The sequence below is a fragment of the Phoenix dactylifera genome, chromosome 2, assembly GCF_051530095.1.
Source record: "Phoenix dactylifera cultivar Ajwa chromosome 2, Ajwa_hap1_PhDact_Kaust_v1.1, whole genome shotgun sequence".
Classification (NCBI taxonomy): domain Eukaryota; kingdom Viridiplantae; phylum Streptophyta; class Magnoliopsida; order Arecales; family Arecaceae; genus Phoenix; species Phoenix dactylifera.
This window is the reverse complement of record NC_143191.1, coordinates 30,886,042-31,030,220: the sequence shown is the minus strand read 5'-3', so window position 1 is coordinate 31,030,220 and position 144,179 is coordinate 30,886,042. Positions and strand designations below refer to the sequence as shown.

General features: G+C 39.9%; 7 protein-coding genes, 2 long non-coding RNA genes and 1 pseudogene across 25 annotated transcripts; 4 read left to right on the top strand and 6 right to left on the bottom strand.

Moving 5' to 3' along the window:
• The first annotated feature begins 9,661 nt into the window (after window positions 1-9,661).
• Window positions 9,662-17,045, top strand: LOC103716239 (Pentatricopeptide repeat (PPR) superfamily protein). Of its 3 annotated transcripts, XR_015975279.2 has the most exons (4): window positions 9,680-11,890; window positions 13,727-13,833; window positions 16,222-16,324; window positions 16,453-17,043. XR_015975279.2 is itself a non-coding variant. In XM_017844983.4 (1 exon), the coding sequence occupies exon 1, from the start codon at window positions 9,854-9,856 to the stop codon at window positions 12,209-12,211; it is 2,358 nt and encodes a 785-aa protein (XP_017700472.2). In that variant the 5' UTR covers window positions 9,662-9,853; the 3' UTR covers window positions 12,212-12,466. The 3 variants fall into 3 exon arrangements, 1 of the variants encoding a protein (XP_017700472.2); XR_015975278.2 differs by having other exon boundaries at window positions 16,222-17,045; XM_017844983.4 differs by lacking the exons at window positions 13,727-13,833; window positions 16,222-16,324; window positions 16,453-17,043 and having other exon boundaries at window positions 9,662-12,466.
• Window positions 17,046-27,075: 10,030 nt separating this feature from the next.
• On the top strand, window positions 27,076-29,902 carry LOC103716219 (putative LRR receptor-like serine/threonine-protein kinase At4g37250). Its single transcript, XM_008804130.6, has 2 exons — window positions 27,076-28,941; window positions 29,025-29,902. Exons 1-2 carry the CDS (start codon window positions 27,129-27,131, stop codon window positions 29,699-29,701), a joined length of 2,490 nt encoding a protein of 829 aa, XP_008802352.2. The 5' UTR covers window positions 27,076-27,128; the 3' UTR covers window positions 29,702-29,902.
• Window positions 29,903-36,110: 6,208 nt separating this feature from the next.
• LOC120111870 (uncharacterized) lies at window positions 36,111-37,308 on the bottom strand. The gene is made up of 2 exons (XR_015975277.2): window positions 37,201-37,308; window positions 36,111-36,768 (listed from the first exon to the last, which is right to left on the bottom strand). It is a non-coding gene; the product is annotated as an uncharacterized LOC120111870 (long non-coding RNA).
• Window positions 37,309-39,689: 2,381 nt separating this feature from the next.
• Window positions 39,690-44,317, top strand: LOC103722429 (D-3-phosphoglycerate dehydrogenase 1, chloroplastic-like). The gene is made up of 5 exons (XM_008812983.5): window positions 39,690-40,477; window positions 41,864-42,240; window positions 42,342-42,452; window positions 42,551-42,646; window positions 43,285-44,317. Exons 1-5 carry the CDS (start codon window positions 39,940-39,942, stop codon window positions 43,954-43,956), a joined length of 1,794 nt encoding a protein of 597 aa, XP_008811205.1. The 5' UTR covers window positions 39,690-39,939; the 3' UTR covers window positions 43,957-44,317.
• A 1,894-nt stretch (window positions 44,318-46,211) lies between these two features.
• Window positions 46,212-68,303, bottom strand: NHD1 (sodium:hydrogen antiporter 1). Of its 2 annotated transcripts, none has more exons than XM_088715871.1 (10): window positions 67,832-68,302; window positions 65,887-66,063; window positions 65,565-65,693; window positions 59,111-59,287; window positions 58,676-58,782; window positions 54,624-54,744; window positions 50,274-50,335; window positions 49,878-50,180; window positions 48,767-49,061; window positions 46,212-46,361 (listed from the first exon to the last, which is right to left on the bottom strand). In XM_088715871.1, exons 1-10 carry the CDS (start codon window positions 68,102-68,104, stop codon window positions 46,344-46,346), a joined length of 1,662 nt encoding a protein of 553 aa, XP_088571997.1. In that variant the 5' UTR covers window positions 68,105-68,302; the 3' UTR covers window positions 46,212-46,343. The 2 variants fall into 2 exon arrangements, with proteins under 2 accessions (XP_088571997.1, XP_038985879.1); XM_039129951.2 differs by lacking the exon at window positions 46,212-46,361 and adding an exon at window positions 47,539-48,089 and having other exon boundaries at window positions 67,832-68,303.
• A 5,027-nt stretch (window positions 68,304-73,330) lies between these two features.
• LOC103722432 (glycerophosphodiester phosphodiesterase GDPDL7-like) lies at window positions 73,331-84,103 on the bottom strand. Of its 2 annotated transcripts, XM_089928878.1 has the most exons (12): window positions 83,786-84,103; window positions 83,536-83,630; window positions 83,253-83,431; window positions 82,161-82,457; window positions 81,290-81,399; window positions 80,325-80,826; window positions 79,853-79,894; window positions 79,473-79,754; window positions 78,245-78,384; window positions 75,188-75,414; window positions 74,931-75,020; window positions 73,638-73,778 (listed from the first exon to the last, which is right to left on the bottom strand). In XM_089928878.1, the coding sequence occupies exons 3-11, from the start codon at window positions 83,407-83,409 to the stop codon at window positions 74,975-74,977; spliced, it is 1,803 nt and encodes a 600-aa protein (XP_089785004.1). In that variant the 5' UTR covers window positions 83,410-83,431; window positions 83,536-83,630; window positions 83,786-84,103; the 3' UTR covers window positions 73,638-73,778; window positions 74,931-74,974. The 2 variants fall into 2 exon arrangements, with proteins under 2 accessions (XP_038985886.1, XP_089785004.1); XM_039129958.2 differs by having other exon boundaries at window positions 73,331-73,778; window positions 74,931-75,414.
• A 3,316-nt stretch (window positions 84,104-87,419) lies between these two features.
• Window positions 87,420-99,273, bottom strand: LOC103722433 (reticulon-like protein B11). Of its 11 annotated transcripts, XR_015975276.2 has the most exons (8): window positions 99,034-99,245; window positions 98,769-98,949; window positions 98,437-98,578; window positions 98,271-98,340; window positions 97,961-98,150; window positions 92,499-92,529; window positions 89,693-92,409; window positions 87,420-87,932 (listed from the first exon to the last, which is right to left on the bottom strand). XR_015975276.2 is itself a non-coding variant. In XM_008812989.5 (6 exons), the coding sequence occupies exons 1-5, from the start codon at window positions 99,155-99,157 to the stop codon at window positions 97,993-97,995; spliced, it is 675 nt and encodes a 224-aa protein (XP_008811211.2). In that variant the 5' UTR covers window positions 99,158-99,273; the 3' UTR covers window positions 87,420-87,932; window positions 97,961-97,992. The 11 variants fall into 11 exon arrangements, 4 of the variants coding, with proteins under 4 accessions (XP_008811211.2, XP_026666327.2, XP_088571996.1 ...); XR_003388599.4 differs by lacking the exon at window positions 92,499-92,529 and having other exon boundaries at window positions 89,693-89,810; window positions 99,034-99,273; XR_005513283.2 differs by lacking the exon at window positions 87,420-87,932 and having other exon boundaries at window positions 91,917-92,199; window positions 92,279-92,409; window positions 98,271-98,578; window positions 99,034-99,252.
• A 4,340-nt stretch (window positions 99,274-103,613) lies between these two features.
• Window positions 103,614-118,103, bottom strand: LOC103722434 (uncharacterized). 3 transcript variants are annotated; one of them, XM_008812993.6, is made up of 10 exons: window positions 114,069-118,103; window positions 110,630-110,798; window positions 110,326-110,473; window positions 108,666-108,765; window positions 108,041-108,115; window positions 107,382-107,472; window positions 106,982-107,252; window positions 106,846-106,888; window positions 106,651-106,754; window positions 103,614-104,380 (listed from the first exon to the last, which is right to left on the bottom strand). In XM_008812993.6, the coding sequence occupies exons 1-10, from the start codon at window positions 117,592-117,594 to the stop codon at window positions 103,961-103,963; spliced, it is 4,947 nt and encodes a 1,648-aa protein (XP_008811215.4). In that variant the 5' UTR covers window positions 117,595-118,103; the 3' UTR covers window positions 103,614-103,960. The 3 variants fall into 3 exon arrangements, with proteins under 3 accessions (XP_008811215.4, XP_026666329.2, XP_088571994.1); XM_026810528.4 differs by having other exon boundaries at window positions 110,326-110,476; window positions 114,069-118,101; XM_088715868.1 differs by having other exon boundaries at window positions 104,265-104,380; window positions 106,846-106,901; window positions 110,326-110,476.
• Window positions 118,104-119,697: 1,594 nt separating this feature from the next.
• LOC148714671 (uncharacterized) lies at window positions 119,698-130,439 on the top strand. Its single transcript, XR_016399218.1, has 2 exons — window positions 119,698-120,665; window positions 121,381-130,439. It is a non-coding gene; the product is annotated as an uncharacterized LOC148714671 (long non-coding RNA).
• A 3,459-nt stretch (window positions 130,440-133,898) lies between these two features.
• Window positions 133,899-135,524, bottom strand: LOC103722437 (transcription factor MYB44 pseudogene; annotated as a pseudogene).
• Between the last annotated feature and the right edge of the window lie 8,655 nt (window positions 135,525-144,179).

The following is a 144,179-nucleotide window of genomic DNA, read 5'->3' as shown; positions in this document are numbered from 1 at the left end:
AAGAGTCATTAGGATACAATTTTTACGTCTCAGAGGATCACAATGTGTTTGTGAGCCGTCATGCCATCTTCCTGGAAAATCAGTTTATCCTTGATAGAGGCAGTGGGAGGAAAATTGAGCTTGAAGAGAAAGTCTCTGAAAAGCAACGAGTCATGGATCCTATAGAACCCATTCATACAGAGCCAGTACACGATGTCTCTCAACCACCTCGTAGATCTAGTAGGGTCTCCCATCCTCCTGATAGATACTTAGGTATACTAGAAGAGGATACCGAGGAAATGTTCCTAGTGGGAGATAGGGATCGCATACAGGATCCCAAAACCTACAACGAGGCGATATCTGATATCGATTCCGAGAAACTGCTTTCCTGAATGGATATCTTGATGAAGATATCTATATGGAACAGCATTTGGGTTTCACTTCCAGTGATGGAGATCACAAGGTCTGCAAGCTGCAAAGGTCCATCTATGGACTAAAGCAAGCCTCTCGGAGTTGGAACACTCGTTTCGATGATGCAATCAAAACGTTTGATTTCATCAAAAACGAAGAGGAACCATGTGTTTATAAAAAGGTTAGTGGGAGTGCTGTCGTTTTTCTCGTATTGTACGTAGATGACATTCTCCTGATTGGGAATGACATTCCCATGCTAACCTCGGTCAAGGTCTGGTTGTCAAAAGAATTCTCCATGAAAGACCTTGGGGAAGCATCCTATATTTTGGGAATAAAGGTCTATAGAGATAGATCTAAAAGGATGCTTGGCCTTTCACAGAAGATGTACATAGAGGAGGTGCTGAAGAGGTTCAGCATGGAAAACTCCAAGAGGGGTCTCTTACCCCTAAGGCATGGAATTCATCTCTCCAAGAAGATGTGTCCCAACACATCTGAAGAGATACAACGCATGAGCAAGATTCCTTATGCATCGGCAATAGGAAGCCTCATGTATGCCATGCTATGTACACGACCTGATATAGCTCTTGCTGTGAGTGTCACAAGCAGATATCAGTCGAATCCAGGTGAAGAACACTGGACAGCTGTGAAGAATATTCTTAAGTACTTGAGAAGAACTAAAGATTTATTCTTGGTTTTTGGAGGATCATCAGAGTTAAAGGTAGAAGGGTACACAGATTCAGACTTCATGACTGATGTCGATGACAGGAAGTCAACATCTGGATACGTGTTCTTGTGCAATGGTGGTACGGTAAATTGGAAGAGTTCTAAACAACCGATCATTGCTGATTCTACTATGGAAGCTGAATACATCGCCGCCTCTGAAGCTGCTAAAGAAGGCTTCTGGTTCAAGAAATTCATTGCAGAGTTGGATGTGATGACATCAGATGCCATAACACTCTACTGCGATAATAATGGCGCCATAGCCCTTGCTAAGAAGCCAAGGTCTCATCAGAAGTCTAAGCATATAGAGCGGCGCTTTCACCTCATACGCGACTATGTGGAGAAGAAATATGTAGAGGTGCAGAGAGTAGACTCCGCGGATAACGTGGCAGACCCGTTCACTAAGCAGCTGAGTCAGCAAAAGACTGAAGCCCACCTTGAGAAGATGGGCCTAAGATATATGACCAATTGGCTTTAGTGCAAGTGGAAGATTGTTAGATGTATGCCCTAGAAGCCAATTTGGCTGACACATTGTTGATTCTAGGGACATAATTTTGTACTTGACTGTTTATTATTGAATAAATAAAAGGCATCTTTTCATTCATATTATTTATGTGTCTATGAATCGTCCAAGGAATTAATAAGATGATGATACATATTCTCAAGAGTTGAGAATTTGAGCCATGTATCATTGGTGATTAATTTCTAAATGCTCCTGATCAATGGATCATCACGAGGACGGTGATCGATCCGATCAGTGCACAGATCACTTTCCTTCTGGATGGACGAGACTTGAGTCCACAGTGTAGGGACACTGAAGTGATAGTGCAGGTGCTTGTTAGAGAACAAGGGTACTGAGCGTGACCAAGACAAGAAGTCACTTGGATGTCTATCCACTCGTCAGTGACTTGCTTGATGTTGCAGTAGTGTGACTGGTCCTTTGACCTGCGGTGCTTCGGCTACTCACAGTGAGGTTATTGTAGTTTGACTGCACACATACATGGTCTCTAGCCATATGGGTCCATGCAGTGTAGATTGGCTGCAGTAAGTTCACTGTAGGAGTAGGGTATGCACCTATAAGGAATCTATCGACCTTGATAGAAGAGGAGTGATCCTATGTGATTTGTTAGACTGAGTTCTAAGACCTTGGCCAGGGCAGTAATATAAAGTGGAGAAAGAGTTTTCCACTATCGAACTCGAGTCGAATAAATCTTGACATATGACAGACGATGGGGTTTGACGAGTTGTCCATGACCTCCGTCCTGTAGGGATCCACGATAGTAGGATTGTATCACACGTTAACTGCACCTAGAGGTTCATCATTCCATTCTGCTGGGTAGCCACTACATGCTGCTAGGTGTCACTGGTGGATGGTGGGACTCATAGGGATTATCTCGATGATCGATAAACCCTAATGAGTTGAGTTGGAACCGTTCCAACCCATTGAAAGGAGTTTTCAATGATATAGTGATAGAGATCACAATATATCTCACTACCAGTCAGAATAGAACCTATGGAGTCACACACACTAGAAGTATTGACCGATCCGATGGTTGAAATCGTGATTAGGAATCACGAGTAATCAATTTGATTGATAAGAAGTTGAAGAAGGAACAAAGGAAATTAATTAATTGGACTTAAAACAAGAGTCCTACTTCGGATAGGATTCCTAGAGTCCCAATTGGATTAGGACTGGAAATCCTAGTTGGAGTAGGACTGGGATTCCTATTTGGAATAGGATTCCTCAATCCTAATGAGATTAGGAGATTTGAATCAAAATTGGATTCCTACTTGGAGTAGGATTCCTAGAAATCCTAATTGGATTAGGACTTTGGATTCAAATAGAGTCCTAATTGGATTAGGACTGAAATTAAATACATCCAAATTAGATTAGGATTCCTTAAGTCTAAATTAATTAATAATCTAATGAATCAACATGACTCCTAATTGGATTAGGATTGAAGAGTTCAATTGAGTCATGGTTCATTCAAGTCCTAATTGGATTAGGACTAGCATAGATTGAACCCAATTGGCTAATCCTAATTGGATTAGGATTAAACCATGAGAGAGGCACCTAATCCTCTTTGGAAGAGGATTAGGCTAACCAAGTAAGAGGGGCATCAGCCCCTCTCCAATTGGTTAGGGCGACAAGAAGAGAGAAGGGGCCGGCGCTCCAAAGAAAGAAGGTTGTCAAGGGCTCCTAACTTGTAGGAGCCCTTGATGCTTATAAAAAGGGACCTAGGGCCGGCGCCCTAGGCATGAGCTCTCCCTCTCCTCTTCCATCACGTGGCCACCCCTCTCCCTTCCTTGGTTCAGCCGCCATCAGCAAAGGGAAAAGAAGAGGAGGCGTCTCCCTCCTCTTGGTCTTCTTCCTTGTCTCCAACGCATGAAAAGAGAAGAAGGCTGCAGGGGCTTTTGATCTTCTTCCCATCTTCATCCTTCTTCTTCCTCCTCTCAAGCACAATCAAGGGTTGATTGAAAGAGAGGAGATCAGCCATCAAAAGAAGTCTTTGCAAGAGAGCTAGCACCCCGGGAAGACAAGAAAGCTTTGATCGGTCCTCTGCTTCGTGTGGATACCCGTAGAGGCCGGACGTTTGAACGGCTTCAAACGAACCATCATCCTAAAACCACGAATTCAGATTTGCGGTGATCATCTACCCGCGCAAGGTGAAGATCTGATCTTCCTAATAGTTTTAAAAAGTTTTAATTCTTGCCTAATTACGAAAGGTCTCGAAACAACGTTCATGCGATGAACGTCGAACCCGTGCATGCCGATTCCGCTGCCATCTGAAAATTTTTTGAAATATCAGCGGCATGGGCGGGTTTGCAACAGTTAGAGTATTAGAGGACTTTCATCACTTTGATATCGAAGCGGCAGGATGCTACTGAGCCGGATCATTTTCGACCGATTAGCCTGTGCACCACCTTGTACATGGCTACGACGAAGATACTTGCCATTAGGTTGAGGGATATCCTTTCGAGGTTGATCAACCTAGAGTAGAGAGCTTTTATTGGAGGGCGCAGCATCTCCGATAATGTCCTGATACCCCAAGAGTTTATGTTTGATTTGGGCAGAGCTCCGATGAGGAGGAGCTTGATGGGAGTCAAGCTTGATATGGAGAGGGCCTACGACAGGATGCGCTGGAACTTTGTACAGCAGTCTTTGCAGGGGTTTGGTTTTCATGAGGCATGGATCTGGTGGATTATGGGGTGTGTTAGGGCTCCATCGTTCGCCATTCTAGTGAATGGTACGCCATCTTGTTTCTTCGAGTCATCGTAGGGCTACACCGGGGATGCCCCCTATCCCTCCTGCTGTTCATTATTTATGCGGATGCACTAAATAGAGCCTTACGTCATGCTGTGTCTGGAGCCTTACATACCAGTGGTGGGTGCTACCCCGATATCCCATTTATTTTTTGCTGATGACTGCTTGTTGCTAGCCCGGTCATCGCGGCAGGGTCATTGGTAGGATTCTTCAGGAATATTGTGCAGCGTCAGGGCAGTAGGTCAACTTCTCAAAGTCAGCTATTTGTTTCAGTCCGAAGACCAGACAAGAGGTGAGGCATTCTACTCTGGAGATCTTGGGGGTGGGCAAGCAGGATGGCACTATGAGATATCTGGGAGTCCCGATTTCAGGCCGACGGTTGCGCAACAGGGATTGCTCTTCCATCGAGCTCAGCATCAGGCGGAGGCTGGAGGGCTGGCAGATGCACTCATTGTCTATGATGGGTAGGATCACCATGGTCCGGTCAATTCTCTCCTCGATCCCCATTTACTTACTCTCCAATTCCTTCATCCCAGTGTCGGTTTTGAGGTCTCTTGAGCAGCTATTTAGAAACTTCATCTGGGGAAAGCATGGAGGCAGGGGTGGCATCCATATGTTAGCATGGGAGGTGGTGTGTCATCCTACCAGATTTGGGGGTTTGGGGGTGCAGTCCTTGTTGGAGAGGCGGAAGGTGTTAGTAGCCCAACATGTCATGAGATTTGTTCTGGAGCCCGACAATATGTGGTCCTCCTTGATGAAGGCGAAATATGGTGTGGTGCTGCTTGGAGCGAGAACTGCTCGCCACCACTCACCAATGTGGAGGGAGATGTGTGTCAAAGCTAGGATGGTCCTCCCGAAGATTAGATAGGTCATTGGTGACGGTCGGTCCATTGATGTTTTAGAGGATTGTTGGGTAACTGCGCAGCTGCTCAGTCATTTTCCGACTATGGTGGACTCGGAACGATTGGTGGGCCACATGGTTAGTGATCTGATGGTTTCAGAGAAGGGCCGATGGAGAGAGGGATTTATTCGGGAGGTTTTTGGAGAGCACCTGGTAGAGTTGGTCTTGGCTCTCTCAGTGCCCATTCGGGGGGAGCCTGACAGGTTAGTCTGGGCACCGACAGGGCGGTCGCAGGTGTGGGCGAGGGATCTTCAAGTTTTGTTCAGGGGGGAGCCAGTTTGGCAGATCGAGGAAGGTTGGATTTGGAGGATGCGGATTCATCTGTGGGTGGCGCTCTTCTTTTGGAAGGTGGCCTGGGGCTGCCTTCCCACCAGGAGTGTGCTCATTAAGCGGGGTATGCGGATCCCTCTATGTTGCGAGGTGTGCACGGACTCTAAGGAGACTATTGGGCATGCTCTTCTGCAGTGTCCTAGGGCCAGCATGAAGAAGGTCACTTGCTCCTCTCCCACAGTCGGTGGTGTCAGTACAGGATCTGTTACAACTGCTGAGAGACTCCTTTCAGAGCCCTAGATTTATTGAGGTAGGGATACTTAGAGCATATCTAGCCTACCATATCTGGTTGGACAGGACTGCGGGCTTGTTTGAGGGCAGGAGGTCTTCTCCAAGGTTGGTGGTGGTTAAAGCAATGCTTTAGGCTGGGGAGGTGACTTCATGCACTGCTTTGTATTCTCTTGGGATAGCCAGGGACATCTGGGGTACTCACTTCACTGGTTCAGCGTCCAGATTTGCTTTCGTTTCTTGGGTAACCCCCACCCCCTGATTTTCTCAAGGTGAACTTTGATAGCAGCGTAGCGGTAGATGGGAGGTCCGGAGGTGTTAGATTTGTGATCAGAGACCATCGTGGTAGTCTGGTCGCAGCAGGGGGCCGTCGCATGCCAGGCCTCACCGTAGTTGGGGCAGAGCTTCGAGCTGCCTGGGAGGGGATATCATATGCGAGGCGGGTGCTCGATGCCGAGCGGCTATACATCGAGGAGGATTCTTCTAGGGTGATCGAGTAGATCCGGGGTGCGGACAAGTATGGAGATGGTTATCCACTCATTAGCGAGACACGCAGACTGGTTTTGGAGCTGGGTGAGCTCCGGGTAGCATATGTTTATCAGAAGGCGAACAGAGCAGTAGACTGGGTCGTCTCTCATGTTGCAAGACATTTCGGAGAGTTTTTATGGACGCCTTCCGTAGAGCTCCCGATCCCATTGTACTTTTTACTTTTTTCTGACTTGGCAGGATGTACTCATGTTAGAGCTATATGAATTGCCGTTTTTACTATAAAAAAAGAAAAAAAAAAAAGAGAGGAAGGGGATTCTAATGGAAACGGGCAAGTTTGTTACAATATTTATTGGTTGATATGATAATTTCCAGGGCAAAACGGATGACATAAATGCCTGAAGCGTCTTTCGTCTTCCCAGTGTCCTAACCAAACGAGATTCACAAATTAATTGATTGATTAAGAAAAGGAGAAAACTAAAGAGGAATTAGGCTGCTATTTTTACACTCTTTGTTTCAGTCTTTTGCATGAATAGTCGTGTTTTAGCCGGCTGGATTCCTATGAAAGATTGACAACCAAGAGCCTGGATCGCCTTCATGCACCAATCCATCGTGCCGATCTCATTGCTGCCCCATTCTTGTTTGTAACTTAGAAATTAGTTCATGCAATAAGTCACTAACTTTTATTATTACTTGTTTAATGATAGAAGCATTTCTGAAACGTAGGGTTTTTAAGAACAGAAAGACATAAAAAAAAAAATGAAAACTTTCAGGATCATTCGAATTTCACATTGTAACAAAGCAAAGAAAGGAAGATACAACATGCTTGATAACAAGTAGTTTCACTTATCATAGAAATTTTTTTAGCATTAGATGGAAATGACACCATGTGGGATTGACCTAGACCTATAAGAGCAATGCCAATGAACTGAGCTTAGAGATGCTTGTCACTCGGAATTTTTTCTTCTTAAGAAGTAAGGCAATTTCAAATAAGATACAATAGATAGTAGTTTTTCAGATGTCAAATTGGTTCCCAGAGCACTAACGTAAATGGGCTAGTCCAACTGCATGTAAAAAATTGGAGAGGTGCCCATGTCCACTAAGATTAATTAACAATCCAACGGTCGTTGAACTCTCAAGGGCCAACAAGTGCTGCTGCGATGAGTCCTCCCTTCCTATTATTAGGGCATCGGAATGTGGATTATCGTCTTCTTCATCGACGTAGATTTTTCTATAGCCCTGTCAGTGGATTCGACTGAGGATTCAAGGGTGTCTTTTTGATCTAGGTTGCTTCTTTTCGTTATGCAGAGAAAGACATCATGTAATTTTTCCAGTGCATCTGTTAATTTTATTGGCTTATATATACTATATAGCACATTATTACGTTATAAATTAATGAGGCATCATATTTCTGCTAATTTTCTTTTTTATTTTTTTAGAGAATAATTTTTGATTTTTTGTTCAACCCTGAGCCGATGTGCACAACACTAGCTGATACTTGATGCAACACAAATGAAACAAACGATTTTACAAGATTATCGTTGCCACAAGAGGCTTCGTTATGATCCGAACATCCGAGCGATTACCTTCGTAACTAGTTGAGCCAATGGACCGGTAGGTGTTACTATGGGATGCAGTCTTACAAGTGTATTAGCTGGATCTTTCTCTTTATAGCTAAACTAAATCCTGCCTGACCTAAGTTTGCCAGACTGATCCTAGGATTGAACCTGCTTAACTCGACCTTGCTTGGCCCAACCCAGTAAGACCTGGCTTACCCAACAACTTAAAGTGGGCCCAGCTGGAGAAACACTTTAACTCTTCTCGCACAACCTTAATAATATTGTTTACATGGAATCATTTTTATGAAATTGTCACATTTTAGTTAGCCGTTTGCCATCTTCTATTTAGCTAAACCATCCCAGCGCTTTGGCTATTTAAGTTCTGGATTGAGTGACGACCTTATACTCGATTTCATCACAAAATTACCGAGCAATTATTTTCTTAGAAGAAAAGCCGAGCAACTTGTTTTCAGAAATGATCTTTAATTTGAAACCCTTTTATGTGGTCATGCTGCCGTTAAGGGGCTAGGCACAACAGAGTTGCAGTTCGAGAGAAATTTAGCAGATGGTCCTACATGTTCAAGATGTAACTCTGAAGCTGAATCTATTCTTCACGCCATTAGAGACTGCTCAAAATCTTCTGTGGTATGGTGCTACTTCCTCCCTGCAGCAGACCATGATGTCTTCTTCACATTGTCGCATACCGATTGGCTGAAACTAAATCTGCCACAACAACCAAAATCACACTAATTGGTTCATGACATTTCTAGCGGCTCTTTGGTGTATCCAGTGGATTAGAAGAGGGTTTGGGCTGTATCTTTTGCGTGGAAGAATGGTTGATCTTCTTTCATGACATCAACGGTCGGATCATATCATCTCAAAACGCTCCGAACCATTTTTTTTATCTTTCTGCACAGATCTTATAGTGCCATTACACAATTCAATGGTACACATTGCAGAAAATGTTGAATTACTCTATCGCACAAAAAATACAATCCGAACCCATTGGGAAGAAAGGTACTTGCTCCCCTAAAGGTGGTCAAAAATATATCTAGACGCAAAAAAAAGATCTAGATGCTGCTTTTCTACATGTCGTCGGGTAACGTGACCTTAGAACGATGCTTGTGATGGATGATGGGTGGTGCTTGGTTTTAGTTATAATTTGGCTTTTGCCACCAATCTTTTAGACAAAGGGGTGTAATTGGTTTTCTCTAATGATTCATCGACGAGCCATGATAGAAACGATTACTCTCATGGTTCTAAAGATTGTATGGATGGTTCTCATGTGGACTTTCACTCATGTGGTGCGGTGGTTGAAGATTGCAGACAACTTATGAAGCTAATTGGTAGTTGTAGAATGACACATGCATTAAGAAAGGCTAATGTTGTAGCCGACGGCTCGGCAAATTTGGGCTTAACACATACTGAGGTTCTCAAACAATATTCTTCACCTTTGACTGGCTGCAGTATCAAACCTACTTCTAGGAGATGCTATAGGAGTTAGTTACGATGTAATTTCTTGCTTCCATTTTTTTCCCTAGCACCAAAAAAAAATTAATTAGTTTTTATTAATAACATAATTGTAGTTTTTATCTTGTCATTCTATATTTGTCTATGTGAGCAAACTCATGAAGATATGTCATATGTGTGAAGTTAATTCAGATTCACTGAAAAAATTCTAATGAAGCCAGTAATTTGGGAAGCCCAAAAACACATAAGTGAGTCCATTTTTGGTTGGATTCAGCTAAGCTGTTCATTGGGCTGCAAATTAGGTCGAACCTTGTCCCGGTCCACAAACTTGGGAGCTTTACACTTTGCAGACTTCAGTGCACGTAGCCGCCGCTGGTGACAAGGTAACGGAGACGGTGAGGGGAGCGGCAAAGAGCAGCCAAAGGCCCCTCTTCCCCTCTTCTCCCCGCCTCCTTGATACCCACTTCTCTCTCTCTTTTTCTCTTCCTCTCTTTCCATGACCGTATGAGATGGGCAAGAGCAGCCAAAGCCCCATCTCTTCTCCGGAGATCGGAGGCTCGTCTCCTCTCCACCATTCCCTCCCTCTCCAACGAGCTCTCCATCTCCGAGCAGGTCCACGCCATCCTCCACACCGTCCCCGCCATCGAGCCTCCCCTCGAGTGCATCGCCCCCCTCCTCACCCCCCACGTCGTCGCCGACGTCCTCGACGAGACCCCTGCCATCCGCTCCGCCTTCCGCTTCTTCGTCTGGGCCTCGAGGCGCCGCCACCTCCGCAGCTGGCTCGGCCACAACCGGATGATCTCCCTGCTCCGGGACGGCGACGGGGGGTTCGAGTCGGCCTGGCAATCACTCGCCGAGATCAGGGATTGCGGCGAGCTCATCCCGCCCGCGGCATTCACGGTGCTCCTCTCGGCCTATTCGGCCTCCGGCATGGCCGAGAAGGCCGTGGAGTCCTTCGGCCGGATGGCGGAGTTCAATTGCCGGCCCAACACCTTCACATACAACACCGCTCTCCAGATTTTCGTCGATAAAGATGTCATCTTGCTCGCCATGGCAGTCTATAATCAGATGCTGAAGTCAGATTGCCGCCCCAATCGGTCGACCTATAATATCTTGATGAACGGCCTGTGCAAGGCGGGGAAGACCGAGGATGCCTTGGCGTTGTTCGACGAAATGCTCCAGAGAGGCATCTCACCGAATACCATGATCTACACTGTGTTCCTCTCCTCACTTTGCAAGGCCAATAGGTTAAATGATGCGAGCAGGCTATTGGATTCCATGAAACAGAAGAACTGCAGGCCGGACTCGGTTACCTACAATGCATTGTTGAGTGGGTTTTGCAAGTTGGGGAGAATTGATGAAGCTTTCGAGCATTTGAAATCATTCAGGGAGGATGGATTCGTTCTTGGGTTGGGTGGTTACAGCTGCTTGATTGACGGGCTGTTCAGGGCTGGGAGATTTGAAGAGGCATGCCGGTATTACTGGGAAATGTTGAAAAAGAATGTGGTTCCGGATTGTATCCTGTACACTATAATGATCAGGGGTTATGTGGAAGCTGGTAGGGTCAACGACGCTTTCTCTTTCTTGACTGAGATGACCGAAAGAGGTTTAGTTCCCGACACCTACTGTTATAACACTCTGATCATGGGTCTTTGTGATGCTGGCCTTTTGGACAGAGCTCGTTCCCTGAGGTTGGAGATTTCGCAGCATGACCTTTTTCCTGACTCTGCCACCTACACTATCATGATCTGCGGATTATGCAAGGAAGGGCTTGTTCATGAGGCACAGCAGATCTTTGATGAGATGGGGAAGCTTGGGTGCGTGCCAACTGTTATGACGTTTAATGCTCTCATCGACGGGCTTTGCAAGGCAGGGAGGCTGGAAGAAGCTCACATTCTTTTCTATAAGATGGAAATGGGAAGGAATCCTTCTCTGTTCCTTAGACTCACGCAAGGTGCTCATCGGGTTCGCGATAGTAACAGTCTTCATAAATTGGTTGAGGAGTTGTGCCAGTCTGGGCTTGTACTTAAAGCATATAAACTTCTCCGAGATATCATTGACAGTGGAGTTGTACCTGATGTCGTTACATATAACATACTGATCAATGGCTTGTGTAAGGTGGGGAACCCTGATGGGGCACTGAAGCTCTTTAAAGAGATTTACTTCAAGGGTCTCTCCCCTGATGCAGTCACATATGGGACACTTATTGATGGGCTACTAAAGGTCCATAGAGAAGAGGATGCCTTGATGGTTTTCCAACATATGTTGCGGAGTGGATGCACCCCTAGCTTGTCAATTTACAATTCTCTTATGAGAACATTGTGCAGGAAGAAGAGAACCTCACAAGCAGTGAGCCTATGGCTGAACCACCTCTTGCAAAAGCACCGGATTCCTGATGAAGCCAAGACCATTGCAGTGGTGCGCAAAAATTTTGAGCAAGGTTACCTGGAAGAAGCAGTTAGAGGATTAATTGACATGGATCGGAAGCATGGTTCTGTTAGTTCACTCCCGTACACCATCTGGCTCATTGGGTTTTGCCAGGTGAGAAAAGTTGATGACGCTCTTAAGATATTTAACATCCTCATAGAGTTCGACATGGATGCCACTCCCCCCAGTTGTGTACTTCTCATAAATTGCCTGTGCCGTGAAGGGAAGCTAGCTGCTGCGTTGGATGTTATGCTTTATGCGCTGAGGAAAGGTTTCTTTTTTATGCAACCTGTGGGTAATCGTTTAATTAAGAAACTTTGCATGCATAACAAAATGGAGGCTGCACAAGAGCTTGCATGGAGAATGCGTCTCGCTGGATATGATATGGATGCATATCTTCGAGCAACTACGAAAGGCCTTTTGTATAATAATTAGATTGGTGGCAGCTGAACTCTGTTGTAGCATCAACATTTCTCGGATGGGTGATTGGAGAGGTTTTTGTTATTACTCTAAGAAGTCTGTGGCTTGGGTTGATTACCCACATTAAGAAGAAAAAATCAGCTGCATAGGTTCTGAATGATTAGTTATTCTTTTGGGTTTTGTGTAACTCACACACTGATCTTGTAACATCAATAAACAAAAGGCAATTAGAAACAAGGTCATGGGTTGCGCTTTTTTATTTTATGATTACATCCTTTCTCTCTTTTTTAAGTTACATGATGCTTTGCTGAATATAATGTGTGAGCATTTTAGAGTATTTCACTGGCAATCGAGATAACCATAAAAGGAGTAATTAAAATGGCACCTAAGTGGAACATAAAGTGATGCTTGTTAAAACAGCAGTACTGAAGTTAGTCTTTGTAACATGTTATACTGCTTTGGTGAATGGTAAGTTTGGCAACATAGGTTGATTCTGATTGATGAGCAAGGGCAATTTTCATTTATGCAAGCCTTTAAAATTGGATAACTTCTTCAGCACCAGAAACATACAAAGAAAGCATCTATTTTATGCCGCATTCATGCTTTTCATTATCTCCAGAGCAAATTCAGGTGGTAAAGGAACTGGACTCCTTTCTAGTCCAAGGACTGAAAATCTTTGCTAGTCTTCAGATATGTATGGTCGTCTCTTTTTCTCTCTTCATTCTGATTTATTAATTTCATTTTTCTTGCATTGAGCGCAACCTTTATTTGCAGTTTCAGCACTCCTGGGAGTCTCTTAACAGAAGGTGAATGCATATTCTGTGAGCAACCTGTAAAATAAAGGCTTCAAAGTGGCTTAACCTTGATACAGTCAACAAGTTGACAGGCTTTTGCCATTGCTAGATTTTAAGATGATAATGCTTTCCCTCTTTTATTCTAAAGATATCTCCTCCTTGTTGCTCTTCTCATCTTTTATTCTTTCCATTAATTTGGCTTTTTGGGAGACTTTTTCTCTAGATATTGCCTGACTTGAGAATGATTTGTCAGACCTTTTCTTTGCAAGCATTTCCAATCCCTATATCACTTTGAACTATGAAAAATAGAAATTTAATTGTTCTTCAATTGCCTTTTGCTCCTGCATTCACCCATATTCATGTGCAACCCAGCAGACGAAAGTTATTAAGTTAAAACCTTCCCATTGTTGGGATAGTTTTGCTTGCACTGAACATCAAGAGACTTAAAGTATGTTTTTTTTTTTTGAAATTATGATAATTAGCTGCCTAAGTAATTTTATGTGTGATACCTATTAAATGAATTTGTGTTAATGGGCTAATTGTGATATTAGGAAAACTTCCATTGTACGATTTCTTTATTCATGAATTTATTCAGGTTTGGAATTATTTTAGCTCAGCTAGCTGTACATTAACAGTCATCGGTTGTGCCATTTTTGTATTAGTTGTCATTGCACTAGCTTTTTGCATCTTGTCGCTTCTTGCTTCTTGATTTGTAACTTGATCTTTGCATTTACAGGAGTGAATCCTCTAGGGTGTCAATGAATTCCATTATAAAGCCATTTGATCAAACAGTGTCCATGCACCAGTTAGCATTGCTATAGAGGCTGGTCCTTGGTTGTCCAGGTAAACTTCTCAGTTCTCACACACAACAGATTTAACAGTTTTTTTATCAATATAGATTTCTGAGTAATGATCCTTCATTGTCTAGTTCTCTACAATTCTATATTGTTGAGAATTATTGTGTTGGCACTCACCAATCGCATTACATTTTATTTTTGTCTTGCCAACAAGTGAATAACCAATAGTGGGCTAATGTTTTTTGGGAATTTGGTATGATCCTAGCAGAATCTGTCTATTTAAAATTTAAAGTTAATTAGTTAAGGCATATCTTCTATTTTATGTTGTTCAGTGGTTATCCAGTAATATTTTTTAATTCTGCTAAGTAGAATAGGAAAATAATATGAAGGCATAAGGTAATCATGCTTAAATTTTAATTCTGTATGCCCATACCATCTTCACTAATTCTCCATCCTTTGTCATTAAATAGATGTAACTCCTATAGCTTCTCTAAAGTATTCATTCATCACTACGTTCTCCCTACTTTTATCGCACATCCGACTCAACATTCTCATTTCTTGGACAATTTAATGAAATTAATGGTCAAGGAGTATTCACAAACTGTCTCTAGGAGTAGTATAGTCTGTTGGTTAACATTATGGCTTAATACACAAACCAAACTAAATTAACACATTCATGATCCTCTCCTGCGAAAATTTTCATATGTTGGATGCTTTTATATGCTTACTGAAGTGAAGATAGATGTTTATCAGAGGCTGATTGGTGGGCAAATAAATACACCTATGTGAACACGCACATGGTTTGGACTACCTACCATGTTCTCATCTGAGTTCCTGCACTCAATTGTCAGGGACGCAGCTGGGTGTCAATACGAGAGACTATGGCTGACAAAGTGCATCCTAGCTGTTTTCCTACCCAAAAAAAGTCTTATACTTTCCTATACAGTTAATATAATGCAGAAATCTACCAAGTCCTAGCTAGAGCTCCTATGACAAATTTTTCTGGTCAGTATCGGACGATGACAGTAAGCTCTGCATTCCATTATATGTAATAGTCCACTCAGTTTTGTGCCTCAACCACATTTCCTGAGAGTTACTTTACCCTATTATCTTTTTGATTGGCATGCACCATTAAGTTGTCATGGAGATTCGATCATCTCAGGAGGTTGTTTATACATGGTAGTTATTACAAGCACTAGAGGTGGCATTCGAGTTGGGCTATGTCAGATATGGGTTGGATGCGGATCAGGTCAAATATATGTCAAGCTGAACCCAACCCCCTTATTAAACAGGTGAAAAATCCAAACCCAAACTCGACCTTTTTATTAAATAAGTAACTCAACTAGACCTGCGTAACTCATGTAATAATTGGGTCAAATCAAGTAAAACTGGTTTAATGAGTTTTCAACAGGTCGCACATGTTTCGACCCGGCTACTAAACGGGTCAAAACAGGTTAAATGGGCCGGAATTCTAAACCCAAAACTGACCTCTTTGATAAATCGGTTAGGTCAGGTTAGCTTGTTTATGCCAAACTTGAGCTTGCTTAAACAATGTTGGTTGCGGGTTAGGTTATCAAGTTGGGTCATAAATTCCCACGTAGCAGGCACTTCTAATCACACCTATTTATTACTACTTAAAATCAGTTGGAAGTTTAGATGGGATTAAATTTGTGCATACTTTTTTCAGGATGTGTTGTGTGTGTTATGTGATAACCAAGATTTCTAAAGAGTCATAATTGATAGATAGATGGAAGGGATCTTTCATAAGGACACTATGTAATGTTTGACGAAAGCATGAGGAGTACCATGTTTCAGTGTGATGGAGAACGACGGCTTCAGATTATGCACCTAGAATGCATTATTTGGATTTTATTTGCATGCTGCTGGAAACAATGCATTTAGCTTGGATTTCAGAACTGCAGCTAGATCTGTTGATTTAGGCAGATCTCTATATTTAACACTTTCAAGACGTAGTCTGTGGTCAACATATTGCATAAATTAAGTTGCTCGGATCCTGCTGCAGCTTTTATCTCTCTCTTGTATTCAAGGTTGGCAATGTTCAATTTTTTGTGATCATAGTGTTCAAGCATGAAATCATGCTTTAGGTACTCTAGTTGATGATATTTATATGATCATAAGGATTACCCACAAGATTTCGTGCCATATAATTAGATGTGCATGTTCGTCGAGGCTATCCTGGCCCGATAGAACGATTGGAGGCAGGATATCCTTATTTTCAAAAAAAGAAGAAAAGAAGAAGAAGAAGAAAATGGAGGCAGGATATCCCAGGCGTATCTATCAATGTGTCAATATCTCTCTCTGTGTTTTTTTTACCTAGTCCTCTTCTCATTTTTTTTAGAATTTTGCTGAAATGGTTGGAATTGCACAAGTATTTATCGATGTTTTTGTTAATATGTTGAACCTTTCATTACAGATATTTTAGTACTTGCTATTTAGCACGTGCAATGGATGTGCCTTTCAAGAAAAGGGGCGGGATTGGGATCAAATGGAGGAAAAGAGAGGAGCTGAAGTCAGCGGTAGAGTCCCTGACTCATTTTATGTTATATTAGTCGAGTATATGATTTCAATGTAATCAACATATTTTTGTTGGCAATCTATCATGTTATCAAGGTATCATTTTGAGGAGTATAACTGAAATCTTCAGGATGATGCTGGCTCTCTACTTGCCATTGGGCATTCTACATAAGTTCGTTCGTAGTGCTCCGAGAATTAGTCTTTGTGAGAAGAAAGAGCTCACCATAGGGAAAGAAAAAAAAGAAAAAAAAAACAAAAAGGAGCACCATTTGGTACTCCTTTCCATGGATTTGAAGGGATTGATTGTAGCTCCTTTCAGATTATTTATCTATCGGGAGATAAATAACGCTGTTGACTGGGTCACTTCCTTTGCTATACAATACTCGGAAGGGATTCTTTGGAAGAATTATGAGTCTGTTTTATTTTTTCTTCGTCAACAGTTTTTCTTCTGATTTTATTGGCATATTTTATTTCTTCTTCGTCAATTTTTTTTTCTGATTTTATTAGTTGTACTCATGCACAATTAGTGAGTCGCCGTTGCATAAAAATAAATAAAAAAAAAAAGATTAGCCATAGACGGGGAACTTTGATCATGACTGAGTTAGACAGCATTATGTATGTCAGTCTGTCACACAGTGTTGTGGTTCCCTTGATGCATGTAAGACACTGTACTAGCACTGAGTGCATGTGATGCTCGTGAGAAATAGTACTACTTTTTGAATTAATGGGAAGATTATAAGCATGTTGCTGAGTCGAGACGATCGTCCCGACCCTCCCCACCCTGAGAGCCAACATTTTCTGGATCAAGCATCAATCATGGCGAGATTTTTGGTCCGCCTAATTATCATGGTGATCACTGACCCAACCTTGTGCTCTTGTGCTGTGGATAAGGAGGATGTTGACCATTTTCTCCAGAGGACCGTCCGGAGAGCAGCATATGATTCCCGTTCCAAAATGTTTTGGACTTCCCATGTGGCAAATTATTAAGTGGAAATAATCGTATGGGGTGGGAGAGAAATCATATATGGCGGGCTTTCTATTTTGCTACATTTCTTCTAACATATATCTTAAAACAAAAACTAAAAAGTTAAAAGACTCCTCTTACTAATGGAATCGTCGGTCTGGTGATTAAAAACAATATGGCATCCTCTTTCTTCTCTGTTTTCACAACGTATTTTTTACCGATATATACTACATGGTCATGTGATACATACTAAGTAAATTAATCATCTAGCAAGTTAATACATTTCTAAAAAAAATCAAAACATAGTTTTCAGAACATGGTGTTCACCAATACACAGTACATGTCCAAGTGATATATACTTAACAAATTAGACATTGCTAGAAAACTGTATATTGTGTACTGATGAATACTATATTCTGAAAACTGTGTATCGATTTACTTTGAGGTGTGTATTGGCACGCTAGATGACTAATTTGCTAGATGTGCATCACTTGGCTATATAGTGCGTATTGATAAAAAAATATATTTTGAAAACTGTGTATCGATTTACCTGAAGGTGTGTATTGGATCACTGATGGATGCATATCAAAGAGGCTTACAATATGCATTAGGAAGTTGATGAGTGTGTTACTTGGTCATATAGCATACTGGTGAATATGATGTTTCGGAAACTATGTAACAATTTGTTTGGAGATGCGTATTAGGCTACTATATAACTAATTTGCTAGGTGTGTATCATTTGATCGTGTACTGCATACCAGAAAGTACCATATTCTGAAAATTGTATATCGATTTATCTAGAGATGTGTATTAACTTGGTAGATGGTTGATTTATTTGGTGTATCACTTAACCATGTAGTGTGTATTGGTAAAAAGTACGTTCTGAAAATAATAATAATTAAAAAAAATATTATATATATATCTATATATTTTTATAATCATGAGATTGATAATTCTATTAATAAGAAGAATCTTTAACTTTTAAATTTCTTCCTTAAAAATAGGTATTAAAGATAATATGGCAAAATAGAAAGTCTGCTCCCCCATTTGATTTTTTTTCGCTGAAGGGGACTGATGCCATGCGACAAACTTGCCCCCACGTACTGCAGCAATCTCCAACTGCTGCATGGTATGGAGAATAGACCGGAATGGTGATCCAGAGCAAAACTCTTGAATGTTATACCTGTGGTCCAAGTCAAGTCGGACACCAGGTGTGCGTCTATTGTAAACATTTTGGAGGTCTATTTATAGTGGCATTAGCCTAATTTTAGTTGGTGACCGAGAGAGCTTATCCATCCAATATCTCCCCACATGGATAACAATGGGAGAAAATCCCAAGGTGGAAGCATGAAGAAATCGAGGAACGGTGGGACCCCACATATCCTACAATCAATGGATCGCCACTGTAGATGGCCTTGGAACAAAAAGTAATCAAGTTGACGAATGGTGCTCGATTCCTATTTAAGCAAACGCTTAACTTGTTTAAGGGCCTAAAGACTCTCACCAAATGTGTTACGCTACTTTCCTTCTCACCTCCTCTAGATTTGCACCAAGAAAAGAACTCCATGCAGTTCTCAATTCACCGCATCCCCAGACTCTAGTAACCATGTCGGCGCGGAGAAAAGATAAAAAGCTCACGGTTTATAGTGGAGGGGAGCACTGGCACAGCATTTGCTCAATTCCGAAGCCAACAAGAGGGAAAAGCCGTCGAGGACGGGTTTTTTTATCGTTAGCTCCGGCAGGACTCCGGGCTTCAGCTGTCTCCGTGGGAGCCACCACGTTTCCCTGCTACTGCATCTCGACGAGGCACCGGACACAAGCATCTCATTCGCCGGTAAAGTGAGGTCTTGTGAACGAAGTACGGGGGAGGTCCACCTTTGAGCTGGCCACTGACATGATTTCTTCTTCTTTATGACCATATCTGGAACCCAAGCTTTCAGCCCTCAAAAGTGCAGGATGCTGCTTCGCTTTAGCTTGATCTGTTAAGATAAAAGTGATCAATTATATGTGTTAAATAGATCTTGTAGATGGATTTCTTTTTTTTTCTTTTTTTTTGAGTGCTGAACTCTTTTGTAGATTGCTCTTTACAGGGAGAACAGCTTTATATGCATGAACTCGCAGCTGTAAACAAATCACCCTCTGAAAGAAAGCGATGAGCAACGTTCACACTAGCGTGCATGAATCTAATAAGTCTCACAGTAGATCGACGTAGCTGGCCCCAAGTACGGAACAACACTTTGGGAGCTGTTCATGGTGCATAGAGGGGATTCCTGATTACATGCATGTATATAAAACGTCGTCTTATTTGGCTTCGATAAATCTGAAAAACTCCATTATTTGGCCTTGTTCAGTCAAACAAGAACGAAGGACGATAATGAACTTCCCGGTACTCTAGATTAAAATACAATCATGATTAATAACCAACTCCGAAGCTCTGATGATTAAATAGACTGATGAAATATCGGTCCTTCGTAAAATATTTAGACTTTTTTTTTGTGCTGGATATTAAGTCCGCTCCCTGCAACTAGTTTGTTAACCAAGCCATCACTACAACCTACGGTTTTCTGTGTGATGCTGATAATTTCCATCTATTTGGCCAAGCCTTGCAACTTTGAATCCTAGGTACTTATTTGTTACGCCTTAGCAGCTGAGTGTTGGGACACCGAATTATGTACTCTCTAATAATGGTATGAGCTCAACTTGTTAGTTAACCAAACAAGCTCTATTTCACGTTCCAGGCCCCAGTTTCTGCAATTCCGGGTCAGCCCTATGATCTTGTTTGGTGACCAAACGTCTGCTATTTCAATGCCAACCCTTGGCTGCTGCAGTGTTAAGAGACCCCATTTCCACTCTCGGTACAATTCTGAGAGTTTAGCTTGTTTGTTAATAAAAAAAATACTACTTCACCTACATCTTCCATGCAACGTTAATAATTTTTAAACTAATTGGTCAGGTGATATGTTTTAGCCCAGGTTTTTCAGTCATGCCCTGGTCGCTGCAGACCTGCAGTGTTAAACTGCTAATAATAAGAACCCATTTCCACACTATGATCCCAGTCAGTAAATTCCCGACAAAGATCGTGCTTAGCCCGTTATGACTACTTTCAAGTTAGTTTACCTAACTACTTGATTTGGCAATCTAATTGTAATAGTTTATTTCGATATATGTGTATATATATATATATATATATATATATATATATATATATATATATATATATATATTTCTACTTGGTATCCAAGCATCAATGGCAGAGCAAGTCCAACTTACTTTTGTTGTCTTGCCAAACTAAAATATTCCTTATTCCTGGTCAGCTATTATGTGATTTCGTAGAGTGTTCAAATATACATTTTTGATTAAAAGTATAATCATCCTATAGATGGACCCCAGTTAGCATAATGATTTTCTCAAAACTATTAATAAAATTCTCATTGCCATTTCACATGTTCTGTTTTCCCATTACTCTTCCCATCTCTGTTCTAATTCAGTTCGAGTGTGAAAGGACTAGAAGAGGCATATTGTCTTCAAAAGCGAACAGTACAATCCAACTACTCTGAGTTAATGGGGCATATTATTATGCGGGGGCCTGATTCCGTCTTTGAATTAGGTGATTGAAACAAAACTAAATATTTCGATGGCATATATATACTTGAAAAGCTCCTTCCGAAGCTCCCATCAAGAATAAATGCCCGGAGTTGTAACGAAAGTAACCCGCCAACAGAAGATAAGAGCATCCAGTTTTGGCCATAAAACATCAAGCAGATGGCCCATGCACAGGTCATTGCAGGAAAAATGGAAGGCCAACCAGCATTATTAATCATTTCCTGGGACCTTTCTTTCATCTGTTTCACTGTTTTACTATTTGATGAGAGACACAGAGAGAGCAAAAATTTTCTATGGTGAGCACAGTTGGCATGTGGGCTTGCATACACTTTTTGATGCCTTTGGTGCACCGTAGAACTATTGAGATTAGACTAACTGACAGTGGGATCTTTCTAGATGGAGATAAGGCTCACAGGATCAATTCTTTTTTCCACTAGATTAGATATGCTTTAATGCTTTGAAATATAATATTTTAAAAAAGGGACAACAATATTGACGGGGCATAAGATATGGTCTAATTCAACTCCAATTTGTCTAAAAGCCAACCTCTAAGATCTACAAGTCGACCCGATCCCTCTTATCTTGGACAACGGCTCCACCACCTCGTGTGGAGATGTGCTGCTTCTACTACACCGGGAGTTAAAGCCTATAATAATGACTATGAGTAGTTATCCTACATCGAATCCTAAGATGGTTATAGAGAGATTATTGATGGTTATTAAGTAGTTATTGCATGACCCCCGTCCGTTGCAGCATGATCTAGGGGAGATTCCGAATCCGTGGATAAATGGACCCAAAACTTCTCTATGAAAAGTACGATAGAAAAAAAATGACCTACAAGCCTCTCATTCCTCCTATCTTTCTCTTTATCCTTCTCCGACATAATTATAAAACCTCATTTAACTAAAGCATCAGATGGTCCAATCTGCTGTTGTTTTTCAGGTTGATAGAGGCGACCCACATCATCGGTCACGAGATTGGCCGTTACAAATATAGCTGTCCAGAAAGAAAGAGGTAACGAAATTAACCCATGCAGCTCGCGAAATGGTTGCTGTTTACTGATTTCTCAGGGCGCAGATCCGAGAGTAAAGCCAGAAAAACAATGGTACACGCGGTTGTGGAATGCCTACGCACTCAAACCATTAATACGAGCCTAAGTTTATATTATTATAACAATAAATTGACTTGATTAAAAAGTTCAGATTTGTTTTTCAAAAATATAATATCATTTTAATTATCTTATTGCTAACTGCTGTATTTATAATTATTGTTGTTAGTCCTTATAATGGCAGCTCGCAACAACTTTGTGAATATTTTTTTGTGTAGTCTGTATATTTTTTTCTCGTCTTTCTACGTGGCAGAGTTGAAATCAAAAAATATTTGTTATTTTCTTGATAACCATTAAACAACCCTACTGTAGATACCGGAGTTTGCCGTACTTTCATGGATAGTGCCATAAGTGGAGGTGCACAGAATTGTTATAACAGTGCTACTTCAACCTGTTGGAAGAACAGAAGTCATGGTGGATTGCGTCCAAGCGAACCACTACACACAATTGAGTCGTCCCAAACGACTCAGACGCATCACGTTCAATAACTCGCCCAGCATGAAAGGTCAAGAGGAAGCAGACAATATGCGGTACTCTTGAAAGAACCAGCCAATGAGACCTACCAATCCACTATTTATTATACCAAGTTGTGTTAGGTACTCAAAAAGTAGAACAATTTCAGACCGTGATGTTGCCTCATAACACTAAACATTGGCATATATATATATATATATATACACACACGTAGCTGCGAAGCTTGGCAGGATAGAGCCAGTGGACCAAGCAAAAAGAACGGAAGTCGCCATGATTAGGAGTCCGCTTGTGTCACATCGAAGGGGGCTTTCGTTTGCTCGCTTTACCTTCTTTAATTTTCTCTTTTCTAGCTTTACATCATGCATGGAAAGAATAAAAAATGTAGTTATAATCCATGCATCAGATAGGCCTTCAGGCTGCGGAAAAAAAAAATCACTAATGTAAAAGATGGATTTATACTACAGGAAACAAGTATTTCTGATATTTAATTAAAAGCAAGCAAGAGAGGATAAAAGAAGAGAATAAAGTGCATTTAATAGGCTCTAAATTTTACGATAATTTAAGAGGTGATATAAAGTAAAAAAATGAAGATTTTTTTTACTTTTTTATGTATTTAAGAGTTGATATAAAAAAGTAAAAAGATCTTATAGTAATTGGCATTGGCTTGCGATATCAAAATTATCCCGGCTTATTCCTCGTCCAAATGCGACCATAGGCCTGAGAAGGTAATAAATCAGTCGACCTTGGACATACTATGCTGAGTTCAAGTTTGGCACATAGCAAAATTAAAATAAATTTAAATTATTTTGTTTCAAGCCAAACTAGAGTGGTTGTATGCATATGGTTTATCAAATCTTATGAGAGCATGAGATTCCTTGAGATTTTTATACATAAACTCCAAACTAATTGTCTAGACTATATTTTTAATCTTACATTTAAACTATTTTTTATTAAATATATATCAGATTAAAAAAAAAATATTTTATTTATCAAACAATAAATAAAATAATATATTTCAAACTTAATCTGAGTCAAGTTCAAATCAGCCAAGCCTATATTTAGCTTTGTTATTTATCAATCGAGCAAGTCAAATTCAAGGAAAATTTTTATCTGAAGATGTGCCACTTGTGAACACCCATGCTTGGTCGCTGATGCTTAAAATAATCCTCACACAGAAAGTGATTTTGACTGCTTTTTTGAAATTATTTCTTAATCTACCTACTTCCTCAACAACTTTTGACCAGCACCAAATCGGAAGTGCCAAAAGTAACCAAAGGAAGGCTATCAGCGCCCTTAAACAAAGAAAAATACCATTAAAAAGAAGAAAACACCTATTTACATTACGAATCCATAAACAGCCAATAAAAATTCTATACAACCTCTCTAGATGCACCGACATCTACCTTGGATGGGCAACACGGGGAATAGTAAATGAGAGTAAGGATCGGTTCGAGTCAGATACCATGTTAAAATTCTATCTAAAAATTCAGATATTAGATGGATAAGTCCAAAAACATATAAGCACCATAAGAATTTTTAACGTATCCAATATGAAACTATTATTCCTCAATATTGTTAAATAGTAAAATAATATAAGGATATATTCAGTCAGCATAAACTTTGAGTTCCATGGGGTGGTTTATCTACCTTTCACCTGAAAAATATAAGAATCCCAATGATCAGGCGTGAATTATGGCTAGATGTATTGTCTGTCGGTGCCTGAACTACTACTCTATTCTCGTTTCGATCCAGTCACATTCTCAGCTATAAGTGTTGTGAATTACTTTGTCTTTTTTTTTTTTGTCAAATGGAGAGCAATTAAGCAATTTCATGTCCGAGGTGCATGGAATGGTGTCACAGGGGCAATCGGTATTATGGATAAGGCTCACGGCTCAACTGTTTTGTAGGGCACATTTGTCAGAGCTTCAGTGGGAGGCCATACCATAAATTTTGTCATGGCAAGTCCGCTCAAGTCAGTCTACAATATTAAAACAACCATCAGGTACTATTCTCAATTATTCCTATCCAAATTATACCAAATTTCATACTAATTTTATAATAAAAAATATCGATATGGTACGATACAGAATTTTTTAACATACCGAATATCGAAATACTATTTATAACGAATACTGGTATCGAATCAGTACGATACTATTTGAATTGAGCCGATACAAGCGTATCTTGATTTTTATTTTCATCAGATACTTTTAACCGTTTGAGCTTTAATTTTTAAGAAATCTCAGGAAAATTTCAGCTGGTCATCTAATTCACATCGCAGTACAATGCTGCCTTGTTTAAGATGAACCTGTGAAATTCTTATTGAATATTGAGCGACTTTAGTACGCCAATATCATAAGAGCTAATTATATTGTAGTCTCCTTTCTAAGGAGTGCAATATACAGTAGTCGTCAACCTTACGCTGCTCGACAGTCAAATCAGTACGAGCAAGCAAGAATGGCACGCGTTTACACAATGGAAGCCATTTAATTTACAGATACCCATGCAACGATACGGAGGTAACTCTCCTTTCTGATGTACACTAGCCTAAGGAAAACATGACATCATTCCCTGTTATCTTGCAGCATATATACTGCTGTCCTGTTACTGATCCCACAATATATGGCCAACCCATTCACTTACAGGTTCTCTACCCAAGAGCCAAATAAGTTATCCATCAAATCCGTTCCTACAAGGAGGAATTTGGAACATGCTTGTGCAAAGAATGTTTTTTTAAATTGGAGAAGAAAGAGAAGCTTTTCTGATGCTGTGCTAAATGTTCTTTAGATTAGAAAAGAAAGAAGCCAATATTTTTCTCCATAAAATGGTTGCACGACTGCCTATGTTTGTGAGTTGGATAATTGAAGGGTAGAGCAGAGTACTCAATACAGGAGCATCACCAAACTCTCTATTCTCTGGAAGAAACGGGCCTCTCGGCAAGAGCAGTGGACAGGACTTTCTCGGAGGACAGGAGCTGATTCAGCCCTTCTGCACACAACTGGAAACACATCCCATGCAAAGAAAAGCCATCTCTGTGGAATCAGCAGGGGACACTTGTCTCATTACTATGGCCGGGTGCAGCAGTCTTATTTTTGCCCAGGGACACTAGATCAAGGACCAAGAACCATCCAAAAGAACTTCAACCATGAATGTAGACAAGTGTTGATGTGGAGGCCAGATCATCAAATTGACATACTGGGACATCAGAGCCATCTAATGTAAATTGTGATCCAGAATGTAGCAGGCTCCTTGCATAACATGTGCTCATTTTCTTGCCTTCTATGCAAAAAGTTATGGTGCAGCAAGCAAGCAGCAAAGTGTCGGTGAATTGTATCGCCTAATCGTATCTTGTTAGGCATAGGTCTTACCTCATCATGAAGCTTTTTGAGAGGGGGCGGAAGCCCATACAAATACTTTGTAAACTAGTATTTGTGTAGCTTAGAAGGTGAGATGCCTCTAGGGAATTCCTCAAAGGCTGTAGACCCTAGAACCATGAAAAGGTTGTTGATCCCAATTTCTTAACATGGGATTTAGTAATGCACTTTGATGATTGCATGAATTAATATACCAATCCAAATCGTGTCCATGTGAGTCGCATATCTTAGCAACAGGCTGAGGAGGATATCCCTTCAACCTTGATTAGTACCTCCTTGCCAAACCAATTCAACACTATATGCTGATTTCTATACAAACTATCAAAGCTAGATTAATAGCTAGGCATTTTTCTCTCAGATTCCATGGCTGCTGCGGACCACCGGCGCCCATTCCTTAGTACCAAACTTCTTTCAAGCAATCTTCAGCTCTTTGTTACCAAAATCCAAAGCCTAGCATTCTCTCATAGGATTCCTATATTGTTACCACACCCCGGTTCTTTAAATCTCTTCAACCCCACACGTTATAATGCTATAAATTCCCCGTGGTCCCAGCAATCCCCCTATACAAAATCACAACAAAGCAAAGGGGTCTTCAAAAACCCTCAGGTCTTACTTGACCATGAAAGAAAGAAATCTTCTACCGATTTCACTGGAGTCAGCAAAGTACCCCATGTGAAGCACTCTCTCCCACACCTTCTGGTTTCTCGGGTCCACTCTAAATTAGAATCAGTAGGCTTCCAATTTCCAAAATTCCCCCCGGGTCAATCCCACCGCGACCCGGTCCTCACCTCCATGTCCTCTTTTCCGCACCCAGATTCCTTCGTCCCCTCCTCGGGCCCTCTCCCTCGCCCGGGAAGCGGGGATAGAAAAAGAAGTAAACCTGGGTGGGTATTTAATCATATCTCCGCTTGTAAGTTGTAACCTTGTTCAGGTTAAATATTTATGGCGGGCTCAGTACCTTTTGATGAGCTGTGCTCCTATTTTTAATTCCCAGCAGCCTGACTTTCAACCCTCCCTTTTTTAGTTCTCTCTCCCATTTCAGCCTCACATGCATTGCTCCCTCCTGGAATCGCCGTATAATTTTTTCCCATCCACTCTTCCTCTCTCTCTTGGCTTGGCCTTGTTTTTCCTTTTTATTTATGCCACAGCTCATCATCGATTTGGTGAACAACTCCCCTCCTCCAAACATAACAGCACCATCTTCCCCCATCTTCCCCTCCTGTTCCTCTTTCTCTCCTTTCCCTCCGCCTACTCTGAGAAATGCTTTGCTCCAAGGCTCCAACATGAGCTCCCAAAGCAGTAGCCTCCGTTCCGGATGGAGATATGCTGTCTCTCCTATCACTCTTTTGCTTTGCTTTCTTCTACTCCAACCTTGTCGACCATTCGGTCTTAACTCGGATGGAGTGTTGCTGCTCTCCTTCAAGTACTCCATCCTCAGCGACCCCCTCTCGGTGCTTGGCGACTGGAACTACGACGACGACACGCCCTGCTCCTGGAATGGGGTCGTGTGCATGGGCTTCCCATCCGCTGGCGCCGCTCGTTTCAACTGGAACACGAGCAGTGGTGGAGACTTTCCGGTGCCCGCCTCTTCTGCTTCTAGGGTGATTGGCTTGGTCCTCCCTGATTCTCAGCTGCTGGGCTCCATCCCCGCCGACCTCGGCCTCGTCGAGCACCTCCGCCACCTCGACCTCTCCGGCAACTTCCTCAACGGCACCCTTCCCGCCACCATCTTCCACGCCTCCGACCTCCGCATTCTCTCGCTTTCCAACAACCTGATCTCCGGCGAGCTGCCCGAGCTCGTAGGCGAGATGAAAAGCCTCCAGTCGCTCAACCTTTCCGACAATGCCTTGGTCGGCAGAGTTCCAAGCAATCTGACGCTGCTTCCCAACCTCACCACCGTCGCTCTTGCCAGCAATTACCTCTCCGGCGAGCTCCCGGGCGGAGGTTTCGAGCGGCTTGAGGTCTTGGATCTGAGCTCCAATCTTGTAAATGGGTCCCTGCCGCCGGATCTCGGCGTAAAAGGCCTCCGGTACCTGAATTTGTCCTCCAACCGGCTCGCCGGCGTGATCCCGCCGGAACTAGCACCAAGAATTCCGGCCAATGCCTTGATCGATCTCTCCTTTAATAATCTCAGTGGAGCGATTCCGCAGTCTGGAGCTTTCCTCGCACAGAAGCCGATGGCCTTCTCGGGGAACCCGGATCTCTGTGGGAAGCCACTGAAGAACATGTGCACGATCCCTTCCAGCCTCTCCAATCCTCCCCCTAATGTCTCCACCGAGACTCCGCCGGGGCCGAATTCTCCTCCGGCCTTCGCCGCGATGCCCAAGAATCCTGATGGGACTTCGCCGCCAGGATCGGCAGCGAGCAGCGGAGGGCAAAGGGGGCTTAGGCCAGCAGCAGTTGTGGCGATCATCGTCGGAGATCTCACCGGGATCGCGCTTCTGTTTATAGTGTTCTTATATATTTACCAAGTAAAGAGGAAGAAGAGAGAGCTCCAGCAGCAGCAGCGGCGGCAGAAAGGAGATAGAGGGATCGGGCTGAAGAGCGTCGAGAGGGAAAAGAGGGATGAAAGGCCGCCATCAGCATCCCCTGAATCCAGAGGACTAGGTGGCTTGTCATGGTGTTTGAGAAAGAAAGGTGGGGACAGCGACGACGCCGAAGAGGGCTCGGAGACCTCGGCATCCTCCGAAACAGAAGCAGAAGAGGAAGAGCTGCACAAGAGAGGAAAGGAGGAAGGAGATGGCAAAATCCAGGCACGGCAGAAGCAGCAGGGAGCTACTCTGGTCACAGTTGGTGGAGAGCCTGAGCTGGAGCTGGAGACTTTGCTGAAAGCCTCGGCTTATATACTGGGAGCCACGGGATCCAGCATCGTCTACAAGGCGGTGCTCGCCGACGGGACCGCTTTGGCCGTCCGCCGGATCGGGGAGAGCAGCACCATTGACAAGTTCAAGGATTTCGATGCCCAGGTCCGTAGCATCGCCAAATTCCACCACCCCAATATCCTCCGCGTCCGGGGATTCTACTGGGGGGCCGACGAGAAGCTCCTCATCCACGACTACGCCCCCAATGGCAGCCTCGCCAACATCTCTTTCAGCAGTAAGAAACTCTTATCTCTCTCTCTTTTGCGCAGTCGGATTCGTACGTCGAACGGGTACTGAACATAGACTGATCGCTTGCAGAGAAGCTGGGCTCGTCGCCGTTTCACCTCAACTGGGAGGCCCGGCTGAGGATAGCGAGAGGCGCGGCCAGGGGGCTTGCATACCTCCACGAGAAGAAGTGTGTTCATGGCAATGTCAAACCGAGCAACATCCTTCTGGGCGCCGATATGGAGCCGTGGATCGGAGATTTCGGGCTGGAGCGGCTCGTGTCGGGCGACAGCAGCTCCAAACCAGGCACATCGGCGAGGCTATTCGGAAGCAAGCGGTCGGCGCTGTCCACGAGCAGCCTACCGGACCTGTCGCCCGTCGCAGGGGCCAGCCCCTGCGGCTCCTCCTCCGCTTCGGCGTTGGCTCCTCCTACGTATCAGGCGCCGGAGTCGCTAAAGAATCTGAAGCCCAGCGCCAAATGGGACGTTTACTCATTTGGTATGGTATTGCTTGAGCTGATTGCGGGGAGAGTGTTCTCGGAGGTGGAGCTCTGCCAATGGAACGCCGGGTTTGTGGTGGAGGAAAGGAATAGAATTCTGAGGATGGCCGACCTGGCGCTGAGAGGCGAGGTGGAGGGCAAGGAGGAAGCTCTGCTAAGCTGCTTCAAATTGGGTTTTGCTTGTTGTTCCGTTGCCCCTCAGAGGAGGCCTTCCATGAAGGATGCAGTCCAAGTGTTGGAAAAGATAACAGCCACCTCCTCCTCTTCTTAGTCTTGCTGATAACACTAGTAATAATGGCATCCACATATCCATAGCTCTTGGTATTCTAATGTAGAATTAACTACTAATGGAGTGCTGCCATTAACCTGTCGTCGTAACCCTCAACTGATTTGGTCTGTGTTTCTTTTGTGATGTGCTTTCAAGTGTTTGAGGGATCTTTTTAACCTAGTTTTGCTCTTGCGTAGTTTGCAATCACTTGCCTTCCAATTTTGCTCCTGATGGTTGGTGCCGTAAGCAAGTGATATCTCGTCTTAATGTTTGTCGAATGAGTTCGAGGTGGTGCGGTGCCATTTTTTTGGTTCAAATAGATAGCGCTAGATCCAACCCGAAAAAAAAAAATCCCTATTTCACTTCGGACTATCATAGAAGGCTATGATTTGCTACTTGGGGAAAGTAAAAAGGAAGATGAATTGGCTTCACTCTGGGCACAAAGAAAGAAACCCACTTGTGCTTCTTTTTCTTGTATTTCACAATGGCATGATAGCCTATAATCATGATGAGGAGATTCTAATTGATGGGCTGCAACTTCCTCAGAAGAACCTGCAGTCTCCTCGAGCACTTGGTCTCTTTTCATTCATGAAAGGGTTGAACGGTGGAGAACGCTAAACAGATAAACCTCTCTGATGTTGAAATGCTTGTGTAGTAGATTAGGTATTTAGCCTGCTCGACTCTCTTAAAGCTAGCTTTCTTTAGAAATGGCTTGGGTTGGGCGGCTCAGCTGCTTGAAGAATTTTGGAGCAGGAGAACGACTTTTGGTTGGGATACAGGTTAGTTTAGCTGGCGGGCCCTTATTAAGGACATCGTGACCACATCAGTGGACATATGAGAGCGGCCGGTTCAATGATCAGAGTTATTCCGGTTGAGGTCAAGGTGAGGTCGGGCTCCGGCCCGCGCGTCCAGCGTTACGGAGAAATTTCCGCTCTCCGACCTCATCAATAAGGTCAAGCTCCAGCTCACGCGTCTAACGCTAAGAGGGGATCTCCCATCCTCCAACCTTATCATTGATAAGGTCGAGTGAGGTCGGCCTCCAGCCCGTGCATCCAGTGCTACAGAAAGATCTACTGTTCTCCGACCTCGTCCCCACCGGTCTCAGACAGCGGAGGCGACTGTTTCTCCTCAGAGATATTGTCCGCTTTATTGATCAGTGGCTCCGGACCCAATGGGCTCGCCGGAGGGCACCACCCCTGACGGTTTTGTCCCTCAAAAGGCGCCTCTGAAGAGAAAGGGGTTGTCCCCCTCCATTTAAGGAACAGATCTCTCTGCTATCTAGTCGATGTGGGACTAAGTCTGAGATCCTTTATTTTCACAATAATTTATGTACAGTTTTAAGTAAAAACTAGGAAGAATCCGAACTCAGGCAAATATCTATCATATCTTTAACCGTGGATAGGGACGAATTATTCCTATAGGAGGTTAATTCGACAGTTCGCACAACATTCGTTTCTTTGGATCATCTCTTGAAGGCATTTCTGTCCCCAAACGATGTCCCGAAATGCGACTTTAATTTAAGGATATTATGTCTTGTATGAGGTGTCCAGATGGCACTGCACGTCAGCCATCAACCGGGTCGTCTGTAGAAAATTAGAGACCATGCCGATCAACTTCGGTCGGTCTGTTGGAAGTTCTGGTCGTTAGTTTTTCCATTTTTATTTCTTTCTTTCTTTTCTTTTCCCATCCGGCACGGCGGTATCGCTGCTAGAGCTGGTTCATTTTTATATGGAACATGCTAAATTGTGTTAGCTTCACGAACTATTACTATAATCTGAGATAAGGATTATAAGCGTCCTAGCCAACATCTAGCTGATATCTGGCTAGAATCATCACAGCAGGAGGTCTCGTCCAAAGCATATTTAAAATATCAAGCCTCGCCAAAAGTAGGGACAAGAATTATGTCGGTCAGACCGAGGTTGGAAGTGATGTTGCATGTCCTTCTGTTACATCCATCCGTCCCTATACCGCCCTATGCCTTATATTGTGTACTGTATACCCTATACATCGTATATCCTATAGTATATACCATACACCCTATAGTGCCAATATCCTGTCTGGTATAGAAGATACGGTCAAGGTGTACAGTATAAAATACACAGTATGAGATTTACAGTACACGATATAAAATATATGGTGCATGGTATATGCTATATGGTCCACAATATAAGGTATACAATATATGGTACACGGTACACGGTATACAGTAATTGATGGTATAGAATATATGGTATAGAGTTGATGGTATAGGATATATGGTATAGGGTAGGCGGCATAAGATATACGGTATAGGATATATGGTATAAGGTATATGGTATAAAGTATATAGTACACGATGCGAAAGAAGCACAGCAGGTTTCGCCTTACGCAAACTTTCCGAATATGATTATATTTTAATTTCACGTCCTTTTTTTTGGTTACATCCATCCGGCCTCTAGTTATATATATAGTCCATATACTTTCCTATTAAACAAATAACCTGTATACAATCTCGAGGGCCACCAGCGCTCGTAACCAGAAGGCACGCCAAGATGAAAACGAAGACAAAGCATCTCAAGAAGAAGCCTCAGAGAGGCCCCTCCAACGACCTTCCGCTCGAGGCAGAGCTATTCAGGACTGCGAGCAACCTCTCCGCCGTCACCGGTTCCCGAGTCGCCGTCGTCGCCGTCAGGTCCGGCAGCGAGATGTGCATGCCTACAGGTGCCCCTCAGCCGACTCAGCCATCGACCGCTATCTCGAATGCGAAGCCTCGGCATGTGCCAGATCTCGCCCGCCGGTTGCTCAGTGGATGCCCGTATCGGACGAGCTCCATCGCCGGTATATCGAACAAAAGCGTCGGGAGGAGGAGGGGGAGGAGAAGAAGAGGGAGACCAAGGCAAGCACGGTAGAAGAAACGGAGCTAAAACAGCTCAAGTGATCGGTGGAATTCTTGGAGAAGATGAAGGCGAAGGTGATGAGTAGGATTGACCAACTCGGCAACGATGGATGGTATGGTCATCGGACGGAGCATATCATATCGGTTCAGTACCGATATCTAGTATGGATAGCATACCGATATTCGGTATATTCAAAAAAATTTGTACCATACCGTATGAATACTATGCTAGCATGGTATTGGTACGAATCCGATATCAAGACGGTGGAACTTGATGGAGAAGCTTTGAGTTATAGCCCGGCCCAATTGAACATCAACCCGCTTAGCCGAGTGCGGGAGTTAAGAGTTTCTATTGTTTGAGGGAATCGGTCAAGATTTCGTTGTAATTAGGAGTAGTGTGTCAATAGTTTGCTAGTCTTGTGGGTGTTTTAGAACGTTTTGAAGAAAGAGTGATTTCGAGATGGTTGTGATCGGGGTGTGTTCCCTGTTAGCTCGAGTTGTTAGTATTATAGGTGAGTGCACTCATAGTACTGGAGTTATAATATTATTGAATACATATTAAGATTATTGAAGTGAGAGGCCAACACACCCCAAAATCTCATAGGAACTCCCTTTATTATCACATAGACTAAATAGAAAAACGCATGTGATATCTATATGACGTTAGTATATTTTTTATATAATTGTTGGAGAGAGAAATCAGATTATAGCATATATCATATTAATGTTAGGTCCCATTTGGCATAGCTTTTGGTAGGCCAAAAAGTACTATCGGACTTTTCAAAAATACTTTTGGATGGAATAGAGAGATTTGGTAAAAAATTTAAAAAACTGTTTTAGCTTTCTGGCAAAGCTAAAACAGCTTTTTGAGAGAAGCTTCAAAATGGAGCTTATTTGGAAAAGCACTTTTAGCATGCATCGGAAAGCTATTTTGATTTGTATTTTTTTTTGGAATCAAAATATCCATGATAAAATATTATAATTACAGAAAAGTTCCCTTTATATTACAGAAATCTACAATAGTCCCAACAAAGAAAACAAGAAACCCAAAAATTAGTTCCTAAAAATACTATAGTAATAAAATATTAATATATAATGATAATAATGATAATATTTTATACTTTATTATTGTATTATACTATAAATATAATATTATATTAGATTATATCATAATACATTGATATATTATATTATATAATATCAAATTATGTTATATTATTATGCTATAATATATAATATTATATTACTATATTATATTATATTACAATAATATTATACTATATTATATATTTATGTATTAATATATATTATATTTTATTATGTTCTATTGTATAATACTGTGTAATGTCCTTTATAGTCATTTTGTCATACAAAAATAATTTTTCCGTTTGTTTACTAAACATATATTAAAATTTTACAGCATTTTATAAATATAGTTACTAAATAATAAATAGTTTTTTATAAAAGTTATACTTTAAAAAATTTTATTTCCGAAAATTTTACTGCCAACAGCCCTACCAAACGGAGCTTTAGATTGGCAAGTTGAGCGGTAGCTCAGTGGTCACATCCTCTTCCTTGGAAGCAAGAGGTCGGGGGTTTGAGTCTTAAGAGGTGTTATCTCTCAAGTATTCCGGCCAAACCCTGTGGCAATCCCGTGGCTGGGTGGTGTTTAGGTCCCTCCCGATTAAAAAAAAAAAAAAAGAAAAAAGAAAGAAAAGCTGGACTGCCAACACCATAAGAAGTCTCCATGGGCTGTAAGGAAGCTCAACCATAAGTCTAAAAGAAATATCCTAAGCACTGAAGGGTTGAAACTTAGAAATGTCTTTTCCTTTTATGATTAGTCGATTAATGGTGAATATACGTTGTGATAAGCTCTAACTAGAATGGTAGCTGTCCTGATGCTATATATTGGCCACCTGGCTTCTTTGGATGAAAGGGCTTTGGTGCTTTTTGGTTGGGGTTGGAGGACTCCAAGAATTCTAGCAATTGGGGTTGCAATGGCTTAAACTATTGACTATGGTGAATATGAACAGTATAACTTCTTCACTTCATGCTTTTAATAATATTCAAAAGATGTCCTTTTGAAATTCTTAACAGTAGCTTTTGACATATATCATGAAGAAGAAATCTTTTGGTGCGTTGGTTATTAATTATATCAACCGATTTGTTATTAAAGTTATTGAAAGTTGTTACTGTAAGGACCTGTATCGGCGTGTATTTAGTCCCACATCAGTTATTCGCTGGATAGATCTTGGGTACATATACAGGATCAAGAAACCCAAATAATAACTTCTAGCTAGCCATTTGGTTGAGGTCCTAGGTTGTTACAAATGGTATCAGAGCGGATCCAGCCCATAACCTATGTGGATTAGGGGACACTGCAGCATGGATCCATTGGGGCTGAACACGGGCCAATCGTGGTGTTTGTGATTAGATTTGAATAAATTTGAACCCTTAGCCTGACGAGGACGTCAGGGCTTGAACAGAGGAAGTATGCGAGAACCCGTGCCGGCGTGTGTTTAGTCCCACATCGGTTATTCGCTGGGTAGATCTTTGGTACATATACATGATCAAGGAACTCAAATAATAACTTCTGGCTAACCATTTGGGTAAGGTTCTGGGTTGTTACAGTTACCAAGGATCTAGGTTCAAAGCCCCTTTACACCCTTTATATTTTATTATCTTCATAAATTGGATAGGACTAGAACCGCCTCCTATTATATTTTTATAATAAAAAGGGACTAAGAGTGTTGTCTGTGGTCTTTAAATGTATAGGGTTAGAATGTATATTTTGTCTCCATATTAAGATTAACTTTGGAGCAGAGAAAACTTATATTTTGTCTGCCATACGAATAAGAGAAAACTTACCATTGGATTTTTTTCTATTGTTTATTATATTTATTTTATTTTAGTACAATGTTTACCTTCTGTTAAAAGAGATTGGGAGGTGAGTGCATTCATAATAGAGTTATGATATTGTTTGCTAAAGCCATCTAGCCCTATAATATATATATATATATATATATATATATATATATATATATATATATATATATATATATAATATTTTTTTAATGCATAAATTTTTAAGTTTTTTTTGCATGAATACTTTTCTAAAAATTCAAATTTGCATGAATACTCTTTTAAATTTATATTTATTTATGTACCCTCATAAAACACTGTTTTTGCACTAATACCTCTAATATAATAGTTTTTCTAACACCGTTAATAAAAACCATATTTATTTTAATTAAAAATAAAATAAAATTTTGAAATTACTTTTTTGTCCTCCATTGCAATCGGCTTATAAATATTTCTTTTTACATATCTACCCATTAAGAGTATTTTAATCATTTTAATTTGAAATCATTAATTTTTTAACGGCGTTAGATGATGCGGATACACATGCAAAAACGAGAATTAAAAAAGAGGTAGAATAGCAAAACAAGTGTTTTATCAGGGTATACGTGCAAATATCAATTTTGGAAGGGTATTCATACAAAATTCGATATTTAGGAGGGTATTCATGCAAAAAAAATTCTAAATTCTTTTATATGATAACTAAATTCTTTGACCTGTTGACCATCTATACAACTACATTAAAGGAGAGTTCAAGACACTTCGACACTTGCTATATATCATCCGAGAATCAGACTTGGACTTGGATCCATTAAGCTAGCTAAATCCATTTTCCATCTAAACCTGTGCATGCTACATGACTCTCCTAGTGCATGCCGCATCTCCATCTGAGAACTGGATCTGTTGAGCAAGCCGAACTTGCTAGGTTCTTCTGTCATGCCTATTTGCGCTCCATTGCGTACAGTAAGTAATCATACATAATCTTACTGAATCAAATATAATGCTAAACATGTTTATACAGAGTTTGAAAAGCTAACATGTACATCAAATAACTATTTTTCATATACAATATATACTCAAATCAAGCTGTAAGTCAATGTATGTACAATCATGACCTTTCATAAATATGAAAATGCAACATAAAACTGTGCCATTATTCCATGATTTAAAATCCATACTCTTACATAGTAGTGTAGCTACGGCCACTCTTAACTCCCATGGCAAGGATCAGTATGCCTAGTTTTATACCCACTGGCGAAGGCCCATATGTTCAATTTTTTACCCACTGGCGGGGGCCCTATGCACATGCCAAGTTATTATACCCACTGGCGGGGGCCTATGCATAGCATCCGAGAGTTCATAAATTATAACTTTCATAAATCATACTTTCTAAGTAGACTGAAAACTGATTAATGGCACCTCAAATCATTAATTTCATAATCATGCTATAAATATCATTTTAATGCATTTGTATTACCATATCTCATGAACCTTGCTATCTTTAGTAAATCATGCACATTTACTAGCATATGCTTGATCCTTATTTGAAGGTAGGGGGGGGGGGGGCATTCATAGCATCTAAGAGCCCGTATATAATACTTTTCACAAATAGTACTCATAGGTAGAGTGAAAACTTATTAACAGTATCTCAAATAACTAATCTTATGCATAATTCAAATGCATAAATAATACTTTATAAATTATGTAAATTATGTAAGCAAGCGTATATATGATTCATAAAATAATAAAATTAAGGCATGTTACTTACCTTTTTCAATTGGCTTAAAGCTTTCTCCTTTTCAACTAAGCTTTCTCCTTTATAGGAAGGAAGGCAAACTCGGGAGGGGCCGAACCACGGCTGGCGGCACCTGCGACTGACACCCACAGCCGAGCCCGCGGTCAGAGCCGGCGGCTCCTTCATTCCCTACTGCGGTGGGGGAAGAACCCACCACCGCGGCCATGGCTATGGCCGAATTTGCCGCGACCAAGAAAGGTGGCGGCCAAGCTCATCGCACCCGAGGGAGGGGAGGAAGGGCCTCCGGCCATCGACGACTGCGACCACGACTGCGGCCAAGCTCACCGCGCCGGATTTGCGGTAGAGAACACTAGGTAGGCTCTTCTCCCTTCCTCTCCTCTTCTTCTTCCTTCCTTCCTTTCTTTCTATTAATTTACCTATCCTCTCGAGTGGATCGGAAGGAGGAAGGGAAGGGAAAATGGAAACAAGGTGGTCGAGAGGCTTACCTCTTTTGGAGATGCACTGCAACGGCCTTGCTCCGATGCCTCTGCTCCGAGCCTCTGTTGCTGGTTCAAGGAATCACCCACTGAGGAATAAGGAAGATCATGGTGAGGTCTTATAAATAGGGCTCCTAAGCGGTAAGCGGTGGTAACTGCTTCGGCGGCCGGGCATCTGTCCTCCCCTCCGCCCAGCAGCTGGACCGCCGACCCTCCTCTCCGAAGCAGAAGGTGGGGGCACCGCTTCTGCGGTCGGGAACCCGTCACCCGTCTGCCTGGCAGCTGGACCGCCCACCCTCTTTCCAAAGTAGGATGTGGGGACATTCAGATGGGCTGCCGACATGGGTGGGAAGGCCCATCTAGCGGCTCAGGCCCAATTTTCACAGCTTTGCCCTCAGCTTCCCCTGCACCATCGAGATTGGATACATTGAGGCCTATGAGAGGTTCTCCACAAAAGATTTGTTATATCCCTACTTCTTTTTTTTTCTTATTATTCACCATGATCCTACCTTGTAGCACGGGTTATCTTCTAGCTGTGCAAGTTGATGGTGATTGACTTGAAAGTTTTTTTCTTTTTTCTTTTGATTACAGCAGGAAGGACTCTAGAAACAAAATGGAAGGAATCAGAACTTTACAACTTTGAAAGCTGGATAGGGGACAAAAAAAATTAAAATCTCAAAATCTAGATGTCTAGAGAATCGGTTTGGATGAAATTGGAAAACATAGTTACATAGGTGGGAAACCAGAATTCCAGCTTGCAGAGGTTCTTATATTGGCTACCATATTGGATAGATCATCAGCTACTTGATTTGCTTCATGGTAACAATAGTTACTGGATAAATCAAGTAGAGCAAGGGAAGCAACTATAAACTTGATATTTGTTTAGAAGAGGATGCCGAGTACTCTCTCCCCATTGACTGATGCCACTACTGTTCGAGGGCCCCTTTCCAAGGCCATCCTGTTTGAATGCAAATCCATTAGTGCAGCCTTAAATCCCATCCATGCTGCATAAAACTTCGCAATTGGGACGGACGAGGTATTTAGGGGCACCGCTCCTGCCATTAATGGTCGCCCTGTGGGGTCTCGAATAACGGAGCCCGCCCTTGCTGCTGATTGTTGAGCAGAGCCTTCGAATTTGACTTTAATCCTACCAAGGGGATTGCCAAGAAACGACAGGTGTTGAAGGACCCATAGAGGCATGGGTCTAAAATTTCCAGCGGCCAAGTTCAAAACTTTAACTCCTTTGCTCGGAGTCTCCAAATACTCAATTGCAATAGTAATTGCACGAACGTAAGTTGTTGCAGAACCACATTGTCATGTTGGAGTACTTCAAGATTTCTCCCTTTCCATATCTTCCATAGAATATAAATCAAGTGAACTCGAACATCAATGATCTAAGTTCACCGTGTTATATATGCTATTTTCATGTGATTAAAAATTTCTAAATATCCATAAATTACCTATTTGGTATTCTATAGAAATTCAAGATCATTGGCTTATAATACCAAAACTATCCCTAATATATTCAATAAAAATATATCTATTAATCATATAAAATATTAGTATATCTATAATATATTTTATAAAATATATTTATTAGTTATATAAATTATTAAGCTTATAAAGATATGTTAATATTATTATACAATTAATATTTTTGTTTATACTTATAATATATTAGTAATAATACTAATATTTATTTTGATTAAAAGATAAGATAAATATAAATAATATATTAAATAATATATTTTTACTATAATTTAAAATTATCACTGAATAATAATATGATAATAACATAAGTAATATTATATTATAATATATAATATTAATAATATATTAATAGTATATTTTTAGATCTTAGGCTAAAATTTGTAGCCTAAGGCCATTATTTCTATTGCTGAGTTGGACAATAATTTTATTATTAATGATTTGGAGTCACTGCCATGTAAAGTATAAAATTTGGTTGTGCAACCAAATAAGATTATTTCATCGGTCTTCATCCGACGCATCAATCCATGCCATCAGGTGCGGGTTCGGAGTTGGGAGTGTTCATTTATTTCTTAGAGAGCACAGCAATAAGCGGCAGAAATTAATGGATTATGGATAACCCCGATCCCCGAGAATCCGGTTCATCTCGCCCGGACGCCGCATACCGGGTCCATCTAATAGGACCTGTACCTGGCCCCTTACCAAATCTGTCACTCGTCCTCATCCGGTACTCATACTGGCACTATATGAAGGCCGAGCGCAAGAAACAAGGAGAGCAAGAACCAAGATGGCGACCAGCTTTTCTCCTTCCAGCCGCCTCTCCTCCACCCCTTCCCCTCAACTCCTCCGCCCTCCCACCCTCTCCCGCCGCCTCCTTGCCCCTACCCGCCCCCCTGCCGCCCTCCGCCACCGCCACCGCCACGGGCGGCTGGTGGTGGCGGCGGAGGCGAAGCCCACGGTGCTGGTAGCGGAGAAGCTCGGCAAGGCGGGGCTGGAGCTCCTCAAGGACTTCGCAGACGTCGACTGCTCGTATAACCTCTCCCCGGAGGAGCTCCGCGCCAAGGTCGCCCGCTGCGATGCCCTCATCGTGCGCAGCGGCACCAAGGTCGGCCGCGACGTCTTCGAGTCCGCCGGCGGTCGGCTCAAGGTGGTTGGCCGCGCCGGAGTCGGCATCGACAACGTCGATCTTGGCGCCGCCACCGAGAACGGGTGTCTTGTGGTCAATGCCCCCACCGCCAACACCGTCGCGGCTGCCGAGCATTCGATCGCGCTGCTCGCGGCCATGGCTCGCAACGTTGCCCAGGCTGATGCCTCCCTCAAAGCAGGTAGCGTTCTCTCTCCCAATGCAAATTACTCATCTCTCTTATAATACTCTTGATATGGTTTTTGAAAGGCTCGAATCTCTAATTCTTTAATGGATTCTTGATTGATAAAATTGGTCTAAGCTTTAAGGAGGGATTTTACTACAAATATTCCATTCTTGTTTATCTTATCTTTTGTAGCCATCGGTATTGTTCTTGATGAATGCTTGTAGAAACCTAATGATGATTCAGTTTTAACAAACAAATGGTTTCTGAGGTGAAGGTTGAGACCTTGAAGGGAAGTGCGGATGTTGTAGCTTCAAACAAGGAAGCAATGGGTTTCCTCTGATGAAAGGTTTTAAATTCTTTACGAGAAAATTCATCTTGGTGTTCTTTTTAGACAGATGAAAACGTGTCATGTGTTTGCAATGTTTCTGTTGGTCATGTTAGGTCATCAGCCCAGATCATAGTCAGATATTTTCTTGATATCTAGCTTGGTGAAAGCTGGAATTGAAGAAGCAATTTCCATATATTTCTCCACGATGTAGTGGAAGTTCAGTTCTTATCTTCATTGTTGGAATTTTTGCTTTATCTGCTGAAATTTACTGCCCTTCTGATCTCAAGGAATCAAGAAGGGACTTTAGGATTTCTTCATAAGCTTTATTAAGCTGGGTATAAAGATGGTGGTTATAAAGAATGTGCACCCAGACTGCCGCAGCTATCCAACACACCATTGGCAATCCCATAAATTGGTACATTCATACCTGGATAATTAAGCCAACTAGGTCTTCTTAACTGGCCCATTGTGGCCATTATTTTAGGTCCTTGACTTCGTGGCTTGCCGAAGTTGTGCCATTTGCTGGTCAAGTCAATACCAAACTACTGTCCTTGTCAGCATTAGCAAGTATGATCATTTAGACAGTTTGTTTTACTTTTCCAACATGGAGTTACCACAATTTATGAATGAGACAGTTATATTGTAAACAGGTTTTTGATTTTATGGATAATTTTTTGGCCTTTGATTTGCAAATCTGTTATGTTACAAGTTCATCACAGTTCTACATATTGTCATATGTGCAGTATAATATGTCAGTATTTTTTGTCCTTCTCTCCCTCTATGTGTGCGCGCACGCGAACACATGCATTTGTATGCTTGAGAACCAGGACAGGAGGAAGCATAGCAAATAATCTGTTAGCATATCGCTATATGTAAACTTTACCTTCTTTACTTCTACAGAATAACATGAGTTGTTTGTGATATATAGCTGAAAGTACAAAGAAATGCATTTTTTTTTTATCACATAAGCTTCTTTCAGCAGCAGCTTGATATATTTTTCAGGAAAGAATCTATATTTCTAGCTGTTGTACAAGCTTCTCTTATCACATAATTTACTGTTCACTTAAATCCAGGTAAATGGGGGCGCAACATGTATGTTGGTGTATCACTTGTTGGTAAAACACTTGCTGTGATGGGATTTGGAAAAGTTGGATCAGAAGTTGCGCGGCGTGCCAAAGGGCTGGGAATGCATGTCATTGCACATGACCCATATGCTGCTGCAGATCGTGCTCGTGTAGTAGGAGTGGAGTTGGTAACCTTTGATGAAGCTATAACAAGGGCAGATTTCATCTCATTGCACATGCCTCTTACTCCTTCCACATCTAAGATTCTCAACGATGAAGCTTTCTCCAAGATGAAGAAAGGAGTGCGGATTGTAAATGTTGCCCGTGGTGGTGTGATCGATGAGGAAGCTCTAGTAAGGGCACTGGATTCTGGAATTGTTGCACAGGTTGCCTTCTTGTTGCTTCTCGCTTCGACATGTAGGATTCTGTGATATGTTTGATAAAGTAGAAAATTCGTTAGAAATCTAATGTGTTCTGTATCGACCAGGCTGCCCTTGATGTCTTCACAGAAGAACCTCCCTCTGCAGACAACAAGTTGGTGCTCCATGAGAAGGTAACAGCAACACCACATCTTGGTGCTAGCACCATTGAAGCTCAGGTAAGGAGAATGACAAACACAGTTCTGATGAAATCATTGATTCATTTTTAATTGAAGCATGTCTATGGACTTTCCTTCCTATTGGATGTAATACTCAGGAAGGAGTGGCCATTGAAATAGCTGAAGCCGTTGTTGGGGCGTTGAAAGGGGAGCTTGCTGCTACTGCAGTAAATGCACCAATGGTTCCTCCTGAGGTATGGCAGCCTCTCATGCCTCTTAAAATGCAGCTTCTGAGGAAATAAAAGAAAATCTATTGCGTAACTAAAGATCATGCTATAAGGGAGACGCTTAACACTAGTACTCTTTCAGCTTTCATTTCAAGGGATGCTGCGTTGGTTTTGAAGTTATTGATAAGAGAATAGTAGACTATGACAAAAGGATGATATATATTTCTAATGCTGAAGCATGATCCATACAGGAAAACACTATACTAACATGAAAATAGACAATCGGCCCTGAAAAATCATGTCTGCTGCCTGTTTAGGGTGGTGTCCGGGTGGCAAATATCTGCTATGAGAAAAAGTTTTGCGCTGCTAGCCCGATTTTTCAGTGTTGCCTTTCTGACCATGTAAAATAGCATTGCTCATCCATATATAGGTGGGATGTTAGGCTTGTCGGTCATGTTCTTATTTTCTGCATTATCCGCCAAGCCAACATTCACTTTAATCTGGTTTCTTGCACAAAAGACAAGTCACCTTTGGTAACGAACTTTTATGAGTATTGCAAAGTGAGAAGGTTTTATAAGCTTACTCTGTAACTTGATCTAGTTCTCTTGGCATAGGCACCTCTGGTAACAAAGCTGATGGAAGTGCTCTTTCTTATCTTTTGTTAGGTCCTGTCAGAGCTTGCACCCTTTGTTGTTCTGGCAGAAAAGCTCGGCAGGTTAGCTGTACAGCTTGTGGCTGGTGGCAGTGGTGTGAAGTTGGTGAAGATAACTTATGCTTCTGCAAGGACTCCCGATGATCTAGACACGAGGCTGCTTCGTGCCATGATCACCAAAGGTCTGATTGAGCCCGTATCTAGTGAGTTCGTGAATCTCGTGAATGCTGATCTCGCAGCAAAAAAGAGAGGCATTCGTATCACCGAGGAGAGAATTTTATTGGATGGTTCAGCCGAACACCCGCTAGAGTCCATACAGGTACACATCTCCAATGTGGGGTCTACATTTCCGAGTGCAGTCTCAGGCACTGGCGAGATCAGTGTTGAAGGAAGAGTGAAGGATGGAGTACCCCATCTGACCAAGGTCGGATCATTTCAAGTGGATGCCAGCTTGGAAGGAAACCTGATCCTCTGCAGGCAGGTTGATCAGCCAGGAATAATCGGGACGGTTGGGAGCGTCTTAGGTGAGCAGAACGTGAACGTGAACTTTATGAGCGTTGGGAGAATTGCCCCACGGAAGCACGCAGTCATGGCAATTGGCATCGATGAGGAACCATGCAAAGAGGCTCTGAAGAATATTGGAGGTGTACCAGCCATTGAAGAGTTTGCTTTTGTCAAGCTTTAGGAATCATCATCAAAGTTGCATCCAAAGAAGGCACTTAGATTTATAGAAACTACAGTATCAGAGGAAGCAAGTTTAGTCGTGCATCCGCAAACAAATCCCTCCCCTTCAACGAGCCTACTACCAAGAATAAAACTTTTACTCCTCTGGCATTGCTAGAATTATCTTCTTGTTGACATCATTTTGCCAGATGAATTCAAAATTCAGATGCAGCTTATAGGTTATAAGGATTGTTTACTGATGTGTTAGTACATAGCAACTCTATTGGCAAAAGGGATAAGAGTCATGCGCTTTGCTGGCAATCCCCTGAAACGAGTCCATACTCTCTTTTTGTTAAAAGTAAATAAATAACTTGTTCTCTGCATGTGAAAGTGATCAAGATAATTGGCTGGCTGAATTTCAGAGTGTGGAGGATCTTGAGAATGAAAAAGTAAGGAAAATGCTCTAAGGCATGTTACAACGTCATTTTCCTTAAGACAATATTTGCCCTCACCATTTGCATGCAAAAGAAATCAGCAAATCTGTCTCTAGGATGCAATGGAGCTCAAAAAAATCTGTTTATTTGATAGTGTTTTGCACTACCGATATCAAACCCGAAAACTCTAAGAGTTTGGCTATAATAGCAAGACTAAAAAGAGAGAAAATTACAGAAGGAAAGAATGAATATGTTGTTGTAAGTTTTCTGCAGTAGAGAGGCCCTTTTTATAGTGTTCTTGGTATCTTTTTAAACAGTCACAATACTTATTTAAATAGTCACCACTTTTCAGACGGCCATAATTTGTGTCTGTTCAAAGAGTCATCTCTTTTCACCCTCAACTACCTTTTTAGGATAATCGGTAGGCTGAATTTCAGAAGAGCTCAGATTAAGGTCAGAATCATGATACCATTCTTTAGAATCCTATAATTCATCTACCAGTGATTACATAATGTTCTATTTTGTAATCCAACTCTAAAAATGGATTTGCTTCTACTGAGTTCGGCAACACCTACTTCGTCATAAAAAAAGGCAGTTTCTTTAGCATTGACACAGTAAATAGGGGCCATCTTCAAACATCAATAGTTTATTTTTTGCTTTTCTAATTTGCTTTTTAAAATTGTAATAGAATTTGGATTAGCGATTCATGACTTGATACTCCAACAAAGTAATACTTTAAGCGAGAAATTTTTAAATACACTATAGCCCCATTTGGGGTAGTTGTTGACAGTAGAGCTTTTGAAAGTAAAGCTTTTATAAAAAGATGTTTGGTAATTACATTTCTAAAGTGCTATGGTACCTTAACATGTGTTTGATAAAAAAACTGAGAAAGTACTTTTGTATAACAAAATTTCCATAAAGAACATTGCATAGTATTATACAATAGAGCTTAATAAAATATAACATATATTAATATATAAATATATGATATAGTATAATATTACTGTAATGTAATATAATATTATTATAATATAGGAATATAACATTGTATATTATAGCATCATAATTTAATATAATATTAAATTATTTAATATAATATATGAATGTATTATGATACAATGCAATATAATATTATATTTATAGTATAATACAATAATAAAAGTACAAAATATTATAATTACTAGCGTACATTAATTTTTCATAATATAACATAGAATTAAATTATTTAACATAACATACTAATGTATTATGATATTATATTATATTATATTATATTTATAGTATAATACAATAATAAAGGTATAAAATATTATAATTATTAGCATAACTTAATTTTTCATAATATAACATAATATTAAATTATTTAATATAACATATTAATGTATTATGATATAATGTAATATAATATTATATTTATAGTATAATACAATAATAATGGTATAAAATAATATAAAAAATATGAATATTTTTTATTACATGAAAAAAAAGTTTGATCCACGGCTAGAGTTCTTTGTTAGGGCTCCAACAGATTTTTAAGTTTATAAAGGGGCAAAGTATGTAATTATTATATTTTATTATAGATATTTTGGTCAAAAAAAATAACTTTCCGACAAAGCTCAAAACAGCTTTTTCGGAGCTCCAAAATGGAGCTTCTCCAAAAAGCTGTTTTTAGCTTTCTGAAAAAGCTAAAACAGTTTTCCAAAATTTTTACGAAATATTCTTTTTCATCCAAAAATATTTTTGGAGGGGTAGAAAGTACTTTTTGGCCCTCCAAAAGCTCTTCCAAACGGAGCCTATATGGACTAGGATTTTCATACGATGTCTTATTTCATGAGCAAATCAATAAAACAAAAGAAAAGATCATAAGGAATGATATCCAGCATAATCGAGAACTCAGTTCGTGAACAAGTGATACAGAATAGTCACCACGAGCTAAACATCAACCATGACGATGAATAAGGAAGTCTAATGATGATCACCTAGCCGGAATATTCTGCATCATGGTATTACATCATATTAGCTTTTATGCATGTTAAGCTGAACATAATTAAGTTAAAAATAGGATCTCTAAAAATTCTCACGCCTTCGCCTATGTGGGGCACGTGAGGCACCCAATGCCCACATGGGGGCTACATAAGGGGAGAACACGGGGCACCCTTGTCGGATATTGTTCGATTCCAGGGCCCGCACGCGCGCCGCACCGCTCAGACCCCTCTCCGATTTTGTTTTCCACCCAAAATGCATCTGCAAGATTTGGAAACACCCACCTCATATGCCTAGGCTCTGGAACTAATCTTTCCGATGTAGGACAATTGGGCCTCACACCCTTCCCACCATCGGACAAAAGCCGTCCTCGTCTCTAATACCAAATGTCACGCCCTCGCCTGTGCGGGGCATGTGAGGCACCTAGTGCCCACGTGGGGGCCACATGAGGGGGAAACACGAAGCTCCCCTGCCAGATATTGTCCAGTTCCGGAGCCCGCACGCGTGCCACACGCACCGCTCAGACCCCTCTCCGATTTTGTTGTCCACCTTAAATGCGTCTGCAGAATTTGGAGACACCCGCCTCATATGCCCAAGTTCTGGAATGAATCTTTCCGATATGGGACTATTAGGCCTCACACCGAAAAGATTCATTCCAGAGCCTAAGCATATGAGGCGGGTGTCTTCAAATCCTGCAAACACGTTTTGGATAGAAAACAAAACCGGAGAAGGGTCTGAGCGGTGCGTGCGGCGCGCGTGCGAATCCCGAAATCGGACAATATCGGGCAAGGAAGCCCCGTGTTCCTCCCTCATATGGCCCCCATGTGGGCACTGGGTGCCTTACGTGCCCTGCGTAGGCAGCGGTGTGACATTTGGTATCAGAGCTGAGAAGGGCTCTTATTCGATGGTGGGAAAGGTATGAAGCCCAATAGTCCCATATCGGAAAGATTCGTTTCGAAGCTTGAACATATGAGACGGATGTCTCCAAATCTTACAAACACGTTTTGGGTGGAAAACAAAACCGGAGAGGGATCTAAACGGTGCGTGCGGCACGCGTGCGGGCCTCGAAACTGAACAATATCTGGCAAGAAAACCTCATGTTCCTCCTTCATGTGACCCCCATGTGGACACTGGATGTCTCACGTGCCCTACGCAGGTGGGGTCATGACAAAAATCAAGTTCAAAAGTGAACTCAGCACAAAGTTGCATCAATTGTTTATCTTGTGCTTATTACATGCTAGCTTGATCCAAGAACAGATTAAATGGATGATTTCTCCATAAGTTACAAACATTAAAAACCTCAATCACAATAAGGGATAAAATCCAAGTAGGAATTCTTGACCATTATCTTATTTTATGTCTTGATCACACCTTTGCTTGGATGCAGCATTAACTGTGCTTTGGACCAAAATTGATGTGTGGTAGATGCAGACCTGAATGACCTGGTATCCTCACATAATCATCTGATAGCTTTTATGTATTTAATTTTTAATCATCATAAGGATTATAATACTGTCCAGACAGGTTTTTGGCAGGTGTATTGGGACTAAATGTGGAACTCCTACCACTGCACGGCAAAAAATCACTATGCATACTGACCAAAGCAGAATGCCAATATCTATGAGCCCGGAAGAAATGGGAGCTCAGCTAAAGAAGTGGGAAGTGTGATGTGGAAATTTTGAGCTGCCAAGTATGCAATAATTCCAGCAGTATAACCAGCAAATGCGAAACCGCTTACCTGCAAAAAGAAATTGTAATCATGAGCAGCCAGGTCGTGACTCCTAGAAAATTTGGGAAAATAAATTAAACAATTAACAAGAAGAGGTTTCGGATTTTTTGTCCTTGTAATTAGTTCTTAAAATTGAGCTTCTTATACTGTAAAGCAAATTCTGGCTAAGCAACTTTAAAAATGTAAACTATAAACTGATTCTTTCCACTAATCCCTAACTTCCAAATATATTCACGGAAAGTTTGATTCATTGATGCCAGGGCACATCTTATTTCTGTGCTCATTTGCTTTCAGTTTGTTGCTTTATTAACAGAAAAATATATGGAAAAAACTGGCCCATGGGTCTAATACATGATTGACTTTTTTTCTCTCTTTGATTTTTCGATTTTTTGAACCTAGGCTACAATATGAGAAATAAACAATTTAAATTATTACTTTTTTTACTTATGGAGAACTTCTCTCGAGCTACAACAATGACTTGTCAATTTAATCTTTCAAAGAGAAAAAGAAAAGGACCTTCGATTAATAAATTACAGACAATACAAGGACACAATGCCCTACAATTGGAGACAGTTCTGCAATCTTCAACTCACATTATCAGGAGGGTGCAACATGTGATGTCTGCTCATAAATGTCCGATATATTTGTGATGATGCATATGCAGTACGACTGAAATGGAATTTTACCTTTCGAAGATACCAAAAGAAATCCACCTTCTCCATTCCCATAAATGCAACTCCAGCTGCAGAGCCGATAATGAGCATAGAACCTCCAGTACCAGCACAAAACGCAATAAGCTGCCAAAACTCAGAATCTTGAGGAAAAGAAGTCAGGTCATACATTCCCATTGTTGCTGCAACAAGGGGAACATTGTCTATAATAGCTGACACTACACCAACTGCACTTGCAATCAGTTCAGCATTTGGTATATGGGCATCAAGGTAGTTTGCCAATTCCCTCAGAATCCCAGCAGCCTCCAAGCTACAATGCACAAAACCCAGACCATTCAGCATAAGTTGTCAGAAAGACAATTGTTCCTCAGCTGAACATTTAAAATTGTGTGATTATTGTTTCCAATATGCATAGGCCTACAACAACATAATTGGTCAATAGATCAATTGATAGATACATAGGTTGACTGATAGGCAGATTAGCATACACATATGCACACAATCCATATACATTCACACACTTGATTGATCACATATTAGGAAGAGTCTGCAAAAAGACTTCCTATAAAATTCAAATCAATGCTGCAAGGGCGTCACTGGTATGCACAAAACTTGATAAAAAAGCCTTAATTCATCTAGGTATCTGCCATCAGACAGAATTTTAACATGACAAAGAAGGTTCATCTTTTCACAGAAAATTACTTAGTGCAGGTAATAAACAAGTACAGCATGCATTAGATAAATGAATATAATGTGGGAATGAACACCTACATTTTATGTTGGAAAATATCTTAGAATAGAAAACTCATAAAACCAGAACCGATTAAAGCAGATCTGTCATTAATCATCACATATGATTCAGTTATGAACTAATGCCTCAATTAGGTCAGTCTGGAATTAACAAACATGCACAGGCAGTGTTCATGCATGAAAATTCTTCATTGACTATCCCAGTAAAATCAAGAAATCTCTCAATAAAAAAAAAAACTATGCCCATTTTTTAGGAGAAGCATATGCTTTGAGAAGTACTAATATTTATATATTTAACAAAACTTATATCAGAAAGTATATGCTGGTTGTGCAATGAATTTTGCTATTCATGGATAAGGAAGAGGTCCATGGATACCTGCTCACTGATAAAAGAATTCCTAGGAAGAACAGAACTCCTTGCGTATCAATCCGTGACAAAGCTTGTGGTACTTTCAACTTTTGCCTTCTGGAATCTCCATAATGAATTGCATCAGTTAAAACCCAAAGAACACCAAGCCCAAGCAGCATGCCCATGTAAGGTGGCAGGCCGGTTACAGCTTTAAACACAGGAACAAACACTAGAGCCCCTATGCCTACAGCAAAAACAAGTTGTCCTCGAGGAGCAATCTGTTCTGATGCCAAAACATTGGATGCTTTCTGAGCTTTTCCATTAACTTCACTGAATCATGTGAAGATCAAAAGACTAGTTATTTTAGTTGCAACATTAACTGAATTATGTTGCTTTTTAAAAATACTGGTTATATATTTGTACCTGGTGAGGGACATGAGAGCGAGTGGTACGGCCAGAGAAAGAGCTGAGGGGATAAACAAACCCTGTAATTAGTGACAAAGTCAATCAATTATGCTCCAGAATCAACGACAAGCCAACCTAACTATAGCTGCATCTACAATCCTTATAGATATATTCATGCCTGCATATAGAGTCTGGATCCTCTGTGCTCACAGGGATGCTACCAACCCTATTCCATGGGCATGGTTGCTGCATCATCAGGGGCCCATACAGGTGCTGATGCAGTGTGTGCGCTCTGGCATGCACGTGCATAAAAGGGGTAGTAACACCCCCATGGGCCCGTTCCACATATAATTGTGTGAGGATCATAGTAAGCATTGCATATGATGTCAGAAGTCAAAGAAGAATCCCGCTTTCATAGAACAGATAATGTTGAGAATAGAAAAGGAAACTGCAATGATTCATCAAGGCAACAGTTACAGCATTGACAACATTTTTCAGAAAGTATCGCCCTCAACAAAGCGGCAAAGGATAAGAATTCATGTAGCCAACCCTAACTAGTTTGGGATGAAGGCTTAGGTGAGTTGAGCAACAGTTACCGCCAGGATATGCCGTACCAGTCCGGGCTGGGACCGGTACCGGATCAGCATGGGATCCGGTACCGGGAGCTTTTCATTGAAAAACCAGCCGGTACAACTGTCGTACCGGTACAAAATCGATACAGAACCGGTACGGACCGGTCCGGTATGCCGAGCGGTATCGGTACAGCGGACCTTGGTTACAGCATTACAGGTGTTTCTTAAAAAAGAAAGTTCCCTGTCAATTTATCACTAATGTCTATCTAATAATCTTTAATTTGTTTGATTTTTTTTTCAGACGCATTAGAACATAATGTTAAACAATTACCAAATTTTAATGCTGAAAATAACAATGTGAAAATTTCTTGTTTCGTGATTCTGCTTAAGCTATTGCTAACAACCGTAGGCTACTCATATGACGCATTGTGCAAGCAACGTAGAAAGACTTCATTCTGGCCAGAAATTGTTTGGAACCATAACCAAACTATGCATTTTATTTTTGCAATATATATGTGAAAATTTAAAAAAAAGATTTTTTTTTTCAAAAAACTGCACAACATTTTTAGCAAGTCAACAAAAGTAGGATGAACAGTGCCTTCTAATATTCCTTAAAAAAACAATCATTTTGATTTGATCCAGTGACGTTCACCAGCATAATTAGACTGCCAAGGACAAGACCAAGTAACTTTGCAGAGGCTTGACTAAATAATTATAGCCCATTAAAAGGAGGTGAACAGTTTTATGTCATGTGCCACCACTGTAAGATATAAATATTCTACAGATAACATCAACAAAGCAGTACTCTAAGATTACAGGAAGCAAAGTTTCAATATTGCAGGCTAGCTTTTAGTCCAAGTTGGTAATGTCAATGTGAATTCCGAACTTTCCTACAAGATACAATTTGCTTAGTTGGAACTTAATATTTGACGAGTTGTCAGAACAAACTATAAAAGTTGACCCCACATTTTGACAGGCAATCTAGTTGCACTAGTTAAGATGCTTCAGCTTTCTCTCATTGCTGAAAGCTAAGTATAACCCCAGAAGCTACCGCTTCCTGCTTTAGCATAATGCCATGTAACTAGCAGCTGCCTGCAATGGTAAAAAGCTTGCTATCTGGTCTGGAAGAAAAGTTTAAGGCCTTTTCTGCAAAAAGTTGACTGCTACATGACAAATTTTTGTCAATATTTCAGTGATCAAGCTTCTCTGTTGGTAGTAAAAGCCATATCTCTTGGAGCTCAAGTTGTTTTCCAAAAAACTAATTTAGATATAAATCCAGCACTTTTGTTGCCTTTTAAGAACTATAACATGAACATAGCATAATCAATCATCCTTAATCCATCTATCCAAATTGGATTTATGAATGGTGCTCTTCTTTGTAAATGAAGAACTACCATAAAGTTGCTAATACCATGTCAGAAAGTGAAACAACTGGTTCGGGACTTGGTGGTAGCAGCTTTATGTTAAAGCATCTTGCTTGACGTAGGGAAAACTAATATAAGGATGTGGAGTTGTGGATCATGTGGTTCTTCGCCTCAGCTTGAGTCTCCATGCATAAAACAAAAGCAAAGGAGAAATAATCAATGAGTTCAGTTCGGAGGAAATATCTTTGTTATGCATCAGCCTTCCCCTTCCTATTTAGTATCTCTTTTCTTTATTATCTATACCCTGCTGTTCCCTGGATGCCTGCCCCCTTCTTCCAGGGTAGGATGCCTGTTTGTACAACACATAGACAAAAAAAGAAAGAATTACTTTAACAAGTTATTCTTGCATAGTAATATTATCTGTAAGCCTCTTTGAATTATTTCTGCAATTTCTAGTTTTCTACAACCCAAAATTACACCCGTCTCCACCTCCTTTTAGTCCCTACTATCAAGTCATGACCACATTTTGACAAATATCTAGCCCTCCCTGGGTGAATTTCATGTCTGAAGTGGGAAAACGATTTATACTATAGTATTATATGACTTAAAAGATTCAAAAAAAAAAAATGAATGATTGTCAAAAACAGAGTTCATACATATCATCTTGAAGATTCCACATTAGGGATATTTCTCTTTTGTTCACATATTTCTCATATAATTCATCATACTCCTGTTATCAAATTTCTACTCTTCTCGAACTTTGCTGAATCTGGGAATTGTCTTCCAACATGGCTCCATCTAGTACAATGTCCCCGAGAAATAAATGCAGCTTCCTGCATCAAACCTAGCTTTAGTTCCTCTTTCACCAGACTCTTTCCAAGTCTAGTGGAATTTTCAGGGGTTAGCTGTTTGAGTTGACCCAGCATAATCGGGGAGAAGGGCCAAGTGCTTTCCAACAGCCAACTGGTGTCATATTTTCCTCATTAGATCCCATCTTACCTTGGCTTGAAATATCATGCCTATATGAAATCTTGATCACAAGAACACATTAGTCTTTAAATGCTCTCATATCTTGATGATAGCCTTATAATCAAAGCCAATCCCATATTGCCAGGATAAGGAAAAGAGTTGGAATAAGAAGGCCACAATTTCGCCGGTACAGATTAGTACCAAGGGCCTTATAGTTTGGCTATAGAATTGAGGTCATAAACTCAGTCTGGATCATTTGTAAAGCAGATTGGAGTAATCCTTGAAGACATCTCCGAAAATACAAAACTTGGTATATGAAGTAGAGATGCACCTCGTAAACTATTTTTTTGGAAATTAATTGCTGACATGAAAGGAAAAGTTTATGAGATAATAAAACACGGCTTGCATTGTAGCAAGATTTTTGAATATTGGCCCCGAACCCTCTACTGTTTTCACATCGGAACAATGTGGTATTGGTACGATACCGGCGCCGACTGTACATACTGAAACTGACAGTTTTCAAAAATTTGAAAAAATATCAGCACCGAACAGCATGATTGGTATATAACTGCTGATATGTACCACTACAAACTGGTATTGTTGATACATACTGCTATGCATCCGACACCTGTACAGGTGCTGGTTTCATGCTGGAATGGTACAGTACCAATCGTATTGTCCTGTCTTGGCGGTTTGTGAAATCATGCATCATAGTTTTTCACATTCAGCAAGTGCTTGCTCCTATAAAAAGCATTGCCGCAATGGGAATATTATGACAGATGAGTTGTAACACTTGCATCGAAATATTGAATGTTAATATTTTGTAGGAAGCTTCAAAGCTGAAGCAGTTGAAAGAAAAATGATCAAAATCTGTTCAGATGTCATGTTCATCAATAGCAAAGGCTAGAGATAAACCCATTCATTAAAGAGGCTTAGATTTGTCTCCAATGAGCAGATAAGAGAAAGAATAGATATAGCAAAATAGACATGATAAAGATTATAAAAAGCTCAACTTAATAAAAGAAGCCTCTTGATCAGAAGAATGATAGCAAAATAGTCATAACAATGATGGCTAAGATCTGGGGAATAAGGCTTGTTGTTTCTGCCATTGTGATTAAAATTTTCTTATTTGTTGTAGACTTTATTTCAGTTAAGGTCATGGAAGAAATATGCATGTCAAAAACACAACAATAAAAAGAGACTTCACTTAAAAGAAACGTAGAGTGAGGATATGCTATTTCATGTAAGTTGAAATGTATCCTATGCTTTTGTAACAAACTCTGCCCAAAGGGTCATACAGCAAATAAATATAATGCAGACATTTGTTTTATTTAGACGTGCACTTTGCAGAAAAAAAGATAAAAATTTACAGCATAAATTTTGGTTATGGAACACCATAAGAAGGATGCATACGAATAAGCGAACTCTATCTAAAGATATCAAGTATACCACAAAAAACATACCTTCATTGTTGGCAAAGTAGAGATCTGACCATGAATCCACAACATCGTTGTTGTGACATCACCAATAGGTGTCCATGCCCCACCAGCATTTGCTGCTATTACAACAACAGCTCCTAAAATTCTGCCACAGTATATACAAAATCACAAAACATGAACATTTCCTTAAACTTTGGAGCATGATTCAGCCTAGAAATTCCAATAGACTATGACCAAAATTATAGCGCCTAGCAAGGAACACTATACCACCCCGAACCACCCAGTTTGGGGCGTACTGAACCGTACCAAGGACAGACCAGCATGTTTCTACCCCTTGGTTCAAGCAATTCGCCAAGAGAGGGGGAAAGGGAGAAGGGGAGAGAAGAAAAGAGAGAGAAAGGGAGGGAGAGGGAGGGGGATAGAGAGAGAGGCCAACGAGGAAAGACAAAAGTTGTTTGCCGACTTCACTTAAGAAATATCCAAAAAAAAATTAGGGGTAGAGCCCTCTATTTTGTTTCGAAATAGGGATGACCCCTACGGCCCGCCATCTACGAAGGAAATGAGGGATTTCGATTCCCTCTCTCTCTCTCCCCCTCTCCCTCTAGGTCTAGGGGCCTCTCTCCCTCCCTTCATCCCTCTCCCTCTCTCTCCCTCACTCTCCCTCTATTCTTTTTTCCTCTCTTTTCTTCTCCCTCCCCTGCCTTGCCAGCTCTAACTATGTCGGTACGGCCCAAGATGGAACAACATGGTACTGTACCATACCGTTGGGCAATCGGTACGGATTGGCATAGCCTGCCTTGGTGCCTAGAAAACTCATAACAATAGTTATATGTGGAGTATTTGCAAGAACATAAGTCATATACTGCTTAAAAAAATAAAAATGCGCTGAAGCTCAGGCACATTTCACAAGCTATTGATATTAGAATGCAAACCATCAAGACTGATACATCCGGTGATCTCATAAATTATGTTTCATAGATGAATCTTCATAAATCATAATGCTACTATGCTAGTATTGCATACATTATTAGGGATTGGAACGATAATAGTATATTACATGAAATTAGTTGAAGTTTAAAGGCTTTGAAAGACAAATTGTTAAAGCTATCAGAGGGGCATCACCAACTATAGATGGCATCAGACTTGCAATCACAGCAGACTGCATCAGCCTTAGGTTAGACAGGGAAGTTGGATACCAAACTACAGTTGCACTACTGATATGCATCATTTTGGTAACTGCAGAAAATGAAGTTAATCTTGATGCTGGGAATCCTGGCAGATTCATAGTTAAACAAGACAGACAGCTTCCATGTATGACAAAATTGGATGTTAGATCTGTTCGATTCTTCTCTACAACAACCTAATGACTTATAATTTGTTATCATCAACTCTAATAGCACTACAAATACGACTTGCCAGTCCCATTCCTCATATATGGGAATATGTATCTCTCTCTCTCACACACACACACACACTCTATATGTCTGTATGTAACATTCATACCGTGTGATACCATGAAGTTCAGAGCTAACAATACCAACTTGAAAGAGTCCTAATACTGGTATGGGCCTCAGTAGGCCCCATGTAGCAACACATGGTACTATTTGTTATTTGCTCCAACAGTGTACCATGGGTCAGTACAGAGGACGCACCAAACCATATCAATGAGGTACCAATAAGGGGCTTAGTACTGGGACTTAAAAAATCATGTTATATACGTACATAAATTGTGTTATATATACATACAAGTGTACACATAGGCACACAAAAACACAAACATATGTATATATACATATTCAGTCATGGGAGTTGAAAAATGGAAATATAAACCACCAGGCATGATCTACAAGGTCTAAATTTCTGACAAACAACAAATCAAGTATTTTGGAGACCCCTTGTTTGCATCAAGTCACCCAAGAATCAACAAACTATACTGTGCCTCTACAACTATTCATTTGAGACAAGTTAATGCATAAGAAAGAGTTCTCCAAAAATGATTTTGTTTATAAGCATTTAAGACCTAGTAGAAATATCCAACATTTACAATTTCATTCACAACATCCATTATTGAATCTGGTAATGGGTGTAATCCTCTCCTTACACCCCATGTACACCATAATCATCCCCTATATATACATACAAACACAAAAACATACACATATATTGTGCATGCATATAACACAGACATATATAGACACACAGACACATATTCAAATATATATTCCAAGAAAATGGAGTCATCACAGAAAACTAGAAGCGAGCAACAATCAATCAACAGAATTTCCAATACATCTAGCATACTAGAGCCTAAAGGAATACATGGCTAAAGAGATGGGAAGTCAGAGAACTGTTGACTGTGATAGAGATACCGAACCCCATGTAGATTGCAGAAGAGTCTTGAGACAATGAACACAAGTAATGGGAAAAACCTGCTATCAATGGAAACAGCACATACAGTATTTGGGAGACCAATGCAAGGGGTATAATTGCTGCCAAGTTGATGATTTGGAGGCATCTAGGAGCAACTTATCTTCAGTTAAATGAGTCTTAAAAAAGCCCAATCAGATTCAGAAATCCCACTCCTAATGGGGCAACAACGATGGAGTAGAACAGAGTAAAATCCCATAGAAATAATAAGTAGCTACAAAGAGTTAAAGGAATCCCAAGCTAGAAAAATATTTGATGGGATTTTACTTAAGTTACATTTTTTCAATAAAAGACTAAAAGGAGAGAATTGTGAAAGGATCAGCAGAAGATGACCACACATGCTTCAAAATTTGTTGAGTTAGGACTCAGTAATCCAACTAGGTCACAGGTAAACTTGAGCTGAACTGTAAAACATGGGGCTTGGCCAGAGTTACAACCAGCCCAAACCATACCGACCTAATGACAACGCCAATATCAAATGTCTACAAGAGACTCTTATGTAAGAAAAAGATTTGACCATTAATAATGATCCAAATAGTCTGAGAACAGGAAGTTGGGGTAAGTTATTTGTTGCTTGTAAAGTGGATATATCTCATGGAGTTTCATCTGAACTTTATAATTCTTATAGATAAAATAGATGTGCAATTTTAGTGACCTGTGTTACGTGCAGCAAACAACTCTCCCAAACACAAAGAATATTTGCATGTAATAAAAAAAGGATTAATGAACTTGAGACTCGCAAGCAAATTGTAGGTCTTCATCCTCTCATCAGAACAGCATTTTAAAGCTCTAATCTGAAAAAAGTAGTTATACATGATTAACTTTTTACATAACTACAGAGTGTTGCCACCAGAAAATTTTGGTTCTATTTCCTCTATAATCCATTTTGATGGTATGTTTTGCATTCTTTTCAGATCTCATAAAAACTATTCAAGGGTGTCACCAGTACATGTCAGTCCCAAGTTGGCCCATGTATAAGTCTTTTGTTGAGAAGGGACAAGACCTTAATTCCACAAATGCCAAGCCCAACTCCAGAACAAATCCTTTTCGTTTTGGCCTCAACCATGCATCCTTACAGAGCTAATATTCGGTACTGGCCTGAATTTTCTAGGCTTGGTCTTTGAGCAGATTGGGCCAGAAGCCCATTGACCATCCTATGTTGCAATTGCCTATGATCAATGAAACTTCATAATTCTGTGTTTCATTGTATGAGTAGAGAATTGTATTGAGCTCTAGAAATTGAATGATTATTTCTTTATAAGCAGTAATTTCACTTAACTGACCATGCAATTACCATACTACTACACATATGATGATTTTAGTGCAAATGCTCCTCAAAGGCTCAAACATTGTCTTGTAGTTTACTCAGATGACTGGGATATCTATTTATAGTAGAGCAAATTTCTCTTTGCTACCTACCATGCTACCTAAAGTACATTTTTATTAACAATGAGATTTTTAATGGCTCATTTTTTTAAAAAAAATTACTAAAATACGAGTCTTTGTGTATATGTGTGTGCTTGGGTGTTCGTCATTACAGTCATAAACAGCCATCAGAAAAAATATTCATAATATATAAAATATAAAAATTATAAATAATCAGAAACTTCTTGCAAATTAGAATTTAGAGGAGGTAATGGATTCCATACTTCCTGTATTCTGATGGAGGTACTAGCTTGCGCAATAAGGAAACCATAACAATGGTTGATGTTAGATTGTCGAGGACTGAACTTAGGAAGAAAGTCACAAAACCAACCTGTAAAGGTAATGTCAGAATACAAAACAGATGTAACGTCTTCTTCTGATATATTACTTTGAAGTTTGAATAGATTTATTCAAAATATTGTTTAGATAAAACATGGTATGCATTGAAATTCAGTTGCAGATACTACTGCATTTGCTTCCTAGCACTTTTACTCCAGATGGGTATTCAGAAGAATGTCAAATTAGGATTTCTACAGAAACTATATATTAGAATCTGTAGTTATATTTCAACATCAAATCAACCTTCATTAATGATCTAGATAGGCATGGTATTTGTCCAGCAATGACACCTTATCAAATGACTGAAATATATTACCCACCACCCAAAGGAGAACCTGAGGCTTCCGAGTAGTTATATTGTCAGTAACCAGTTTAAATCCTTGATGTGCATCAACAATCTCCACTATGGTCATCGCACCAAGCAAGAAGAAGACTATTTCACTGACTTCAGCAGATGCCCTGGTTAATTCTGTGACAGCTATATCTGTTGAAGGAGCCTACATCAAAAATATGCTATGTTATGGGAAGAGAATAAACCTTATCATGTCACAAGAAATTAATGATGCCATAAAAGCAAAACCAGTACCTAGATGCACAGAGATTCAAATGGAAGTAATGACTAGTATACAATAATCCTTACTTCAGACAATTGCAAACTACCATGGACAATTTGTACTAAACAACAGCTTAAAGTTGGTGGCAGATCTAATGATAAATTTGTGAAATAAATGAAGTGCTCTCTCTTAGCGGCTACCAATTGTGCAGGTATCCAGAGAGACAATGAGGCTGCTAAAACTGGAGTATTAGCATGTATCAGTTATTATGTGCAATATTGGAACAAAACATTCCAGGAACACCTGGCATGGTGACTTATAACGGCATATAGCATCACTAATCACAATTTCTGCCAAAATGATTACATAGACGATTCAGAATGTAGTTAAGTAAAGCATTTGCAATATTCTTACTGTCAAATAAATATATCTTTAGCTTGAAATTTTCCTTGTAAATTTGTCATAGCCTTTGATCCTGATTCCTGAAGCTCTGGTCGAGGCTTATTGGTCTAGGCTATTTTTCTTTAGGCAATATTGCTGATGATCATTGAGGAATACATGGTTTGGAGATCAGAACCATGATGCAATTTTAATTAAACTTCTTGGAGAATTGCTTGTCTTTTTTAACTCACTATACTCCCAACTAGAAGTATTATGGTGCATAAGTTGTTCATTGATGAAATAAGAGAGTTTTTTAAAAAAATTGCAATTACAAAGGTTTCCAGGACGAGCATTGAAAGTTAAGTAGAACTAAAACAAAATATACAGGATGCAATTTTAGTTGGTGTTGAACAAAAATAACACCTTATCAAAATTCTTGACAAACGGGTATTTTAACTTGATAAGTTTTTGCCATCTTTGATTTATTATTTAGACCATAGTATGCTGAACCGGCTCATACCGGCCGGTTCAACCCGTACCGGACCGGACCGGTCCAGTACAACGGTGGAAAATAGCTCCGGCCCCTAGTGGTACGGAGGCATACCGGTGCGAACCGGACCGATTCGCACCGGTATGGCTTCAGTGACCACAACGTGCGCGCTGTGGACTTTTTGACCACAGCGCCGCGCGCTGTGGCTTTTTTGACCACAGCGCGCGGCGCTATAGCCCAAAGTGGTCGACAGCCATGCGCTATCGCCAATTCGGTGACAGAGCGCACGCGCTATCATCGAGGTACTGTGGCCATTTTGGCCACAGTTTCTCTTGATGCCTCCCCCGTTTGGCTTTTATAGCCGAACGGTCGAGGCAAGGGAAGGCCGAAAAAGTTGTTCTCAAAATTGATTCAGAAGGAAAAAAAAATGAGGAGGTGAGAGAGCGTTCTTCTCTTTCCAAAAAAATCTAGTGAAGGCTAATTAAGGTATGATTTTCTTTCTCCAATCTTTTTTCTTTAATATTTTTTTTTAAAGGGCTTAGAAAAAATAGCTCAAAAAATGCAAAATAAGAGGAGATCGCCAAATTTTTAGATTTGGGCATGATTTTTTATATATTGTAGATCTATGAAGCATGTGCATGTTGACATAAATATTTTTATTTTTTAGAATATTATTATTTTAAAAATTATTTTTAATTTTAAAAATAAAAAAATATATTAAAAATAAAAAAATGAAAAAAATAGTAGTACATTCTACATAATTCAGAAATAATTTTTGAAGTAGAAATCTTTTTTTTCTAAATTTACAACAAATAAAAATTATTTTTGAACTAGAAATTATAAAAAAATAAATAAAATAAATAAAAAAATTTAAAAAATTATCGTCCTTATAGGAATAAAGCCATTAAGAAAAACCAACTCCCCACAATTTGATATTGGCTGGGAGAATGGGCGAATGCTTGAGGGCCGATACCAGTTTTAGTGCAACTAATACCATAAGTGCTTCAAGAGAGGAAGGATAACCAGCTTGAAGCAGCACTTAGCTCATACTTTCCATGAGGTAGCTACATGCCCTACATGCCCACTGGAGGTTCGGCAGCTGATGAGCAAGAACCTCGCTGAAATCAAAGAAGCGAAGGAGAGGGCTGCTAAGAAGAAGACGGAGGTGGAACGCCGAGCGGCAAAGCCACCTTCCTATCACTCCAAAGAGTCAGAGGAGGTTGAGGGTCTAGATGAAGAGGAACAGATCCAGACTGCCATGCAGTCGAGCCTGGATGATCAATGGCAGCAGGAGGTGACCAGGCATAAAGCTCGATTTGAGCCCTCGTTCTACGAGTCGGATTTCAATTCTGCGAGCAGCAGGCAAGATCCAAAGTTCATAAGGACATCCTCGGTCAGGAAGGGCGTCCACAGAGGCGGTGGCCAGATTGCATCTATCCTGAGTTCTTTTGGTAGCCGAAAGAAGTCATCCAGAGGGATTCCACCAGGAGTGAGAATCCATGATTTAGACCTACATACCTTTTTCAGCAGAGAATCGAAGCAGCAAAGGGTTGACTCAATGCTGAAGAATGATAAGAAGAAAGATATGTGGCGAGTTATTGATTCTGATTCCACTTCAACCACATTCCAGCGAATATGGCAGACAATACGTACTACAGATTTGCCATTTCCGCCATACAGACTGTCAATTCCAGTGTAAATCCTCTAAACCTGAAGGACATTTATGGTGAGCTTCTTGACAGCAATAAGGAGCTAGAGAATTGGATAGCCTCCTAAAAAAGCAAGTGGCCTACATATGGATTGATTGTGATGTTTGATGGTTGGACCAGTCCTACTAGACGAAGCATCATCAACTTTCTGACATACTATGATACGAAGGCTTTCTTCCACAAGTCAGCTGATGCTTCGAATTACGTGCATGATTCCACGTACATCCTCAAACTTATGGAGGACATATTGATCAGGTATGAGAGAAAAATGCCGTGCAGGTCGTCACTGATAATGGGCCGCAATATAAGGCCGTCGGAAAAATCTTGATGGAATGGCGGCCACATATTTTCTGCACTCCATGTGCTGCACGTTGTATCAATTTCATGTTGATGGACATTAAAAAGATCCATAGGATGCAGCATACGGTAGAGAGAGCCCAACGCATCACCGGGTATATTTATAACCATACCTAGGTCATTTCACTGATGAGAAAGTTTGCAGAAAAAGAGATTTTAGGACCAGGAGTCACACAATTTGCTACCAACTACGTTGCACTTGATAGCCTTCTCGAGAAGAAAAGAGCTCTACGTCAGATGTTTGTCGATCCCGAGTGGCAGAAAAATAGATATGCCCAGGCCGGCACTGAAGGGAGCAAAGTGAAAAACTTGGTGACGAGGCAAATATTCTGACAGCAGGCTACTGCGATAATCAAGGCTAACAAACCATTATATGAAGTGCTGCGAGGCGTGGATAGCGAGAGGTACTCCTAGATGGGCTTTCTGTATCACATGATGGAGAGGGCAAAGGCTCATATCATAGAAGTAGATCTAGCACATGCCCAAGAGTACATCAACATCATTGAGCGACGGTGGAAAGCCCAAATGGATAGAAAATTGCATCTAGCAGGTAAGCAAGAACATTGATAATTATATTGGTAGTTTTACTTGTATAATTTTACATAAACGGTCTCGTCTATGTGCAGCATACTACCTGAACCTCCAATTCCAGTACAACGAACCTGAAATTGGTATGGATGACAAACTTCTGGCGGCTCTGCATAATGTCATTTACAAGATGGAGCCTAATCCAAAAGTCGTGGCCCTATGTCTAAAAGAAGTAACTAAACTTTAGTAGCATGTGTAAGTTTATCGGTATCTTCTATTATTAACAATTTAACATAGTACAATACGCTTCTTGTTCACAGACCAAATTATTTAGAGAGAGCAGCAACAGCTTTGGACAGCGAGTAGCTGTCGTGAGTAAGACAACTATGAAACCAGGTACGTTATGCATCACGAGGACATTCACCTGGCGTTAGAGGGTTACTAATATGATACTAATATATATTTTTCTTCAATGTTTGTGCTGCTGAATAGTGGTTCATTTTGGGGTGTCCGTGAAAAACCTTAAGCGGATTGCTAGCTGGATTCTCTTCCAGGCGGTCTCCTCGAGTGAAAGTGAGCGCAACTGGTCCATCTTCGCTCTCATCCACAGCAAGCAGAGAAACCATTTGACACAGAAACGCCTCAACGACCTTGTATATGTGCACTACAATCTACGGCTGAGGCTAAAGTGCATTCAAAAGGAAGTGGAACTCAAGTATGCAGATCCAATATACATGACTTTCGACGATGATGATGATGATCCTATGGTCGGCCGACTTGTGGGCCAGCAGCAAGAGCCAGAGCTTGACGAGCTAGGATCGCCTCCACGATCGGCCGACTTTATAGCCAACGAGACTAGCGTCAATCTAGAGCAATGGGTTGGGTGCAATATTCCACGCACTCCAACAGCTGATTAGCCACAGCCACAGGAGAGCCAGTCACTATATGACTGGTACGAGACACCCTCTCAGAGAGATGATCGAGAGATGCTCAGACGAGGACACTATGATACCCAGTCTACTAGGTCAGGAGAGGGACATAGCCAAGCACAGAGGGGCATAAAGGGTAAGAAGGCAGCTACCCAACAAACCAAAAATGAAAAACAAAGGGCCCCAATAGAGAGTGTTGAGGAGATCTAGAGCAACAGTGATGAAAGTTCTGGTAGTGATGGATCTGCTAGCCATGGAGAGAGTGGAGGACCATATGGTACTACTTATAAGATACAACCGAAGGTTGATCTTCAATACACCGATGAATCTCAGTTTACGTATGCTATACAGGATACAGACCACAGTCGATCATCTTATAGAGCCCGCAAGGATACCATTGCATATAGGAGACGGGCTTCTCGAAGTCATTCAAAAGGATAGGATGCAGCTGCAGATAACCTCGCATATAAAGTAGGATTCATAAACGTATCAAATTTCGAGTCATATACCGGATCCTATTATCCGCAGCCTCAGATAGCCCATTATCCATATGGATATGGATATGGTGCGTCAGAGGCATCTTCTGGTGGCTACTATCTACGCAGTCCAGAGCATCTTACGAGTCGAATTTTGCTGACGTCATATTCGGATGAACCCCTCCACAATCAGAAGACACCTCTCAGAGCTAGAACTTGAACGAGAGATCCGAGAGTTCTTATAACTTGGCGTGCGTTCCTTCTGGGATGAGCAAACAAGACTACGCCGCTTGGATAGAGGAGTGGATTGATCTGTCTCCTCCTGACTATACTTATGATCCGAATATCTACGAGAGCCATCGCCACTCATCCCGCTTTTAGACATCTGAGAGTGCTTTCAAAGTATGTAATTGAATGTATCTTGATTTGAAGATATTTTATATTGTTCATTTTATGATTTGTATCCTTTGAAATTGAAAGTAATAAGATGCATCATCTAGCTTAAACCCTAAACATGAAAACATAAAAAAATATGAAAAAAAAATCAAGAAAACAACAAAAAAACTTTAAATTAAACTTAAATTCATAAAAAAAGATCCAAAAGAGAGAGAACTCCCAAAAAAAACCGTACGATAGCCGAAATCCAGCCGAACTAGTGGTACCAGTTCGGTACAACCCGAACTGGTACTGAACCGATCCGGTAGGCCACCGGTATGCCTATTGGTACCGGTTCGATGGACCATGATTTAGACTTTATCTTTGACATCTTCATTCTGGACTTGAAAGGTCTAGAAAGACTTTAAAGAAGGACCAAAATCAAAAGAACAAGATGACAGTTGATACTCGCAAGATAACTCTCGGTATCTTAAAGGTTAATCAATGTCATTAACCTTTCAAATTCAAAAATATTTGCAGAATTAGTTACTAGATTGCAAGCTGAGCCATACTGTGTCAATACTGGTCCAGCAGAGACTGCCATGGGCTGGCACTTGAAACCCTGATTCCAACACCAGAACTGCCATATCTGATGACAGTTTTCTTAAAAAATAGCAACCTTTGGAATTATTTATGGATTTATTAAATTAATATATTATGCAAAAGCAGGATAAAAAAACCCTGAACCAGCTGGGAAGCTGAAGTGCATATTGTGGGATACATAAAATAATTATCTAGCTGATAGCAGATATCCTCTGAAACCTATCACTCTGATCAAGTACAAGGAATCACATGTTAACAGGAGGGAAGAGACAGGGTGATAAAAAAGGAGATACTGTTACAGAAGTTAATCTGCCTTGCCAAGGGAGCCAAAAAGAGATATTTAATAAACTAAAAAATACCGGTGAGACTCACTCCAATGCTTCTAATAACCCATAGGCAAACAGCCATCAACAATCCAACTCCACTTTTGTTGAATGCTAAAGATTCCTCGAAAATAATGCCAGCATAACCAATTGCAAATACCAACACCATAGCAACATCCTGTACCATGAGAAACTTCAATTAAAACATCTTTATTGATGGTCCCACCATATTCACAAAATCATCTGCATGCAGATGAGGGTGAAGAAAGTGTATACTAAGAGAGTTCCATCATTAAAAATTAACTATCATTTCAGCTAGAACATAAGACAATCATCCCAAGAAATACAAGCAACAAGCAAAAAGAGTCAACCTGATTGGCAGCCACCCAAGAATGATTGATTGCAGCTGCCCCTGCCAAAGCTGATGCAAGTATAGTAAGAGCTTTCAGTAGATCAGTCTTTGGCTGGTAACTAGCTTCAAAATCCTGGGAGCTTACTTCATCAAGTGAACATAAGGGATCACAACCTCCAGATCCATCCATCAACTCCTAATTCAATGTAATAGTTCCAAGTTAATAGCGAGGATAACAATGTCCAAATTTACATTAACATGTTCACTGGATTTAAGACTCAAAGTTGCATGCGAGAGAGGGATGCAAAACTGAAAGAGCAATTTACATGTAATTTAGACATCCTTATGCTTTAGGAGCCATAAGATGGCTATGATACAACCATAAATTGCTACAACATCCATAGAATTACATAAAAGAAATGAAAATAGATTGTCCCTACTAAAACAACCTATGACACATAATAAGTTCAACCAGATTTTGAATAAGAGAAATGCAACAAAATGGTCATCTGCACAAACCTTTTAAACAATTGCTTAGGTTGGCTGAAGTGACTACTTTGATACAATTAACTGCCCCAATGCATACAGTGAACATATTGCAGAGAATCTAAATGATGGAATGTATAAAGTCCTCCTTTTACCATGAATAAATGCATTTACATGCTTAGGTAAAAAGTTCACAGTTGAATGACAGAAACAACAACTGGAGATCATCTTGTCTACCGGAGCATAAGTTACATAGTAGTTCAACACCATACTCTTGTATAAAATCAGGAGCCACCAAACTAGTTTTTTTTGTTCGCTTAATCAAACCATTAGAGTAAGTCTTTATTCTGCAAACTAACTTGAATGAGAAGCACTTCTTCCCATGTGGAACAGAATAAGATTTTGATTGAAACAGAAAGCAGCAAGCTTCACATCAAGAGCCTTTTGCCACTGAGGGTATACGGCGGACATAGGGGAATAGCAAATGCTAGGCCAATATATAGCAGAAGCAGTGGTCAGTGGATCTGGTAATTAGTTTTCATAAAAATGATAGCAATGCTCACAAGAACGCAACCGACAAGCAGCATCATCAACTGTGCAACACATGATGGGAATGTCAGAATCCGCAAGAGTATCCTCGGTAGACTGATGGATCACTATTCGCCTTTTTGGCCAATACACTATGCTTAGCGGGAGGAGGATAGAAAGTTGACTCATCTTAAACGGCATAATACAAACCATAAAAGTAAGAAAGCGGGACATGTAAGAGGATAAGGAACAGTTTAATAAGGTAAGGACCAAAAAAGGTCAAATTGTGGAGAATTGATAGAAGAAGAGCTATGGAATCATGGCACCAGTACATCTATTCTCAGGACTGTACCCATGAAAGACACGCATAGCAGACCAAGCCATGAACTTGGTACGCTTGACAAGAGGAACCAGTATAACACGGATACAAAAACAAAGTCAATGGAAAGCAAATACTTATACTAACACTTGAAGGTCTGGAATTGATAAAGTAGTCTTCAAGACCAATTCAACCCAGGAAGAGAGATACAGTAGACTCAACTATGTGCATGCTCGGGCTCAACCACTCAAACTATGTAGAGCCACAAAGGCAACAAAACAGAGATACAATGCCATAAATGAGGAAGAAATTGCGAAATCAGTGGACAAGTCCTCATTGCCACAAAAGGAAACAAATAGGTTTTAGAAAATTGCAGGTGAAGCATAGAATCTAACTACCAAAGCCTTTACAAAGTTAAAGAACTATGAACTCTTATGCATACGAAAGCCAAATATAATGAATGAAGCCATCAAGAATAGATAACACCATCAGAATGTAACGTTCAAAGCACCATCTAATTATGGCAAATCGACATCAGAGGGGAAAAAATGAAATTTGCTGCACGCATAAGTAGATAACTACACATGAGTCCAACGTCTGGAGCTCCGGAAAGGGGGTGATCGAAGAGAACCTCGTATTGTCCGGGGGCCTTCCCTGGCTCGAGAGGGGAGGGGGACGAGCTCTTGGATTTCTCTTCCACGCGCGTGATAACGCCGGAACCCCGCCATCTCTCGGAGCTGACCCTGTGGCGAGACGAACCACATGAGGGGAGAAGAAGCGGGGAGACCGAGGGGCGGGGTCGCGCGACGGCGAATGGAGACGAAGGATGAGAAGAGGATGAGGAGAAGGAGAGAGACGGGAGCGCGAGGCTTTGGCTTCCGATCAAGTAGGACGAGAGAGACATTTTTTGGGTGTGAGGTGGGGGTGTTGCAGAAGCGAGACGAGTGAGTTTGGGACAACGAACAGGGGAGGGAGGGAGGGACGGAGAAGGGGGATAAAAAACTGCACGAGGTTTCGGTCGCCGGTGTGTAGCGACGCGCAGAGCCCTCGGGTCTCGTTCGCGGCCGCGCGTGACAATGATTCCGTGCGTCCAACGCGGGCACGATGCGGCAATTTCAACATTCGATGCTGGCTTATACGAAAATATTCTTACATCAAATTTTTATTTTTTTTAATAACACAGACTATTCCGTACAATTCTGGCATAAATATATCCAATAAATTTTAAAAAAAAATATAAAAAAAAATAGAAAACTTACAACTATCTTATATGAAGTCACCATAAAGTTGGGCAACCTAAGAAGCTACCAAATCAGCTACCTTACTCTCTTTTCGGTACATATAGGTGACACAAAATTCCACACAGTCCCACAACATACTACGCATATCGTGCAGAAGGAGTTGCTCAACACCTGCCTTGGCATAGCTCAGAATCCACCTAACGACAGTCGCCGATTCTTCTTTAAAATGAATCCAGTTAGTCCCTAGGATAAATTGAGCAAAAGAAATGCCCTCCCAAGTTGCTCTTAGCTCAGCTCTAAAAACAAAAGTGTCATAGAGCCAACGGCCCTTGCCGCAATCAATCTAGAATCAGGACATCTGATAATAAACCTAACACCATCTCTTCTCACGTCATCAGACACATCGTCGTTGAAGATTATCTTGAGAAAGCATGGGGAGAGGGTCCTAGGCGATAAGTATGTTAATTTTTATACTAGTCTCAGCGCTCAAAAACCATAATCTTGAAAGTGGTTTAAATTAAAGCTGATCATGGGCTGGATGGCTTGCCCAGCCTAAAAGTTAGTTGGCATCGGTACTACAAATAGGCTTGTGGGATAGGCCTAGGCAAAAAATAGGCTTGATCACAAAATCGGACTGGGCTTATACATACATACATACATACGGTTGTGGTTCAAATTTGGCCTGAGGGTGACCACGCTGGAGGAGTCAGGGAAAGCTACTGGTTGAGTTGGTGAAGGAAATTCGCATGCTGGACGCCAACGTACCTGAACAAAGCCTCACCAGCGATTTCGATGAGGGCCCTCCGATGCTTAAGTTAGCGTGGAGTTTTTATTGGCCAAAAAGATCCTCAGGTGTTACTTGATGGGGCTATTTATAGTCCCTGCAAAGGTACTCAGGTGGTGGAGGTACGGCCCATCCTCTTCATAGGAGGAGATGGCGCCGGCCAGATAGCGCGCGGCCACGACTTGCTTGAGACACGATTTGAGTTATCCCTATACTTGGTATGGCACTGACGTGTACAGCAGGGTATGGCCCTTGTCAACAGGCATGGCTAGGGCAGCAAGGTATAGTCCTTTGTTAACGTGTCTTGGCGTGGCCATCAAGCGAAGTATGGTGTGGTGAAGTTGCTGCAAGGCATGGCCGCGGTACGTACTGGGCGAGATTAGCTCGGCCTCCGACGGGGGTCGAGGTCGGCCTTACCCGCTTGGCAGGGCGCTGAGGTCGGGCCGACATGAGGGCTACAACAAATATTCGGTGAGATCGGCCTAGCCTTTCTGACTGAGGTTTGCTCAGCAGGGCGCCCCGAGCTCGAGCCGGGGCGCGTTGTCGCATAGGGCGCCCCAAACTTGGCCTGTGTGCGTCGTCGTATAAGGCGCTCCAAACTTGGCGGGGGCGCGTCGTCGTGTGAGGCGCCTCGAGCTCGGGCCAGGGCGCATTGTCGTATATCTCTGCAATCGAGAGAGCTCTTTGTGTTGCAGTCGACACAGTAGAGCGCCTCGAGCTCGAGCCCGGGACGCCATTATAAGCACCAAAAGATGTTGTTGCAGGTCGTAGCAGCGGAGAGATCTGGACGAGGCCGGCTTGGCCTTCAGCGAGGTCCGAGGTAGGACCGGTTCTCAGCAGGACCGAGGTCTGGCCTGGTCGGTGCTGAGGTCTGCTCGGCCGGAATGGGATGGTCCCCTGTCCTAAGCAGGATGATCCATTTTGCCCCCTATCACATACATACATATATTATAACACCACAAGCCATGTGTTGAGTCCGACAAACCATTGGGGCAACAAAACAAAGGCAGAAAAATGTATCCTGGCTTTGCAAAATTGGATCAGACTTGGGCAAAAAATTAAACCTAATGGTCGGGTCAGACCGGGCCTGGGTATAGCTATTGGGCCTAACTGCCGCAATACAACCTAGTCTGAGCCCAGCCCAGCCAGCATAGAGTTTGATCAGCTCTGGTTCAAATTAGCATTTACATATAATTCGTCATTGAACATAAATATTGGATATGTTTCCAAGCCCCGCGCGAGAGCGTTATTGGCCAGCTTTGAAGGAGTTCAAGCAACCGAGCGGCCGAGCTGCGTGTGTACGTTGCTTGGCAAAATTTTCATTTTAGAAATCTTTTTTTTAACTAAAGTGTGTTACATGCGAAAGTCTTGAGCTAATTTGAACTATTTGTACCATAGAGTACTCGCTGAGATAATATCACCCCTTTTTATCACTTGGACAAAAGGGGTAAAAAAATATAAAATATATAAATAAATCTATCTCATTTTATTAATTTAAGTTTTTGGAACAAGCAGTGATTTTAACATGGTATCAGAGTAGAGGTCCTGAGTTCGAACTCTGTCTCCGCACTTTTTAACTTTATTATTAAAAATTTCACATGTTGGGCTCATCTATTAAAAGAGAAGTCCGACAGCCACCAAAGTCGATTAAATGTGGGGACTGGATGCTTCCTGCTTGGACACGCACGGTGGAAGCGCTATCTGGTCCAGCTAGCACTGAAGTGGCGCTGGGATGACGTGCTCACACATGGGATGACTCACGGATCGGAAAGGGTATGAACAAAATTTCTACCCGCATCGAGCATTTCCTGGTGGAAGGGGGCCCAGTAAGAGCTGCTACACGGGTGAGGTTTCCTCTCCCTCCCCCTCTCCTATTGTTTTAGCGCAAAAAAAAAAAAAAAAGTCCGGCCCACATGTGAAAGAAAATATAATATATATATATATATATATATATATATATATATATATATATATATATATATATATATATATATATATATATATATAAGTTCGATCCTATTGGCATCCACCCCTCGGGATATGGAGTAGATATAAGATGGTAGGTTTGGATTAGCTCTTCCTAATCTTTTTTTAAAAAAATATTGAACTAGTTCCATTATATCTAGAGTAGATCAAATTAATATCCTCCATCTCTAGATTAAAACATTTTCATGCAAATACTCCTGATCACTTTGAACATGGGTTGGATAGAGAGTAGAAGGTGGGGACAAGCCCCGAAAAAAAACTTTAAATTAGTGACATCATGCCTGAAGTTGGATCAAAAATTAACACAACGATGTGCACATATAACCCCAATCTCTAAATTAAAATATTTCCGTACAAATATTTCTAAGCCTCACTTTGAAGCACTCCTGGTATTATGAGTGCGAAGACTAGTTCCAAGTTATCATGAGAATTTCCATATTATTTTACGGCCCAACATTTGATTGGATTTTTCTTAATAAAGCAGTGGTTATTAAATCGACCATTGCAGGCTATTATAGGAAAGAAATGGGGAGCGATGACAAGACGGAGGGCATTTGAGACCGAGCAAAAATTCCTAGCTATAGTATCGAGCCATGTGTATAACAATCAGGACTTATCCAAAATGGCTAACTAGAAAATATTATTAAGTAACCATTCAAATCTAATCACAAAGGACTACGATCAGCCCGAGGTCAGTCCCAATAGATCCGTAATGCAGTATCCCCTAATCCATGTAGGTTATAAGTCAGGTACACTCTGATACTATTTGTAACAATCCATGACTTTACCTAAAATAGCTAGCCGAAATGTATTATTTGGATTTTCTTGATCCTATATAAATACTCAAAACCTACCTAACGAATAACTAATGATGTACGGATTCTCACAGTATTTGAGTAAATCATCTGCATATTATCATTTATTAGAACAGTCTCGTCCTCTGCCTCTTTTCTTTTAGGGCTCGTTTGGTTCGCGGAAAAAGAAGGGGGGAAAGTGTGGTCAACGGGAAAGTAATGAGGTGCCTCTTGTTTGGTTGGAGTTTTCAAAGGAGAGAGAAGGGAAAGTTATATTCCCATGGGAATATGATTCCCACATTTCATGGGAAAGTCTTTCCCATGAGAAACATGGGAAAGTTACTTTCCCATGAGGCGGGAATCACTCCATTTTTACTTTTTCCCAAAAAGTCCTTTCAGCATTAAAGAAACATTAAAGAGGTATTAAAAACCTAATTTTTATTAAGGGCATAATAGGAATTATATATAACTTTCCTAGGAAAGTAGATGGCCAACCAAACATAAGCACCTTGGAAATTTGTCACTTTCCCATGGTCAACCAAACATGCCAAAAATACTTTCCTAGGCATCCTCTTCCTAGGAATTTGTTTTCCAGGAATCATATTCCTAGGAAGGAAAATGCTTCCCGCGAACCAAACGAGCCCTTATGGAAATAATGGCAGGGTGATGACTCCAAAAGAATAAATGCATATAAGACGGCGGTCAATTGTATCACATTTGAGTATCCAAAAAATGCTGTACGCATTTATGTATCTAAAATGAAAGCATCTATGGTGCATTGAGTTCTCTAGAAACTCTATAGTTCAACCAGGCATTTGGTTTCATTTCAAGTATATGCCAACCTTCTTCCCCCACAAAAAGTATATGCCAGCCACATGGAGAAGAATCATGGAGACGTGGATCGGGGTTTTGGTTCAACCACAGATTAGATATATAGCAGTCGGATTTGGACTCAGCCGTGGATTCTAAGCTAGTGTAGAAGACCTTGGCTAAAGAAGCTTGGATTTCGCTCTCTAAATCTTGGTTTGAATCAAGAAAGAAAAGTCACTTGCGCTTCCGCAGCTGTACTTCTGAAGGCACTCGAGTGTTAATAGATACAGAGTCATACAATACTAGGCAACCATTATTATCTAACTCTCTATAAGGATCAATCATCTCTGCCACTTTAGTAATATAATTGGCCTTCCTGCAGAGCACTTCAAAACTTCTTTGAGACCAACAAGAACCTCCCATCACAAAAAAATTATCCGAGCGACCGAAGCTTACATGCAGCTGCTTGCTCAGAAAATTCATGTTGCTGCAGCCATATCTCAAACTTATGACAATTGAATCTACCTCAATGGTCTGATCTAGCATAAATCCGTCAATTTAATACAGAACCAACTGGTTCAGGAAAGCATTGTAAAACGATTGCAAATTAAATTGAATAAGCAACAATAAGAAAACAACAATGCAAAGGCCTGCCGTATCAACTGATAGCTCAAATAATGAAACTGAGCATCACCATTAGGAGGCATAGAGCAGCATTTGCCGCTTTGGCTGGTTGACCGCTTGGATGAGTTGGAGAACTTGCTGGTGCTGCAACTGGTGCCGTCTCAGAGACCTTGACAACCGGAGGCAGCGGTGGGTCCCCAATATCACCAGCATCAAGTGCAGGGGCAGGGGCTTGGGCTGGAGGAAGTACTTCTGGTTGAGCCTCTTTGAGCAGGGAACCAGGCTCCACAGGTAAGATTGTGAATGGCAAATTGGCTTCCACATCAGAGCATGGGCTCCCTGCAAAATATTAAGTTTAGTTTGTCGCGCCGGTTGTAATTTGAAGGACCATAACTTTTGAATTACTCAGATATGAGTAATAAAAAGAGATCCAGCCATCTTTTTTGGTATAAACGAATTACAATTCAAAGGGTGATTAGGGGTGTCAAGAAAAAAGAAAATTTACAACCTAGACTAGGTACCTTCACTGTTATGACACCAGTAGCATCATCAACTAACAATAGTCATATAGGAAGAACTTTGCTGGTGAATGACAAATTGGAGCAGAGGGATCGGCAACAAAACTATATGAAGTCTGCAAACAACTATGGCTGCAAGAGGCAGGAACAAGAACGCGAACAAGAGAAGCTTTCGGTCTGAGGGTGTGGAAGCAGCAGTGGAAATAACAAGAAGGAGAACCACTATAACAAAACACTCCCAGAAGATACAGTTGATTTTGATAAAGCAATTTATTAGAGTATAATGTTACTTGAGATTGAGAAAGTAACCTCAAAAAATGTTACTTGACAAACTGTATTGATAATAATTTAATTCGTTTTCATAAGTCAAGTATTGATTAGTCAGATGTGAATTGGGTGATGCCACCCCTCCGCTCCATGGAGGAGGTTCAAGCATAAGTTTGGTTGATTAAATTTTTTAAAAAAGGGCAAAAAAAGCATGGAAGCTTCTGTCTGAAAGAACAGGGATGGGGTTCTGGAGCGAGAGCAGTATTTAATGGAGAAATTCTGAAGCAAAAATACTGATTTTTTTCTGATGGGTGTAACAGCAAGAGAATGCATATGATGATACAAATCAGATCACAAACAATGTTCTCCAAGCTAAACAATGATAAAGTAGCGACACACATGCTTCACTAATCATAACAAACCGTCACCTGACAGGAGACCAAATTAGATCAAATTCAGAAATAGATTTCTTAGGAATAAAATAATGATTAATAAACTTGAGAAAGTCAAAAGTAATAAACATGATAAACACTAAATAATGATTTCTTGAGTAGCTGTAATCAACTATAAAATCTACAGATGAAATTAAAATATTCTAGAAGTTAAGCAGAACAAATATATTTATGGATACGTAATACGCTTTCTTATGTTCATGTTCTTATATAATTATGAAAGTATACTTGCCCTTGTATTTTTAGATACTCACTGAAGTATGCACTAGCTGTTGCAGGATATTCAGTTATTATCCCATCAACTCCAAGCCCTGTAGCATAAGTAGCCATTTCCACAAGTGGATCTGAGAAGCAATCAAAAGGTATACTCACAAACTCGTTCCTCAGTCCTGAAACATAGATAGAGAGGTTCGCTGCATGCATCTTATCTATGACTGCAGTAAAACCAGTAAGGAAGGAATTTGAGATAGAAATAAGGGAAGTTTTGGCGACGACAACTGCATCTGCATACTTCTTGATCTCATCCACAGCTGATTTTGAAGCATCACTTATTGTCTCCTCCACTTTGAAAACTCGCTTGTAGCTGGAATTGTTCTTGAACATGGAGAGTACTGAAGTGTCATCAGACTGGATGAGAACCTTTTGAGTGGTTTGTTTGTCATAGATGGCATTTATCAAGGCACTGGAGACTGCATTAACTATGTCAAGTCCCTTCTTGGAAGCAAGATATGGAGCATTCTGCATAATATATGATGATTGGCATGTAAGATGATCTGGATCAGTAAATTTAGTGCCGCATAGCAGATACAGTTGTGTCAGGATAGTGGATAGTTGTTTCACTTGACTTCTTGTTTTTCTAGGTATATAAATTTCATTACTACGTGGCCTGGTGATTTTGATGGTTCACACAACAGGACCCTCAAGATTCCAGAAATTCGATATTTATGCATACCTTTTTAATCTGTCATTTACTAAAGTTCCTTTTTGCATGTAGAGAACAGATCAATTTTGATATTTCAAATTTCACGTCGAACTGTACATAATATTCAGTTTGAAGTGTGCTGTATTTAAGATTCAGCGTGCATAGGCTATAAACAAATTTATCGTATGGATACAACAGAAAACAAGGAACCATATTTATTCCTTCCATCACAATATGATCCCACCAAAAAACAGCTTAAGTAAATTCCCTAGTGTCCTCTTTGTCCCATAGCTTGAAATGGTTTTAAAAGATCAACTTGATTCAGTCTCTTATCTTCAGCTCTTATACATCAAAAGTGCATATAATTTTTTGCAATAACTAGACAAGTAAATAGGATTTTCTGATAGTCCCAAATGAGATAAAAAGGATTTAAGGTGGAGGTGACAAGTCATTTCGACCATTGTCAAGTAGAAAAAGGACACCTTCCGGAGCCTCTAATCACCAAAACAAGTCTTACATGTATAGCCATGTACGGGTCCGGTTTGTTATTAACCGTCATCCACTTATAGATGCCTTGAAGTCATCTCGATATACCACTCATTTTGAGCATGGATCTCCACTTGCTATTGAATGGTGAAGCATTGGTTGAACACAAAATCTTGTCCAACCATGAACCCAAAAGCACTCCCATGACCAGTATTGGAAAAGGTAGCAATTCAGATGCAAGAAGTCCAAGACAAATAAGGTAAATTTATGCAACAAGAACTGGTGCTAGAGATAAATGCTAATGTAGGTGCAAAATGACCAAACATGCTGAAGGTTAGATGCACAACCCTTTCCCATGGACGCCACTTGACATTTGATGCAAGAATTCAAAGACAGGTGGGATGCTAGTGGCATGGAGCAAATCCAAGATGGTTTTCTCTTAAGTACCTAAAGCAATCCTCCTAGGAAAGAATACATCTCAGAGAACATTGCAAACTTGAACTTATTCAAACCAAATCCCTACTCAGTTTCAAAGCTCAAAGCTCCAGTCAGTAATTGATTTTAAAATGTAGACCCATTCAAGGCCTGCTAAACCATCCCAAACCAGATGGTTTGGACCCAAAGCTAATTTGGGTTAGGACATGGAAGGAAGGGATTAGGCTTGCGATTTAGATCTGAAACCTAAAAGTCTTTATGGTGATTAGAGCGTCAAAGGATTAGGGCTATTGCATGAAGAAGATAGGCGGATAGAAGAAGGATCAATGGAAGGTGCTGCAGTTTGGATAGTTTATGATAACTATGGGCTGAATAGAAGAGTCTCACCTCTATCCTAAACCCAATGATTTTCCGGCGTCTCACCAAAGGAGGAAGAAGAAGCCTTGCGCCTCTTAATCTCAAGAGCAATTGAAAACCAAAATTAATTCTGCCTTTATTCTTCAACGTTCACCCTTTAAATAGATGGGGCGTTAGAACAAAATAGAAAATTAATCTTATGACAAAACTCAGATTAAGAATGACTAAACTCAAATACTAAGGGCTAAAGGATTCCTAACCAAAATAGGATTTGAGCAAGTCAAGGGACCAATTAAGACTTCTAATCAAAGTAGGAGTAGATCAAGTCCTCTTTTCACACTACATGAAGTGGACCCCTTGATGCCACCTGGCAATCAATTACATGGACTCAATTAAAAGACTCAATTCAGAAAACTACAACTCAATTAAGGACTCAATTGACAAAACGAACCAAAAATCAAACCCAAACTTCATGCGCACGCCCTAAGGATTGGGCGCCTTGCGCCTGCATCAGGGGCGTACCTCACCGAACTGCCCTAGAACTGGGATGGTTCGGGCCTTTGAAATTTGATAGAAAATGATTGATGCCTTCCACTCCAAACAGAGTTTTTGAGAGGCCAAAGGTCATATATCTCAAAGGGTTGATCAGTTGCCAAAGGTTGTGAATCAAAGGTCGGAGGTACGCTCATTCCTCCCTCCCCCTCTCTCCTGATCTTGCTCTCTCTTTGTTGAATCCTAGAGGTACAGGCACAGTGCTATGTACGGTGTATCGATTTAACACTTACAGTCCCATATCATACCTGTTCCAGTTCTGGAAACCTTGGATCCATGTATATAAATGTTTCAAAACAATGACATCTCATCTAAACAATGTACCAGAACCTGGCTGTCGTTTGAGAATAGACTTCATTCTAATACAGCCATTTTCTTTCAAAACAATTTTGAAGGAATGAAAATACCCTTAAGCTAACTTGGACATGCCATTTCACTTATATATGCATGTACCTGTAGCACTTTTACTGAAAAGGAATATTATCTCAGAGAACATCACAATCCGAGACCAAATCAAACTCAAATCCTACCTTTATTAAAGCCTCCTATAAATATGAATTTCAGAAGTGTAGATCCATCTGTGTAATATCCTTAATAATGACACTTCACTAGAAGAACTTATCAGGTCAGGCTTGCTGATTGAGAATAGACTCCATTCTAATAAAAAGTTCTGTTCTAACCAAAAAAAAATATTTTTGAAATAATTTGCAGAGGAACAAAATGCTCTGTTCTATTTCAATATACTATTATTCCATCTAATAGAGAATGCTCCCAAGAAATTACTAACATATGGAATATAGAAAACGTATACTTGACCTCAATGCTGATTAAGATCCCGGAGACAGTGCTGTTCTTTGCAAAGTCCAAGAATTTGGCCAGTGTCATGAATTTGCCCTGATTTTTTGCAGCTGGATTCCTCACCAGGTTAGCACTAGAAAGGGGATTTGCCAGCAAAGCTGCCAGGAAAATAATGGACCCAAAGATCAATGAGGTAGAATGATACTGCAATTCCGCTTCAAGTTTCACAAGATGATGCTTACATAAGCTAATTGTTAAATAGTTCTCTTGAGTATCATTTTCACAGAATATGGGCCATGAATGAACCATATCCTCTCAAATTGCAAATACAAATGCATCAAAAAAAGTTTATATATAAATAGAAAATGAATCCTATCAGAAGCTCACTAAACATTTTATGTTTAATTAGCAAAAAAAGTTTTAAGCTAGCAATTCCTAAATAGATAGGAACTGTTTCGATTTTGCCGTTTTGTTCATAATGGGTAGGCCAGATATAAATCTAGTACCGTACACCAAGTCTTGTCTTTCTATATCTCTGTCTAAGACTTTTCACCAAAAAAAAAGGCATACTCTTTTAGCAGTCAATCCCAGCAGAATGACAAAGCTCTATAGACATGCATATCATTATTACATATTGATTAATTCCTAAAATGCTTATAGCAATTATGATGTTATGCATAAGAAACTTTGTATAATGAAGATAATTTCCCAGTTGATAGAAAAGATAAACATAACTATATGACTCATTCCATCAATACTACTCCTCTTTAGACTAAATATATATTCCTAAAATATGGACTAATTACTTTTTGAGACCCTAATATAACATCATAATTTATTGAGCTAGGCAGTGGATTTTTCAGAAATATATGGATGCAGGTAATAAAAAATCGAGGTACTGATCATGGACACTATTAAAACTGCATGAGACACATATCTGATTAGAAGAAGAAGAAGAACATGTAAATGATATTTCAAAGACGAGAATATCCCGGATCTGCCTGGTTAATTAAATTATTACTGTCTGGGTATCATCTATTGAGAATATTTCACCTTGATGGAAGAATTAACAGCTGTCTCATGGTGAATCAAGGCCATTTACAATCAGAAAACTACACATTGCACGACACAGATAGGCCTTTCATTGCTGTATTTTGCATTGTATCATTGTATTCTCAGATTCAACTGATAACCTACGTCCATTTTCATCAAGGTTGACATTAAAGCAAAAGGATGAAATCCTTACGCTTCAAACTTTCAATCTCACTCCATGTGAGATCGAATGAAAAGATTCCATTGTTCTTTTGTATCTCGGGCACTGAAGCTGATCGAGACATGAAAGAATCCACTGCTGTTGTGTCTCCCATGAGATCTGCTGAATCCAAGCAGAAGGCCACTCCATCTTTTGACATCTGAACAGAACAATCAATTATGTCGGCTCCATCTTTTACTGCTTGCTGATAAGCAAGATCAGTGCATCCAGCAAAGACTCCACTTGCACCATTGCGTGTTATAATTAGTGATCTCTCTGCATCCATAGCCACTGTGTGTCTTAGAATGTACAACCCACCAAAAGGACATTGAGAAACAATATGACCATAGCCTAAGAAAGGATGTCAAACTCACTTTTGTTAGAAGCAGCACTATCCTTGTTATGCGCCAAGCAAGCTGCATCAAACAAAATAACCATGAAAATAGTTGACAAGAGGTGCGATGTAAAATCCTTATTTGATGCGACAACTAATCAATGCCTTTGCAACCAAGTCCAGTGAGTTAAAATAAAATAAAATAAACCCAGAACATTAGAAATAGAAATGCAAGTATTATCTAAAATTGATGAAGCTGAAAGGGAGAATAAATATGTAGAACATTGTGATTGTCCTCACCATAAAAGTATGAAACAGTCTCTAGAATGTTTTCTGACAGTAAGACTTGGTTCCTAAAGGATTATCTGATTTGATTATGTCGAATAGTTAAAAAGCAGTCTGTGTATGCAAATTTCAGCAGCAGTATTTCTCCATGGTACAGAGATTATTGATATATATTTTTGTCTAAGATAAGTATTGAAAACTATTGAAAGAACAGAAAGAACACTTACCTACAGCTGCTGATGCTGTGGAAGGGAAGTCTGTGAGCACACCATCAACAGAGAAGTTCGAGTGATCTATAAACTGCAAGTACTCGGCTGTAGGATCAAAGCTGTAATTGTAGCTCACGGGCTGGTCATTTGCAAAATTATATGCATGCACTTCTAGCCCTAGATTGTGAGCATCTGTTACAAGAGTAGTAGCAGACTCTAGATACATATCTTTACTAACAGGCCATATATAGGTTTTAGGAACAAGAATTCCGGAAGCAAATGATTTGATTGTTGCAAGATTTTTTAAGATTGAGCTGTATGTTTGATTAGTTGAGGGTTCTACTTCCTCCTCATCTTGAAACCGGAAGATGAGCTTTGTCTTGGCTTGTCCTAACTTCCCATTAAGACTCTTTAAGAAATCAATTTCTGGAGAAGAGATGTAATCAAAGTCCATTTTTTCCAATGCTGTTAATATGAATTTTGCTGGGTCCAATTTGTGTTCCTTATAGAACATGCCGTACTGCAACAGAAGTAAGAGTAAACATCAGTTCAGTATTGAAATTCTGGCATATCAGATCTCTAGGTAAATATGAAAGTTTCAGATTGATAGCAATAGGGTAGGGCATTATAAAGAATCTCTTTTATAAGGATGCCATGCCTACGCCGCCTCAGATCTGACCAAATGCAAAGGAGTTCATCAAAATGATACCCTGACTAATGTAAAATTTGCTACAGAATATAATATCTGAGAGAGAGAGAGTGAGTAACTCCTGACCAAATAGCCAGAAGTTTTCTAGAATGAAGTAACTAGGCATCTCTGCTATTAATTTTGCACACAGAGACCTCAAAATAGGCTAACATATTCTACAACAAATTAGGCTGGCATTTAGTCACCGAATATATGCAGAAACATTAACTGGAAGGAAAATGAATATTATTTGTAGTAAAAACAAAATGATAACCAATGGCACAAAAAAGCATACCTGCAAATTCAACCAAAACCGAGATGGGTGAAACCCTGAGATGTCTTGTACTGAGGATACTGGCAGGTTGCCATCAAATAAACTTGGCCGAGAGAAGATATTTTGAATTGCTTTGGGATGATAAGAGTAGCATTATAGTCAGTCTAAAGTCCAAATTTCATCAAAAATAAAGCAACAAATTTGGATACTGTATGAATTATAATTAAGTTGATAGCTGATTTCTAAGATCCTCCTACAAATTTCTATAACCGAGATATAAATATTAACCTTCAAAAAAAATTATGTTCCAAACTGATGAACTGGAACATTACCCTCCAAACAAGATGATTGTTCTTATCAATTCCATGATTTTAATTGACAAAAAGATATTTAACAAAGGTGATGCATAAGCTGCCCTTTTGTAGTGCTTTCCACAGAAAGTACCAAGAAAATGTTATAGGTATCTTTGAATCTGTTTCCTAGTACATTTTCGCATGTGTATGGTGTACATATGCTGCATCTGTAACACCTAACAAGTATTGGAGCCCATTTCTCCACTTGAGATTGAGACGCATCTACACCGTAAGACCATTCCAGAACATACTTTCTTAGTACAATATATAAATTAAAAGAAAGCAGGTGATAAAGCATTGGTTCAGAAAGATCCATTTGCATTGCTTCAATAGTTATATTTCAAGCTCATGAATTACATCAATAATGTCCTTTTTTTTCCTTTAGAATGAGCATGATGTGCTGATTAATTAATAAAAGAACAATGCATCTTAAGTAGAAGAACTACCAAGCTGTAGCCTGTTTTCTAAAATCAACCAACGAGCTAATAGAAGTGCTGATAAATTTCCCATTGGAAGTAAAAGAACTACGATATACTTACTTGTAACATTGCTGATTAACTCATCCATAGTAAAATCCAATGAAAACCATCCCTTAAGAGACTGTCCATTCACAGAGTAAGTCGCATCTCTCTTTGGAAATACAGTTGATATAGTTGTTGAATTATCGAGTCTCAAATCTGAACGGCAAATACCAGCCCCATCTTTAGTCAATTGCAGATCACATAATAGAACAGTTTCTTTCAAGCTGGTTGCCAATGCAAACTGGTATGCAAACTGGCTAGACTCAGGAAAGATCCCTGAAAAGCCACCACGTGCTATGACCAATGGAGCATTACCTGCATATGCATGTGAAAATAATTTTATTAATACATGAAGATTATAGATCTCAAGTTCCTAATCCATGAGCTAACATATTAATATTATGTTTTTCATAATCCACCTTGTATCTAGTTAAAATACATGCATTTCTAAATTTTAATTTTAACTTTTATTACAGGTCAAAAGGACTAACATGATCAAAAAAGTTACGGATTGTGGTGGCAGTTAAAGATGAAAAAAACAAAAAAAAAATGCTATGGTGTTTTTCTCACACATCACTAGTCTTAACCATGATAAAAACTAAACAAGATAATACGGTAATCCCCATCATCTGAAACAGCCTAAATAACCCGGTATTATATACTCCGATAACAACCTCCACCATTGATACCCCTCTATCAGCTTTTTCATGCGATAATACAAAACCTTATCTATCTATTTGCATTTACTTTGCACGCAAATTAAAGTTGAGAGATAGTATTGACCGCGACACCAGCCATGAAGGAAATTAACCAAGTCATGCAACAACACATGAATGTAACGCCTAGCAAAATACTAGAGTAACCCAATAGCAGTTAAGACTTTTGGAATGAGACAGCAGTGAACTCCATTTACCATAAGTCACAGAGAACCAGCTGTGAGAGCTGCAGATTGTACAATACCAACCTATCCTAATCATGGGATTTCACTGATAGAAACCATGAACAAGATACGTTCTCTTCATAAAATTTCAAAATATGCTTTACAAAAAGGGAATCTAAAGAAATGAACACACAGTAAATCAAATAATCAAATAGAAGCGATCGATGTACCGCTCAATGTCTTCCACTGTGCCGCCTGAGGTTTCGCAGGTGCCGGCTTTGCCTTCGCAGGAATATCCCCAGCTGCGGGCTTTGCAGCCGACTGATTCCCAGCTGCAGCAGCTCCATGCAGCAGCAAGAAAACCAGAAACAGTTGCCGCATCATCATCCTCCAATTCCTTCGAGAAATCCTATCATTCATGCAATAAAAATCCAATTCAAATCAGTGAAATCAAAATGGAAAAAAAAACCAAGGCTAAATTGCTGCGTTGGATTTATTGCATGAACAAGTGACCTCAGGAATGTTTCTGTGGGTCCCAACCCGGAGGAAGCTTTCCCGACTCCAGTCTCGTCAATTTGTGGGGAGGGGAGGAAATCTACCTGCAAGAGCTAGAAAGATGGGAAAGGGAGGGATCGTGGGAACGTCGAGGAGAGAGAGGCGTAATTTAGATCGGAAGAATAACGAAAAACACTAAAATTAAAGGGTAGAGCCAAACAATTGGGGAGAATATCTTGTCGGATTGTTGCACGCAAACTGCGATCACCTTGTTTAAGAATTTATTCGTTCTTGCTTTGTATTTTTAGGAGCAACGGTGGAGCTGAAATCTCTCCTGGTCTCTCCCCATTTAATAGTACGTTTCATAACCTCCCCCGACGAAGCCTTCCGGCCTCTCTTTTGTGATGGAGAGTCGGAGGATCCATCTCGGCCCTCCATCGGCAAGATCGCCGCCGCTGCGGCTGTGGACACCTGGCGAGGGGCTCCGAGGGGGCTCGCCGGCGAGGGAGACGACATAAGGGGCGTTGGGGAGAAGGCGCGAAAACAGGGTGTTCCCCATCATTATGTGAAACAGTTCAACTGAATCACTAACTTCAAACATTTTCTAGAAAATTTTTTTATTGCCTCTTAATTATAATTAATAAAGCTATAAAGCCAGGTAATTAGTTTTCTAGGCTCTCTCATGTACAGAGCCGGCCCAATTTTTAGGCGACTGCCCCGGCCCAAAGAAGCCCCACTGCATGGAAAACCTAAAAAACAAAGCGGAAAGAAAAAATGCTCTTCTGTGAGTTCGCCTTAGGCAGGTCTCCTGCAGAAAAAGCCTCAAAAACAAAATAATCTTAGGCCTCCAAATACATTGGGCCACTCCTATCCATATATGGTATATACATATACAACTAGATGTTTTCTTGTGAAGTTTAACCTTCTCCTTTTGCCAAACCATAAGGTGATAGTCTTTTTCATACAGTGTTAGTATGTGTCTCATGAATATTCATTCAGGTACTCAATATGCAGACCTTGCTTACATTTCAGTATGTGCAGCACTAAGCCTATAGGGGGAAATAGCCTCTAGGAACTGATTCCTGTGAGATGTACATGTTAATTACTATGTTATTAGTAAGTGTGAAATATTACAAAAAGGACGCTCATTGACCACAAGAAATGGTGCTATATTTACCTCCACCCAGATCCATATCTTTGTGATCTTTTAGGGTGCTTGGTCACCTTGCATAAATGTCTAGCTTTCCAATTTAGTATTGGTTGTCCCAGTGATTATCTTCTATGAACTAGGGCTCCCTATTCTCATGAGGTACCATTTTCTTGTGAATCTTTTGGACTGGTTATTCTCCACAAGAATATTGGGTAATTGCAATTACATGTGTTTAAATTTATTTTGGTGTGTATACATGGTTAATATTAGTTCATGGATATCATAGACTTCCCTATTAATAGTGATAAATTGTTATCAAATGCATTCTCATTTTAGTCAGATCCTTAGTGTCTCCTGAAGATTGTAAGAAAGGTGCGGTAGCTCCATTGGCCCATTGAGAAAATCACTCTCTCCAATTTTGGAGATGCAGCATTGAGACGCACACCTACCCCTTGGCTGGAAGAGTTATGTGCATCCCAAGGATACAGGTTATTTGTGATCAGGGGACCTCACCAGCACAGTCAAAAAAAAAGGCGGAGTGTTTGGCTAAAGCAGATGGACATGGTAAAGCCCAACCTTAATGTTATAAAGTATACATAGTTCAGTAGGTAGGTGATGACTTAATTTTCTCGATTTAGGACTGAAAGAAGTAGCCTGTTTCCATGTTCTACTGATCATTCTACAGGAAATTTTTATCTGGTCTGTTGGGTAACTTTTAACTCAGTGATCTCAGTGTAAGATTCTCTTAGAAATTTTATCACAACATTCCAAGAAACCTAATATAACTCGTTTGTCTTTCAGTTGCTGGCTATGAAGCCAAAGTCAAATTTGCACAATCAACCATCAATAATCTTCATTCTCCAAAATATAATATCATTCTTCATTTAATAAACTACTCTTTTTAGGTTCCTATCGGAAAAAAAAAACATAGAAAACGGTAGGCAGTATATGTGGAGGTGAAGCACTTGTCATTGTAAGGATCTCAAAATTATGATTGTTTAATCTACCCTGTCATGGTGAAAATAGCCTTTATTATCTGTTATGATCTCATGTTATTTTGCTTTCAGATAAGGTCCAATGTTGTCACTGCATTTGCAAGGTCGCACTCCATTATTTTCTTTTTCATTCAGGTATAGTAATAAAAAGCATTGGGATTGCATGGTGATGGCAATATACACACTATGTTCTACATACCAAGTTCCAAGGGCCATCTGTTTTGCTTCTTAGAAGAATTTTTATTTAAAGATGAAAATGCTGTTGCATTAAGTTTTCTTAACATCCATGTGTTGTTACATCTAATTGTCTTCCATCATCCATATCTGAATCAGATAAACCTATATACTCTTATCGAAAGTTGCCACTCAGATTGATTGATTGGTTGTACAGGCTTCAGCCAACACTTTACCCTCTCATTTCTTGGGACTTGTTTTCTCATTAGAACTGCTGCGATCAGTCGCATGGCCGCATGTGGAATCTGTTCATGTCCCAAAACCTGCATAGCCTGCTTGTGAATATAATAAAATCTTTGTTGCTGTTCTGTAGCTGCCCTTGTTTCCTTTTTCCTTTCAGTCAAGCCACTTTTAATTGGCCCTGATATAAACCGAGTTGAACATTCAAAGGTACATATTCCGATATACAAAATATTTGCAGTTGACCGAGGTGGGTTAGACCCAGAAGAGTATTCTGTTGTCTGAACTGAGGTAGAAGCCCTTTGGTTTCCTTTGTAATTTGACTGGGTGGACAACCGAAAAGTATTCTGAGACAAGCTACTGTGATAGGCACACAGCTGGTATTTGGTGAAATACTTGCCTCTCCATCCTAGCTTTGCAGGCATGTGGCCCTGCCAAGCGTAGTTTACCTGTACTCATTGAAGCTCAAAATAGAGGTAATGTTCATGAGAGTACGAATGCTAGCAACCGTACCTACTTGTAACAAGCATGGCTGCTTATGAAAGAACCTTGTTGAACCCCCATGTATGTTGCAGCATTGAAGCCTGCTTCACAGCTACCAGCTGCTAGTTGAGTGTGTTAGGTTACAAATATGCTTGTGGATGGTTTCTAGCAGCTCTGATGTTTATTTTGCTGTAATGACAGGCTCTCTTATTACTCAAAACTCTTCGAGTCATTTCCAGCCACGTGTGGTGTCGCAAAAATTAAAGACGTTCCAACTCGAATGCATCTAATGCCTTCCTGCATCTTCCCAATAATTTTCAGAGATCCTGATAAAATAAAGGATGCTTAAATTTTTGGATTATTTGCAAATGCTCAGGGATTCACACTCATACACTTCCTCCTTAGTTTTAACAGTCGAATGATTTGTCAAAACAGGTATTTGCGCGCTGCTGTATGTGCATATGGGATTGTAATAAAGCAAAACAGCTTAGAAATGGTTGAAAGGGTACAGAAATATTTAGCTGGCAGAAGGGAGATCCTCTGGCTGTACAAAATTCGGGACCCACGCTGAGCATGCTAACGGGGAAATTGCACTATTCCTGCACAAAAATCGAAGCAATTTTCATCATGTTGCACAGCGAATCATGCTAACTGCAAAATTGCACAAAGCCTGCACAAAAGTTGAAAAGTGCTTTTCATCACCTCGTGCAGCAAATCAAGCAACTGGTTAAGAATCTCTCCTTAATGACCAAGATTGAGAAGATGCATTTCCCTGCTTTATAATTTACCCAGAGACATGACCAAATTGTATTAAAAAAAAAAATTCATACACTAATTCATCCAACATGTATCACCAATTCTAAGGTTGGTATGTGCAGTCCAAGTGGCTTGTTTCATTATTCTCTTCCTTCTGCCAAAAGGGATGTGATAGACAAGATAAAGATTTTACATACATCTAATGAGTAATCCATAAATCCTCCAAATCGTAGATACAGAGAACTTTCATGATGCCTCTGCAATTAATCTTGCTTTCAAACTAATCAAAAGCATGTGAGCGACATGTTGACAACTAGGCATATAGAAGTTCATACATCGAGATATCAGCAGGGAGGCCCCCTACAACATGTTGCGGCGAAAAAAAAAAAGACCTCATAAAGAGGGTTCGTGCTATAGATGAAAAGATTTGGCACTCTTGGCTACTATTCCTTGAGTACTTTCGTTTCATGGTTAAATTATTGGGTGTAACCATATAAACGAAGACCCATCAACTTGAATAAAGGTTTTGGTTGGATGACAGAAAAATTCAACAACATCCACAATTACAGACGTAAAGTCCCTTGGATGTAAGCTCAATCAGATATGCCAGCAGATACCTGCATTAACAATATATAACAAGAGTCAGAAACCAATAGGATGTGATGCATCTCCAATAGAGCTGAAATAAATGAAAAGAGAGATCCAAAAGTTCAAAAACTCAGAACCAGATATGTGAAAAAGGAAGAATACAAGGTACCATTAAGCATTCTAACTGACATCTCAAACAGTTTCTATCATTGGGGCCTAGATCACAGCTTAGCGATGGATGTTAGAATCCATTAGAAGAAAATAAATAGGCACATAATACAATTTTGACAGATCAAGCATAAAATTAGGTTTTCATATGCACATTACAGTATTGCGGTCCAACTTAGTTTATTGGCAGGCATTTGATGCATCCATATGAAAACCTACAACATAAGAGTAAGGATATTTAATGGTAATGTACATATACCTACATAATGTGCTGACCAGATGTAACATAACATGCTAACCATGGTTCAAAGTTGAGCTGAAGCTTGGAATAACGTGCTGTCCAGCATTAACATAACATGCTAGCCATGGTATAAACTTCAGCTAAACTCGGAAAGTCCCACCAGAACATATATGACATATTGGCTACTTATGGAGTTCCAACTGAAATTTTGATACCAAAATTACTGTACATTTAGGTAATTTGCACTGCCCAATGTCTTCACTCGAGCAGTATTTTTCAAATTTAAGTTTACACTTCGTAAATTTCAAAAAAGATTTGGGAGACTTGCAATATTGTTTTCAAAAGAAAATTAGTGAAGAAAATTGTTTGACATATTCTTATCCTATCCTGCAGCTTAAATCTCATAGACATTGTATTCATTTGTTAATCCACCAACGTAATATATATTATATGTAACACTTAAATAATATGAAACATGACTATTTAACTTTTTAAAATATTGTAATTTTTCATAATTTCATTGTCAAATCATTATCTCATCCAACCAAAACGGGTAACTTATTCTCTACACTTTGCATCTTTTTTTTTTCAAAATTTTCTTCTCAAGTTCACTGAAACTGCTGCAACCAAACAGATTTGGCCTAGCAGAAACTGACACTGAAGCTGAGTTTTAGACATTGGTACTTGCAAATAATTCTCCTTACACACGCTTGCTACAGGATCATAACAAATAACCCACCACTGCAGAATCATCTTGAATATTACAGAATATTTCCAAATATAGGTGCACCATTGCCTCTGAACAGACTTTGTGGTCTCAAACACTATTGACTGTATATACTAGGCAACTTGCAATATTGTTATGTCCAGAATATTTCTATCCAAGGAGCAATTGCCACCTTAGTGTTGAGTTCAAGATAATTAACAGAACACGTCAGCTAGTCTATGCGTGTCACCAACATCCCCCTCCAATTGAAAAACTTCTTCTAGGCAAAGAGACCATTGATCATGAAAATAATCAGTTCTACCACAATACCAGGATTAAATTTAAAAAATACAGCACTCCATCCCATGGTCAATTCTAGAGCTTCCAAAGTAGACAGTTTTTTAAATGTGGGAGTGCTTGACCATTGCATGGTGCATCATTGTTGACCATGCAGAAACTTAGGGCCTGTTTGGAAGCATGCATTGGTTATCTGCAGATAATCTGTGCACTAGGTGAGGTGGAGGAAAGTGAGATGTCCAATGAAAGAAGAAAATGTCTGATTGAGGGGAAGCAGCAAATTCAATATTCCTAAATTTTGGAGGTAATTTAAATCATCTTTTAATCAAATCTGGTTATTCCAAAGAATTAGAAATAACGGGGTTGGTGACTTCAACCTCGCATCCCTCTTCCTCCTTGCTTCATCTCTTAACCCCTCCATTGGCATGTGAGGTTATCCACAGATTACAAACTCTGACATCCAAACGTGCCCTTGTCATCACATGGTTTCTGAAACTGAAGTGGACCCATATTAGATTGTATTGCCTGCCTCTCAGTCAGACTGTAGTTATAACAAGTTTTAGATACTGTTCTCTATATGCAAAAAGACAACAGCAAAAGATAAAACTGGGATAATTTCTACCATGAACATTTGCACATGGAAACTAGCATGAACACTTAACAATACATGGACGTAATAAGACTACAACTGTACCTGAAGCACCTAGAAAGATAAACCTGGGAAAAAATCATGTAAGGTAGACTTCGTAAATATTTAAGATAGAAGGGACAAATATCAGATATTTTAACTTCGAATGACCTCATGCTTTACATCTTAAACACCCATTTAGAATATAAACCAATCTCAGGCCTTTATGACTGAGAAACCTCAAGTTGATGTCTGGAACCTAGAGAGGATAGGACCGAGATCATCAAGTTAGTTGGCACCTTGAATAAATGGCATCAACTTACTCAATCCAATTTATCATAACTTCCATCATAATTTTAATGACTTTATAAGTGCCTAGCAACCATGTATCTCTCATCACTTTCTGAAGTTGGTACTTGGATGAGAGATGACACTAAAGAAAGAATATTGAGGATTCAGGAGGGTCTTTAATCTCTTCATACTTTTGTTATGTTTTCAACAAAAACCCATTTAGAATGAAAATAAATGATAACTGATGTCATGTTGGACCAAACCTTTTCAATTAAAAACAAAAACTGCAACCTTGATATATTTGAGCCTACACTAACATTTAATGAAAATTAAACCTTCATGTCTTTCTCCTGATTATAACCATAATCAAAATAATTATAGGTTCTTCAAACAAGAAACTTCAAATTATTCTCATACTTCCAATCTGATCACATGCTCAAACAAGAACCAAACTTCAACATCCTTACAATCTCATCCAAAGAGAACACAGAACTAGAAAGTGAAGTTCATGCAATTACAACTATATCAAAAAAAATGCAATTAAAAGCTTTAAAATTATTATTTAGTCGCGACCATAGAAAAGAAGCAGACTCAGGGTGCCTAAAAATTACAGATTTTTCACTTGCATCAATCATGTCTGCTACATGGAACTTGCTATTGAGTTCCTTTAGGACTTTAAATAGTGTCATTAAAACCTAATGAAAAGGAAGGTCCATGATTCCTTAGAGCATTTCTCAGTGTATGGTCCGAAAAAAAATTGACTTCTAAAAAGCTTTTACCTTTGGAGAGATTCACTATCAATTTGAACATAGGCTAAGATATCTCCTTTGACATTTTGCTGCAACGAAGAGAATCAATTTGGAGGTTTTGGAGATTAAAACTAATGATTCCTCAACTTCATCATGAAAATGATGAAGTATAATCATACTTGCAACGACAACATATTATCTTTGTGTGTATCTTTTCATCATAACATATCATAAAATATTCAACAATGTTTACAATTTCGAAAGCTACACCCTCAAGGGTAAGTGAATAATCAGGATGCCATCATTCTCAATATTATAACATCGAAAGATTGCCTTTTCCTTTATCTTCCTTGGATATATCCACAAAAAAATTCATGACCAGGAGGAAGAAAGAAGATCATTTTTACTCCTTCCACCTCTTATTATGTCTATGTTCTCAAAGTAAGAAAAATTACTTATGTAAGAGAGATTAGAAAAATGGTATAAGGTGACTAACTTTCCACAAAGTACTTGTATGTGTGGTGCCTCATGCTCATTCTTTATGGAGAATTTTCCACATTTTTATAAGAGCTTTACATGTATTCACCTTGGTAGCAAGTTGTTGAATTCAAAGAAGAATAAAAAAGGAGAAATTTTGTTTACCGAGACAGAGTTCATCCAGTTAGGGTGGCGCACCACTTCAGAATCTCCTCGGAAACTCATCCTTGCAGCCGCTTATTAAACTTACCAATTAATTTTATATAAGAGCTCATACTGTGCTCCTGCACCTGCTTTTGGTAAATAAGGCACTCGCCGTAATTTGATTAGGTCATCTTTTTTATTAATGTTGCCATTTTCCCCCCAGAGAGATTTACCATTTATTTGAACATAGTATCATAAATCTCACATTGAGAATTCAGCGATCAGAGAAAACAATACCACAAGTTCTGGAGATTGTCCAATAAATAATTTCCAATTTCATCATGACTACTATCAAGTACAATCTTATATGCAATGGCAACAAATTGTCGTCCTTGCTTTCTTTTCATCATAACACATCATAGGATCTTCAACAGTGTCTACAATCCTGAGAGTTACATCAAGGGTAGATGGATAATCAGGAACCATGTTGTTCTCAATGTTGTACAATTGAAAATTTTCTTAATTCCTTGTCTTCTTCTGAAAGATCCACCAAAACAACTTTACATGAAGGAAAGTAAAGATGATTATTTTACTCCTGAAAGAAGACGTAAAGATAAGAAATGTAAAAGATGTCTCATTTTTCACTTAATACAACTATATTCAGGGCATCATACTCATCCTTTCTGGCAAATGTTCCATCTTTTCATCTCTCATCAACCTCGCCATAAGATCACCATAACTTGATTAAATCATCCTCTGACTGGTGCAGGAATTCAAAGATTGCAAGAAGACATGAGATATAGAACTGTAGCAATACAAAAATGATGTGGTTCACTAACAACATAAGATTGCAAGAAGACGGACTAAAAGTCAGAAGGGCAAAGAAGGTGTGACCTCAAATCCACCGAACGAAATAACTTGGAGCCTAGCAAGAAAAATAAAATTCAACATGAATTCTCCTATTCTAAAACATCTGGACAGCCTATCCCAAGAATACACGCATACACACAACATGCATGCATGCAGATAGAGGCACAGGCATGCACATGCACACATGCATGCTTGTGGCATGGTCACAATATTCGCCGACTATTCAAGAATAATTCGTATACGGCAGTTTGCCAAATTGTTCTGTAAATTATCCATTATTGATGAACCTATCATGTATATCTCATAAAATTCATAAAAAAATTATAAAATTCATACTCTATTCATATAATAAACGAATAACTTGGATATACCTCAGATAGCAGACACCGAAGTCCAAGCCCATGCTCTTGAAATCGTTAAGACAAGCTGCAAGCGTAGGAACTAGGGGTTTGCCATTGACACACTAATTTGTTTAAAAACTAAAATATTTTCTTTTCGAAAAATCAACCTCTCCAATTATCTCTTCTCTTCTATTCTTCTCACCTGTGTTCTACCTCTTCTTAGCGTCCTCCCAAACCCAACCTGATACTCTCCCCTTCTCTACTTCTGTTCTTTTCTTTTTTGAGGAAATATTTTCTTTTTCTCCAACATTTTTCTACTTCCAGTAATTGTGAAACATATTAACCTTGCTTATTAGTATCTACTATTTCTCCCTATACTTGTATGAATGTTTTGTTCATGAATATTTTTATTTTTTAAATGTGCTGAACTTATTCTGATTCCAAATTTACCAGATTTTTTCCTGAATCCTGAATTTCTCAACCTTGACGATTTATTCCCGACGGCTGAACTCGTGACTATGCATGTGCACCCTCATGTGTGCAAGGATGTCAGAGCAACAGACCCATAAATTACACACACATGTCAAGTTACTTAAATTCCAAGAAATATGAACTAGTTAGAAACCCTAATCTAATAACAACTAATTATACACACAATAAAGTAGAAGAAAACTAAAACTTTGCTAATATAACTTAAAGTTCTACACTAATCCTGTGATTTAACACAGCCAATTTTCAAACTCATAGTAAACTCAATTTCATCATTACGATAAAATCATAAGGTTCAGATATAGCACTTTGTCTATCGTCACATGTTGTAAAAAGATTAGTTTTCATCAAGACCTCTAGAGAGACAATAGACTCAGCATTTCCTAAAATTGCACACTGTCTTGCCTAAAAGACATTTAGTTGAGGACCCCAAGTCAAGATCATCTATGTCCAACCAATAACTTTGTTCTTGGTATTTCTCAAGTATGTTCCGTAGCTTTCTAAACATATCATGAGGTAGCAAAATAACACAAGATTCTCCAACATTGAGATTCTACAATTTCAGGATCAATGTTTGGAAAAGCATTTGGCAGTGGCTAAGGGGGTTCATGGCACACATCTAATGTTGCATGGCATAAGCTCAAGGCAGCCAGCTAAAATATAACAGTAGGCTACCTTACTAAATGTCCAATAAACAATACTTCATGCAATTTGAAACATTGGAGGTATAAACGACAAAAATAAAGAAGCATATAATTTGTAACAACATCAACCCACCAAATATGATAATATCATTTATAGAATAAAAACATTAGCAATCTAATATAACATCAGCCATAAAACATAAATAACCAGCTCTCTAATACACTATGGCAGTAGAGAAACTAATAAATGAAAAATAGAGCTATGAAATAGGAGCATAAAATAAAAAATAATAATTGCATCAACTGACATGTATTAGGTATTTCTTAAGTCGAAAGATGTGTACCAATGAGTTGCATATTTGAATGATTCAATCAATAAGAAAATTATCAAACTAGGCTTCAGTATAAAGCATAACACATGCATTTAGTTTAAGATTCACTAATGGATTGATTAACATGACCACTTGTTATTAATATTAAGATTTGATATGCAGAGTCACATCATTATATTTGTTATAATGTCATGTCATTACTGAAGAAACCAAAAGAGAGTCATGCTATAGAGAGTGACCTAAGAAGCAATGCTACACCATTATTCAGAAAGAAAATGAAAGAAAACCAGTTGCCTGCTACGGATTCACATTGTCCACCTTGGGCCTCCCACAAAATGTCCACCTTATCAGGTTCAGGCCCACCATGGCACTTGTCATAAGCTCAAGTGCCATGCCAAGCCACTAGCAACCATGACATGACAGTTGAACACTAAAACCACCATGGAGGCCACCAAGGATTCCAAAATCATGCCGAACAAGGCGGTTTAGGGCGTACTAAACTAGATGGTTCAGAACATACCGAACTGGACCGGTCAGTAACCAACACAATTCAGTTCTTTAGTCAATCTGATTATTTTAATACAGGCGAGGGGCCTCTCGAAACTTCTTTCTGGGATCTCTCTCCCTCTCTCCCCATGAGGCTCTCCCTCTCTCTTGCAATCTCTCCCTCTTCCTTATGCTCTCTCTCTCCCCTGATAATCTAGGTCGATGGATGCCAATGCCTCTCCCTCAGTACACCCCTCTCCCTCCCTCCCTCTCCTTCTCCCTCTTCCACCACTCCCTTTCCCTCTTTCTCCCCTTCGTCTTTTCTCTTTCCCCTAGTTCTCATCCTAGCGTGAGGATTAAGGTCCGTCCCTCTTTTCTCCCGATCTTTTGGCTTTGGCACACCTCAACTTGGTGAGATGCGTACTAGCACCGTACCAAACCGGTCGCCAGCCAATACAAACTTTGTTACAAGTTTAGCAAACCTTGGAGGCCACCATGACCCTTTAACAATGTTTGGAATTCTTTCTTAAGTAATAAACACAACTCTGGTTTCCTAATAGTAAAAGATGACAAACATAATACTTGAACCAAGTGCTATACGTGCTAGCCCACTAGTGTGGAAATGTGAATTGCTCAACTTGCTCTTTTCAACCTTCAAATTTGGTAGAACTTCATAAGGGAAACATAGCCTAGACGAATTCTTCGGCACCAATTATATCAGTCAAACTAGTAATAGTAGATAATGAATAAAACCTTCTACAGTTATCCAAAGAGATCAATAAGGTTATACATAAATACAACACACACATATAACATCTGCATGTATGGTTTAGAAAGATGCATTAGTTACATTAACTAAATGACGAAAATACTCCCATTCAAGTAAAACTAACTAAAATAATACAGAGTCATAACCATCGAGCCTTTTTCCAACTATTAGGGGTGGATTTTGTGGATCCACATTTGCCAGGTATTCTTATTTAGGCCATCCCTTGGGTTATTTCAGGCTTATTTCTCCATAGCATTCCTCACAACCTCCATCTATGGTACCTTAGATTTTTCCTTGCTTTTCTTACCACTTTCAACACAGTCCAAACCCCTTATTAGAGCCTCCTCATGTTTCTGTTGCACATGTCCATACCATCTTAATCGATTTTCCATCACTTTATCCTTAATTTATGCAACATCTGGAGCTCCTCTAATATATTCATTTCTAATTTTAACTTTTTAGATTTACCACACACACATGAGAACAAGTTACAAACTTGGTCCAGCATAAGCAATATATGTGTGTGTATATAAATATGCATAAAGTAATTAATACAGAAAGCTTTCCATAATTTATTTATATGCTTTCCTTTAGTAATCTGAATCTATTTATAAAGGGAAGTAGTTATTTTCATGATATCCTCTCATGACACAAAACATACATAGAGATCAAGAAGAGGGTTCAGTAACAATATATTGATAGCATCGAGCTCAATACAAGTGCAAAGACACAGTCCAACATATAAAAAAGGATCTCTTTCAAGAAAAGAATGCAGTATGAGGAACAAACTAAAATTTTCTCACACCACTCCAATGATGCCCAAAAAAGGTTGAAAAATAAAATATTTCAGCCTCCACTTATGCCAAAGCTCCACCCTAACAAGAAACATGAACCCCTCTATCTCACACTCCTTTATGAACCCTTCTACTGCTCAAACGTAGCACCATAAAAAGGAAAGTTACAAGGGCAAAAGTGACTATTAGAAGTTGTAAGCAAAAGGCAAAAGAAAAAAAACGTCACTAACCTAGAATTAGAGTCAGTTGGTAGGGGGACAGTATAGTTGGGAAAGAACAATAAGGAGTAGGAACTAGTGCAAATTTTGATTTGTTCCATGTTTTCTTAATTACTAAAATATATGCACAATAATTATAATTATAAGTTATACAATTTTATTTTATTTATAAAATATTGAAATTGTATATCAATCATACAATATAATTCAAGAATTAAGAACTGATGATAGTGAACCAAGAGATATGAAAGCATACACTAATAGATGAAAACCAGTTAATCTATATAAAGTGTAAGTAACTGGCTACTTCTAAAAGCCACTTATAATATATGTTATCAACCTTCATTGCATTAATAAACCACAAGTAATCTACTTAATAATAATTAATTAAACTAAATACCTAATTCTGAAAATTATTTATTAATTTATAAAGATCAATGATAATTATACCAAGATGGAGACAGAGATACATATATAACACTCAAGTTGATTTAGAAAGAAGCCATCCATATTGATAGGTGTAAATGCTAAGCTTTATATCGTAATTCAAGTGATGATGGTATTGAATATAAGTGTATGTATGTAATAAAGATATAACTAAAACAAATAACTAGGCCTAGTCTGTTGCAAGGTAAAGAAAGGCCCATTACTATGACTACAATAAAGTTTGAGATACGCACCATAAAACTATCGCACCATAATTAAACCGTCTCTCTCTCTTTTCGCATATACAAAAAGAATACGAGAATAAGAGAGATATGTCTAGAGAATTAAGACAGATAAGCTGCAAGTCAACTAGTATAATTTGAATCCAGTTAAAATACATAATTGTTCATCTAAAATAAGAAATCAAACTGAGAAGCCAATTGGACTGTAGTCTAGCACCCCTCTACTTTGCAAGTTCAAGGGGGAGAAGTTCCACATCAGACATGGAAAAGTGGCACTCCCTCTGTTATTATCAAAACTATCAACATCAAGATAGCTGAATAAATTCTAAATGAAATGATTTGTTACCAAAAAAAAAAACACGAACCAAAAATTGTATAATTTGTTTTTTAACCAAAAGTCAAATGTTTCATTTCAGATATCAATATATATGGAAATCACAATCTTGCTGCACTCAACTAGTCGAACAATTCCACCATTAGGTGCAAACCTTAACTCCCTCTCCATTTTTCTCTCTCTAAACTATTGACTATTAACAAACATGGATTATTCACAATGAAATGTTCTTCAACTACTTCTAATTCATATATATGATTTTGAAATGCATTGGTTCATATATCTCATTAACATTATGGATCTCAGCACAGTCAATTTGATGAGGGTATGACTGCAACCACTAGAGATGAAGTAAATGTTAACAGGAAACCAAATTCTACTAATCTGTCATCATAAGGTGCAGGTATTTACATGGGAGGAGTCAACAGAGTGCGACCATCATGCTACTGAGTCTTCTTTTCTTTGGCTGGCTTTCTTGTTCCCCTGCTTAGAATGTTGTCATACTGCTTCAAGAGTAATTTGTGTGCCATACCAAGCTTTTCATCAACATGGCCCTGGTACTTGTCATACAATGCAGGAGCAGTGAGAGACAGAAGCACCCCTGCAATAATGTCAAAGTACAAAGCACAGCATGCAGACCGTAAGAAGAAGAAGCCACTCTCCATTTATGATTCTATCTTGTACCAAAGAACCAAAATAAAGCAAGTCTAATGAAACTCACCAATGTAAACCAGTGTAAGGAAGTTAAACAAACTCCCGATATATGAAACAAGCCACAAAACCATTGTAACCTGTAGAACAAAAGGGGACAAAAGAATAATATCAGACGCAAGTAAGAAAATACACAATCTTAAACTTAACAAAGCATGAAAGCGGGCAAAGAGTACCTGAAGAAACACTTTCCTATCTCTCCTAATGGCAACATCATGTCCAACAGCCAAAACACGATTGATCCACACCCGACCTTCATCCGCAGCTTTCCCTACGAACTTCTCCGAAACTTCAAGATTGGGAAGGGGCGGAAGAGGTCTACAAATCCAATATTTTGAACAAATTAACTATCACAACAGTCAGCAATCGGCCTACGAAGAACAATGAAGCGGCCTAAACTCCAAAACTTTTTTGGAACAATAACCACGAGAATGTACAAGAAGAAACGAATCACGGAGTAAAAAATGGAGGAGGGGGAGGGGAGAGATGAGAGAGAATGGGGGCAGACCTGTTGAGAAGAGAGGCTGATTTGGCCCAGAAGAAGAGGATAACGACGACAAGGAGGAATGCGTTGGCCATTAGAGAGAGGAAGCTGTAACCAGCCCGTTCGAAGAGGAACCAGACGGCGGTGGCGCCTGCCGCGACTAGAATCCCGGCGTTCCTCCGCCTCCAAAGGAGCACATCGGCAACTGGAACAACCAAGAACCAGAGATCATCAAGGGTCCAAAAGAAAAACCTAGCACGAGAGAGAGGAGAGATAAAGAGAGGGAGACCTGCGCCGCCGCCAAGGGCACGGTGGACGGACCGCCGACTTCCGAGGCGAGAGAGCGGCGATCCGGCGGACGAAGCCGCCGACGCCAGCGCGGAGGGGCAGTCGAGATCTTCTCCGCCAGCCATTGGACTCGGTTAGGGTTTTTCTTGGAGCAGGCAAAGAAGGGAGAAGGGCTGAGAGGAGGATTTAAACGGAAAGATGACAAACAAAAAATAATAATAATAATAATGGAATCCTCCTCCGCGCAGCCTCTAAGCAGTGAGCAGTTATATTTTATTTTGGTTTCAGTTTTTTAATCAACTGCCGACTTCTTAGTAAAACAAATCAGGACTGCCGACTTTGGTTGTGCCGTATATATTAAACACGCACGGAGGGGGAGGGGGGCGAAGAAGGGTATACCGTACTACTCTATGAAGGGAACAGTATTGTCCTCGGCTACAATTAAGAGTTGGTCGCTGGGAGCCACAGGATGGGACATGGCGCAGGAAAATGAACGGAAATGATGGTGAGATTCCCCTCGAGGTAAGCAACGTGAGGAGCACATTTCACAATGGCCCGCATGGAGAGAGAGAGAGAGAAAGAGAGAGAGGTTAAAAAAAAAAGACAAAAAAAACTTGCTTGAAATTTTCAATAATTTGAATGCTAATATCATCAGCATGATGTTAATCACGCAATGCACCTTATTTATGTTGCCCTTGTGGAATGAATATTTATCCTGCATATAGTTAGGATGAAGGTTTTACAAAAACTCGTACAACAACCTTCTATTATAGAGATAACTAGGGTTGCTAGATGGCTCATGATCAAAGCGAGAGAGAGCAATATGATACCCATGATTAACTAAAGTGGAATCTAGATAAGAGAGACTTTCACTTGTAACAAATAGGTTGTGATTTTCGATACAGAAGGTTGGCTTCTTTTCTTTTAGTATAAGTTATGTTCGTATCTAAAGAGAGTTATGGAGTAACTGCATAAGTTTAAATTGAGTAACTCAAATATTATTAAAATATTTTCTCAAAAAGTTTAAAAAAAAGGGTGGCCAAGCGCGCTAAGCTCTCGCTACTATAAAGTCTAAAAAGAATAAGAATGGAGAGACTATTTTTATGTTTCACATCTGTGACATGTAGGTCACAATAAAGTAACTTCACCATTGAGTTAAGACTTGCCCTCTTCTTCTCGTATAGTGAAAGAACTATAGAAGTTCATGGTAGAACTTTTCCTTATCCAAAGATGTGTTATTCAGTAATATATTCACACCACTTCCTAATTTTTGATGCATCAGTATTACACCTAAACTCTTGAAGTTATTATTGATGTTTAATGCTAGACTCCTCTCCTCTCTATAGTTATTTATTTAAGGCAAAGATGAGAGTAGTCAATAGCCAATGATGTGGAGCTCTTTTAGCAAAGCATAAGACAGATAAGCGTTAAGACAGCCAGCATACTCTTGTAAAGACAAATAACATAATGCCTTCGCCACAAGAAGGATATGGTCATGAGGTAGTGGATACGCTCCTTGCGTTAAAATCGTAGCAGGATGAGGTAGGGTTCAGCAATGAGTTTCCATGCTATGAACTCTTGGAGGTCTAAAATCAATGCCAAAGACTCCTACAAGCACTTTTTTTCATTATAAAAGCCTTTGCACTCTGCTCCACACTGAGTTGCTCGAACTGCTGCCTCCAATTTTAGACTTTAAAGTCCACTTCATCAAGGCTCAAATCCTTCAGAACTCCTGGTAAATAGTTGTCCCCAAGAGGAGCACATAAAAAGACCTGCAGTGCTTGGATGTTACCCTGAAAGAGGATCCTCTATTCACTCTACTTGACAAGGAACTCCATGGGCATCGAAGAGTACAAGAAGATAAGCAAACAGAAACTGCTCGTAGCAGCATAAGCGAAAATGATTCCAAGAAAAAGGGAGCCTTTCTGATACATGTTTTTGCTTCAACAGAATAAGAACTTCTGAGGAAGATGTTATTCCATTTAACAGAACTAGCATTTCAATCAACAAAGTGCAAAATCTCAAACACTTCACTGAAAGTCCTTGTGGCAGGCCAAACCACTTAAAGGAATTGCCGAGATGACCAATCATATTCCTTGAAGATATGAGGCGCCTAAATCACCCATATTATAAACAAATTAGGGGCAACGCAGTGGAAGCAAAGCAATTCGTATGACATGTAAGTCCATAACATCACCAAACTCATCCGCAGGGCAGAAAAGATCATCAGGAGTTAGGATGAATACATAAATCTATAGGAGCTGTGATTATATTTATATAAACTTTCTGCTAAGGAAAATTAGGTTTGCCTACCACTGATCTCCCTGCCTCTCTTTTTTTTTTATCCTCTGTAAACGAACTCACTTTGTATTAGCAGCCAATTATAAAACTTTTTTCTCACAGGGTGCATCGAAGCTCTCATTGCACATGAAGTTTATCAGTCTTATATTGAAGCTCAAGCACATTCATGAAGTGTATGATGATATTGGTCCTTTAAATGGGAAGGTTAAAATCATCACCATCCCATGTAATTTTACATTAGCTCGAAATGCCTAAAAACTAGGCAAACTAGACATTTCATTCACATGGTTGCCTAGCAACAGGCCTTTTTCCTGAATACAATGACCAAAGAAAGCATTCCTTCTCTTTGTTCATCAAGTTCCAAGCTTCTTGTGTGGTAATTGCTGCATGTTTGGCACCCTATGATGAAAGCTCATAGGGGCTGGTCATGACAGGGTGTGAGCGTGTGGGTGACCAAGAGAGAGAGAGGCAGAAAGAATAAGCTCTCGGTCACCATGACATTTCCATCCTTTCAGACAAGGGAGACCTTACTAGCTGTAGGATCTTTCCCCATGCTATCTTTCCATGCCATGGTCAAGACAAGCAAGCACCACCTAGGAGGAGATAGGAAGATCATGGAGATGGGAAATCTCTTGGAACAGATGGTAGAAAAAATGTGGGGGGGAGAGAGAGAGAGATAGGCTATCCATTTCTCAATTTATGCACTGACGGTATTTCAAAAACTAGGTAGATGCGGTAAGAGACTAGTACAGTATACATTTTCCAATAATCTAAAATATATCTTTTTATAGGTATCAAGATTTATTTAGGACTAAATATACGCCCGCATGAATTCTCGTAGATATAGACATTTATATAAAATAATTATTGGCATGAGAGCTTAGAGGGACAAACCCAAATTTTCTCGAATTACGATAGGATATGTATGTGCGTGTGCATGTTAGGGATTGGCATTGAAGGTTACCACATTGTTATATGTCGTTATCAGAAAACACATTATGGCGCATTTAAACCAATAATCCATAATATGGATCAGAATTTGTATCACTAGATATGCCATAGAATACACAGCAAAAAAATGAAAAAAATAAGGGTGAAACCCTTGCTCAAGTGGACTGTTTGGTAGGAACACATCGAGTGCTTCAGGTTAACGTTAGAGGGAAGATCCTTCGTAACCAGCATCGCGTGGCCTGTACCGAGATGGCAAGGGGGGCCGAACGACGCAGCCTCAGATGCTTCCATTCCCTCTTAATCCCTTCCGTCATCTCCAATATGCATGACTATGGAAACAATTCCACAAGCAAGGTTGGTCATAAGCAGTTAAAACAAGCAGAAACAAGAATCATCATAAGGTTCCACAAGAAGAAGCAAGGTTCCACGTCAAATAGCCCAACCAGTAAAGCCGAGAGTTTTCTGTCATCACCTTGAGGCTTTGGGCGTATAACTACTAACAAGAAATAACTGACAGCAAAGAGACTTCCATGCGGCTACTATCTTCATTCGGCTTAAGTTTCGGTGAAATATTTTTTGGGACCTTGATATTTAGAAATTGAAATTACAATACTATGGTGATCATAAGGCATCATAACAATCTCGCACCAGACAATGCTCTGTACTGATTTCTCGAGCCATTTTATAACCCTAGAGATACAAGCCATGCACATAAAAAAGGGTCCGGATTTAGTAGCAATGTTTTAATTATAGGAAATGGTAGCTGACATACTCAACTCATCCATAGACCATAGGATACAAGTATAACCTTTCAAGGCTTTTCAAATCCATAGTATCAGGGAAGAATGCCACAAACCAGTAAACACCAAAATAAGTAGTATGCTAAGGCATGTTTGGTTGGGAACAAGTTGGGCTCTTAAATAGGAATGAAAATGAGTGACTCCCTTTTCAACTATTTGGTTGGAGGGATTCCAATACACATTCTGATTATAGGGAAGAATAAAAATACCCCAATCCCTCAAAATCCAATCCAGATTCTCACTTAGTATTCAAATGTCATTCCAATTCCGATTCCGATTCCAAATACGAACCAAACACATCGAAAAATATGGCCATTTCGATTTCCATTCTAATCCACTTCGATTTTGATTCCAGTCAGAAACCAAATGCATTCTTAGTGTCCTGTAGTTTCACGTCTGCAGTTGCCGATAAATACAAAGCTCTAAGAATCAAATGCTCCATCAATAAATACTCGCCGAAAACTCAGCATATGATTAGCAATTGTGCATTGTATGACAAAGTAAGTTCAAATAAATAAAACACATCAACTGAATAATGTCATTCATTTGTATTGAAATGAAAAGTCTTTACATTTTCTTTCAAAAACTCATAAAAAATACAACTATTAGCACCATTCATTGGACAATGACCTGTGATATTGTAAAAATGCTACCTGGCTCTCCAGCCCACTTCAGCGACAGCCATTGCCACTGCTGCAGGAGAAGGAAGCAAGAGCCCCACACAAACTACCCACCCACCTGTAACTCAATAAAAATGACGAAAGGACAATAGGATAGAGGGAGTCGATTTTGTCAAAAGAAAGAGAAGAAGATGAAGAAGAACGGGGGATTTTTCTTTTGGTCCAAAACTATATCTAAGACTGACAGATGGATTTGTCAACATGGCCTTTTCATGATATGGACTGGCTTGATGAGAGCATCAAGATCATCTGGTTGCATGTCAAAGTGATCAGATTCCGATTCGACTGGATGCAAATGGATTGGAAGGTTAACTTTCACAGCGCCACTTTCTTTACCAACGTCAAGGCCGATATAATCAGCAAACTGACCATCAGAGCACAAGAGATCTTCACCCTCTACTCCATCAAGTTCATTTACCGAAACTATTAGGGACTCACCAATCTCGCTAATACTAGACCCAAAGTAACGTCCCCTGCTGTTGCTCTGAACCATGAATCCCTTTTTTTTCTTTGACTTGTTTTTACTCTTAGGGTGATAAAGCTTGCATTTAGATCCCTGTGGACACTTCCCTGTTGCTTCAAAGAGGGGACAAACATAACTGTGCTTCTTACGGCACTGCTTGTGGAGAGAGAGAGATTCAATCCTCAACAATGGTTAGGAAAACTAGATCCAGTATTTGAGACTAAAAATAATATTTTAGAATGGAATAAATTAAGGCAAATAAAATTAAGCATCCAAGACCTTGCGAAAAGTTAATTATGCTAACTTGTATGTATGTATAACAGACTACCAAGCTAAGAACAAACAGCAAAGGATTTCTGTAAGATGATGTGTGCACGTGTCAAACGATGAGCAAAATACAAGAAAAGGTTTTATATAGTAACCATTGAAGTATCATATGAATGACCAACAAGATAATTGTAATTCCATACAGTGGCAATGTACAGAAAAGGAATGTACATGCAATGTTATAAGAGATGACAAAAATTCAAAAAATGCCTTTCATTAAAACCTTTAAATATCCAGAAAAGACTGATGAAGACTACACGTCAATATTTTCTTTTATTAAATATTCTGTACAAGTAGGAAAGTATGGTCAAAGAAGAGCCACCATCCATAAAGTTAGAAATATCAGTGAATTAAGATCTTTTTTGCTTTGAATTGGTTGAGAACTTATGAACTATAGGAAAGTAACGTTTAGCGCCTCTCCAAAATCCTAAAATGAATATGACTGGTATATAAAAGCCATAAGTTTGTCGATATTCAAGTTGAGAAAGTTCTACTATAAATTACATCTGCAATTTAGATAAATTCAAGACCATCTTCTAGGAACCCCCTCTTTGTCCTATTTCTCTTATACACAGTAGATCTTATTCTCAAACCTTTTATCATCTTGTCTCATCGACATGGAACCAAGGGCACTTGATGGCATCCAAAAGGAGTCCTTTTGCTCTCTTTTGTCATTTGAGGACAACTACATTAAAGACTTTGCTCCAGTCGACACCTTCTAGATAAAAAGGTTTAGTTCCATTAGGTGACAGTTTGAACCGAAAGTGAGCTGGTGCCAAATAAGTCCTCCCGTAATAGGTAGATTAAGGGACTTTGTTTGAAGCCATTTGACCGTGCCTTATAGTATTTCTGATCTTCTAGAGTCCTCGTACATCAGGCACTATAAGCTTACAGATTTGTAACTTGATACTGGATATTGAATAAAAGAATTGTCCTTATCATTTTGAAATTCCACATTCCTTTTGTAATCTCATGAGAGGGTGACCGCAACTGTATCCCAATACCAAACTAGATTGATTCCGCATCCAGCAAAAAATATGGATTTGTCTTGGAAATTACTCAAAATGCTTTAATATATTCAGAGGCCTGGAAAAAATTGACATTACTTATTCCATAATATTAATTTAAACAAGAACTTGAACCAACAGATAATCCTATAAATTAAGCCACTAAACCGTCAATCTGAAAATTGACTGGATTTGCCTAGCTCATGCACAGGTCAACATCAAATTATTTCATTTATATCCTGATATCAAATAAATCTTGCATTGATGCATAACTAAATCTGAAACCAGTAAAGCATTCAAAGCAAACATCCTGTTTTGTACCATCACGATCCAACCTATGATGGAATTCTACAGATTCCTTCTTCCAACTCCCCTGAGAAGCCCAATGTAATTATTAGATCACAGACTGTAAATAATGGATAATAATAGATAAGGACAAGTTTTAAGTAATGTTGCTTTATTTGATTTAGATAATTTTGTACATGATTTCACGATATAGTAATGAACAAGATGACAGATTTTTAAGGATACAATTAATTACTTATTTATTTCATACATTATTTCCCTAAATTATAGTATTTGAATCATACTTCTTGATCAATCATTTCCCAAGCTACTTCTCCAAGGAAGGGCATTGACTAAATGGCATTAATTGATCCGTAAGATACCTCATCCCCATAATGACACAGCTAACTGATCCAATTAAAAGAAAGAATCAGAAAAGTTACCATTCTACGCACTGTTGTCTATAATTGGATATCCATATCTGCGTGATGGTGTCTCATGTATTCATATAGCACCACTAAATTGAATTTGATTGTATATGTTGATTATATACATATTATGTATGTAGATTTTGATCCCTCGTGTCACCATACTTGCAATTCAAAAAATTAGTGTTGAATACCCGTATGTATGTTGCCATATAACACCCATGCCATGTCATAGAAATTAAGAACAGAGAACCAGCACGTGACACAACACAGAATTAAAAAGCTACACAATCTTGAGGGTAAATATAGTCAACAAACTGTAAAGATAATATCACTGAAAAGACAACGATAGTATTTAGTATATAACATTACATACCTCATCACCATCAGCACAATATCCTCTAAGAAAACCTTCACAGATAGAAGCATTGCGATTCACATTTATATGTCTGTAAGGACAATTTGTATTTGTACATAGTCCTGCCAAAGTGTCATTAACTGGGTTATGAGAATTTTGTTTGGCAACGAAAAGTTAAAAAGATGCACCAAAATGGAAAAAAAATAGTGGTACCTCGTAAAAAGTATGAACAATCTGGCATTCTTTCTGGAAGTACCTGTAAAGAAAATCTTATATATTGTATTAGAGATGTCCAGGACAAATAAAATTTTTGATAGACTATGGTTGCAAAAGTGAGAGGATTGATCACCTTATGAGTTAGCTTGCAATTAGTACCAGAACATAAGCCTTTCAGAAACTTCGTGCAGATGGCCACTTTAGCAGGGTCATGAATGAAAGGACATTTTCCTGCATTCTTATTGCACTTGCCAAATCGGGTGAAGAACTGGCAATACTGTTGTTTTCTAGCCACACGCAATCTAGCAGTGTGCAAACTCCATCGAACTTTCTCGCTTGCCAAGATACGAACAAGCTTCTTTGGATCTCTAACAAGTTGATTACCATTGCCTATCCGGATATATCTGTTCAAATATTTGAATTTAAAACTTTCAGGAAAAAAATATAGCCATGTAGAAAATAATTGACTTCCAAATAAGTTGCTTGAAATTGCAAAATTGTCTACATAAATAAGCATCAGAAATTGAACATACTCATCATTGCCAATCAATAATCTCTTTGGAACCAAAGATATCTGACTTCTGTCCCTCGATTGTTGATCAGTAGCAAAAGATGACTGCTCGTCTGCACAAAGTCCCGACGAGCAAGGCATGAGAATGAATTTTAGGTATAAGCACCAAATCAGAACTATAGGGAAAAAATGTACTATGATCTCTAGAACAGACAATGTTGGAATTTATTGTAATATTTATGAAAAATCAGGTCTTGGTTCATGCTTATGAGATTATGTAAAAGACAGCTCATTATTCATAGAAGTTTACACAATCATGAACAAACTTATAGAATAACAACATATGTTATTATCAACGTTGTGCCTTGCAGTGTCCAAGCATCCAAAAGTTTTGAAACTCTTTAAGAATCTTGAAAGCTTAAGACTCCATGTGGCGTTGCATAGAGCAGTCGTGCAAATCAGCAAAGTGTAAATATCAGAAACCAATGATCGGTATCACTGCTCAAATATCTCAAACAAACCAAACGAATATCCAAAAAAAGAATCGTAAGTATCTTACAAGACATCAAGTTGATATTAATTTCTTAACCATGAGAATACGTATATATGAAAGTAACTTATGAAGAAAGGAAAGTAACTTATGAAGAAAGAATAGTGCACAGTGTTGAGGTGAAAAAGTACCTGAAATCCTTACTAATGTCCGCCTAGATGGATCCATTTTGTACCGAGTGGAACCAATGCGAAAAATGCGCTCCCCTGTGCATACATAATTTGCAATTAAAACCTGTAATCATTCACTAAATCTTACCAGGACCGAAAAACACTATTGAATAGCAATCCCTTAGTTGTGCGGACCTAGACATAAAGAATTTGGTTGCATGCGCAAAAAATTTATAATTATTAGACAATTATATTATGATAAGAAGCGAGATCATTTTTATTCTAAAAATACAAAAAATATGTTCCCTGAATACAATTTTCATTTCATAAATTGCCATGTGCCAATTTAAACATGAGTTGATTAATTTCTTGAATAGTAGCAGTTATTTGTGATATCAGTAGGGAAACTTTAGAAGTGTGCAGGAGTGCAGAACTAGAATTATGATTCGAAGGCGAAGGAAAACCCAAAATAAAAGATTATTGCAACTAAGCGCTTTGTTCTGATGTTCACATGGTATCACACAAGTAATTTTCGCCAATTTATGTAAAACTTTCCAGGAAAATACTTAATTACTGAGTTTGCTTAGAAGAAGCAGACTGTAGTTCCGCCTATCTTGTTGTAGCTGAATTCCAAAAGTTGACTTACGCGGTAAAGAATTTCCATTCTTTTCACCATCACAAATAGGCATGCAGCTCTTTCTCTCTCTCTTTTTCCTTTCTTCTTCAGCAACTGCTAACGTAGCTTCCTGCAATACGTATTATTATCACAGCTCAGTACTCAAGCAAATGCTTCATAAACCATTTAAGGATTCTAGAAAGGCCAGTTTTGAGCCTTCATATGATAGAATTTGATATGTTATGAAAATCAAGACAAGGAACAAATCAAGTGAGATATACTATGGATAATGCAAAAATGCACAAATATATTTTCAGCAACTTCTATAAGGTATGAAACATCCACAGCATATCCTTCCAAGATAAGCAAAAGATCTAAGCCTTTAGATCACTTAAACATCTTGTCTTATTTCAGATGCATCTGAGTAGTGGATTGGGACAGTATATAGATAACAAGTAAATGAATATACTAAAAACATTAACATATGGGACACCAAAGAAAACAGCACAGCTTGGAAATTGGAGGTGGTAGATCAAATAATGAACCAGAACACTTGCACATGTTCAATTTTCCATTTGTAACTAGTTTACCAGAGCAAAAATTGAAACTGAATGCTAATGTCAAAGCATAATGTGCAGCCTGATTTTGTTGTCATACATAGGAACATTATTAAAAAAAATAAAAAAACTGTTCGCATTGCCCCCCCCCCCCCCGCCCCCCCAGTCGCATGTCAAAAAAAGAAAAAAGGGAAAACAAAAAATCTTCCACCATCAGAATGCTTTTGTCCCTTCTACAATTACCACGTCAGCCTCCAGCATACGTATTAGGCACATATAAAAGCATCCCATGGAACAAAATAGGATCATAAGAAAAAAAACAGATGCTCTGCTTGCTGCACTGCTACATTTTCTTCAATATTTGGCCCGTATTGCATCACTCATACAATCCCACTCAAGTTAATCAAAGCAACTACTTGGACAGATAATTTGCACCATAGAGATAGACACTTAAAAAGGGCCGATGATTGATCGGTTTCATGCTAGAAGACAATAAGTTGTGATAATTGAAAAGAATCAGTGAGAATTTGGTGGTGAGAATGGTTGAGATTTTGAGTGAACTTGCAATAACAATGCTTTCTAAGTGCCTAAGGTTTACTTTGGGTTTACAGGCCACTTTTCAGCCTTACATAGCACCAGTCCATCAACAGAAGGCAACAAAAATTGATTGGTATCAGAAATCCAAGTTGCATGGAATCATTAACTAGCATCTTCCCCCTTTACCCCCCCCCCCCCCCCCCCCAAAAAAAAAGGAACAAAATGAAAACTTACCCAAAAGATAGTTCAGCTCATCATCCTTAACTTAATATTCAACTAATGAACTCATGTTTAAAGATATTCTTATAAACCTATTTCATGGTCATCAGCATTTGCATATGCATGCCAGCTATATACAACCAAAAGTATACTATTCAAAATGAAAATAAGCATATACTCATCTATCTGCATTCTTATTATCATGAAAAAAGACCAATAAGAAAAATAGTGATGCTAAAGTTCCGATATTGCAACTTGAAACACTATGTTCCCCTAGAGTAATTCCACAAAGCAGTCCAAGAAAGTTTCATGGGCATCATCAGTAATTACATGTCAAGAATTTGCCCAAGAAGAATGTGCTAGTACTGTACACTCACCTCATTGGCCTTCTTCGAGCGCCGCTCAATGGATCTGGACCATTTTAAACTAGACCCCCCAATGCTTAAAACCCCAGCTTTTCGTAAAGAGAATCCATCAGTTGACACTTTGTAGATTGTATCTCTTTTCCTAGAAAGCTGCAGTTTCCTACTGAATGCACCATAAGAGATAATTATTGATTGAACTAGCTTTGTACAAGAAAGCGAAGACATGAAGATGCTATAGAACTAAAACTCTAAAAGTGAAGGAAAAGATTCAGTAGAAAATACAGTAGATGTCCCTCTTCACTAGAAAATAACTTACGTGATTAATGGTAATGAGTGTCTCTTCCAATACAATGTTCTCTTCCATGGAAAGAGGTGTGGAAGGACCTTTTGACGATTTAATAATGAAACACCTTTTCTGTGCAGCTGATCCCCCCTGAGTGTCCAGACATGAGACAATCTTGAATGTTTGCTTGCCTTCTGTAGCACTGCAGCAACAAAACAAAATTAAAAGTTGTCCAAGATTTTATCTGAGATCTAAATTTTAGCTTCTACAGATTACGAAATTGGGTCCGAGCCATAGATCTGAACATGATAGGAGAACTCAGAACTAGAAAACCATCAGCAACCGCTCCAGATTGTTCATTTTTACAGAAATCCACATCTGAGATATCAATAACACTGTCTTCATATAGTTAGCTGCTTGTGCAAGTACCAACCAACAATAAACCATGATTTCTTCCTCTAACATGAAGTATGTCATCTGTTGAATGCACCTCCCTTCTATCACTGGCAGTCAGAAAGAGGCTTGAGCTATATGCTGTCTTCTCAGTCCAAAATCGAACCAAGGTAATGCATGCGGCATCTAATTTAAAGTCCATAAGTTACTGAAAAGGTGCCCATGAATCACAAAAAGTAATGTGTTGCAAAAAAATGTGCATATAATAGATCAATCATCGCAGCCTTTCTCTTAGCTGCATCAATAATTTGTTTGCAGCAAGCCAATGGCCATGTTCTCAAGGTGTCAATCAAGGTTCACCATACCGATACCGAACCTCATACCAGTACCATCCTATTACAATGTCAGTATGCAGTACGATACAAGATGGCAAGGAATACTGAGTGTCAGTATGGTACAAGACTGCATACCGGTTTAACATCAGTACGGTAGAGTGCATTCGATACGTTATGGTGCCGACAGGTATGGCAACCTTGTTTCTTTTGAAACAAGGGATGCGGCCGCGGCGAAGGCCGTGGCCTCCGCCACCCCCCGCGGGCCCGCGGCCCTCCGCGAGCGTCCACGGCCTCTCCTTCTCCCTCTCTCCCCCGCTCGCTTGTTATTTCTCTTCTCCTTCTCCGGCTCCAACTGGGTTCTCTCAGTACGGGCCCGATACCGAACACGTAGAACCGGTCCGGTCGCCGACCAGTACAGCTTCTGATGCCGGTTCAGCATATCTTGGTTCAAACATTATAACTCTGTAGCTTCTTATCTCTAAAATGTTTTTAAATTTCCTATAGGTTTCTTATGGGTTCTTAATATTTTTTTTAATATTAGTTGTCTTTCTCGTGTTAATAGCATGAAATATCTACCAAAAACGGAAAGGTATAAAAGTATTAGGTAGCACAAGAAGGTAGGTTAAAACCCGACTTCCCTTGCATGCACACCAGTAGCAACTCTCTCATGGTGTCCGCACTGGCTTACACTTAGCTAGAGCATTAAGTCTCATAAATTTTAGCTAATTGTTTAGTTCCAATTTTGCAACAATTATTCATCACCAAGATAGTTATAAGATAGGAAGGAAGGAAACCCCCGCCCAGATTTGTGACTTTCTCATCGTGATTGTGCAAGCTTAAAGCTTAACCTAGCTACAATTCAAGTTTCATGAATTATTGATTAGTTGTTTATGTCCAATTTTTTAGTTATTATTCATCATCTGGAGAGTTATAGTTAAGTTACTTCGATTACCAAGCTTATTTCTTCAACATTCCATGAATGTTATTGTATAATCTATTTTAAAGTATCATATTATGTAACCTAAAATAGAGTCGCGTATACTTGTAAAATTGCTTCCTTAAATTACCTCGTAGTCACCTCAGTTTGTTATTCATTTCTGATTTTCTAGCTTTGTTTCTAAACATAATTATTTTTTTGATATATTTGATGCAACCCATGTGCCTACATTCAACCAAAGGATCAGCTATTCCTCTGGCCACTTGTGCATCATTGGCAAGGTCTAAAACACTAGCACTTGGACGGCATGCCAAAATGTTATGCATAAAGTGAAACTTTGATGCAGGAGTCAAACCAGGATTTTTTTTTGTTGGGGGCAATAATGTACATTATATCCCTCTGCATCAAGGAGAGGTGGAACCAAGGATTTAAGAGAGATATCAGGGATATGTCAAACGCAATCATTAGAGATGGCCAAGAGAAAAGAATAGTTTTGTTAATAGGGGTAAAAGTAGATTAGATAATATCCGTCTGGATCCGTTTTCATATCCAAATCTATCCAGATATGGATAGAAATTTGAGCATCCGACTAATATCCATATCTGTATTCATATTTGTCAAAGAAAAATAGATATGGATGTGGATATGGATAGACAACTATCTGATCCGAAATATCCGATTTTATTTGTAACCTTATTTAATTTTATATTGCACTCATGAACTTTAAAAAAAAAATGACCACATTAACATGCTATTAACTTGATTTATCATCCACTTAGTAATATCCTTGATTTTGTGGTCACAAAGTTTAATTATCCGATTTATATCCGTATTTATATCTATATTTTCAGTATCCGATTTGTATTCGTATCCGTTTAAAACAAATATGAATATAAATTTTTGCATCCGAGTAACATCTGTATCCATATCTGTATTCATCAAACAAAACAATATGGATATGAATATGCCAGTATCCCATCCGATTTCCGTATTACTTAAATAATTTGCTTGTTATTTAACAAAGAAAAGCAAATATGAAAGTCAGAAAAGAGAGAACCCAGCCAAAGGAAAAGCGACAAAAAGACTATTATACAAATTCACCTCTGAACATTTTAAGGTCTTCCAATTCAACCAAGTCAAAACATAAAATGACTTATGTTTTGCTTTAAACCTCACTTGGGAAATAAAAGAATTAGAAACAGAGTACATTTAGAATATATAAACTACATCTGATTAAATGGCAAAAACTAACTTAATGGGAAGAAAAAACTGTGATGCAGTTAATGAGGGTTAGGTACCTTGTGACGACATTGTACTGAAGGCATGTCCGATATTTATCAGCATAAATAAATTGTATGGCTCAAATAGAAACATAAAAGCCTAAAATGGTTAGACTCTTCTTATAGTTTTTTCCTATAACACTAGGAAACATACAATAGTTCATTATTTTTTTCCAATCAGTTTTGCTTTGATAAAATCCTCATGTACTGCATGCAACAATTCATTTGCCAGACCAATGACTCAAACTTTAAACTAACAGCCAGATAGAAATATTCTTCTGAAAATCAAGAGAATCCGAGCTTGACCATGTCTGATAAAGACCAAGAGTCTAAATCCATACTAATAAATACAGTCTAATCAAATGTTCCACAATTGTAGAACTTATAGTCACAGACTCAATATTCACATATTTGACATTATGCTCTGTCTAGATGAATAAGTAACACCGTCGAAGGAAAGAAGAAAACAAATTACCATAAAATCCATAACATCTTAATGAAAATAAGAAAAGATGTGGAAAACAAACCTTTAATCGGTCTCTTCTTAAATAGGCCCGCCACACGGTGATTCAGGGAGGAATTTTTTGATTCCCTTTGATCTTCTGAATTCGAACCATTAGTAGGAACTATTAAATCTTGCTTCTGTTGACTATCTGTAGCGACGGCATTCCGAATAAGTTGATTCTTTTTATTCTTAAAGTACAGATCTGATGATGTGAAGGAAGTTGATGTCGGAGCCTTCTCAGAAGAATAGTTAGACATATCACCAAATGGCCCAGGAGTAGCAACCAACTGATTTGATTTGCGTTTCACATATACCATTCTCTTTGTACTTAAGGATTCAGTCTTTTTACCATTTACGATACCTTGATGATCAACATTACCTGAAATCAAGTCAACCGGTCTGACCTGCCCCTCAAAACCGGCTTCAGAAATTGGATTCTCTGACAAGGGATGAGAAGTCTCCCGTGAAGGACTGGCAGTGCAGTTTGATAACTTAGTCCCAAGAGGCAAAGGGGGCGTTTTGGGTCTTTCGAAAGATGGATTTGACCGAGTTAAATTATCATTATTATGAGATGGCTGAGAAGCGGTTATCATGGCTGGTTTTCTAATGAGACTATTACCTTTACGAATATAAGAAGTCTGAAGTCTTCCAAGCTTCCTTGGTGACTGTTTACATGATGAACTACCTCCCAGATGCTGAGTCCGTTGAGAAGATGAAGCAGAAGAAGGTGTACTATTCCGGTGCCATGTCCTATGTCTAGCATTCTGGCTTGTACGAGCTGATTCTTTTGTTGAACCTGCTAGACTCGCCTGACTGGAAGGAACTTTCGGAACTCCTGAGCTCAGAGAGGTCTTCTGAGCCATAGATTCATTAACACCTCGTACTTTTGAATCCACAGTTGTCAACTTTCTGGAATCATGCAATACCTCTACCTTTGTTTTCTCGGGTACAGGATGACGATCTAACATAACTTTATCCGCGTTCACATCCTCTTCAGCTTTTGATAGCAATAAACCCTTAGATGATAGCAAAGAGGCGCCGTCAGTGTTAGGCTTCTCATTTTGGTTATTACAGCTATTGTAATTGTCACTGCAACCCTTGCTGTCCAAGAACTGAGGACATGATCGTTCTGCATTTATACAATTCAAAACATCTTGAACTTTGGAGTTAACAATTGAAGAATCTCTATTCAAGAGTCTAGGCTGAGTTTCACATGTAGCGGAAAGTGGTGAGTGATCCCCTCCAAGCATCAGACAATCAGATTGAGGTGGCCCATCCTTAACACACAAACCAAGACTACTATCTTCATCATGCATGGCTCCATCAGGCTGGGGTTGATCTAACACTGTCTCTTTGACTTCTAATGGAAAATAAGCTGATACACCCTGTACATGCATCTGTAAAGAAGCATCATCATTTTTGCTCTTCCCTCCATCGGAAATTTCAAGCTCTTTTGTCGCCATACCAACAATGAATTGTTTTTTCCCTTCTCTCTGTGTTTTTCCTTCTACATTCTTTCCATGGAGAGACTCATCACCAAAGGTAGAGTTAATAGAACCAACTTGCTCACTGCCCCCTAGTTCAGAGGAAGAAGAGTCCTCAGTAAAAAATGAAGCAACACAATTATCAGGATATGCAAATTTTACACTGTTATCCAACACAGATGTCACTTGGTTGTTAGGATCCTCATCAATGTCATTATCAACAGAAGAAAAGGGTTTATATTTTTCCTCTTTAGGGCCATTTTCAGGTGACGCCACCATAACAGCTTCTCCTTGAGCAAAAGGCTGTGAACTGGCATCATCTAGAGCTCTCATATCAAGAACTGAACCCACACAAGTTTGACTATCTTTCTCACCAAGTTTTACATATTCTTTTTCCTTCATATCCTCATTGCCAGCACCATCTGCCAACTTAGCAGCCGTGAATGAATGTTCTGCAGCATTCTTCTCAATAGGTGCTGTCATGATTGTGATTTCTTGCTGACAGAGCTCAGGATTAGTATCGCCAGCATGCTTGGCCTCAGGAACCACTTCATTTGCACATTTTGTTAATTCCACAGATGGAACGGCCTTGGCCGTCCTCTTTCCTGTGTTTTTATCAACTGATGCCATCTTTATGACTCTCTTGGGGCAAGTTTGAGGGTTAATATCATTTACAGGTTTAGTAGCAGCAGCTATTGCTTTTCCTGATACTTTTGAATTATTTGAAACCAGGCTACGACTGCTTGAGAGGGGTCTCTTAGGGGCTCCTCCCTTTGCCTTGGAAGCTGATGGGCTAGCAACAGTGGGAACACCTATTTTCACCCTCTTCTTCACCATCTTCTTCTTCTTCACCATTGTCTTCTTCAGTGCTGTCACCTCAGGACTCTTCTCATCAGAACCAGTTATTACTGGACTTGGGGGAGCCACAACCTTAGCCACCAATGCATTGGATTTAAAAGAGAGATCCAGCGTGTCCACTTCCAACTGATGCTCATCTGAAATTTCAGGAGGAGAAAGCTGAGGGCAAGGAGAAGGTGAAGATAAGGATGACTTCCCCTCTATCCTATTCCAAACAGAAACTCCAGATTGTATTCTTGACAGTGCGCTTGGTCTCTTCATAGGAGGACGTCCTAGATTATTATCATTTCCTCCACTGGGCATCTTCCTCTTGCCTTTGTTGCCCACAAAGTAATTCTCCTGAAAGCCATAGCCAGAACTACAACCAGCAACATCAAAGACCAGATTTGCATTGTTTTCAGATACGTCTCTATCAGAATAAGAACGACCAGAGGACTGCATCAGGGCTGGCGGGGGAAGCCGTCGTTCGGTAATAGGTTCAGTATCTCCCCTTCTATCAGGGATGAAAAAGTTCCGCAAACTCCTAGGACAAGAGGCAGGCACCGGAGCCAGATGAGATTCCGGCGGCACAGGTTCAAACACCAGATCACGCCTGTGCTCACCTTCACCATCCCAAAACCCTAGCTGCCTCTGGCTCCTCCGGCCAGAACCCCCCTCTAAATCACAATCTTGGACCCCGCGCAACCTCTTGCGGGCAGCACCCGCGTCCTCCATACGGTAAGAATCGCCCCTATACGAGGGCGGGAGGCCCTGCCTCGCTTCTTGCTCCCATTGCAACCGGATATATTCAGGCCTTTCGTCAAAACACCGAAATCTATCGACATTGAAGCCACCGCCCTCCCAGGGTTCCCGGGGGAAGACCTCCCCGCGGCCAGACCGGTGAGGCTGGCCCAAGGGTGGCCGATCCTCGTGGAAGATCGGGCGGTCGGGAACCCTAGGGAGGGGCAGCAGGAATGGGTCGGGAGGGCTGCGGTAAGGAAAATAGAGGCGCTCGTCGTCTAGGTGGTGGTGTTGATGGTGGTGGTCATGGTCCAGCCGGTGTTGCCGGGGAGGCGGCGGCGGCGGAGGAAGCGGCCTAGGAAAGGTAGGATGGTGGAGGTGGGGATGGGGGTGGGTGTAGTAACTGGGTTCGAGGTACTGGGAGGGGGGAGGCGGGGGATCGTACCTGGATCGGCCGGCGATGTGGGGGTGGTCCGAGGGTTCCATGGTCTCCGTCGAGGGGCAGATCCCTTCGTTGAGGAGAGCTCCGAGGGCTCCCTCGATCGCCGCCGACGAGGAGGAGGAAAGGAGAGGTCTCGGCGTTTGGAGGCGGCAAGACGTCGGGTCGCGAGCTTTTGATCGATAGAAGGCGGCTTGGTGTCGGGTACTGGAGGGAGGCTCCGGATTGGGATGCGGGCATCGGGATTAAGCGTTCATAGGAGAGGCGATGCTATGGCCTCCCCAAACTTGAGAACTTACCATGGAGCCATGCTTTTTATTGGAGACATGCGTGACGCCGTGGCAGGCGGGGACTTAAATCGAAGGGACGTCGCGTGTTTTTCGAGTATATTACTTCTTTTGATGAAATTTTTCAGGGTATATGTCGTCGCGCACCTCGTGATGTTTATCGTCTCCGGAGTTGGCTCAAGGAGTGCGAGGGGATGTCATTTGGTAGCGATATTGCTTTTGACGGGGGTTGAAGGGAGGCCAAAGTGGAATCGTGACCTCTTGCTCGGAGGACGGAAGAGGGGTTACGATTGGATCTAATATTTGGTGGTTGGATAACGCAAGATTGATAATTTTATTTGTTAAACTTGAAGGGAAAATGGAACGGTTTAGCTTGGAACAGATCCAAACCTAATATATGTGCTTTTAGGATTGGGACAAGATTAGGTTGGTCAAGGTGACATCAGAAGTAGCAAGTTCTTTTTCTTGAAATAACAATCATATAAGAGCCCCAAACTTCATCCAAAAAGACTAGCTTGAAAGTGTTATACCGGTTTCTTAGTTTTGTGCGAATATCCAAGATCTGTCTATATACCTGCATGGACTTTTATATGCTCCTCCCATTTAAGCTATGGTATCCTTATTAGGCTAAAGGACCAAATCTATTCAAATCCATTCATAAAACCACAGGTCCAAAATCAAACACTATGATTAGCCAAAGGATCGAGGTTGTATCTTTCACACGAAGAAAGATTCACCTTTCTTCGTGCAAATCCACTATTGCATCACCCATCTCATAAATCTCAATGCGCTCTGTTCGCCGTCATTCATCCGCTTGCAGTAATCTCAGAGCGACTAGTAGATGATCTAATAGTGGATTCACACAAAAGAAGGTAAATCTTTCTTTTGCATGAAAGATACAACCCCAACTCCAACCTAAATGAACTTATAATTTAGTATCTCCTACTTCACATGGATCATAAGTCGAGTCTGTTCTGATATCATTTATAACAACCAATAAATTACCTAAAAAAAAAAAAGCTAACCGTGAGATGTTACTTGGGTTTTTTATCCCTGTATAAGTATCCAAAATTTACCCACTTTATATACTTATTTAAGCTTTGACATCCCTGCAAGATTAAGAATCCAAATTCTTTCACAAGTACCCAAAATTCAATCACAAACACCATGATCAATTCAAATAGACCCATGTTGTAATGTCTTTTAGTCTATATGGATCATCGTCCATGTCTACTTTGATATCATTTGTAACAACCAAGAACCTCATTCTAAAAAGCTAACAAAAAAATATTATTTTAATTCTTTGGTCTTATATAAATAGCCAAGGCTTACCCAATGCATAACTTGTGTGGAAATAAATACATGCTCATACAAATCTTTACACTTAGATAAACCAAGTACCATCTTACACCATATTTGGTTCCTTACACAGCTTTGGAATGGAATGAGAATTCCAAGCCGACCTCCTTCAAGTGCTTGGTATGATAATAAAGAAAAGAACCATAATTCTTTTGAAACTACGACTCCTTGATTTGAAGACATGATAATTTCACTCATACATTGAAGGAATGATCATTCATATGAAAATAGAAACAAATGATATTTTTGAGAATGAATCGACTAACAATATTTGTACTATAAAAGAGTAGCAAAAGGTATATTTTCATATAAATCAACTATCAATAATCATAATAGAAAATAATAATAATTAACTTAAATTATAAGTAATATTTTTATTAACAATTAGTGAAATATCAGATAGCATGCATATAATTTTATTTTAACTTTTCCCTAAAAGTTTACAATGCATCATGTGCCAGTAAATGGGCATTGTATAATGGATGTTAATCAAGTTAATCTCTCTCTCTCTCTCTCTCTCTCGCTCGCTTGAGCAAAACTAACAATATCACCATTTCGAAGTGAAATATTGTTAGTTGTCAATTTGGATCTCTGCCCTCTAAAAAAAATCACCATCCTCACCCATTCTCTGATTCTAGAAGGCTTGATGATCCATTGTCGCGTCAATTACCCTGCATAATGGCACTAATTTTCCAGCCAGGAGTAGACTCTTTTTTCTTTGATCCATTGCAGGGAGCCGCTTTCATGGCGATTAAATGGTAGATCTGATGGACTATGGTGATCTTATGATTTCAACCTTTTGGTGGGCGTAAACACACCCCAATAATTGATGGTAAGACAAAGCCAGATGAGAAGCGTTGGGAAATTTTTGGGAGGGGGTGACGCCGCCGTCCTCGATGTTGATGCTTTCAGAATGCGGTGAAGATAATGTCGCCAGGAACCAGGTTAGGTGGAGGACAAGCATGCTCCAATCCGTTTGCAATGTTGTTTTGCATATAAATCCCTTTCAAACAGAAAATATGACGTTTAAGTCTTCACCTGCCCCTCTGCGTCCTCCATATTCCGGTCCCAACCCCAGCATCAAACCCTATACGTCTCGCACCGCCACTTCCGATACTGGGCGCCGGATTTCCGACTACTCCGCTGCTCATCCGCCGCCGCCCCTCGGTCTTGCGATCTCCTCCTCGACCTTAACAACTCCAACTCCACGAACCCCATCCTCCCTCTATATATTTATGGGGCAGAAGACTAGGTTAGGGCACCAATGGGCGTGGAGGTGGTGTCATAGGAGCACTGGAGCAAACCTATTTGGTTAAGGCCGAGAGATATGCTTTGTATTAGGTTAGATTCGGAACTCAGGGTCGGCGTCGATGAGTTGGAATTATGGACTACAGCTGCGATCAGAATGAGGACAGAGGTTGTCGAAAAAGATGCCTACATGGTTGGGAGTTTGTCCCTGGCATCAATTCGAGGTATGTAGTTTTTCTGTCGTTATAGAAGTATAAATCTTGATGATGATTTTGGATGACAGGGGATTTGCACACGTTACAGTCTAAAAGTTTAAATTTTGGCTGTGAATTCGGCGAAAAGCATTTGAAGATTGTTTCTTTAAATCTTTGCATCAAGTAATTTGATGATATCTACTGTTTGCTGTTTGTATGCATGGTATGCAAATATAGTTTGCTTCCTTTAACCTTTGGTGAAAGAGATCTTGCTGATTGCTAGTGAGGTGTGTTGAATGATCAAATTTTCCTTTTGTCTTACTGACATTTCGTGTCAACATGTAGTGTGCTGATCTATTGTTTTCTTTAGCTTTTTTTACTTCCAATAAGTACTATAATTTTTCAGCGTGTTGAGATAATTAAAAATTAAAAATTCTTTTAAGTGAAACTGGGAAATTGCTTCTATCATCAGTTGAGTAAATTCTTTAAGCGCAAAAAGGAACTCTGTCAGATAATTAGGACTCATTCTTCAACGGTCACCAATTACTGGGCAGCAAGCTATTCACAAGTGTAAGGAAGATCAGGTAGGTGAACAGCAAGGCATTTTCTATAAGAGAATAGTCATCCTCATGATGCTTTTGCTCACAGTGTCCCCTTTGCACTTTCATTTCTTTCTTGTTGTGATCTTAATGAGAATTTACATCTTAAGGAAGTTCTTTCTCTTGTTTCTTTTATTTCATTTTAGGAAAGAGTATATATAAAATGAAACAAGATAGGGAAAAAGTGGTGCCGACACAGTGCCAGGTCATCCGTCACTCGGGTCTACGGTCGCCGCAGAAGAATGGTCCAACTAATTTGATTTTATTTTGGGAGTGATTTTATGTTATTTGGGTTTATTAGGGTATTTTGTTATTTGACAACCTTTAGGGCTTATTTTGGTATTTCGTTATTTGACAATCTTTAGGGCTTATTTTTGTTATTTCGTTATTTTAAGGGTCTTTTGTGAGACTATTTTCTTTTTAGGAGTTTTTTGCATTTTCTGGATCTTTAAATATGTGGGACCGAACATCGTTTAGGGTTATGCTATAAATAAAAATACGTGATTCTCTTCTTTTAGCCTTGGTGTGAAGCCTTGAGCTAGGGCTAGGTGCGAAGCCTAGTTCTCTTCCTCTCTTCTTTCTCTTCTCTCCTTCCTCTTCTCTCCTTCTTCTCTCTGTCTCCCTTCTCTCCTTGATGTCCGGTATCAGCATTGGTATCAGAGCCAAGAGCTTTGCCTTCGTCGCCAAAGCATCGAGATCTTCGTTCGCACCCGTGCAAGGAGCCACCCTAATAACAAAGCATCCATCCGGAACCGTCGCAGAAGAAAAGAAACCCTTCCTCCCTGCCTCCCTGTTCCCATGGAAAGACCCCTAAGACGATCCACCCTCCTCTCCCGTTCGATGCCTCTAACACCATCGCAAGATCCGCCGCCAAGAGCACAGCAAACGCGCCTTGCGACCTGATGGTGAGGATCTCCCCGAGCCACCGGCCAACCGTGGCCAAGCCTTGAGCAAGCAGAGGAGGACGTGCTCCGAGAAGGGGTCCCCACTTTCCGTGTCCGTGGCCGCCGCATGCCACCTTCGGCCACCACCATAGGGCGGGTAATCCCTTACCCCAAAGCCCACGAAGGAACCCGAATCCAATCGGGCTGAAAAAAAGAGTGCACGTGACCCGCACGTGACGGACCCATAACAGGTTATTAGAGCAGGTCACGCCCGATAACCCGAATCCTATCAGATCCGAGTAAAAGAAAAAAGAAAAAAAAAAGAAAAAAAAAAGAAAGGAAAAAAAAGAAGGAAAGTATCTGTTCATCTTCTTCCTCCGCTCGCATGCAACGCCGCCCCACCTTGCCGCCTCACCGCCTCTGCTGTCACTCTCCCGCAACCGTCTTCGCTGCCTCCGCCTCGCCGTCTCCACCGCCGCCAAACTCTGCTGCCAAGCCCCCTGTCCAAACTTCTCCTCTCTCGTTTCTGCTTCTGCCATCACCGCCTGAGCGCCACTGCTACCCTCCTCCCCTTCGTCGCTCTCCGCCTCCTCTTCCTTACCGCCGCCCGAGCACCACCACCCCTTTTCCCCCACGATTCGCAAACGCCCATCCCTCACCACCTCTGTAACCCTCTTCCTGTCCCTGTTCCGAGACCAAAGAGCTTCGATCCACTCCACCGCCTCACCTCTTCCGTCCACACCCCTATTCCGTCCCTTCTCCCTGCCCGAACCCCTCTTTCCCCTCCAGAGGGTTTCGAAACCCTACTTCATCGCCCAACTCCCCTTTTGTCCCCACGCCCGGCCCCCCTCCACCCCTTTCCAAACCATTGGGCCCAACAAGGCCCCTGTTTGTTTTCTCTTCCCCTCACACTTGCACGGGCCGACTCCACCGTGGGCTTCATCAGGCCCCACGCCTCGCCCGCCCCTTCCTTACTTCTTATGGGCCCAAGTCATTTGGCCCGCCCACTGCTTCAAAGCCCAATCCACAAGCCCTCCTCTTCATCTACATGCCCACCATACCATTACCACACAGCACCCCCTATAGTTTGCAGGCCACTCAGGCCCACAAGTTGTTGAAACCAACCCAATTCGCGCCTTTCGACAAGCCTACTTGCTGCGCCGTGTTTCTGATCGTCGCCCCGGTCCAGTTCGGGTGCCTTCCCCTACTAGAAAATCTTTTTGTTCATGTAAATTCAGCATTCATAATCTCTTGTGTGCTCTATCGACTTAGTTTACTATGAATTCAACACATACACCCCAAACAATCCTAAAACTCTTGTAGTGGTCCATCTTTGTCCTTAATTGTAGGGTTACCTAATCTTTGGGAGTTCTTCGAGGCTCCATACAACCCTACAACACACAAAACACTCGCACTATTTGACTGCAATTGCTTGCCTACATTTATTACATAATTCTAAGCTTGATTTCAACTGCTACAGATTAGCTTTCCATTTATATTGAGCATATACATTGCGCTTTAGGCATCATTTTCATGTATTAGGTCTGCCTAGGAACCACCATTGTCTTCGCATTGTAGGGCCACGCACAATTTTGCACACTCATTATATGCACTTTCGTAGTGGTCGTGTTGTCTTCCAGTTAGAATTTCAATTTGTCATGGATTCCAACATCAAAGCCTTGCTAAAGACTGTCTAAGACTTGACCACAGTGTCCACCCAGACCTGCGCCCGACTAGACTCGGCTGAGGCTTCCCTTCAGAGGATTATGGGATCCAAAGAAGGTAGTGCCTCCCATTTAAAAGGCCCAGAGATTGAGGATGAACTCTAGACCATTTAGGATCTATGTGACAGAGCCATTTTGATCCTAATTCCTTTCCAGGCCACCCTTCAACCTACTCTCGTCACAGAGGACCGGTTTCTGTTCCTAATGTCGATAGGGGTTATTGCCATAATGTAGAATCTAGAAAGTCTTATGACCATGATAAAGATGTGATGAAAGGCATTCGGGTTGAAGCCCCCACCTTTGATGGTCGCTTTGACCCAAAGTCTTTTCAGACTGGTTGCATGAAATGGACTACTTCTTTGAGTGGTATAATTTATCTGAAGAAAAGAAAGTCCGGTTTGCCAGAATGAAGCTCATCGGTCGAGCTAAGCTTTTCTGGCAAAATACTGAACAACTCCTGGCTAGGAGACGTCAACCTGCTATAACTGACTGGATAAAAATGAAAAAAAAATTAAGAAAAAATATCTGCCCATTAGCTATTAAGATGATCTTCTTGACTGATAGAACAACTCGAGACAAGGCACCCGATCAGCCACTGACTACGCTGCCCAATTCAATAAATACATGATGCGATGTAATGTGACTGAGGATGAGAGAATGGTCCTGAGCAGGAGCCGATTCCGTAGAGGTCTCAATGATGAACTCAAGAAGAAACTTGTCCTTCGAGAGGTGTGTCCACGTTAGATCAGGCCTATACATTCATATTGAACTATGAGCATGTCTCTAAGTCCATGTTTGTGAGACACCCTGACATTCGGGGCGTGTCTTCGAATCTTAATTCTTCAGGGCCCAAACCTTCTGTAAGGTCTTCTACCCCTAGACCCTCTCTTACTGCCCTTGTCCCAAGCCGAGACACTAAAGGCAAGGGAATCCTTGGTGAACCTCCTAAACCACATTTCAAAATTTAGTGTTATAAATGCCAAGTTTTTGGTCACGTTGCCTCCCAATCTGCTAACAAATCTCTCATTATTGCTTAGCAAGAGCAGGAAGATGACACAGATGACTTGGAGGAGCAAGTCTATGAACCGAATCTTAATGACATTCAGAAAATTGAGAATGAGTGTGATGAGGAACCTGAAACCCTAGGGTGCACCCACACTACACCTATTTCACTTGCACAGTCAAAAGGAGAGTCTGACCAGTCCACCATGAGTGTAGTTAAATGTGCCCTCGCACAACCCAATGAAATTGATGACTGGCAAAGAACTTCGATTTTTCATACTTATATTATGTGCGAAGAGAAAGATTGTAAGGTCGTCATCGATAGCGGAAGTTGCATTAATGCAATATCGTCCAACATCGTCTTCCGCTTAGGTTTGACTTCCGTTCTCCAACTACAATCCTATAAGGTCTCTTGGATTGACACAACTTCTATTTACATCAAAGAGAGATGTCTTGTACCCATTCACATCCTTTTCTACAAGGGCACTACATGGTGTGACGTAATTCCGATGGATGTAGGACATCTGATTTTAGGGAGATTCTGGTTGTTCGACCTTAATGTCACCATGTCTGGTCGATCCAATTCTTGTTCTTTCGTATTCGAGAACAAAAGGATTAAGCTCAATCCTTTGCCGCCCAAGCCACCTGACAAGAACAAGAGAAGTGAAGTATCAAAGGACAATGATCTCCACATCCTACATCCTGCTGAATTTGAGCGGGAAGTGTTTAACGAATCTTTGGTGCCCGCTCTATTTGTCCAAGAAGTTCACCCCCATAATTCAGTCACCAGGTGCATAGGCATGAGTCCATTTGAGGTAGTGCATGTTTACAAAGCTAGGAAACCTCCAGATCTCTTACCCATGTCACCTGATGTTAGAATTTTTGAGTCTGTACATGCATTTGCACAACACATTCATTGCATTAGAAAATCCACAAGCGCATTCATGCACGTAATGCTCAATATAAGATGCAAGCTGATTCCCATGCTAAGAAATTTCAAACTAGAGATACATAATTACCTGTATTCGGCCTGAGCGGTTTCTTCCTAGAATCGTTAAGAAATTGCAGGCTTATAGTGTTGTGCCATTCAGCGTGTTGCACATGGTTGGCACTACCGCCTATATTATTGGCTTCTCATTTGATTTTGGTATTAGCCCAACTTTTAATGTTGAAGATTTGGTTGCTTACAAGGGCCCACCAACAATCCTCGATGACCTTTTTTGTTGAGCCATCTCCTGAGCCCGATGATTCCCTTATTATTGATCCCATACCAGCTTCGATTCATTTACCCCTCCACCGAGCACAACAAGAGCACATTGATGTTATTTTAGACGATCAAACAATTTTTACTAGTGATGGAGGTATCCAGCGATTCTTGGTTTGTTGGCGAGGACGATCAGCATCCGATTTCGCTTGGCTCACGCTCGAGGAGCTTCAACAGATTGACCAGACTTATTGGAGTACTACCAGAGCTATACCGAGCTGCGTTCGTCCAGGTCAACTTCTTCCCACCCGGGGGGAGCTGGTGCGGACACCAGTGCCAGGTGACCCGTTACTTGGGTCTATGGTCGCCACAGGAGTATGGTCAGCCAGTTTGATTTTATTTTGGGAGTGATTTTATCTTATTTGGGTTTATTAGGGTATTTTATTAATTGACAGCCTTTAGGGCTTATTTTGGTATTTCGTTATTTGACAACCTTTAGGGCTTATTTTTGGTATTTCGTTATTTTGAGGGTCTTTTGTGAGACTAGTTTCTTTTTAGGGGTTTTTTGCATTTTCTGCGTCTATAAATATGTTGGACCGTACATCGTTTAGGGTTATGCTATGAATTAAGATTTGTGATTCTCTTCTTTTAGCCTTGGTATGAAGCCTTGAGCTAGGACTAGGTGTGAAGCCTAGTTCTCTCCCTCTCTTCTTCCTCTTCTCTCCTTCCTCTTCTCTCCTTCTCTCTGTCTCCCTCTTTTCCCCTGCTGTCTGGCATCAAAAAGTGGGGAGGGGCGGATGACAAAGTTGAGATGCTTGTGTGATACTATTTACTCTGTCCAATTTGGTGCAGGCAGTGACAATATTAAAGATTTTATGATTGTCACAAGGTTAGAAATATCCTATCCATGACAATATTGGAAATTTGTGTTCTTAAGCACATAGCTAAACCATTGTATCAATGAGAGCACCAAAATGCTTGCACAGTGGAATTCAAAACTAGATCGAGTTTCACGAACAAAAGAAGTGTTTAGCGAATATCTTAGGTTTTGCATAGGAGCAAAATACGTGAAGCCTTAGTTGGAGAAGAAGCTTAAATTTGTCCTGTTATGCAAATGAAAGCTATGAAAATAATAAACATTGGAAGGACGAGGACATGTCCAGCACTAATGAAGTCATTATAGTAGAGCAAAATTGTATTCTCTATATGTTCTCTATCATGTTGGACATTTAAATTCAAGGATAGGACTGCTAAAAAACTATAATGTTTTAAATAAATTTGCCATGTTGGGTAAATGTATGCAGGAGATAAAGCTATAAAAGAGGAATCTATTAACTCACTTCTCCACACTGCAATATGCTGTTTGTCTAGCTTCAAACACTGGCTCTAAAAAAGAAAATGTGACTATAACAAAAATTAGAACTAGTGCTTAAGTTTCCAACCATTTGGCTCTCTCTCATCTCTCTTGCATCATTTTAGGATTAAATTGCAAAAAATATTTTGTAGATTTATCTTAAGTTGCCAATTTGTTACAGATATTGTGCAAGAACTAGTGGTACATGAGTAGTTCTAAAACATCCACCTTCCAGGAATAAGTACAAATCCTGAAAGCAACAATAGTTTAGTTAAGTTAATGTCAGCTTAAAATTTATGCATATTGGACCTGACCTTGGTCCAAAAATTTCTACCTGTAGTCTAAAGCATGTGCCTTGAATTGAGGCCAAGCATTTGCTGCAGGGGACTTCTCACCATTATCAATGCCATACTTTCAAGTGAAACCATAAGCAATTAGTTAAGCATATCTTTTTCTTTAGCACAAGCGAGCTTTTAGAGTAAGTATTGACTTTATACACCTACCTGAATATGGTCTCCTCACATACAAAATTACAAATAAGACTCTAAAGGTTTCTCCGTTTAAGAGTGTGAAGATTCTTAACTATTGTTGCTAGGTTCCTTATGCTAGGATTGGGTCTTAAAGACCAAAATAATGGAAATAAGATTAATTCATTTAAAGTTGATGACAATTAGGTACTTGGTGCATGCATTCCATCCAATCACATATTTAGGCAATACAGAGGGTGCAGCAAAAGGTGGATAACCAGGACAGAACAATACGTAACAAGAAGATGCATCAGTAACACAAATAACAGGTGAAGAAATATCTAAAAGGATGTTAAGTGAAAGAGTTGGGTGAAACAGGGGTGGCAAAAGTAAAATTGAGTAATTCTTGGCTGCTTTGGAGTTAAGGGGGAGGAAAGAAGTATTTATGGCTTGCCAATCAAGTTGTTATTAATCATGCATTATGCGAAACAAAAACAATCATCTCATGTTCATCCTCTCTTCTTGCTTTACCACACCACTTTTTCTCGTTCATGTGGACAATATGATTATATTAGCAAGGATCTTTGTCACTTTCAGCATACTAATGAACATGTGCGGTGCTAGTTTGAGTGCAGGATTTCTTATTACTGCTTTCTACAGTGAAAAGTCCTTAGATGCCTCAAACAGTGTTGAAAAAAGAAGGGTCATATTTGTTGAAATAGCCTTTTCAAAAAGATCTTGAAGATTAGAAGATACCTGAATGAGTGGAGTAGCATAAGGATAGCTGTTTTTGGTTGTGGCATCTATTGGTAAATCTAGCTGATAAGTCATTAAATTAAATTATGTGAATGGAATATACTTTTATGGATGTAAAGAAGCAGGAGTTTGATGACAGCTAATGCAGAAAATGGAGGATATTTATGATACGTATATTGAGACAACTTGCATATAGCCAGTGAGGCTTTAAGGTAAAGCAAGACCATTTCTCTGTTATTAATATGTTTTGTTGACCATTGGAAATCATACTGCAGTTTTATCAGATAATTTTTTTTTCAACATTTAGAAGCATGTGTATGAAGAAAAACTGAAACGTAAATGTACCACGTGCATTATTAACCATTATCCAGGATGAGTCAACTTGGGACATCTTATTTAAATGGTGTCATGCTGGCTTGAGAAGTTAAATGGTTACAATTTCTGGAGTAACATTGTAAACTATAGGATTCAGGATGAGTAAAACTAAGGATACACATAAAATGCAGTTTTGGAAAAAAATGCATGTAGATGATGCTATAAACCGATAGCCTGTCTATAGCCCATGGCAGTTATTTGCAATAACTTAATCTTTCCCAGGAATGGAAATAGAGTTTATGACATTTATAGTTAAACCTGTGCAGAGCAAAGTAAATGAAGATGCAGATATAAACTATTATTTGACAACTGTATGTGTGTTATGTAGTTAGTTGCCACTGTCTTTAGTACTTGATACATACCAAATGAATTATTCAGCAACAACAGATCTGAAGAAATTTTTTATGATAGATCAGTGTCTGTGATTGCCATGGAACAGCTTAAAAGGCATATGTAGAATGTTATGTGGAAGAAGGCTTTGTTATAGTCTATTTTTAAAGTCCTTGTGAGCGGTCAATATGCATATCTTAGACACAGCATTATGCAGTGTTCAATGTTCAACACACTCCAGAATGACTGATATGTTTGTGTACTTGAATAGCAATACCATTTAGATGCAGACTTTGGGAGTAGAGTCTATAAATGATGCTAGTCTGTTGGTACACTATTTCCTTTTAGATGTTAAACATGGTAAAGGTTATAGGGACATATTCAACTTTTATACTTGAGATAAAATTAGAGGATATCAACAAGCCATGCTATGCGTTATTTTATTGTCTCCATTTGGCTCTCTCTTATGATGATGACCCAAAATAGTATGATCTGGACCTGTTATGTCAGTTTTGCAGTGAATCACTTTATGGGACACGAGGTTAATTGTAAAATGCATAGCAAAAGCATCAGAAACAAAGAGCCATTGTGTAGCTTTTAGAACTCCCGGCTTAGGAATACCAGTTTAAACCATGGGTGCTTGAAAGAATAGATGAATGATCGAGTCTTTATAATCCTCAAAGCAACCTTCATGATAGAACATAGAGGAGGGAAATATGGGGGGGTGCGAGAGAGAGCATCATTGCAATCATGAAACTTGCTGTTGGAGCTATTCGTGTGTATGACATGGGTCAAGGATTTGCGTTTTTTTCACCTCGCAGAAAATCTATAACAATCATTTTCATCCATATCCAGATGGATGGTTATGATTAACTGAAATCTTTTACTTTATTGAGAATTATATTGTACTCATATGCCTAGTGGCTTTAAAAAAAATAATTCATTTTTTTTGATGATGAATTAATTTATTATACATTCTTATATGTTTGTAAATGAATCGCCATGATACCTATGTATAGAAAACAAGCATCTGTATGTCTTTGAATTAAAGTCAAGCTATATGAACCCTGTTTCCCAATTAGTTATTTCTTAAGGTATTTTAATTCTAACTATCTTGGTCAAAGTTGTATTCTTCATTAGTGGCTATTATGCTGCTCCCCTGCTTCACCTAGTTTATCTGAAGCTGACATATTTGGTTGCCTGGCCCTGAGCATTCCGTTGGTTGTTGGTAATGAACTGGGGATTGTGTAAGTTTGTCCCCATTCAGGGATGCAGTTCACGGTCTCACGGTTAATGACCATATACCTTTAGGATTCCTTACTGTGCCATCTTATGACACAGCTGAGTGGCATTCATAAAACTTGCTATATTTTCATGGCCATTTCCATATGGACCTTACATTGCATGAGGAACCCGTATTGCCGAAGGATCCGTATTCTAAAGGTATGGAAAATCTTACTAATAATGGTCTATGTAATTCTACCTTGCACCGAATTGCATAAGGATCTGTTTGTCCTATGTTGTGAAAAAGGAAGTAGAGAAAATGTGATCATTCAATTCAGAAAGGTTCCTATGATTCACTGATGTTGCTCTCGTCCAAGTAACGATGTCTCTGAAAAGCGCTAAAAAGGGTCGGCTGAAATTGGTTCGAAAAGATCTTTTTTTTTCTTTTCAAAAGAGGTTATTTGCATTGACAGGAATGAGGGCAGAATTGGATAAGTAAACCTGAACTCTATGTAATTGTGGTAATCTCTCTCCTATGATTTTTTTTTAAAAATAAATAATCTCAAAACCCTGGTTGGCAATTCCTGTATCAGACATGAATTAAAGTAGCTGTTGTTGATTATTCAATTTTTCTGCTGACCTCATTTCAGGTTCTTCTGCATGATCCTCTTGTGTATCTGGACTTTTGTCTCATGTTTTGGTATTGACTCCCAGAGAGGCAACCTCCTGTATCTGGACTTTTGCGTCAGTAGTTTTCTACCAGGATCTCCTTTAGAGACATGCTATCCATTATTTGCAGGGGAAGGATTTCTTCTTCACCAACTTTTCTCGTCTCTTCCTTGTCGACTCTGGACATGATTTGGGAATTGGGGGAATGGAACTGGTTATTCTCTGTCACTCTCGGTACTGATATCATTGTCCATCCAGAAGTAGCTAAACAAGACAGTTTAAGGAAGATGACTGTGGATTGCCTGCCAACAATACCTAATGTTTGACGTGCTGATTTTTGGGGCTGGGCGTAGTGCCGTGTGACATTATCCAAGTGGAAGTCATAATTGTGATCCTTATCACCTCTACACTTGGCTTAGAGTCTAAGATCAAAGCGTTGAGCAAATTTTATCAAACCTAATGATACGTTGGTGGCCTTGTTTGATTGGAAATTCTTAGAACTGATTAAGGTCTATCATTATACGTCACCTTAGGACAATGGGATGTCTTTTTTGCTATCTTTCATCATGTGGCTTTGCTAGTTCCATATTTTCGTTAATCAAATTATGGTGACTTCTCTTTAGTATAAAATGATTGTGGTGGTGGGAAAGGTACTGACATCAAAGGAAGAGGGATACTAGTTGAGCTCAAGACGCAACTTTTTAGTGTGACGCACCTTTATGTGCTTACTGCCTCCCAGCTAGCTTGTATAGAATTTTCTCAAAATCAGCTAAATTGTTGTGCACCAGGATTCGTCTCAATCATAAGTCTCTTCTGCTCAGCAACAGGATATTCTTGGTTAGATTTTTAGATTGTGCATCTAAAAAAGTTTAGGCCTAATTAGATAACTAAAGTTTGGTGGGTTTCTCTCTCTTTCTTTCTATCAAAAAAAAAAAAAAAAATTATGGCTTATTTGGTATTGCTTTTGCGTTTTCTTTTTATTTTCAAATAATAAAAAAATATGAACTAGTTTGAACAAATATGTATAATGAAATCTTTTTGTTTTCCTAAAATTGTTTGTAATTTGGAGTAATTCTCAGCAAAGGTTTAATGCTTTTAAGAAGAGTGGAAGTAAAGGTAAAGACTAATAAAAGTTCTGCGAGCACCAAGTTTAATATTGTATTTCCCTTACTTGTGGAGAGACAAGACCACAAATCCAACCACAATATTAAACATCCCCTCAGTTGTCTCCTTCATAATTTGATATGGTCATGTCTGATAAGCTTCACATAGAATCTTATCCACCAAGCTAATTAGACCTCAATATGTATACTTTCAACCAAGCGTTTGACCAATATGTATGTAATCAAAACTGGCTGCATGCAATGGGAGCCATATGCGACCCTTAGGGCCTATTTGGTTTGCAAAAAGCATTTTTTCTTCTAGAATTATGATTTTTGAAAGGTAAATTTTTGAAAAAAGGATGTCTAGAAAAGTACTTTTAGCATGTTTGGTTGACAATAGAAAAGTGAGAGATTTTTGGCGCACAAAAAAGTAATTTTTTTATATTTTTATAAAAAATTTTTTTTATAAAATATAAAAATTATATTTTAATAAAAATATAATTTTTTATTTTTTTAATTAATTAAATAAGAGGCATCTTGTTTTTTTTTTTTTTTTCCACAAACCGGATGTGCCCTCAATCGAAGAGGCTCCCAACTCTGGACGCGAAGAGGGCAGACATATCTTAAAGAAAGATACGGTTTATGTCGCGTGGACGACATTTGCCCGCAAGCGTACGCAAGTTTCGCAGCGCTCAGACTTACGGGGTTGAATCCAACCTGGAAGGGCAAGAATCCTACGTATCGCCATCCATCCGGCGAACAGCGATTCCACTGCACAAATCTCGAAACCAATGGACGGAGGGTGGGCCACCGCGGGGACATGATTTCGGTACGTGGTCCACTATTTGACTCTTCTTCGGCAAGGAGACCAACTGTCGCATATGAGACATATCTCTGCCAGCCCTCATCAGCGTTAGTGCTCATTGGAAGCAAATAAAGTAATTAAGAAATCGACCACCCAACTGGCATGCAACGACTACCAATCTCCAATCCAATCAAAAATAGGAATGTCCCCATCAATCAAAGTCGCCAAACCAATTCCTAACGCATGCATCTCATCCTTAATTAATTATCATTTTATTTCCCTCATGATTCGTGCCGTGAACGTTTTATTATTCCAGCGGATAAGGACCAAGTATCCAACCAGGTCATCGACGGATAATCATGCATCTCGAGGTGATTGCGACTGCTAATCCGGGGACTATTCAATTAATTAAGCTTTGACATCGACGCATTTAGTATTAGGTTTCTTAATGACTCGAGCCTCCCACAGCTTTTATTCTTTTTAGTTTTTATTTCTGTTAGGTTACGAAGTTGCCACCGGACCAGAAACATTAACTACGGACCCCAACAAACGCTTATTATAGGGGAAGGGGAAACCGAATCAGTTAGCTGTCACATGCCAAAACAGTCACCAGTCCAAATGAGAGAGAGAGAGTCTGCCTCTTTCTCTCGCTTTTTTCTGGAATTCAAAGTCTCTTCGTTACTAAGGAACCAAAAGGAGATTTTTTTTTTTTATTATTATTATCCTCATTGAAGAATGAAGACATGGGACCAAAAAAGACGAAAGAATTGGCCGGAAATAGAAAGTGCTTTTTTTTCCGTTGTTTTCTCTTCATTAATTTCTAAACATCTTCAACAGATTAAAGCCTGAGTTGATCTCTTTTCTGTACAAAAAGAACCCCTTCATCCACCTTATTTTTGTATAGAGTCGGCAAAGAAAGGAGGGAAGGGGGGGGGGGGGGAAAAGAGAGCGGATTTTAATTATATAGGAAGGGAGAGAAAAAGCGAAGCTTAGAGAGCTAAACATCTAAAGAAGCTTTTTTTTTTTTTTTTTTGGGTCTTCTTCTTCGAAGACCTGTTCCATCCTCAATTCCTTCTTTCGTTCCGTCGATCCTTCCATTGGGAGCTAAACTACTACTCGATCTTGGTGACGCCGATCCGCTTGATGGCGGCGTTGCGGATGCTCTCCTGCGGCGGTTGCACGCACATCATACCGCTCTGCTCCAGTCCCGACATGTAGTTTCTCACTTCGTTGCGGATCATCTCTTGCATCAAGGCCAGGAATTCAGCGCTGAAGGGGAACGCCGGCCGCCTCTCCTCCTCCGGGGGCTGCCTCCGCTCGTCGGCGGCAGCGGAGGGGGTCATCGTGGGCGGCGGAGGCGGCGGGTGGAGCGGCATCGCCTGCACCAGGGGCGGCGGCGGCGGCGGGTGGAGCGGCATCGCCTGCTCCGGCGGCGGCGGCGGCGCCGCCAGGAGCTGGAGCTGGTCTGGGTTAGCTCGGTGGTGATCGGATGGCTCGGGCTTGTCCGATCCCGGGAGGGATAGAGAGAGGGAGGTGACCGGATCGTCGTTGTTGGGCTGGAGGGTGGACGATACGGCGGGGTTGGCTTCGCCATGATGGTGCTGGTGAGTGGATGAGGCCGGTGGGACGATGCCGCCGGTTCTCGGCAGCGGGCGGTAGATGTGGGACGCCGATGCAGCCGCGGCGGCGACAGGAGAGATCAACGGGTGGCTAGAATCGCTGAGGTCAGAGCCGGATGGGCTACCGGGGCTCAAGCAGAACCCACCGCCGGAGGAGAGGACCGGCCCGACGCTGCTAGAGCGCTTGAGAGGCCGCGCCGCCGCATCATCCGCGGCCACCATGGCGGCGTCGTCGACGGCAGGAGCGACAGCAGCGGAGGAGTACTTACGCTTAAGGGTGGAGTTCCAGTGGTTCTTGATGGCGTTGTCGGTCCGGCCGGAGAGGAGGCGGGCGATGGTGGCCCACTTGTTTCCGAAGCGACGGTGGGCGCGGATGATGGCATCGTCCTCCTCCGGCGTGAAGGGGCGGTGCTCCACCTGCGGCGAGAGCTGGTTGCACCACCGGAGCCGGCACGACTTCCCGGACCTCCCCGGTATCGCCTTGCTGATCAAAGACCAGTTCCTGGCCCCATGCTTCTGGACCAGCTTCTGAAGCGACTCGTCCTCCTCCGGACTCCACGGCCCCTTGATCCGATCCATGTCCTTACTCCTATTCGACATCGACACGGCCATCGATCGATAGAACAAACCCTAGCTCAAGGAAAACCTTCTCCTTCCCCTTCTCTTCTTCTTCCCTTCTTTCTTTCGAGTTTCGTTAGGGAGGAGGAGGCGAGCTGGTAGCGGCAAAGAACATGAGAAAGCGAAGGGCAGAAGAGAGACGAGGTTGAGTGGGGAGGAGGGGAGGACTATATAAGTGAGGGAAGAGGTGTGACCGGGAGGAGCCGGTTGGGGTGACCGGTTATAGGGCGTTGAGGGGTTGGGGGCGCACCCGCTTCTTCCAGGCAGGCGGTTGCTTGCATACAGCTGGCATGTGGACACGCGGCGGCTTATCGTGGCCGCGATCTCTCTCCTTTGTTTCCGTTTCCATTTTTTCTCTCTCCTTCCGCAGTCCCCACTACTACTCGATAATATCTCCTCCTCCCTTCTCCCCCGCAGCCCCTCACGTCCGTTTCCCGTACGGAATACCATTGCGGCTAACTAACTGCCGTTACTGGATCTCCGTTAGCCCGTTGCATTTCCCGCATTGGATCGTTTTCCGCATCGCGGGAAACGGCTGCATGGTACCGCTGACGAGGCTTTCAGCAATTCAACTGGCGTCCCATACTTAACGAGCCGAGCCCATCACGCTCCCTTTCGGCTGGCCTGGTCTCAGTTTTGACCAAGGCGTTACTCGCTTATCCCTGCTGGGCTTTAGTCGTACCGCCATGAATGCGCGTCATCATGCACGGGTGACTCGAATCTTCGTCCATATCCTTCCCTTTCTTTAATCTCGGCCGTCCACTAGATAAACCAAACCTTGCTCCCGTACGTGTGCGCACGGGGCGTACGTACGAATCCATGGCCGATCTGGCCAATTAAACAATGGCTGACAGGAAACGGCTAGTGGTGGGAATATATTATTAAACTATTTCCTAATAATACAATCTAATGCACAATAATATGAAAATTCTTATGACAACAAGTAAAAGAAAAATTAACTTTTGACCATCTCAATTTATTTTCGCATATAATTAAGATCTTGTTTTCAGAGAAGACTCCTGTTATTTGGTGCTGCTTCCCCTGTATGCAAGAGAGGCCTGGTATATATATTTTTTTAATTACTTCTTGCCCGAATGAAATAATGCTATCACCAAGACACCTCAGGCAATATTCCTTTATACACACTTTCCTCTCTCTCTCTCTCTCTCTCTCTCTCTCTCTCATATCATTATACATTCTCAAGAGATTTGTGCCCTTAAAAGAGTCCATGTTCGAGCAATACTTCGTAAACTAAACCTACTAATAGATTTGGTGACCACCGACCAGATCATAGTAAGGATATTGTTGGTGGAGTAGGTGAAGCATCGGGTTTGGTGAAAACTTCGGTTCGCAGGATCGACTGGATTGAGAAAGGCCGGAGCGGGTGGCGTTCTAAGAGCAAGCGCTGATGCGGAGTGTAGCGTCGATGGCATCGCCGCTGTGGAGCTTTTCAGTTTCATGCATAAGATCGTCATACAACTATTTCTTGACATCCATTTAATGGAGATTAGATGAAACTATTATATTGCAAAGAAATGTTAGAGCTCGTTTGGTTCGCGAAAAGTATTTTTTCTTTTAAAAATATAATTTTTGGAAAACAAATTTTTAGGAAGAGAATGCCTAGAAAAGTATTTTTGGCATGTTTGGTTTACCATGGAAAAGTGACAAATTTTTAAAGTACTTATGTTTGGTTGGCCATCCATTTTCCTAGAAAAGTTATGTATAATTTCTGTTATATCCTTAATAAAAATTAGGTCTTTAATATTGAAGTAATTTCCTATGTTTCTCATGAAAAACACTTTTTCATGAAATATGAAAATTATATTCTTATTGTAATACAACTTTTTCATTTTTTCTTTAAAAAATTTAATTAAATAAGAGGTATTTTATTATTTTTTCGTTGACCATTTTTTTTTTTTTTTCACGAATCAAACGAGCCTTGAAGGTTTTTTTTTTTTTTTTATCGAGTGCAGTAGATGCATATGAAATACATACCAAGTCGACGGGTAATGGAGAGAGAAGGGGGGAAAGCATAGGTGGATGGGATAAAAATTTTGACCGAGCCAGGCTGGAGGGCAATTTGTGAGGGTGTTTCAAATCTCATTCGATACGGTTGGTCGCAGTTTATATATAATATTACATGATTCATTGATTGTGTTTCAGGGTAACATTAAAGAAATGGTTTGAAATGGCGGTGAGGTGGCAGTGAGCGACAACCGTTGTCGCGGAATCAGACGGCGGATCATTACTGCCGTCCTGTCAGTCCAGCCTGTCAACCTGCCATCCCAACCCCAACTGCACCCTAACGGCCTCCTCCCCCCCTCACCACCCCAGCCTTTTCTACCGACACCCGTCGATCTCTCATACTGCCAAAAAAACGACTCCCGCCAATGGAAAGCATTACGCCACTCTGCTCTCGCTCCCTTTAATTTCATTAACTAGTGATTTCGTGTACGTGTAAATCGTCAGAACGAGGCGTGCTGATGCGTCGATTAAAACGACTGGCCTAACTAAAAGTAAAAGCCCACAATTATCATGTGAAAAGAACAAACAAACAAACAAAACGCTCCTTCCGTGAAATAAGCGGCTTAACTACTAATCTATTTGCTTAGGCCCTGTTTGGGAAGCTGTTGGCAGTAGAGCTGTTAGAAATAGAGCTGTTAAAATTAGAGCTATCTGAAGTAGAGCTGTTATAAAAAGCTGTTTGCTGTTTGGTAACTACATTCGTAAAGTGTTGTGGTACTTTGTTTTGTGTTTGGTAAACAAATTGAGAAAGTACTTTTGTATGATAAAATTACCATAAAGGACATTGCGTAGTATTATATAACAGAACATAATAAAACATAACATAAATTAATACATAAATATATGATATAGTATAATATTATTGTAATATAAAATAATATTATGTTGATATAGCATAATAGTGATATAATTATTAGAGTAAATTAATATTTGGTAACATAACATAATATTAAATTATTTAACATAACATATTAATGTATTATGATATAATGTAATATATATTATATTTATAGTATAATACAATAATAAAAGTATAAACTATTATAATTATTAGTATAAATTAATTTTTTATAATATAACATAATATTAAATTATTTAAAATAACATATTAATGTATTATAATGTAATGTAATATAATACATTAATATGTTATTTTAATATGGACAGTTTTGTAAAAAATACAGCTTTTCGAAAAAGCTGAAACAGCTTCCTTCCAAAAGCTCCAAATTGAAGCTTCCTCCCAAAAGCTGTTTTTAGCTTCCCGCAAAAGCTGAAATAGCTTTTTGAAAAATTTACCAAACACAGTTTTTCATCTAAAAGCTCCCCCAAACAGGACCTTAGTTTCTTTTCCTAACCGTAATAACCTACTCGATCGAATTTGATTTATATGTTGCCTTTATTTTTGGGGTTACATTTGAGTTGTACGTCTTTGCAGCCGTCCGTTCCGTGATCCTGTGATCGGCGGGGCTAAGCACACGTACCCGTGCACATTAAGTAATAGGGTTCGACTGCGAACCGCTGCCCATCTGAACTGGTTTGTTTTGGTTTGGCTTCACGGAACGAGGAAGGGAAAAAAAAATAGTCAATAAAAAACTAAATATATATATATATATTATATTTATTTAGAGTTTTAAAACAAGTAAAATGGAAAATGCAACTATTCTATGAAAATAAAAAAATTAATATTTTATGCTTTAGATAAATTAAAGTAAATTTTTTTATTAAAAATATAATAGATATTTTACGTAATATTTTCGAAATTGCTTAATCCAATAAAAGCTGTTTTTGCATTATCAACTAAATATATAAATATTATTTTTTAAATATTATATATTTGGGCATCAATTTTTTAAAAAAAAATATTTTCACGAATCAACCGGGTCATAAAGAAAATTATGTAATGTTATAAAAAAATATAAACTAGAGTGGGATGCGAGACTTTTTTTTCAGATAATAAAAGAAGCGCGCGAGGGGGAATCGTACTTTCGCCTGCAACGGTCACGCGTTGACAGCTGTCCAAACTCAAACTCGCACTTTCTTTTCTCTCTCCCGCCCGTTACGAAATCTCGCGGAAGGATGGATGGTCGATGCACGAGCCCCTGCAGCCCCCGTGTCGCGAGGCACACGTGTGAGACTCACCGCCTTCCTACAGCAGGCATCAAAAACACTGCCTCCCACCCAAACAGCCCTCAGATCCTACCCTTATTTACGCAATAGTTCATTCCAAAGTTTAAACTAGTGAGGGGTAAAATCGTCATTTTCTTAAGAGAGATCACACGGTCGGGCAGAAACGTTAAGTCGAAGTCGAGGATGTTCCCCATCGCTGGCACCGTCCGACTTTTACAAACCCCCGGGCGGGATCTGCATCCGAACTGCCGAATTAAAATACAATAAACTTAATGATACTCGCTGCAGTTGTCCAGCAGGAGACGCCAAAACTTGCTTTCCCGAGGCATCGCCGCTGCCCTCCTCGTGTCCACACCACCTTTGCCTTAAACTAAAAAGATACAATTTTTAATTATGTTCTCTACTTAGAAAAATTTTATACCGCAGAGCCTGAAGGCACGGAGCAATAGCAACTTGGATTCGCTTCCACCGAAGTAATAAGAAAACCTATAAGGCGCCGCGGCTGGTAATGATAACACCGTATACTTTAGTTAACTAAACTCTGGTTATTATTATATATAAGTTGATTGAAGCTAAAGCCCGGGATAAGCCGCCTCGTCTCGCTTTATTAGCAGAACAAAGTTAGAGAAAGGAGGAAAACGTGCCGTTTCAGTCCCCACACCGGCCCCAAAAAACTTTTTTAAGATAAATAATTGGAAAAAAATATTACTTTTGTTTTGCCGGGAGAGTAAATTTCTCTCTCTTGAATTATTGACATCACGTGGAAAATGAGAGGATAGGCATCATGCACATCGCCAGGGGTGGTGCCCGGCGGGACGCCACGTAGGCAGACGATTTAACTCTCTGAAGAGACGTCGTGAGCGTACCACGTGTGGGGGGGGGGGGCATGGGCCCCTATTCAGTTTGTCGGGCAGCATCCGACGTGGCGTCGCTTCCAGAATCCCTCGTTTTCCCCTCTCCGGGTCCTGGGTGCTTCATGTGCGTTTTTTGTGCGGGCCCCTGGTTAGGTGGTGCCACGTCATCGACGCCAGCTAAAACCCACTTCCACTTTTTTTTTAAGAGAGAGAGAGGAGATATGAGGGGACAGCATCTCATCGGGATTCAGCGAAGTGGGTGGCGCATCCACGTACGGTCGCTTCCCCATTTCCGAACCCCACGAGCCAGTGCTATCGTGAGCCGTATGCACCGGGGCCAGCGGTAAATCTCCGAGAAGAACGATGCAGACACGTGTCGTGCACGTAAAAAGTGACCGCATTTTAGGTTGGTTATGGAATGAAAATTGCAGACATACGTGCAATACACCTCCAAGTTTAATATTCGCACCTGACGCTTTACACCTTGAGCGATGGACGACGACTTACACTAAATTTGACAGATATGATAGGTTAATTTAATCATCTGATCTTTGATTGGTGTACTAGTTCTCTATGTAAAATTCATTTAGTACGCATGAGAGTTATTGTAGAATTTTTTTTTTCATAAATACCGTTCTAAATATCGAATGCTGCATGAGTACGCTTTCAAAAGTGACATGTGCATGTATACGCTCGTAAAGCACTTATTTTGCTATCTAACGCCATTAAAAAATTAACAGTTTTAAATTAAAATGACTAAAATATTCTTAATAGATAGATGTGAAAAAAAAACTTATTTATAAAACAATCACGATGAAAGGCAAAAAAGGTAATTTCGAATTTTATTTTATTTTTAATAAAATAAATATGGTTTTTATTAAGAGTGTTAGAAAATCCGATATATTAGGGGCATTTGTACAAAATAGCATTTTATGAGAATTCAGAAATAAATATAAATTTAAGAGGGTATTCATGTAAATTTGATTTTTTAGAGGAATATTCATGCAAAAAAAACTCAAAAAGAAAATGTTATAGATCATACTTTATGGATCACCACTCAATTTGCCATGATATGCGAAAGTCCATGACCAGCTGACTATAGACGGGTTCAATCGATACATTGACCCCGCCATATTCACCACCAATCTATGACTGCGTATTATCATTGTGTAAAAAAAAATTGATGTTTGTAACGAAAAAGTCTAGCAAATACAGTGCGACACTTGAAATTAAAAAAAAATAAAAATTTAGTTAAAGATGCAGCAAAAAATTACATTTTATGGAGTCATCTGCTGGAAGAGTGATTCCTATCCCACAGACATTCTGGAACTATAACTGCGGAGATGGAGATCTACATCACATTCTCATCTTGTGAAGCCCAACCGAAATTGTCTCGTTCCTCGTTCGGTGGATATATCCCCGGCATTACTGCATGGGAAAGACGGAGCTGCTGCCTCCGGTCCCCCCTACCCTACTTGGCTGGATACGGCGATGGTATTGCCCGTACCGGGGCATAAAACCATTCAAATCCATCACCATCCCCCCGTGCAAAGAATGTGGTACTCGGCACGAGAAACGCGCTCCCATCTTGCTCACATAGGCCCTATTTCGGATTGCCATTCATATTACAGTTTTTAAAATTTTTAAAAGCAAAACTTCAAAAATAAAATAAAACTTTGATACTAAAAATTTTATAAAAAATTATTTTCTGTTTTCTAATTATATTTCTAAAATATTGCGAAGCTTTAACATATATTCTGTAATAAAAATAAAAAAATACTTTTATTATGATAAAATAATGACAACAAAATACTATGAAACATAATACAATATAATATTATATATTAAAATATTATTATTATTATTATATAATATTGAATGCTATAGCAGGACAATATAACATAATATAATATGATATCATGTGAAATAATAACATATTATTAATAGTACAATATTACTACATTTATTATATAATATAATATAATATAATATAATATAATAATAGACTATAATATAATAAATTATATTATATATTTATGTCGTAATAATATAACATTATTATAATAATATAATATAATATCTTATCTTGTTATATTATTAACATTATATTATTATTATCATCATCATCATCATAATATAACTATTATTATTTTAATAATATAATATTATAATTGAAATAATATGTTATATTATGCTTAAAATATATTATATTATAATTATGTGTTATACAATAATATAATATAATATTTATTAACTTATCATATTATATTTATAGTATAATAATATATATTATGATATGATATGATATAATATAAAATATAATTATTATGATTTGTTGGTGGGCATTTTGGTCATAAAAAAATTTATTAAAACCAAAACAACTTTCTAATATTTGCAAGAAAATACTTTTGGAGAGAAGCTTTAAAATAGACTTTTTTTTTTAGACAAAAGTTTTAAGATTTTTGATGAAATCAAAATAGCTTTTTAATTTTTTATCAAATACCACTATAGCATCTGATGGGGGCCGAAGTGGATCGTCTAGCTCACAACTAAAAGGCTGCCTAGTTCTAACCCAATAAACGCTGATGGGGGGCGAAGTGGATCGTCCAGCCCGCAACTAAAAGGCCGTCCGGTTTTGACCCAATAAACGCCAACACAATCCGGTCGAATCCTCAGTCCGGCTCGGAACCAGCTCGGCTTCAGATATTCGTCGACTCTCCCGACCGAGTTCGGGGTGCCTCCAATGTTTGCCGACCGATTCCGACCAAACTCGGGGCGCTTGCTTCAATAATACGCTCCGACCCTCGAGCTTGGGGCGCTCCACCGAGCACACCTCGGAACTCGGAGAACCGAGTTACCCCTAGCACCCATTAAACCGATCTCGTCAAACGCATGATGCGACCTCTCAACGGGCTTGGCCTCGCCAATAACCGCACCCATGTGCACGCCTACGGCCTTCTACGTGGCCGTACATTACAACACCTCCGTGCCACGCTTTGATAGTTAGCTCTCGACAGTCAAAAGACTACTTCGGCCATACCCTGCTGTAACTGTCAACACCCTACCGTTCTCAAAAACGGACAACACTACACGCTACCAACCAGCCTAAGCTGCGCGCCACTCGGCTCAGAGCCACGCCCCCTCATGATAAGGGCTGACAGTGCCTCTGCCACCTGGGTCTCTCCACCGGGACTATAAATAGCCCCGTTATGTAACTTCTAAGGGACTTTTGGCTGGACCAAATTTATCCCACTCTAACTTGATCGTCAGAGGGCCCTCATCGGAAATACTGGTGAGGTTTTGTGCAGGTCCGCTGCCGTCGCGTAGGGGATGGCTCACGTCTTCTTCTTCCAACTATTGGCGGCTCCTCGACTCCTCCAGTGTAGTCACCTTCGGGCAAAATTTGTACCACAACAGCATCTAAAAGTATGTTGGAAGGCGAGAGAGTATTTTTAGCCGATCAAGAGCCGCGTAATTGGAAGGAGCGGGGGGACGTAGAACGGAGGGAGTGAGAAAGGGATCAAATAAGGGAAGGGGACAGATGCTGCCCTCCAACCACTCCCCGCCCCTTTCAATTACGTGGCTCGCTCGTTTCTTCCAATCCAATTCTCCTTTTAATAAATGAGTCGTGATACACAACTATGATTCCATAGGCATTCTTTCAATTTCAAAAGATAAAACTTAGTATTTATATATAGATATTTGCAACAAAAAAGTTGTGACAAGCGTAGAATTTCGCAAATAGAGGAACTTTAGGGGTTGCAGATGATTACGACCCTTATTCTATAAACAAGACTTCTAGCAA

Excerpts from the sequence above, each read along its gene's own strand:
- LOC103716219 (XM_008804130.6), top strand. The coding sequence starts at position 27,129 with ATGAGCTCCCAAAGCAGTAGCCTCCGTTCCGGATGGAGATATGCTGTC. Across the intron at positions 28,942-29,024 it reads CGCCAACATCTCTTTCAGCA|AGAAGCTGGGCTCGTCGCCG; the intron begins GTAAGAAACTCT and ends GATCGCTTGCAG.
- LOC103722432 (XM_039129958.2), bottom strand. The coding sequence starts at position 83,409 with ATGATGATGCGGCAACTGTTTCTGGTTTTCTTGCTGCTGCATGGAGCT. Across the intron at positions 75,415-78,244 it reads GGATCTTAATCAGCATTGAG|AATGCTCCATATCTTGCTTC; the intron begins GTCAAGTATACG and ends TATATTATGCAG. Across the intron at positions 73,779-74,930 it reads AACAGCTAGTGCATACTTCA|GGAGCCCATGCTCTGATGTG; the intron begins GTGAGTATCTAA and ends AATATTTTGCAG.
- NHD1 (XM_039129951.2), bottom strand. The coding sequence starts at position 68,104 with ATGTCTCTCTCGTCCTACTTGATCGGAAGCCAAAGCCTCGCGCTCCCG. Across the intron at positions 65,694-65,886 it reads CTTGGGTGGCTGCCAATCAG|GATGTTGCTATGGTGTTGGT; the intron begins GTTGACTCTTTT and ends CTCATGGTACAG. Across the intron at positions 49,062-49,877 it reads ATTCTTTTATCAGTGAGCAG|CTTGGAGGCTGCTGGGATTC; the intron begins GTATCCATGGAC and ends TGTGCATTGTAG.
- LOC103722433 (XM_088715870.1), bottom strand. The coding sequence starts at position 99,157 with ATGGCTGGCGGAGAAGATCTCGACTGCCCCTCCGCGCTGGCGTCGGCG. Across the intron at positions 98,579-98,768 it reads TCAGCCTCTCTTCTCAACAG|ACCTCTTCCGCCCCTTCCCA; the intron begins GTCTGCCCCCAT and ends TTGGATTTGTAG. Across the intron at positions 98,151-98,270 it reads CCTTACACTGGTTTACATTG|GGGTGCTTCTGTCTCTCACT; the intron begins GTGAGTTTCATT and ends ACATTATTGCAG.
- LOC103722429 (XM_008812983.5), top strand. The coding sequence starts at position 39,940 with ATGGCGACCAGCTTTTCTCCTTCCAGCCGCCTCTCCTCCACCCCTTCC. Across the intron at positions 40,478-41,863 it reads TGATGCCTCCCTCAAAGCAG|GTAAATGGGGGCGCAACATG; the intron begins GTAGCGTTCTCT and ends ACTTAAATCCAG. Across the intron at positions 42,453-42,550 it reads CTAGCACCATTGAAGCTCAG|GAAGGAGTGGCCATTGAAAT; the intron begins GTAAGGAGAATG and ends TGTAATACTCAG.
- LOC103716239 (XM_017844983.4), top strand. The coding sequence starts at position 9,854 with ATGAGATGGGCAAGAGCAGCCAAAGCCCCATCTCTTCTCCGGAGATCG.
- LOC103722434 (XM_026810528.4), bottom strand. The coding sequence starts at position 117,594 with ATGGAACCCTCGGACCACCCCCACATCGCCGGCCGATCCAGGTACGAT. Across the intron at positions 107,253-107,381 it reads TTATTGATTGGCAATGATGA|ATATATCCGGATAGGCAATG; the intron begins GTATGTTCAATT and ends ATATTTGAACAG. Across the intron at positions 106,889-106,981 it reads ATTGCAAGCTAACTCATAAG|GTACTTCCAGAAAGAATGCC; the intron begins GTGATCAATCCT and ends TTTTCTTTACAG.